Source organism: Salvelinus alpinus, chromosome 13 (assembly GCF_045679555.1).
Source record: "Salvelinus alpinus chromosome 13, SLU_Salpinus.1, whole genome shotgun sequence".
NCBI lineage: Eukaryota > Metazoa > Chordata > Actinopteri > Salmoniformes > Salmonidae > Salvelinus > Salvelinus alpinus.
Window position 1 is genome coordinate 13,911,633 of NC_092098.1, and position 144,179 is coordinate 14,055,811.

The following is a 144,179-nucleotide window of genomic DNA, read 5'->3' on the forward strand; positions in this document are numbered from 1 at the left end:
AATAAGCTAGTTGTTTTCACTGAATCTGAAAAACATGCCTTTTGAAAACAAAAATAAATCATGGCTTTCATGCACACAGCATAGCAAATAGGCCCGTGCCCTTCAGGCTCATATTTAGCATTGAAACGACCAGCCACTTCGTTGGAGTGCATGGAGTTTAGAATTTAGCAGCAGCTGATCTACTATTAGGCTATAGCCGACGTGTAAGGCATTACACAAATCTGGCTTCCAAGATCAAAGCTCAAATTCGCTACTGATATGAATCGACAGTTTAAGTGAATGAAACATATACATATATATATATTTATTATTCTACAAAATAGGCCTATGATATCCCATCTTCAGATCAACCGTATAAGGCACGTGAGACCATCTCAGCTCTTCATCGAATCAATATTCTACGCTATGTATATAATTAATAACAGCCTAATAGGATAATAATAATAATAATAATAACAATAATAATAATAATATAGCCTAATGTTTTTAATAGGGAAGTAAATCAAATCAGTTAATTTTCGTTGTATGAAAACCATCGAACTTCCACTCTGATTTGAATCAAGTTTACCTCAGCCCCGGTGAAAAGTCTATGGTTGTGTCCAATCAACAGATGAGTGGCTGTTGATGAGGAGTTCTGCAAGTCTCAGTTCCCTCATTTCCACTGCACAAAAACTGGTTGAATCAACGTTGTTTTCCACGTCAGTTTAACAAAAAAATGCAATGTGATGACATTGAATCAAAGTGGAAAATTGATTGGGTTTGAGAAAGTCATAAATTTAAAGCTGCAATGTTTAACTTTTTGGGTGAACCAACCTAATTCGCATAGAATGTGTGTTATAGATCTGTCATTCTCGTTGAAAGCAAGTCTAAAAAGTGATAGATATGTTCTATGTACACTATTTCTATGCTGCTCATTCTTTAGGTTTAATTTTTTGCATCTTTCACTTTTGGTTTTGTATACCAGCTTCAAACGGCTGAAAATACAATATTTTTGTTTATGGAAAATATATTTCACAGTGGTTTAGATGGTACAATTATTCTCTACACTATACTTGCTTGTTTTGTTACATAAAATGAAATTAAGCGAACTATTAGAATTGTAGCAACAAGGAAATGGTGGAGCGATTTCATCTTTAAGGACGTTTAGTCTTTTCTTCACCCAACTTTTGACCTGAATCCATTGACATGCTGACGTATTTTGTTGATTTCACTTTGAATTCATGTTAGTTGACAACTCAACCAAATGTAAATCAAAACTAGAAGTTGAAATGTTGTCTGTGCACATTGGGTTGCCACTGATGTAGAAATACGCTCATTTGGAATGCATGCTAATCATTAAGCCTATGAAAGCATTGTCATTAAATCTCCGAAAGTATTCGGTTTTTCATAAGCCGTGGTTATGATAGACTATAACAACACACCATTGGTGGTCGACTATAGGCCTACAGCCAATATAATAATGAATCCGACGCAATGAGCGCTTTTTAAGAAATGATGTCACTTTGGAATGTTCCCTCAGCTCGCATTCAATTCAGCAAATTAAAGTTAAAACTTCAACCAATAAGGTGCAGGAAAGCTAGTCTAACCAATCGGAAGAGGGACAGAGGAAACACTATTGCGTTCGGGGGGTGTAGTGGGCAAAATAGAATTGATCCGAACTGCGATTGCCCTGCAAAGTCAGTGTGCCAAACATCAGCAAATCGCAAATGGACGGATCCGTCAGAGCCGCGAAGGATGGTGGAAAACTCGCTGCCATAGAAAGCCATAGAACGCAAACTATCCAAAACGAGCTTTAAACGGGAAAGAGCTGGATGCTTAACTCAACATAACCAATTTGTACTCGTAGGCTACATCATAACCTTTTGCAACATCGGCTCTGTCCGAGGACTGCGTAAAAGTACTGGAAAGGTTCTGGGAGCGAGAATGGAGCGGGCGCCAAGCTCAAGCCCCAGCGGCGTAAATCAGCCCTCACAACCTCCCCAGCATGAACCTATTAGTTTCGGCATTGACCAGATTCTCAGTGGTACCGACCAGGACGGTTCACAGAACACCACCCGGAGTGGTTCGGATACTGGGAACTTCACAAGTGGAGGAAGTTACCACCTCGGTAGTCCAAGTGGAGCCAGTGCAGCGCCCTTCACTTCGCTTTCCGGTTCTTTCCATGGAATCGCATCATCATACGAGGAATCAAGTGCATACGGAGTGAACTTGACTTTCACCCCAGGAGGGGTGATACGAGTCCCGGCGCACAGGCCGCTGGCCGCCGCAGTGCCTCCTCCTATAGCCAGCGCGGTACCAGGGCTAGGCAGCATCAGCTTCCCCTGGATGGAGAGCAGCCAAAGATTCGCAAAGGAAAGATTTGCAGGTAAACTATCTCCATTCAATGTGTAGGCTATTTTAGTCCAGGGGTGGCTTAATCTGGGACTGGGTAGACGGCCCTAAAATCACATAGTTGGGATGTACTGCAGCAGACCTGATAATCATTTCCATTTCAACTCGGTAAATTCAGGGTTTTCATAAGTTTTAGCCTATTATTTTTCAAAGAGGAATTTTCGTTTCACTCATGGAGTTTAAATGGATTTGACCAGTTCCACAAATAAAGTACACAGGACCAGTCGAATCAGTTCACCAGATTAACTTGAATTGTAGCCTAATTCTGAAAGCTTTATATTGATGGAAAACACGGATATAAATAAAATAAACAAGAACATAGCATGCAAAGAAAATGCAAACAGATAAAAATAAGGAAACACTGAATTATTCATTATACTATATTATTTCATATTTCAAAGTAAGGTTTAGCCTAACTCAAAGGAGAAAGACTAACATAAAAACAACTTTAAAGCATGCGGTAGAAATACTGCCCGAATTAGGTTCGTTCTCTCAACGCGATGCGTTGGGGCACTTTGCAAGTTGCACCATTAAAACTATGTCAATATAACAATAAGCACACTTTTCATGCAGGTTTTACCACACAATTGAACAAGAAAATATGAACTGATCACAAATATAAAAATGCAACCCGTGTTATTCTAATAAATAAACACAGGCCTATTTCACCGGAAGACCACAATTGTATACTCCCATTAAACTATCATTATTAAAAGGTTCATCAATTTAGAACCGTTTATGAAAAGAAACACATTTGATCCAAATGTGGACTTCATATTTCGATGTAGATCAATAGGATGGGTGTGCTGTTATCGAAAGTGCTCAGATACATTGCACAAGTGTTTCAGACTTCTTCGTAGGCTATTAGCTACATCACTTGTCTTTAGCAACTCGACCTAATTCTGTTACTACTGAAGGAACAGTTTTTGCTTGGATTTTGAATCCTGTGTGTGTGTGTGTGTCTTGCTGAACGGGACATATTATAATGCTAAGTGTATTATGATGATGATGATTATTATTGTTATTATTACTAAAATGTGGCCTATAATTAATCATTATTATTATTATTATTATTTCCACAGAACACATACAGTTATTGCACTATTTTAAACCATCATTTGGGGTACTAGAAGGGGTAAAGCCTTTCTGTTTCTATTTATTCAAACTAAATGTTTACATGGAACATCTAAATGAATTCATAGTATAACATACTTGAAAGGTACTAAGCTATTCCTACATTGACAGAAATTAGTAATTAGATAATTGGCCAATACTTATGGCAGGCCTACTGTTTGCCATTGTCACGTTGTAATAAAATAATTGTAAATTGGACACTTCAGGGAAAAAAGTAAAATAGGAAACCTCTTCATCTGTAACGTAAATGATTTTTCCCAGTCTGTCTCAGTGGATGCCCTATAACATGTATCAGAACCTTTGTTTTTCTTCTGGGGGGCACTATGTAAAGTGTCATTAATATTGCAGAAGGGTTCTAGATGATTGCCTGTCAGTGTTTTGTGACAAAAGGAAGAAACTCTCCACATCAGAATTGAATGGGGAAAAACACTCAACCTCTTTTCATCGACATCATCAGCATTATTGACTGTCAACATATCTTCATTTTCTGAATAGACAGCACTATTACAGCAATGTCTGCTACTACTAGGCAATAACCCATTGTGTAAGAAGAAATATAATACGACGATCTCTTGAGCAGTACTTTATCAACTAACCATGGACTAATGCTGAATTGATCATTTTGCCATGTTTCAAAATAAATAAGAATAATTTAAACATATGCTCAACTTGGATTTTGCGTTGATTGGAATTAGATTAGAATTACTCAATTACTCTAAAGACCCATAAAACACCTATAAAACATATTCAGCTGTACTCCAACATTCCACCTCTATGAGAGAGAGGGAAGGGTGGTATATAGGTCAAACCAATGAGCATGTACATTTCTTTTGATTATAGTATCAATTTAGAGATTTCCATGCGGACTACAATGTCCTTCAACAAATTGAACACAACATAAGATCTTGTGAACCTGTTCATGACCTGCTTTCTTTGTTTGTCCAATGTCACACACACACACACACACACACACACACACACACACACACACACACACACACACACACACACACACACACACACACACACACACACACACACACACACACACACACACACACACACACACACACACACACACAGCTGCACTGACGCCATTCACAGTGACCCGGCGGATTGGTCACCCCTATCAGAACCGCACCCCTCCAAAGAGGAAGAAGCCGCGGACATCTTTCTCCCGGGTGCAGATCTGTGAGCTAGAGAAACGCTTTCATAGACAGAAGTACCTGGCCAGCGCTGAACGGGCCGCTCTCGCCAAGACCCTCAAGATGACCGACGCACAGGTCAAGACCTGGTTCCAGAACCGCAGGACCAAGTGGAGGTGAGACACTGGGCTGGAGAGGGGGAGGAGGGGAAAGATGAGTTGTTTTCTGAGTGGTTTCTCTGGAGAAAGATGAAGATCTAGTCTACATTTACTCTAGAGTGGTCAGCAGAGAAACATATAATCAGTTACCACTTTCTGATGTTAATTTTCAATTTGAAAAATGATAGCTTGAATACAATATCCACAGTAACTTTGACTTCTAATACATGTTATAGAGGTGTGTTAGGTCCCGAGCTAATTGTGCATCAATGCTAATGGGTACCCAATAACTCAGGTGCGCAAAACCTAACAGGCATATTCACTCCGCTTTATGTTACTGTACAGCTCAGCCTCACAAACACAACCATGACCCTCTACAGCAGGGCTGGGCAAACTTTTGGGTTCAAGGGCCACATTGAGATTTCGAAATTCAACAGAGGACCGCACTGTTTGTCAAAATCAATTTGCGTGCCAGAAAAAGGGCAGTCATTAGAATATATAAAAGTCCATTATAATTTCTCCATACTTTCTATTTAGTTTTAGATGTTGAAGAGTGGCCGGGAGTGTTTTTCTAACCCAACATGGCATATTTTTTTTACTCAAACCTCGAGCGGGCCGAATTGAATGAGCTTGTGGGCCGGATCTGGCCCACGGGCCACAGTTTACCCACTCCGCTCTGCAGTCAGTACACAAGACTAGGGACAGTTCATGGATAATGGTTTTCCTAACACCGTTCACTCAGCTCTATAGAATATCATTAATATTGGACAAAGTGTTTGGATCAAAGATTTTGTGACATATGTAAAACATGGCTCGATAGTTTTGGAGATAAAACATTCAGATGTAATAGCTTAACCTATAAAGTATTAAGTGGATCACTTGCACACCCACACAATCAAATGTAATGGGACACAAAATAAATTGTGATGTTATATCACGAAGGAGCATTCTTGGAGCAATAAACCTGAGTACAATAAACAGTGTTAAGAGAGTTAGTTTGAAAGAGCTAGCTTTATGAGTATTGCAAAGGCATGGCTCTAGTGTCATATGTGTTGGGTTGGTTCAGTATTAAGATGTGCCTACTGAAGTAGGCTTATCATTTGACTCATAACAAAAATGAATTTGCTTATCTTATGTAGGACTAGGCTAAATCTATGTGAGCTATGTTGACACACATATCTGCATTTATTTGACAAAGAAAACCATAGGTTATATAGCCAAAAAGTGTACAACTAGCCTACAACTTTGGTAATATCAGCTCTGTACCGGCAGTTTCTGCAAGGTCTGAGAGAAGGGAGGGACAGCTAACTTTCCAAAATTCTACACACTTTACTAAGGGGCAAACAGAAACATTTGTTTTATAGCTAATCTCATGTCATTTTACACATTTTGCCATGACACTGAGAGAAAATGCTGCAGTTTTTTAATAATTTCCTGCAATTCCACATGTTGCCATTTTTATATATTTAATCTTTATTTAACCTGGAAGGGCTCATTGAGATTTGAAATGTATTTTTCAAGAGCGTCCTGGCCAAGATAGGCAGCACCAAGTCATTACACAATTACAAACAGACAACAACTACAGGTAATCAGGTAATCTAGTAGTACCTGTAGAAAAACTACAGGTAATATAGTAAAAAAAACATAGAATTCACAAGAGTATAACAAAATCATAAAACAGCTAATTAAAAACATTGACAGGTTAGGGAATCAGCCTCAGAATCCTTCATCAATGATTTAAAAACACTAATCGAGACAAGTTCCTCCAGTTTTAAAGTATTTTTTAAGGTGTTCCAAGTCAATGGCGCAGAGTACATAAAAGCCCTTTTACCAAATTCAGTTCGGACATTTGGAACAGTTAGCAGGATAAAGTCCAGCGAACGAAGAGAGTACCCACCACATTTCTGAACAATAAAAATGCCCAAATAAAATGGTAGTAAACCCAAAATGGCTTTGTAAATAAAGTATTCCAGTGACTGAGCCTATGATTGACTAGAGAAGGCCAGCCAATCGTTGTATATAAAGTGCAGTGGTGCGTAAGGGTTTTGCAGTTTAAAATAAATCTCAATGCTCCATGGTAAACGGTGTCAATTGATCTCAAACACTGAGCGGAAGCATTCATATATAAAATATCCCCATAGTCTAGTAAAGGCATAAATGTAGCTGATACTAACCTCTTTCTGGCTTCAAAAGAAAAACAGGCCTTATTCCTAAAATAAAATCCCAACTTCAGCTTCAATTTTTTTGTAATTTGTTGAATACGCAATTTAAAAGAGAGGCAGTCATCAATTAAAATTCCAAGATATTTATATGAGGTTACAGTCTCAATCTCATTGCCCTGACAGGTAGTAATAGGTGAAAGGTTCAGAGTCTATTCTTGCTTTAGAAAACACAGTTAGTTTAGTTTTGTCAGTATTGAGGATAAGCTTCAATTGACACAAGGTATGTTGAACAGTATAAAAAGCAGTTAGCAAGTTCTGTAAAGCTTTTGTGAGAGACGAGGCACAACAATAAATAACAGTATCATCAGTATAAAAGTGAAGTTGTGCATTTAGCAAATTTTTGTCTACATTATTTATATAAATAGTGAATAAGAGGGGACCAAGTACAGAGCCCTGGGCACACCATTACAGACAGACAATTTAACAGACATGAGCCCATCAAATTGAGTGAACTGAGTTCTGTTAGACAGATAGTTAGCAAACCATTTAACTGCATGCTCCGAAAGACCTACACTCGACAATCTCTGCCTCAGTATAGCATGATCAACTGTATCAAAAGCCTTAGAGAGATCAATAAAAAGTGAGACACAGTGCTGTTTTTTGTCAAGGGCTTCAGTGATATCATTTAAAACCTTCATGGCTGCTGTAATTGTGCTATGCTTCTTCCTGAAGCCCGATTGGTACATTGATAAAATAGAGTTAGTGTATAAAAACTATTTTAGCTGCTCACTAACAAGGGTTTCAGGTATTTTCGCCAGGGGTGACAGCTTTAAGATTGGCCTATAATTATTTAAAGAGTTGGATCTCCCCCTTTTATAAGTGGTTGGACAAATGATGATTTCCAGATCTTTGGAATTTCATTACATTCCAGTATCATTTGGAGCAGAGAGAAAAATGTGCAGATTTATAGCTAATCTCATGCTATTCTACACATTTTCCAAAGAGGCTGAGAGAATTTTGTATTTTGAAAGGGGGGGGCATATGCCAGTGGGTAATATCATTATGAAACGTAGCCTATCCTAACCTACCGTATAGGCTAAGAATTTATTTTGCCTGGTCATCAGCTGTGGACACACTGTTGCGCTCACAGTGGCTTTGGCCTACACACTGTCGAAAAAAGATGTCAGGCTCAGTGCAAATTTATCAAACGTAAATACATGCAACATTGTAGCCTGTTATGAAACAATTTGGTGCACGATTAATGCCACTGAAATACACTGAACTGTCTTATATTTCCAGAAAAATGTGCTTACGTGATGATACTGTCATCTAGTCTAGCTACTGCATAGGTTCCCGCTGGAAAATATCAAAGGTCAAATAACGAATAATAATGGAACAATTTGATACGATTGCAAATAATCAATACGTTACTATTTTTAGAACAAATAATAATAATATTTCTTATAGTGGTTTCTGCAAAATATAAAATTCACACAGAAGGTTCTGTTATCTATATTATCTGCAAGATTATCTGCAAGAGTTGCTCCATCTTGAGTGCAATAATGTGCAATCATGTTCTGTTTGGCAACATAGGTCAGTGTCCTCTCTGGTTTCTCCCATGTGTCATTATGGCTCATGCCAGTGTGGTGTCTCTCCTGCTCTACTGAATCAACCATGTGATAGCTGCTGACAGGTGGTCGTCATCAGTATCCCTGTTCTAATGTTGGCCTTGATGTCTCTGGGTGCATCACATTTTCTGTCTGTGTAACCAATTCCTCTAACAGTGAATCTTAATAAGTGTCCTGTCTATGTCTGTTCTGTCCCTGTCCTCTCCCTACCCGCCCTGTCTTCGTTGCCAGGCGACAGACAGCTGAGGAGAGGGAGGCGGAGCGTCAGCAGGCCAATCGGCTGATGATCCAGCTGCAGCATGATGCCTTCCAGAAGTCCTTGAGTGACTCGGTTCCGTCCGATCCACTCTGCATCCACAACTCCTCTCTGTTCGCCCTGCAGAACCTGCAGCCGTGGGCCTCTGAGGAAGCAGCAAAGATGGGCCGTATCACCGCTCTAGTGTGACAGGGACAGGGTGGGGCGCTCTGGACATTACACACTCGGACTGGCCAAAATGCTTACTGACTGATATCTAAGAAACTGCACAAAGGTGATCGGTGAGCAAATTGAAATTAATGATTTATTATTGTCCTTCCAGAACATAGCCAAATTGTGTCTGAGGGAGTCTGAAGATTAAACAAAAACTCCAGTTCCTAAGTACCCTGATATGATCTGGACATGCAGAATGTTTGCTGGGTCCTTTGTGTCAGACACATCCTGGGTGGTAGCCTATGAGCTGTGGCGATGTACGTGACACACGTCACTGAGCCAGCCCTATAATTCCAAACGGACATATTGACTGACTGACACAGCACAGATTGGCTCATCTGTTTCTCCCACGTCCCATCTGTTCCTTCACCACTACAGTTACACTATCAGCTCTGTGCCCCTGCATCTCAGAGCTGACCAGTCTGCAAAGGATGAGAAAATGGATGGGAAACAGAGAGAGAGAGAGAGAATACACTAATGTTCTGAGAATATATAAAACGTTGCTGTTGCATGGAATCATTCTCATCATCCTCTCATTTTCCATCTTGAATTCCATCTAATTGTTTCCTCTTTAGACTGCTAGTTAGCAGGATTTTTTTGTACTGGGTGAAGACGGACTTAGGCAAACACTGATCCTAAAAAGCCACTGAATGTATTACATGCTTTGATTCCAATCTATTAACACTCTAAAGCTCAATTAGGGCGAATAATTACATTTGAATAAGAAGGCAAACTATAAAACTAGATAGCCACAAGTGAGATATTGTAGAATCAACTGCTTACTGTTCTATTGGGCAAGTGTTTAGTGATGTCTGAACAAACCAGATAACTGCTACCTCTTTAAACAACATCCACCCGGAACACTAGCAAGACATCAACTTTTTTTTCTATATATATAACTCATTGCAGAGTTAATACACAGCTCAAGGGCTATTTTAGAATAATAACATTTGCCAGTGGGACAAGAAGCAATCCAGTAAAAGAGGAAGCTAATTATTTATAGTGTTGTTTTATTCATGCCAGGCTGGACCCCTTCACTGGGAAGTGTGGTGCAATGAGGGTGGTATATCAGACCTGAGAGGTGGAGAGTCTGGTTGACTTCGTTCAAATGTGGTGTAAAGGACTTTGTTGTATGAGTCATCTGAGAATATTTGACGCGGTGTAATAGATGGATGATAACAGCATCTCTCCCCATGTATCATACTTTGTATTTGATAAATATGTAAATAACTAAACAAAACCTAATAATAAAAAAAGCATTCTCTTGTTTTAGCTTTGAATCACTCTTTATTTTTCAATGCCCTTCTGTTGGTCTCCATAGCTACTTTATTGTTTACATATAAAGTGGAATGTCTGCAGAACATGCTCATTACACTCAAATACAATGCAAACAAAAACAGCAGCAGAAAGATCGATACCACTAACGTTCTCTCGCACACAAACACATTGACCAGGGAGGATTTAGCCTACGACAGATCTAAGGCACTTACAGGGGGAGATCCACAGAGACCATAAAAAGGCTCTCCCCATTAAAGCCCCCTCCCCCCCTCCCCCACTCCCCCACTGAGTGCTGTTGACTCACATTCAGCTGACCTGGGGGGAGATTGATAGGTCTCAGTGCTGTGTCCATTATGAATGTGGTGAAAAATGGGACATCACAAAAGATATCTCAGCATCCCCATATAAAGCTGCAGAATCACCAATAGCTATTTAGATAGGCCTATTCATACTTATACACACTAGAGCTGAGCAGACGTGATGGTGCAAGAGGACGAACCCTCTTCCTGATAGTCTGAGAGGCCATTAGGGAGAGCAGCCATTAATAAAGCCTCTCTGCTCAGGATAATTGATACAGGAAGTCTCCTGACCTCCTGGACCTGCTCCAGATCTGGGAGGGAGGATGAGATCACCCCTCAGGGATGCAACACAACCAAGGCTGTCAGCAAAGGGCTTACTTATACACCAGCCCCCTCTGCTGGCCAGAGTCTATAGCGACTCATAGGGGAATGAGATTGGGTGACATTCCAAACCTACTGAGTCTGTCAACCTTATTTGGGACCAAAGCAATACAGAAGATGCATAGTGGTAGGTGGGTTACTGGCAGGTGTCTTGTATTTGTCAGAGTGAGGCAGTGGAATGGGTCTCCCTGTCAGATACTTTGAACAGGGATAAAACCATACTTAAGGTGAGTGCATGAAGTTATGTCCCTCAGACATTTTGTGTGAATGTTGATGAAACATTTAACAGTTGGATAGCATACATCTGTGTTAAGCATAACACATCGACCCTGTTACCCATAGATCAATAGGTTAGAAATGCTCCAATAGGGTCATGCTTGTCTTCAATTACCCTCCCTTGTTGCACACAAGCGTCCATTACCTGTCAGTAAGGGGGGGGTAATGGCTGATTTAAGATGAAATAGTCAACCCACTCAATTTTATAGTAACTTTTATTAAGTGAATCTCGAGATGATATACAGCGAGAACAAAAGAGCCTAGCGGACAGCAGTATTCAGCGAGAGGGCAAGGTACAGACACTGACCTTTCCATGTCACCTGGTAGGAGCCAGGTATGTCAACAGAGCGCAGCCCGAGACACGAAAATATAGATTGCATTTCTGTGAATCAAAGCAAACTTCAATTGTCACATGCGCTAAATTACCGTGGAATGCCTACTTACAAACCCTAAACAGTTCACATTGCATCGTAGCATTACCGAGTTGTCAACAATGGACATGCCATGGAGCAGGCAGGTCTGCCCAAGGAGTAACCGCTCTCTCGTAGTTTAAGGTAGTGGGCCAACAGCAAAATAGATATCTGCCAGAAATTTAGGTTTATTTCATGTTAGAGCCTATTTATCAGAGTAGGCCAATAGTGTATCCTCAAAATAACTCCATAAATTCATGTAACATTGCAGTTCATACTTCGGTGTCTATATTATGGGATTAAATGTCCTGCAGAGGCTCATGTAAAGGATTTCATCAAAGGCGTCACACTGAAATTCTACCATCTCGTCAACCATCAATAAACAAAGCTAAAAGACAATCTTCCCCAGAACTTTAATTGTGGATCAGAATATTTCTGTGGATGGAGAGCTGATCATATACTTCATGTATAACAAGTAAACAGAAATGACATGCAGGTTTAATAGAATAGGAATACTTTTTACTTTCAAAATGACATTCATGTCTCCAGGGAACTAGCTGCTTCACTCTACCCTTACTGCAAAAATATAAAACATGTGAGAATTTCTTAAAACCGTTCAATAAAATGCTTGGCTTAAAGTTAACGTCTCAGACCTTAAAGAGCCTACCATCTGGAAGGGAAGGACAAGCATCTACAAACTCAACAGCTTATGGATGACAACACTTGTCATTTCACTTTACCCATCATTTAAATAAATCAAAATGAAACAAACATGAACAGATATCTTCCAAAATGCCAGAGGGACAGTTCTGACACAAACTTCAGAATGCTACGTACAACACAGTAGCAAGGATTTAATTTACACATTTACAAAATACAAAGTTCCAAATGGGTTTCCCCAGGTCCGTCCACATGAAAGTTGGAATAGTACCACCCCTCCCGTCCTCTTGGAGAGTGATGCTGGTACGGCCAGGGGTGATGGGGCTCAGTCCTATTAGCTCCACTCTAGCAGGGCACTGGACATGAAATGCTGCAGCAGTTTAGAGTAACAGAGTACAAGGCATTGATTCAGACATGGGAAGGGCCCAGAAAGGGCAGAGTAGGCCGGCAGGGGGATTGATGAGATGGCTGAAGTAATCAAACTAAAAAAAGTCCAAGAAAAAAGTTATTTGCTCTCTTTAACAGTTTGTCTCCACTTCCACAGTTCCTCAATGGTCTGAAAAAGATTGGGGGAAAATATTTATTAAAGCATAATCATAACTGTGTAACTGTCAGAAAACATGTCATTGATGAGAGCTCAGAACTTCTTAGAGGTATTGGTGTTTTTCCTCATTGCTGATCAAAACCAAAATAGTCTTCATTGCTCTTTAGGGGTGTTACGATTCCCTGACAGCACTGCGGTCATTCATTTCCCAAACATTCAATTTAACCTGTGTTCTTGACAAACATGATGTCCCGGAGCAGCATTAACATACCTTGGTTTCTGTGACTTTGAAGCAGTTCTTCAAAAAGCTCTCAAACTTGGGCTGGAGTTTAGGCAACTTCCCTCCCTGAAATAGCAAGACTTGACATTAGTCTAGATATTCAGAAGTGTCCCTAGTCTTTCAGTTAACAGTTCTTTAGCACACATAGGATAAGATCAGCTAATCACTGTAAGAAGGCCTGTGTATTTCCAGATCATATAATACACATGAATTTTCTCATAATCCAACAGACACCAACCTTCTCCACAGTCGCCATCAACTTGACCTTGAGCTCAGAAACATTGAGACCTGGTTTGGGGGTCTGGGGAGTTTTGGCGGTTGCTTTGGGGGTCTGTCCATTTTTAGGAGTCTGTCCACCCTTGCTGTCAGGCGTCTTTGCCTGTGAAAACCAGACAAATTGTTAGACAAGACATGTAACATGACTAACACACATCACTACAATAATGCTCTCAGAAACAGAAGTGGCCAGCTTTAGTCTCAGTCTTTTGGTAAGCAGTGTTGAAAATGCGTCAGTAGATCATCAGCTCAACAAATATCATCCTCGACTAGATGCCATGTTATAGTAGGGCAAAAGATGTGCAAGAAGACTAACCTGTTTTCCGGCTGGTGTGTTGGCTTTAGAGCCCTTTCCGCTGTGGGCAGGAGTCTGAGGTTTGGCAGGAGTCTGAGGTTTGGACGGAGTCTTCTTAGCCTGATAAAAACAGCAAGGTTTCTTGTGACATTTTCTACACTTTCTCAAGGGCAGAATGAGTAAAGGTTTAAATAAAATTCACTCACCTTAACAGGAGATTCTTCAGCCTCACTCTCTTCATCCTCGTCATCATCATCCCTAAAGAGGAGTCACATGTTACAACTCAACTCTTTATAAAATCTCAGCGAGGAGCAGGTGCTTTAGTCAGACTTACTCATCGTCATCATCCTCGTCGCCAACATCCATCTTCATCTTTTTCTGTGAAAGGGAGATAGGGAAGGACATGGTTAGGGGCATGGCGGTGAGGATGTGTGTAGCAAGAGCAAAGACTGGGAACATTCTAAGAAATGGAAGTGGCCAACTTTAGTCTCAGTCTTTTGGTAAGCAGTGTTGAAAATGCTTCAGTGGATCATCAGCTCAACAAATATCATCTTTGACTACAGAGGCCAACGCAACAGTAACGCAGCAGATATGTACACTGTGACCAGTGATTTTCCAGCCGGCGTGTTGGCTTTAAGGCCAGTAGTCGGGACTAACCTGAGATTTAAGAGCCGGTGCTGATGCAGGCCTTTTTTTGGACGTTTGTACCTCTTCTTCCTCTTCATCGTCTTCATCCTCGTCAAAAGACTGATCTCCTCCCATCACTGGTGGAATGATTTCGGTTAACTTTGAATAGATCGGCTACATTCTCCATATAAGGGAATGGTCATCTTCAGTCTCAGTCTTTTGGTAAGCAGTGTTGAAAATGCGTCAGTAAATCAGCTCAACAAATATCATCTTCGACAACAGATGCCATGGCAGCACTAAAGAAACCATGGGAACAACACTGTCCTATAACAAACTCATACTCACTGACAAGATGCTGGCCACTGATGTGGATTGGCCCGGAACCAGCCTTGAGACGGAAAACTGCTGGGGGTGTGATTGCGAACCCACCAAGACACACCTGCAAGACACAATTAACCTGTTACTTAGCGCTAGGGGTCAGAATTGTTTTTTCCCTTTCAAATAACATAACCAACGTAAACGAAAATTCGCGCTGGCCCAGATCGTAGAATATGCATATAATTTACAGATTAGGATAGAAAACACTCCAAAGTTTCCAAAACTGTCAAAATATTGTCTGGTAGAAAAATAATGTTTATTCTGCAAGCGAAATCCTGAGAAATTAACCCGGAAGTGATATATCTATATCTATATATAAAAAAAAAAATAATAATATTTGTTTCCTTTCCCCTCTAACCTCCATTTAAAGGGGTATCAACCAGATTCTTTTTCCAATGCCTTCCTCAGGCTGTGACCAGGCTTTAGACAGTTTCAGGCTTTTATTTTGAAAAAATGAACAAGATTTATAGATTTATATATATATATAAAAAAAGGATTGTTTCTACGACCATTTCGGATACTTTTGGGGATTTGTCGAACGGAACACGGCTTTTGTTTTCTCAAAATATCGCGCAAACTAAATGGCGGTGTTTTGTGATAAAAGTAAATTTATCGAACAAAAATAACATTTGTTGTGTAACTGGGAGTCTCGTGAGTGGAAACACCCAAAGATTATCAAAGGTAAATGATTAATTTGATTGCTTTTCTTACTTTCGTGACCAAGCTAATATAAGGCTAAACTGTTATAGCATTGAAAGCTACACTCACAAAGCTTGGATTTCTTTCGCTGTAAAATATATTTAAAAAATCTGACACGATAGGTGGATTAACAACAAGCTAAACTGTGTTTTGGTATATTTCACTTGTGATTGCATGATTATAAATATTTTGAGTAATAATTTTTTGGTGTGGAAATTTTCATCTTCCTTTCAGGACCGGAATGAGGCTGTAGTTTTTTTTCATCATAACACGCAACCCAAAGGGCGTTTTTTGTGTGATAAAAGTAATATTTATCGAACAAATAGAAGATTTGTTGTGTAACTGGGAGTCTCGGGAGTGGAAACGTCCGAAGATTATCTAAGGTAAGCGATGAATGTTATTGCTTTTCACACTTTCGTGACCATGCTAATTTGGGGTTAGCTGATGTAGCATTGAAAGCTACACTCACAAAAGCTTGGATTTCTCTCGCTGTAAAATATATTTAAAAAATCTGACACGATAGGTGGATTAACAACAAGCTAAACTGTGTTTTGGTATATTTCACTTGTGATTGCATGACTATAAATATTTTTTAGGAATATTTTTGAATTTGGCGCCCTGCAATTCAGCGGTTGTTTAGGTAAGTGAACCCGTATTCTGTATCGGTAGATCAGGGAAGTTAACATTAACTCTACACAGGCCATACAACCACAATCCCTCACTCAGGGATGGCACAGAAGTATTGATGATACTCTATGTCTGACTACTCACACTTGGCAGGGTGGAGGGTTTGAGTGAAGCCAGCACAGCCTTAACCTTCTGACCCTCTGTGTCCTGTCCTTCCACCTCCACGATGTGCAGCTCATCCTTGGTGCTGAGGTCCACACACAGCTAAGAGCAATCAACAAGAGACACCAAGTTTAGAAATTGTTTCTCATTTCTATGAGGAAAAACAGATATCTGGAAAGTAATATATATTTTATTCTGCAGAAAGACAGCTGTAACACTCACCATTCTTAAGTCTAGCTGGTGCTCAAAGTCATCCTCTTCTGGGTTGAAAACAACATCCTTCCCAGATTTCAACTCGCACCCTGTTGAGAAAAAGTCAATTTAGAAAGGGGAAATTGGGTGAGGCATTGCTATCAGCAAAGGGATTCAACTTTGGGGTGTGCAACATGTGGGATGACATGGTGTGGTTTCAAGCCTTTTTTTGAGACAGTTAAAAAGCTGATACAAAAAGACTCAATAGAATACTAATATTTTTATTACTTTGGCTGGAGAAAGAACCTGCACTCAAACCGGTACTGAGGGAACCCTGGACATCTCCTTAAACGGTAGACTGAGGTGAGGCAAACGTGGGCCACCAACCCACGTGGTTGAATGCGCACGTGCACCCTCAGCATGTCAATGAAACTAGCTAGCCAACTAGGTAGGTAGACAGGCTATTAAGCAACCATTTTTTGGGTCGCTTAACTACACAATTCACAAAGACACATGCCACGTTTTATAAAAATTAAAATGTCCAATCTGGAACCGTTACCCCCAAATCACTGACAAAGCATGCCATGATCAATGCACTTCAAATACTACCTCCATAAAGTGGAATCATTATAAACAACTTTAGCCAACACTAGAAATTTAAGCAATGTTCACAAATTCGTGTTGCGCTGCATGGACATTATCTAGAGGGCCTTGTGCGCCATCTTTAAATAAAGCACGTGTTGAGAAATTTGATACGCATGGAGGAGTACCTAGCTAGTGAGAATCTAATGTCCATCACAAATAAGTCTGGCCCAGTTAACGTTAACACAACACATACAAATCAACCGGGACACCAAGACCCTCAAAACATCACTCGACAAATTTGGTCTCAAGATGCTTGACTAGCTAGCTAGGATGGCTAGCCAACTAAAATTAGCTCACATGTGCTAACTATCGGCTAGCTGGCTAACGTTAGCTAAGTTGATATCTCGTGGATAAACTTCAGAGTTGACATCTGGGTAAGCAAGTTCCATTACCAAATAGTGTAATGCAATGGTATTTAGACCATACGTTGATGAAACTCCGACATGTCCCCCATTAAAGCTACAACTAACGTCAGTGGTAAAGTTATCTAATTGTGCTAATATTAGCTAGCTGTACCTCGTGTTACTTGTGTCTGATGAACATCATTTTTTTCTCGATACAGTAGCTAGCTTACTGATATGTTTATTAAAATAAACGTTATTCCGAAAAACTATTGTTAGTTCAAATAGAGTATCTCACCATAGAGAAAGGTCTGTGGTCCCATTTGTTCTTCGTCCAGACCGTTCATTTTCTTTGCTGAGACAGGGCACTTCGAAGATAATGAAAAACTGACAGGCCCTCTCACTACGCAGACACTCTACCCGGGCTCAATCGCCACGCCTTCTTTCTTCTTCTATTGTATTATGGCATTCCGCAAACACACATAGGTGCATGCTGCCACCTACTATGTGGGGTGAAAATCTGGCGAACTTCAACGCAGAAAAAAAACACGGAAATAGGGATAAATCAAATCGTACTGCGTATACGTGCTAGAGGTGTCACTACAGAACCTGGTTCGATTCCAGGCTGTATCACAACTGGCCGTGATTTGGAGGCCCATGGGGCGGCGAACAAATTGGCCCAGCGTCGTCCAGGTTAGAGTTTGGCAGTCATTGTAAATAAGAATTTGTTCTTAACTGACTTGCCTAGTTAAATAAATATAAACATTCACCATAAGTCACAAATAAATCCATGCTCTGTAAATATACTCAACATAGCTCGTAAATAAAACTAAAATTTGAACTAATGCAGAACAATGTGAGCAAATGGCTTGCTTCCGACGCTAAGCAGGTTTGGTCCTGGTTGGTCCCTGGATGGGAGACCAAATGCTCCTGGAAGTGTTGTTGGAGGGCCAGTAGGAGGCACCCTTTCCTCTAGTCTTAAAAAATATCCCAATGCCCCAGGGCTATGATTGGGGACATTGCCCTGTGTAGGGTGCAGACTTTTGGATGGGATGTTAAACAGGTGTCCTGACTCTCTGTGGTCACTAAAGATCCCATTGCACTAATTGTAAGAGTAGGGGTGTCAACCCCAGTGTCCTGGCTAAATTCCCAATCTGGCCCCATACCATCATGGTCACCTAATCATCCCCAGCTTTCAATTGGCTCATTCATCCCCCCTCCTGTCCCCTGTAACTATTCCCCAGCTTGTTGCTGTAAATGAGAATGTGTTCTCAGTCAACTTACCTGGTAAAATAATGGTTAACTAAATAAAAACAATTCTGTGCTTACAGAATAAAAAATAAAACAATTATCCATTCATTGGGATATACTTTGTGTCACGTGATGCACAGCTGAAGCTAATTGGCCAGCTAACCGCCCTTTAAGATTCTGCATAATTTAAGGCAGACAGGTCGCTCAAGCTGTAAAACAATAGTGTGGTCCAGAAAAAACGCTAGAGTACAATACAGCAATCTGCTCAAGGGTCTTTTCTTTGCAAGATAACTTCTTTCAGCAAACCTTTCTTATCCACTTTGAGTCATGACATTAGGTGTTGTAGTGGCGATTCCCTATGAACTGGCATAGGAGAGCTGTCCATAATGAGTCCACAAAAATCAGCTTTCCTAACGTTACTCTATTGGGGTGAAGTTCCCATTTATTGCAAATATAAATAGCTCCAAAACACATTCCTATACAAAAGGTGCAGAGAGATGCATTCCATGAGCTATATATGTGATACAGTAACAACTGTATGTGCTCTCCTCTCACCTGTGCTAACCCTTCCTGGTCACCTGTGCTACCTATATACACACATGAGACCAGTGACCCAAACATATGTTGTGATAACCCTTTCCTCTAGTGTACAAAACAGGTAAAAAATAACCCCTGAAAGACAAAGTATACACAACTCATAAACAGGCCAAAATGGCTCCTACACACGGGCCTCTAATTGTTCTCTGACTTAGGAAGAAACAATTATACAAATGCAAAAAAAAAAAAAATAATCACCAATAATGTATGAGTGTTCATGGAGGGATGATCTTCAGGGCCAGAGGTTGCTAGCACTTAGCCCCAGCTCAGCCTATAACAAGGTAAGCTTGGTTGTTGGTTAACAGGGGTTGTGCATGCAATCAATAATGGCACACTAGCTATAGTATTTTGTTTTGTCTGTAATAATAGCTATAGTCTTTGTTGTCTGAAATGGTAGTCAATTTAACAATGATGGGTTGTCCAGCTATTTTAGACATAAGGAAGCAATTTGTGAGTTTGTTTACTTGACTGCAGTGCTGCTAAAGGCTTTGTTCTTAACTGACTTGTCTAGTTAAATAAAGGTTAAATAAACAAAATATTTTAAAAAGGCACTTGAGGGCTGAGTGTGGCGTTCCAGTTGTTGTTGGTTAGCTAGCTAACGTTAGCTACTTCACCACAAGTTGACAGTAGTGAGTTCTAGCGACAATAAAATGGCAAGTTAACGTTAAACCATTTCTCAGAAGTCAGAAAACTCAAGAGACAAAGCACAGCCCCAAAGCATTGTGAGTGGCTAACAAGCTGTTGCATGGTTTGAAAACCAGGCATTGCTTGCAAGCAAGCCTAAATGGAACAAACAATAGCTAGCTGAATTTCTAACGTTTTTAATGAGATAACAGTACAATTTCTTTCCTCCACTCCACTTTCCTCTTCGGGAGAGTGGTTCGTCCGGCAAACAAATCACATATTGAAAAAATATGATTTGCAACATTTATCATTAGCTGGCTAGGTAGATCACCACTTCAGGATTTTAAAACTGAGCAGTTCTACATTAACAATTAACTAATTAGTTTATCTTTGGTTGTTTGTCTAAACAGTTGACGAGATCACCTGTTAGCTTTCAGTAGTGTCCAACGTTTGCCAGGTAGTTAGCTTGGCTAGTGGGTTGCCTAAACATCAAACTGTTACCATGGTTACTCCATGATATCAGTCTGAAAGAAGTCGCTGTAAAAAATATGCAATATTCTCTAAAATTCAGAATGTTTCATAAAATGATATGAGGTTACTTTACCAGTTGTACGTGCTGTTCGTCCTTTTTGGCGGTACTAGGTGTAGATAGGGTATCCACAGGTTCTGTCGCTTGTATTTTCAATCTCTTGACATTGCACGTGATGGACAATATGTAAACAATAGCCGAATGTAAGAAGTCGACTGAAGCACATTTCCTCGATCAGCTGGAAGTGTTTGCAGTTCAGGCTGCGGTTTAGTTAGGCTCGGCCATATTGTCGAAGTGTTTGTCACATTCGATAAAAAAAAAAAATTGGAAGTACAAACCAATATACTGAACAGGCAGGTTAATAACTCTACTCTGTGGATATTTGGTCAAAAATGTCGAGCAGCAGAAGGACAAACAGCACAGACAACCGGTAGAGCAAGTTTACATTTTATTTTATTCAACATTCTGGCTTCTAAGGAACATTTACACCACAAATGTCTCAGCCTGTATATACCAATTAATTGTGTATTACAACCTGATGAATCAGACTAGGCTAGTGGGCTCATGTCGAAAGCACACACTCTGTGTTGCATGCCTCAATGATCGAATTTAACATTCATATGAAAGTAATTTATTGAACATTTTAACATCATTTTTTGAATAAATAAATGTTATACTCAAATTCTTCTTTGGTATCTTGGCTTTCTCACACTTTGTTTGTGCATGCCACCACCTACTGTGTGGCAGTGTGTGGTCAATCTCGTTACATTTTGTGATATACAAAAGGAAGGGGAAAAGTTAAAAATTGCACCACCAACTAACCCTACACCTATATACCACTATTTAATGAAACTAAAAATCAATAATCGTCCTTATACTCACATTTAATTAAGTTTATCTAGCTAGCAAGTGTTCTCCCAATAAATTACTGAATGAGAATGACACAAAGATTATCCCAATGAATGGAGATAGCTGACTCTCATTTGAACACAGATTTGTAGATAGTAATACATCAACAGACGGAAAATTTGTCAAACAATTATGTATGCGTAAAGTACAGATCCACAAGCACTTTTTGAATGAGCAAATGCACATTCCACAGTTGTAAATGTTTGGGATTTCTAATCATTTGCTCACAAATCGTTATACGTTTGTTCAAATAGTAGCTTTATTTTTGAGCTATGTTGAATATATTTACAGATCATCGATTCATTTGTGATTAATCGTGAATATTACATATTATTGTTTAATTTGGGAAATATTTTTTACATTCACAGATTATGGTTTAATTTGTGTACAATTTTATTATATTCACAGATCAAAGTTTTGTTTGTGAGTTATGTTGAATATACGCACGGATCGTGGTAGACACACTTACAGAATACAGAAACCATTCTAATAAATCTACTTTCTTCACAATCAGTATTTCTGATGAATAACATTTTCTGCAGGCTCCGGGGCATCCATTGCCATTTCTTCCTAATTTCCACTCACTCCTTCAACTATCTGCACTGCCTCCACATAAGAGAGCTGCTGGACAGCCCTGATTCCTTCTATTTCAACCCCCTTAATCCCCACTGGGCACTCCTGGAACTCAGGAAGGTTGTTCCAACCACATCTTCTTTCTAGAATGCGGGAAGATTTTTATTGGTCTAGTCCTTTCATCACAGCTTTTGACGCAAAGAGGCGTATTTATTAATATATACAATCATTGATTATCTTAATATTTTATTTGATTCAGAGATCCCCCTTTCTCTCCTCTCTCTCTCTCACACACACACACACACACACACACACACACACACACACACACACACACACACACACACACACACACACACACACACACACACACACACACGGAGAACACAACATATTCTCTAAAACATTTTATTGATAGCATTTGCACTGTACAACATAACATGAAAGCTGAAACTCTCTCCAATCTAAATCTTTCCATCGGTCCCAGTCTGAGATAGTTTTGTATGAGGTGCACCTGTTGCTTACATTTTCTATTCATATTGTTTTGCCCCTTTGAAACCCGGAGCTAAACTAATTCAATATATTTACCATCTTGCACACTGAGGAGGAACTGACAAAGTCAACACAAATGAGTAATTCCTTGAAGAAAAATAATAATTGTTCGACATTAGAAGAGTGGTGGCTTTGAGTGGTGGCTTTTTTTTAGCTAACTACTGTGTCTCAGTGTCTCTCCATACCTTTGTTTTACTGACACATTCCCTCTCTCCATAATAATACTTAGTTCACATTTCTGTTTTCCTCAATGGGTTTAGACACATATATACTGTAAATGTACACTTCAACAGATAAGTCACACCATTCACATTGCATTACGCAGATGGTCATTTCCCATCATTAGATAGATCCAGCCAACATACAAGATTATGTATCATCATAGTCATAAACCAAGTCTATTGGGTGTATTTGTAAGCACACATTATAACAGGCATCCGTCAGGGACAGACAGACAACTACAGGAATAGACGGGAGAGCGACAGCAAAGCCAACACAGAGGTACGGAGGTCACCACGACAATAGTAAAACAGACACGACATATGACACTTAAACCCAACAAATAATACATTCGGACAACCTCATATTTTACAGCATAAACACGTTAATAAATAAGTAGATAAGTAGATCATATTGGTCCATAAATCATTCACTGGACGCATGAGTTAAATACAGAGGTCAAGAGGTTATTAAAGGTCCATGTCCTGGTCAAGCACATGGATGGTCGGGCGCATAGAGTAGAATCACGATTCTATTTCTATGGTAGGGAGGAAGGGATCCCTCTGGGTCAAGCATGCATCTATTTTGGCAAAAAGAACAAAGTCAAAAGAACCCAAAGTAGCCCAGTGTAGTTTCCGGAGGTAGGGTTTCCACATATTAAGCGGGGAGCAGCTTAATAGGTTTGAGTCTTCTCAGCTGTTTCACACTTCAGTCTGTGTTGTATGATCATCTGATTTACAAACCTTCATGTCACATAAAAAGGCAGAAAGCATTATCCAGATAATTCATCTGCATGCTCCCGGGCTCAGCAATATGACAATCAAGTCCAGGGGTCTCTCAGCAGCCAGGTCGTTCAAGATTGACGTCGAAATTTGACGTGAGGACGTTAGGAAATGCCTTCAAAACTGGCCGCTAGGGGCAACAGGGAGCGCTATTACCATCAAGTAGGCTTGGGTAATCCCGTGACTCTGGATCAGAAGGTTGCGTGTTTGATCACAGTCTTGGATATTGGTTTTACATTTTTAATTTTAAACCCTATCCCAAACCTTAACCCTTACCTTAACCATTCAGAATGAGTGCCTAAACTTAACCCTTAACTTCTAAATTTGATGTTTGGAGAAATGGAACGATACAGAGCAGCATGAGCAAACAAAAACACTTCGAAATTTGACGTTTTGAGAACGTGGATGAATGTCTAATTCTGCAGTGAGACTGTGAGAGCTTGTTGCTCTCAGCTGGTCATTTGGGTGGTTCTGGCTTCCTCTGATCCATACAACAGCATGGAGCCAGGCAGAGACAGTATTTGGCAAACACATGGACGCTGACAAGTTAGATGAGAGGATGAGAGAGATAGACATACATACACATTCATCCAATCTGACAGACACACACAGATAAACAAACACGCGTGCGCGGACGTACGCACAGGAACGCACGGACTGAAGCACACACACAGAATTCTCTCTCGTTTTTTTAACTGTCTCTCTCCTTCCTTCCACCAGCTCCCTTTTTACATCACATTTTCGAAGAGCTGCATGGATCTCATCATCATTTCATCCTGAGGGGAGAAGAGGAGAAAGACGGTATGACAGAATGTTGCAAATCATTTGTTTTACCACAGGATGTCCCCATTTCACAATAAGCCAGACAGAGGGTTCTCTTATGTAAGCCATAGGGGGGGAATGATGGAACTCAAAGCATATCATTAAATAGGGATAGCATCTTACATAGACACCGACATCAAAATATCGAATGTATAAACATACGCCTGTACTATACATACCTCCTGGCATGCGACAATGAATTCCTCTAAAGTCACAACTCCATTTTTGTTTTTATCCATTTTCTGTGGGGAGGGAAGAGGTGAGAGAATTGTACCAATTTTTTTCAATATGTATGAAATTGTTATTATGTGGTCTAAACTGTTGCGCACACCTAAGGGTTTCATAACGTTCTGCAGTAAGATTCTATTTTGGTATTACATTGTACTGTATGATGTCGGGTAAAGTCACCTGGAAAAAAGCATCCACATGCTGCTTAGGGACATCTCCCTTGAGTGCAGGGTAGGTATATTTCCCCATCATGTCGTAAATGGCCCTCACAATCTCAGTCATCTCCTTTAACACAGAAATACAAACACTGTATTAATAAGTACGTCATATGTAAATCTTTCAATATGACTGACATGTAAATAAACACACAGACCTCTCTGTTAATGTAGCCATCGTTGTTGATGTCATACAGATGAAAAGTCCACTCCAGCTTGTCTCTCAGAGTGCCCCGCAGCAGTGTAGACAGTCCCATTACAAACTCCTGAGTGAGTCACCACATAGGGAGAGAGATTCAAGTGAAAAAAGACTGAGTTCGGACTGAGTGATAGCACTAGTACAAATAAGATAAAGACATGTTTTATTTAAAGCATTCTCTGAGTGATAGTGGTGGTGTGTGGTTTGTACTTCAAACTTGATGGATCCATTGCTTGTCGTGTCAAACGCATTGAAGAGATAATGAGCGTAAGTGCTGGCATCTGCAACACAACCAGATACAGGCATGAGATTTGTTTTTATCCCAGAGTGCTTGTAAATGAGTCGTAAACAAGACAGGGCATGTTATGTATCTAAATGAGAGGTGTCTGGTTTACTGTACCTCCGTGAGGGAAGAACTGGGCGTAGATGTGTTTAAATGTTTCTTCATTCACCACTCCACTCGGGCACTCCTGTGGAAACCATGTGAAAACATTACTTCAAACAACGAAATAATGCAGCTTCTTCTGGTGTACGGCCAGATCAACCAATCATTTACACTCAAATGGCACCACCCTTGGTTACAGAGTTAACATGTCAATCAAATCTAACAGCTAATTAACTAGAAATGTGTATATAACTTGTATGTGGGGGTGTGTCAATGAGTCGGTGGGTGTTTGAGCATCTTTGTGTGTAGAGAATATATGTTTACATATATTTTCCCATTGGGTGTATATGGGTAACGCAGCATTTAATTGTTGTTATGGTGTATGACAGGCTTAGTTCCTCTAGCTGCAGGCCTGTACAAACTGATTAGCAGCATATGAAGTGATGAAGGCACGAGGCTGAATGCATTTACTTATCGGAGTAAGAGATAAGAGTGCTTTGACATTAACACTTGTAAAGAAGAGAGGCAACATAGGCAGGAATGTATACTTAAGAGTGGCAGGGAGAGAGATAGCGGAGGAAAAACAGGGAGAGCGAAAGCAGAGGAAAGACGGAGAGAGATAGCGGAGGAAAGACAGAGAGAGAGATAGCGGAGGAAAAACAGGGAGAGAGATAGCGGAGGAAAGAGAGGGTGAGAGATAGCGGAGGAAAGACATGGAGAGCGATAGCGCAGGAAAAACAGGGAGAGAGGTAGCGGAGGAAAGACGGGGAGGGCAATAGCGGAGGAAAGACAGGGAGAGAGATAGCGGAGGAAAGACAGGGAGAGAGATAGCGGAGGAAAGACAGGGAGAGCGATAGCGGAGGAAAGACAGGGAGAGAGATGGCGGAGGAAAGACAGGGAGAGAGATAGCAGAGGAAAGACAGGGAGAGCAATAGCGGAGGAAAGACAGGGAGAGAGATAGCGGAGGAAAGACAGGGAGAGAGAGAGAGGAAAAGAAGATGAAGATAGACAGACAGTGGAAGGGAGGAGGGAGGATGAGGTGCGTACATTCTTGAAGCCTCGGTAGAGGATCTGTAGCTCTCTCTTGGTGAAGTTGGTCTGGGCCTCCAACTGCTCCAGACCCTCTGGCCTGTGACACACCATGGTCATCTCCAACTCATCATCAATCTTGTCTAGAGAGAGAGAGGGCAGGAGGGAGGGAATGAGGGAGTATGTGAGGGAGGGAGGGAATGAGGGAGTATGTGAGGGAGGGATGGAATGAGGGAGTATGTGAGGGAGGGAGCGAGTGAGGGAGGGAGATAGATATTAATTGTGTGTTTATGTAAATAAACCAGCGTGAAATGTCACAGATGCATCATAATTTAAACATCACAGACATCACAGTTTATTTCACAGTACATCATATCAATGTTGCCAGAAAGAATAAGCTTTAAAGTTACCCCGTCTCGAGTCTTTGTTTTGGTGGTGAGAGAGTCAGACAGCGAAACATATGGAAAGTTAAGAGAAGCCTACAGAAGAATTCTAGAGAAGATTGTGAGAGCAGAGAGAGAGGGGTGTAATGGAGGAGGATGAGGCATGGCAAGTTAAACAAACAGAAGAGGAGTTCAATATGAGAGGAGGAAAAGGGGAGTATGATGTTGGGAGAGGAAGAATACAGAAATGAGGCAGGGGAGAAGGTTTCAGAAGAGAGGAGACTGTATGGAGGAAGAGATGGGAGGGAGGGAGGATTAGAGTTATGACATTGGTCTCCCCATTATGGACTTGGGGAACTTTACGGATGGCAACTTGGTGCTTTGGGTGCCAGAGAGAGATGAATGTTGGGTAATGATGTGATGAACTGGCGTCCTCTCAGGAGGGGGCGGGGGAGGGACAGCCTCTGGCCCACTGGAGGAGACTAGGAAACATGCACAGATGTGCTCCTCTCAGAACTAAAACACACAAATACACGTCGCTATTTCAAAACACAGACTCTTGCATATCTTGAATGGAGTCGATCATCACCCCATCACACATGCAAGCAGACACACGCAGGCACACACGCAGGCACACACGCAGGCGCACACACACATAGTGTGTGTGTGTCATAGTGTAGTTCATACATGCATAATCTATGAGCAGAATTTACCGGGATTTACCACCCAAAACCACTCCCTTTTATCAGGATAAATACCCGTGAGAAACAGGTCAATTATAATAAATTATTTATATGAACAGCATGGCGTGAATTGGAACTGTTAAATTATATGCAATGTCTAAATCTGGCTTCTCTACGGCCACTGCATGATGAATCATCATTGCTCAGTGTGGGGACAGACAGACCATCTCAGTATGGAGCGCAGTTCACAATGCATGTAGACCTATCATCTATCTCATCATAGTAACTTTTTTTTATTGGACAGGTAGGCCTACATTTGCTGCAGCATAGTCTATGCTACAGTAATATAAAGACTGAATGCGTGTCAAATTTATCCATCTCCATTTGGCTTTCAGGAGTCACCTTATTTTTTCATTGTAAAGATATATATTTTTTAATTGCAGCTGCAGAGTTAAAAACAGCCTATCAATCGAATATCATTGGTTTAAATCAGGGCTCAGGCACTCTCTCGCAGTCTTTGTCTCTCTCCATGAACCCCAAAATACATAATCCTGTTCTAGATTGATGTATAGCCCTATATTCATTGCCTTCGGAAAGTATTCAGACCCGTTGACTTTTTCCAAATTTTGTTACGTTACAGCCTTAATAAAATGAAAAACTCAGCAATCTACAGACAATACCCCATAATGACAAAGCGAAAACTGTTTTTTAAATATTTTAGCAAATGTAATTAAAAAAACACCTTATTTACATAAATATTCAGACCCTTTGCTATGAGATTCAAAATTAAGCTCAGTTGCATCCTGTTTCCATTGATCATCATTGAGATGTTTCTACAACTTGATTGGACTTGATTTGGAAAGGCACACCGGCCAGCCAAACTGAGCAATCGGAGGAGTAGGACCTTGGTGAGGGAGGTGACCAAGAACCCGATGGTCACTCTGACAGAGCTCTAGAGTTCCTCTGTGGAGATGGGAGAACCTTCCAGAAGGGCAACCATCTCTGCAGCACCCACCAATCAGGCCTTTATGGTAGAGTGGCCAGACGGAAGCCACTCCTCAGTAAAAGGCACATGACAGCCCGCTTGATTGTTTGGCCTGAATGCCAACCGTCAGGAAACCTGCCACCATTCCTATGGTCAAGCATGGTGTGATGTGATGAGTTACTTCGGGACAAGTCTTTGAATGTCCTTGAGTGGCCCAACCAGAGCCCAGACTTGAACCCAATCAAACCTCTCTGGAGAGCTGAAAATAGCTGTGCATCAACGCTTCCTATACAACCTGACAGAGCTTGAGAGGATCTGCAGAAAAGAATGGGAGAAACTCCCCAAATTCAGGTGTGCCAAGCTTGTAGCGTCATACCCAAGAAGACTCTAGGCTGTTATCCCTTCCAAAGGTGCTTCAACAAAGTCCTGAGTAAAGGGTCTGAATACTTATGTAAATGTGATATTTTTGATAAATTAACCAACATTTATAAAAACCTGTTTTTTGCTTTGTCATTATGGGGTATTGTGTTGTGATTGATGAGGAAAAAAACAATTGAATCCATTTTAGAATAAGGCTGTAAAATAACAAAATGTGGAAAAAGTCAAGGGGTCTGAATACAGGCACTGTATAGATGTCCTAGCCTACCTCTTTCAGGTAATACATTCAATGCAGTATTAGCCTTACTGTATATTTAGCTAATTAATTATGGGTTTAGCATAATAATATGTCCCCTGTTTCTTGCGCAATACGCACACACCTGTGCTCCGCTGACCTCACTCCTTAAAAACACTCCTTAGATCTTGGAGTCCCATGCAGGAAAAGCTATACTAGAATAGCTTTCTGGACATCATTTTTCTTAGCATTTCTAATACCAATAGACTGGATGCAAGTTTCTTGTTTGCTGAATGTTAAATACAGCAGCCAATAGAACTCACGGGTAGTTTGAAAGAAGAGCGAACGTGCGATGGTGGTAGGCTATAGCAGTTATTTATTCAGACCCGTAACCATTCAATCTTCGTGAAGAGAAGTGAAAGCCTTCTGCATCTAATTCTAGTTTTATATTATTCAACGATGTCATGAGAATGATCAAGACAAGGACAACTAAACGTATTTAATTTAACTGTTGAAAGCGAGGAAGGAATGAAGCAACAATAGAGAAAGAGGAGGTAGTCTAATAACATTAGGGGAAATATTATGAAAGGTGTGTGTATATGCATCAGCCTACTAATTACACAAATAGGCCCTATTATATTTCAAAATTCAAATTTGCTCGCCTATCCTTGTAACTTTGTAGGCCGCACGTGCTGCACCAGAATCGTATGTTCTCTATCGACTTTATCATGGTTTGAAGATGTGCCTAATTCCAGTCCATATAATACAGTATAATACAATGCAATTCAGTAATACTGTCAAAAATATTAGCCTACTGGAGCTAGTTTCATTTCTTTACCCAAGAGATCATATAGCTAGTTATATCTATGGGCTTTTAATGTTTTTCTGTCGTGCGTAATGTGGAGTAGTGTCACGCCCTGATCTGTTTCACCTGTCCTTGTGCTTGTCTCTACCACCCTCCAGGTGTTGCCCATCTTCCCCATTATCCCCTGTGTATTATTACCTGTGTTTTCTGTCTGTCTGTTGCCAGTTCGACTTGTTTGTTCAAGCCTACCAGCGGTTTGTCTCAGCTCCTGTTTTTCCGTACTCTCTCTTTTTCTCGTCCTCCTGGTTTTTGACCTTTGCCTGTCCTGACCCTGTACCCGCCCGCCTGACTACTGACTGTCTCTGACCCTGGGCCTGCCTGCCGTCCTGTACCTTGGCCTCTGCTCTGGATTATCGACCCCTGCCTGCCTTGACCTGTCGTTTGCCTGTCCCTGTGGTTACAATAAACATTGTTACTTCACACAGTCTGCACTTGGGTCTTACCTTGATTTCTGATAAGTAGCCTACATCATATATCAAAAGCCCCGAATCTTTTGGCCTTTTTTGAGCTTGGGCTCATTAAATGTCTTTAATATAGGGCTCATCAGGCTCAGGTAGCATCAGGCTTGATTTTTTGATCAAATCTCCAAACAAATCCAGACATAGGCCTATGCTTTATAATGCTTTTACATGACACTTCCGGGTTTTGGCGGGAAACACTGGGTTACCTGGGAGAAAAGTGATTTATCCTTGGGATGGAACATTTGTAAAATACCTGGAAAATATTCAAACCTCACACGCACACACACCCTACCCTGCAGGTCCAGCAGTAACTGTGTTAGCATCACTGAGGCTTTGAGAAAGGGTGCAAGGGAGGGACATTCAAATGAAGAAGGGACTGTTGCAGAGGAAGTGGGAGGTGGTAATTACATTTGACATTTTAATTCACAGAGGGAGACACTGAGCCCCCCATCATTCAGATTGAAGAGACTGACTGACTGATGTACTGATCAAATCCCACCTGTAACTCCTAATGAGCCACACTTCACAGATCTTACTACATCACATTGAGTGTTCTTGTCTGTCTGTACCTCATTGGTATAATACATCATTCCAACAGAATCTGCCCAAAGCTTCAATCCCCTTACAGCTGAATCAGCTGATCCTGAGTGCCTAGCTCCTGCTGGCATCTCCATGGTAATAGGTCCCTTAGCACACTGTGTAATCACCACCATCCCGAACACACTTGCTGGATAGGCTTTTCTTTATCAGTTGAATCCCTTTGTGCAGTACAGCTTATATTGAATTGTGTTCTTTTTTTTGGATCCTCCACGCAATCCTTACATTTGATCAACTTCACAAATGGTGTTTTGGTTATTAGAGGGTTAGGTCCTCTGCTCATTACTGTATCAGGTGGACATGGTTTAATTTGATTCCATCCTTGAACTGATTTAAATTATGTCAGTCAATTCAGATCAAGTATCAGTACCAACACTGATCATGCAGATGAAGAGGACAGCCTCCAGGTTTATGATCATCTGGATTGTAGAGGATGAGATGATGAAACATACAGGTTAGACAGGAGACAGACTTCACACACTCACCCAGAGACTCTCACAAAGACACTCATTCCTCACTAACTACGAGATGTATCTTTATCACACACTCACAATGTGAAGTTAATTTACTGTGATTACTGTGAAATGGGCAAATTCTTAAAGACGGCAAAAATCTTCTCCCCTATCCTGGTCCACCTCTCTTCCCAAATGCGTTATTCTACTACTCTACTTGTTTTCATTTCCACTTGACTTCTTGGTCGATACACTTTCTCAATCCTTCAATCCCTCTCACCAATCTCTCCCTCAATCAGTGTCGCAATGTCCGACGTTTTAGACATTTCTTGTTGTCATGGAGGCCGACACATGCAACATGGTTTGAACACAGGCACTAATTGAATACATAAATTAAAAAGATGCACATGCCTGGTTAAATAAAGGTTCAATAAAAATAAAACATAACCATATAAATCAGCAACGCACATCCACAACCCCCCACCCACATAAACAAATACTGGTAAGGAGAGCTTCACTGAATGCGTATGTGGTGGCTTGTTGTTCTGTGCGTTTATGGTGATCAAACAACAGTCGACCTGACTGAGTATGTTTACATTATGGATACTGACAGGGTTCATACCATAAAACTGTGCAACATACATTCATCTCAGAAAGCCCTTTCTGCAGATAATTACTCACATACAGCACCAGTCGACAGTTTGGACACACTTACTCATTCCAGGGATTTTCTTTCTTTTTACTATTTTCTAAATTGTAGAATAATAGTGAAGACATCAAAACTATGAAATAACACATATGGAATCATGTAGTAACCAAAAAAGTGTTAAACAAATCAAAATATATTTTATAGTTGAGATTCTTCAAAGTAGGCACCCTTTGCCTTGATTACAGCTTTGCACACTCTTGGCATTCTGTCAACCAGCTTCATGAGTTAGTCACCTGGAATGCTTTTCAATTAACAGGTGTGCCTTGTTAAAAGTTAATTTGTGTAATTTCTTTCCTTCTTAATGCATTTGAGCCAATCAGTTGTGTTGTGACAAGGTAGGGGTGGTATACTGAAGATACCCCTATTTGGTAAAATACCAAGTCCATATTATGTCAACAACTGTTCAAACAAGCAAAGAGAAACGACAGTCCATCATTACTTTAAGACATGAAGGTCAATCCGGAAAATGTGAAGAACTTTGAACGTTTCTTCAAGTGCAGTCGGAAAAACCATCAAGCTCTATGATGGAATTGGCTCTCATGAGGACCACCACAGGAAAGGAAGACCCAGAGTAACCTCTGCTGCAGAGGATAAGTTCATTAGAGTTACCAGCCTCAGAAATTGCAGCCCAAATAAATGCTTCACAGAGTTTAACATCAACTGTTCAGAGGAGACTGCGTGAATCAGGCCTTCATTTATTTTAATTTAATTTCACCTTTATTTAATCAGGTAGGCCAGTTGAGAACAAGTTCTCATGTACAACTGCGACCTGGCCAAGATAAAGCAAAGCAGTGGGACAAAAACAACAACACAGAGTTACACGAACAAATGTACATATTGCAAATCATCTGCACATCTATCACTCCAGTGCTAATGCTAAATTGTAAATATTTTGCATCTATGGCATATTTATTGTCTACCTCCCTACTCTTCTACATTGCACACACTGTACATAGATTTAAAAAAAATAATATATTTTTTAAAATAAATAAATATGCAAAATAATTACAATTTAGCATTAGCACTGGAGTGATAGATGTGCAGATGATTTGTTTATTTGACCTTTATACAGGTTTTTTCTCATTGAGATAACATCTCTTTTCCAAGAGAGACCTGGTCCAATAGCAGCAGAGGGAACAACATTTCAGACAAAACAATATACATACACTAACACAACATTAAACAAAACTATAAACACACATACAGTACAACAAAAACATTGTACATTAAAATCACAAACTTCTTGACAAAAACAGCTGGCCTAAAAACAATTACACTCTTCTATGACATATACATCGATCAAGTGTTTAAACTCCACCAGCGAAACAACTAGATCATCACATTTTAAAATGTTCTTGACAGAATTCCAGGACCACGGAGCTAAGTAACTAAAACTATTTCTACCATGTCCTGTTCAAAATTTTGGTACTGTTAGAAGCAAATCAGAATGGGACCATAATTGATATTTATTTACTGACCTGACTAAAAAAGAACAAAGATAAAATGGCATTTTACCCAATATGGCCTAAATCAGTGTATACCAGTGCTTAAGCCTATGCAAGGTCAATGACGACCAGTCAACAGCGCTGTAGAGATCACAATGATGTGTTAGATTTGAAATGAACCTGAGGGCTGCATGATACACTGAATCAAGTGCTCTCAGGGTAGTGGCTGAGGCCTGCATATATACACTGCTCAAAAAAATAAAGGGAACACTTAAACAACACAATGTAACTCCAAGTCAATCACACTTCTGTGAAATCAAACTGTCCACTTAGGAAGCAACACTGATTGACAATACATTTCACATGCTGTTGTGCAAATGGAATAGACAAAAGGTGGAAATTATAGGCAATTAGCAAGACACCCCCAATAAAGGAGTGGTTCTGCAGGTGGTGACCACAGACCACTTCTCAGTTCCTATGCTTCCAGGCTGATGTTTTGGTCACTTTTGAATGCTGGCGGTGCTTTCACTCTAGTGGTAGCATGAGACAGAGTCTACAACCCACACAAGTGGCTCAGGTAGTGCAGCTCATCCAGGATAGCACATCAATGCGAGCTGTGGCAAGAAGGTTTGCTGTGTCTGTCAGCGTAGTGTCCAGAGCATGGAGGCGCTACCAGGAGACAGGCCAGTACATCAGGAGACGTGGAGGAGGCCGTAGGAGGGCAACAACCAGCAGCAGGACCGCTACCTCCGCCTTTGTGCAAGGAGAAGCACTGCCAGAGCCCTGCAAAATGACCTCATAGGGGGCTCAATTATACCTTTGACCTTTTCAAATAAACTGCCTGCATCTAAAAAAATGCGTATTCAAGGCTTTCAGAATGGAGGTTCTCTCATTTACAATCTGTGTATCGACCAACAATTGTTTGGGAAGCTGTGTATCTTTTTTGCATTCCAAACCTTTCACTACTTGCCAAAATTTGGATGGATTATTTAAATTTTGTGAAGTAGATTTCAGGTAGTGGTCTGCTTTCAATTTACGGATCATAGCCACACCCATATTTCGAAGATGTTTAAAAGCCATCCAATCATCTGCCAAACCAGTCCCTCTTGCTTTAGCCCACATAGCATTTCGTTCCCTTATGATTTTTGTAAGTTCCTTAGTAAACCAAGGGTTCTCTCTGCCCTTAATCCTGATTTTTTTTAAGGGGCATGCCTATTGCATACATCCTGGAATATGTTGTGGAAGTAAGAAAAGGCTAGTTCAACATCAGGGATTCATTCCATTCTATTCCCTTCAATGCTAGATACATCATGTAAAAAAAACTTGAATATCAAACCGCTTCCAGTTTCTTTTCGTAATAACACGTGGAGATTTCTTAGGAATTTTACCATCTCTCACACAGGCAATAGCACAGTGATCACTTATGTCATTTGCAAAAATACCAGAAGCATTAAAACGATGGGGAGTATTGGTTAAGATCAAATCAATCAAAGAGGATTTCAGAGGATATTTTATATTCAACCTCGTTACACTGTTGACAATCTGAGTGAGATTGTAGGTATTGCATAGAATTTTGAGTTGATCAGAGCTAGATGTTAGCCAGTCTTGATTCAGATCACCCATCAGGACAAACTCAGAATTGACATTCTGTGATAACAATTTGAAAATACAATCCAGAGAGCCAACAGTAGCAGATGGAGGTCTATAACAACCAGATACAACAATATTTAAAGATAAGCCAAGGTTTAGGTTCAGAGACAGATATTCAAATTGCTTAGGTTTAGTAACAGAAGTCAGAACGACCACAGAGAACTTGTCTTTTACGTATACAGCAACACCACCACCCTTAGATTTAAGATCTGTACGAAACACATTGTAACCATTTATGCCAATATTTTTGTCAGTAATAGATTTTTTAAGCCAGGTTTCAGAAAGCATAAATACATCAGGGTCGGCAGTTTTTATCCATATATTCACAAAATCAAGCTTCGGCAGAAGACTTCTTACATTTATATGCAAAAACTTCAGGCCACTCTGACTACTTAATTCGGCAGGGGTAAGAATGTCAGGACCTGGATTAGACTGGACATTTCCAGACAATAGAAGCAGCAAGATAATGGCAAGTCTAGATCGAGGGTTACAACATTTGGAGTTACAGACAGCAGTTGAACGAGAATCCAGAGTCACCAGAGTCTTTAACGCCACATATTTCAGGAGATGTGTGAAGTCCAGAGACATGGTTACGTACCAAGAGAACAGTCCTGACATGTAAGAGCAAGAGTCCCATTTCTCCCATATTGTTCGGGAGAAATGTGCATAGTTCTCATGTGCATTTCCGGAGCAAGCGTGGGGTTTCTCACAATACTCGAGGGAGAAACAATCATATATTTCCTCATTCACAGTGCAACGGGCTCTAAAAGTATCGCCAACATTGTAAAAGCCAAGGGTAGACACCAGCAAAATGAACAACAGCATCATGTTTGTTAAATGCCCTAAAAGTTACTAATCAAATAGTTCAACCGCTGATCAATAAAAAGTCAGCGATGTATGCGTATGATGTAGGCGAGAGAAGGTCCGGGGAGAGAGAGAGAAAGTGGCGAGGGCACCTGTACAAGAATGGGAGAGACAGACCAGGGCAGGCGTCTCAGAACTCTCTGCCGTGTTGGCGTCTCAAAGGTTGTGAAATGGAGTAGGAGAGGCAGCGAGTTTTACCGCGAGTATTACCGCCTGGTACGGCAACTGCACCGCCCTCAACCGCAAGGCTCTCCAGAGGGTAGTGCGGTCTGCACAACGCATCACCAGGGACAAACTACCTGCCCTCCAGGACACCTACAGCACCCGATGTCACAGGAAGGCCGAAAAGATCATTCATGACAACAACCACCCGAGCCACTGCCTGTTCACCCCGCTATCATCCAGAAGGCGAGGTCAGTACAGGTGCATCAAAGCTGATACCGAGAGACTGAAAAAAAGCTTCTATCTCAAGGCCATCAGAACTTCTTCAGGCTAGGGTCTATTTTTCTCGATGATGAAAAATAGATGATGTGCAAGTAGAGATACTGGGGTGCAAAAGAGCAAGAGTGTAAGTAATAACATGGGGATGAGGTAGTTGGGTGTGCTATTTACAGATTGGCTGTGTACAGGTACAGTGATCGGTAAGTTTCTCTGACAGCTGATGCATAAAATTAGAGAGGGAGATCTAAGACTCTAGCTTCAGTGATTTTTGCAATTCGTTCCAGTCATTGGCAGCAGAGAACTGGTCGAATTGCTGCAAAGAAACCACTACTAAAGGACACCAGTAAGAAGAAGAGACTGGCTTGGGCCAAGAAACACGAGCAAAGGACACTAGTCTGGTGGAAATCTGTCCTTTGGTCTGATGAGTCCAAATGTGAGATTTTTGGTTCCAACCACCGTGTCTTTGTGAGGTTCAGAGTAGGTGAACGGATGATCTCTGCATGTGTGGTTCCCACCGTGAAGCATGGAGGAGGTGTGATGGTGTGGGGGTGCTTTGCTGGTGACACTGTCAGTGATTTATTGAGAATTCAAGGCAGACTTAACCAGCATGGCTACCACAGCATTCTGCAGCAATACGCCATCCCATCTGGTTTGCACTTAGTGGGACTATCAATTGTTTTTCAACAGGACAATGACGCAACGCACCTATAGGCTGTGTAAGGGCTAGTTGACCAAGAAGGAGAGTGATGGAGTGCTGCATCAGATGACCTGGCCTCCACAATAACCCCACCTCAACCCAATTGAGATGGTTTGGGTTGAGTTGCCCCTTCCTGTCTTTTTCTTATCATTTATTTACATGCTCTCTCTCTCTCTCTCTCTCTCTCTCTCTCTCTCTCTCTCTCTCTCTCTCTCTCTCTCTCTCTCTCTCTCCCTTTCTCTCTCTCTCTCTCTCTCTCTCTCTCTCTCTCTCTTTCTCTCTCTCTCTCTCTCTCTCTCTCTCTCTCTCTCTCTCTCTCTCTCTCTCTCTCACACACAACCAGTAATCATGAAGAAGAGCACAGAGAAAACCCGAATAACATCTGTTAATTACAGTTTTTCTCTTGTTATGACAGTTACTCAATTAGCCCTTATCAGCTAAACTTTTTTTATTAGTAAGTTAGTCTAGCCAGCTATCTAAACGTGTAGTAATCATGGTCGAATTACCGACTGATATATAAAAAACTTGGAAACATTTCTCTCTACCCCATGGCAAAATGTGTGGAATTTCAGGAGATTATCTCCAAAACGTATTTTTTTTCTCACTTCGTTCCCCCGAAAGGCTAGAGCAGGCTATGATTGCATGTGTGGGTATGGATGTCCGTACACAAACCCCCAAGCCACTGCAGCCCCTCATGATGGGTTCAGATTTCTTGTGGCCCACACACCCATCAAGGTTGCCCATCGCTGCTATAGAGTACTCAACAAAGAGCTAGGGAAAGAGGGGAGATAGATAAGGTGGGAATGATATAGAGGATGAAATGCGGGTAGGAGATAGTGGGTGGTAGGATACAGTGAATGTGTGAAAAGGGAGCAGGCTGAAGTGATGAAGAGAAAAGGAGAAGAAGAAAGAGTGAGAGAAAGTGAAAGAGAGTGAGCGAGAAGAGGACACAAACAAACACATGGAGGCAGAGAAGAGTAAAGGAATCGAGATTATGTCTGGAGGGCACAGGGAGAGGGATAAGGAGAAGCGGGTGCAAGATTTAGACACATACCTCATTTAAATTGGAGTAAAAAAAAGAGAACCCCATGAAACAAAACTCAGCACGACGTTGAGGGACATACCCTCATTCTGCTCAGCCTGGATACAAAGACAAACCAGGCCTCTCAATACTAACGGCCTCAATACTTTTATAATACACAGCCACAGTCTGATTACTTATGCACAACAGCCTTCGGACAGAGCTTCAATACCACATATCACTGCAAAACAAACCCAATTATCTGAAAGACAACAATTCCTGTGACTCAGTCCCATGATGATCAGAACCAAATACATCCTCTGTGGAAATAGGTTTTTAAGCAGTCAGTCACAATTAGGAGACATCTCCCATGAGTCACAGCCAGGTCCAGAAGGGACCTAGGCCAGTGGGCAAATCGGACAGTCAGAGAAAATGTCTGAGGTTAGTACTTAATTAGTTAATGGTTTCTCATCCAAGGAAAATTCATCAGCACCTGTTCTGACATGGCTGTTTAGAGAGCGGTGAAGGAGGTAGTACTGAGTTAAGTAGTTTTAGATCCCCAAGGTGGAATGTCTCTTTATCTGACACTGCTGTCAGAACCTCTGCGTCACACACTCCGTCTATTCATCGCTCCATCTCTCCTCTCCAGGAGAAAAACACACGCCGTCTCTCCTCTGCAGAAGAAAAACAAGCTGTTTGAAGGAGATTTTTCTCTCACAAACCGCTGAAGGGGATTGGATGTGTTAGTGATGGTCAAATTATTTTCCAAGAGTTGCCAAGTGATTTTTGAGATGAATCCAACAGCCGTCTGCTGCTGCGTATATCAATGCATTTAATCTGTGGGAAGCATGATTAAAACTAACGTCAGCCTTAATTAATGGCAGGATTTTAATCAAGGAGATCAATCCTCCTCATTGATTGTCAATGCGATGATGTATGAATAGAGAATTGCCCCCCTCACCCCCAAGCCATAACTCATATTGGTATTAACATTTTTAAGATTGCCAAATTGGTTTTTAATTTAAAAAGAACGTGCAGTATATTTGAATTCTGTTAACATCTACCATTAATATAAAAACATTTTAAACATCTGCACCATTTTAAGACAAGAAAACAAACAATTTAGAGAATTTCAACCCTGAGAATAAATCTGGGCAAAAGATCCATATCCCTCCAGTATACAACCACCCTCTACATGTGAGGTATTTGTAGAAAGCCATGCCTAACATGATTCTGGTGGTGCACCTCATGTAATCCCACACAGTGTGACTCATTGCAGTAGTCCCTGGAGTGTGTACTCCATATCATAGTACCATCACTTCATAATCCATCCATCAGGCACCACATAGTATTGTTCACATTCCCCTCTTATGCACCCACAACCATGCAGTCTCCATGACAACAGCCTTTCAAGCATACGGACAGGATAAGGTATGAGATGTGAGCTGAGTGCCAATGCACTTGCTCACATGCAAAACACATACGCACATTTTCACTCTGCTTCTCTTGAGAACACATGCATGTGCATCTGTGCACACGCAAGCAAGCGCACATGCACACGCACATGCTCACACGCACACACCAGAGAAGGCTGGTGGGAGGAGCTATAGGAGGACGGGCTTATCTTAACGACTGGAATGGATTAATGGAATGGTACCAAACACGTGGACTCCGTTTCATTGATTCCATTCCAGCCATTGGAATGAACCTTTCCTACCACAGCTCCACCCACCAGCCTCCTCTGACACACACCAACTGTAATAAAAGGCCTTTGAGTCAGGAGCAATGATTCTGAACCCTGTCTTTCTCAAGGGCATCCTTATATATGACAACAATCCTTCAACCGTGCCTGTGGGACAGCATGCAATGTGCACCACAGGAAAGACGCCACATATTTCACACACATAGTCCTCCCCTGATCACTGTTCCTCACTCTCCTCTGCGTTCACTTATGTGTCAGTCATGCTATCCATCTCTATCTCCTTTTTCTGTTTGTCACTCTCGCTCTTTCAGTTTCTCTATTGTTCTGTCCCTTGAATTCTCTCCCTGTCCACACTTGTTACTATACAACCATTAGGGCAGTATGAGTGGACATCGTTCCTATAGTTTTTTTTTATATCAACAGTAATGTCATCCATTTATGTAGCCCTATAGCACTTAATTTGTCACCTTACTGACTTAACTGTTTATCTAGCTATCAGACATATTAGAGAGGGCAACCTTTGACCTGAAGCCCACAACTGTAGTGCACTACAATGCTGCAATAAAGCAGTCTAAGACTTGTTCTAAGCAATAATGTCTCCCTTGTATTGTCATATTATCATCTTATTATGGTGAATTATGATCTGAATCGATCATCATTGACCATCAGATTTAAACAAAGTCACATAGAAAGATCCAATATATTATTAGTTGATAATAAAACATCACAAGGTCTCATGCTTTTAAAGGGATACTTCAGGATTTTGGCAATGAGGCCCTTTGTCTACTTCCCCAGAGTCAGATTAACTTGTGGATGCCATTTATGTCTCTCTGTGCAGTTTGAAGTACTACTACTAATAATAGCATTATCCTGTACATGCTAGCTTAGAGTTCCCATAGAGACTAAGACATGTGACAGCCAAACTCATGATCATTAGCTGCTGGTTAAGGACCATGGTTATTCAGTCATGACCATGAGAGTGTCGTTCAGGTTCTCTATCCAGTTAGGGTGTCCCTGCTTGTCAATCATTATTGTCTTCTATGTGTCTGTCTTTGGAGTTTGTCTCTCTCTGTCTCGCAGGTGTCTCTGTGGTCTGTCTGATTGATGTACAGTGCATTCTGAAAGTATTCAGACCCCTTGACTTTTTCCACATTTTGTTACGTTACAGCCTTATTCTAAAATGGATTCAATTGTTTGTTTTCTCGTTATCAATCTACACACAATACCCCATAATGACAAAGCAAAAACAGGTTTCTAGAAGTGTTTGGAAATATCACATTTACATAAGTACAAGACCGTTTCCTCAGTACTTTGTTGAAGCACATTTGGCAGCGATTACAGCCTTGAGTCTTCTTGGGTATGATGCAAGTTTCTCCCATTCTTTTCTCCCATTCTTTTCTGAGGATCCTCTCAAGCTCTGTCAGGTTGGATGCGGAGCGTCGCTGCACAGCTATTTTTAAGTCTCTCCCGAGATCGGTTTCTGGCTGGTCCACTCAAGGACATTCAGAGACTTGTCCCGAAGCCACTCCTGTGTTGTCTTGGCTGTGTGCTTAGGGTCGTTGTCTTGTTGGAAGTAGAACCTTGGCCTCAGTCATGAGTGCTCTGGAACAGGTTTTCATCAAGGATCTCTCTGTAGTTTGCTCTGTTCATCTTTCCCTCAATCCTGTCTAGTCTCCCAGTCCTTGCCACTGAAAAACATCCCCACAGCATGATGCTGCCTCCACTATGCTTCACCGTAGGGATGGTGCCAGGTTTCCTCCAGACGTGACACTTGGCATTTAAGCCAAAGAGTTCAATCTTGTTTTCATCAGAATAGAGAATCTTGTTTCTCATGGTCTTAGTTCTTTAGGTGCCTTTGGTAAACTCCAAGCGGAGGAGTGGCTTGAGTGCTGCAGAGATTCTGGAAGGTTCTCCCATCTCCACAGAGGAACTCTGGAGCTCTGTCAGAGTGACCATTGGGTTCTTGGTCACATCTCTGACCAAGGCCCTTCTCCCCTGATTGCTCAGTTTGGCTGGGCGGCCAGCTCTAGGAAGAGTCTTGTTGGTTCCAAACTTCTTCCATTTAAGAGTGATGGAGGCCACTGTGTTCTTGGGGACCTTCAATGTTGCAGACATTTTTTGGTACCCTTCCCCAGGTCTGTACATCAACACAATCCTGTCTCGGAGCGCTTCGGAAAATTCCTTTGACCTCATGGCTTGGTTTTAGCTCTGACATGCACTGTCAACTGTGGGACCATTATATAGACAGGTGTGTGCCTTTTCAAATCATGTCTCAATTGAATTGAATTTACCACAGGTGGACTCCAATCAAGTTGTAGAAACATCTCAATGATGATCAATGGAAACAGGATGCACCTGAGCTCAATTTAGAGTCTCATAACAAAGGGTCTGAATACTTATGCAAATAAGTTATTTACATGTTTTATTTAATATATTTGTAAAAATTCAAAAAACTGTTTTCGCTTACTCATTATGGGGTATTGTGTGTAGATTGATGAGGAAAAACATTTATTTAATCCATTTTAGAATAAGGCTGTAACGTAACAAAATGTGGAAAAAGTCAAGGGGTCTGAATACTTTCCGAATGCACTGTAGTTGACATACCTCTGGATGGTCGTCTCCTCTGCTTAGTCTGCATGGTCAAAGTGCCCACCACTGCGCCCATGTTGTCGACGTGGAAACCCGCCTGTTCAAACAAACTGAGGACTGAGCAGTCCTCCTCTCTCTATGGCTTTCTCCCGCTCTATATCTCTGAATAAGCCTCTGCCCTCCTCCTGTCTCTTCTCTGTCTGGTCCACGTTGGGTCTCTCTATGGTGATGCCCCTGCTCTTTTGCCGTCGTTTCTGAGTGAACGAGAAATTGCTCAAATTCTCCTTCCCCAAACGCACACAAGCTGCTCATGCTTCTCCATGCCCCTCCCACCCTGCTCTCATTCACTCCTCGGTCACCCCACTCTCTTTTTCCCTGTCTTTCACTCTTCACCCCCACCTCCCTCTTCCATCCTTCCCTCCCTCTCTCCTCATACCTTGTTGTTATGCAGTGTCAGTAATTGTTGCTGTGCTCACATCTCCAGACTAGTGAATGGTATGGATATAGAGTATGTCAGGCTGAGAGTGATCCCTACTACCCACATTCACTATGCTACTTCATCTTCTCTCCTTCTTACGTTCCCTCCATGTCTACTCTATGACAGGGTGGAATATCTAAAGCTAAGTGGCCTCTCATCTTGCTGCATTAGAGCTCTCTAGATAGTACCATCAGAAAGTATTCACACCACTAAAATGGTTTTCATTGATTTTTTTTTGTCAACGATCTACACAAAATACAAATGTTAACATTTGTAATGAAAATATGAAAAACAAATATTCAACCCCCTGAGTGGCATGTCAGAATCACTTTTGGCAGCGATTACAGCTGTGTGTCTTTCTTCTTAAGTCTCTAAGAGCTTTGCACACCTGGATTGTATAATATTTGCACATGTTCTTTTGAAAATTCTTCAAGCTCTGTCAACTTGGTTGTTGATCATTGCTAGACAGTCATTTTCAAGTCTTGCCATATATTTTCAAGCAGATTTAAGTCCAAACTGTAACTAGGCCACTCAGGAACATTCAATGTCGTCTTAATAAGTAACTCCAGTGTATATTTGGCCTTGTGTTTTAGGTTATTCTCCTGTGAATGGTGAATTTGTCTCCCAGAGTCTGTTGGAAAGCAGACTGAACCAGGTTTCACTCTAGGATTTAGCCTGTGCTTAGCTCTATTCCATTTCTTTTTATGATAAAAAACTCCCTAGTCCTTGCCGATGTCAAGAATACCCATAACATGGTGCAGCCTCCACCATGCTTGAAAAAATGAAAAGTGGTACGGTACTATGGGGCGAGGTGTGTGTGTGTGTGTGTGTCCCTTAATTCTCAGAAAAACCACAAGATGTCCCCCTAAAAAAATTATACAGTTCCTCTGGCTGCCACTAGTCTTGATCAATTACAAACTACCTCTGTTTCATCAACATTTTTGAAGTCATTCCATCTAAATGATTTTGAGGTACATTTATCAAATGTTTTGTCATTTAGAAAAAGGTAATTTAGGTTAGTATGATGGGGTCAAGAGGACCCCTCCCCCCACAATGGGGTGAGATGGCCCCTTATGGTTGATCATTTGTTTCTTAGTCAATCTGAGATAAAATAATTTAGTCAATCTGAGATAAAATAAATACTAGTCAGCTAGTTAGCATAGGGTAATGTCTGCTAGCATAGCCAGATAACCCCCAGTTAGCAGGGTTAGAATTAGGGTTAGGGGTCAGAGTTAAAATAGGGGCCAGGGTTAGGGTCAGAATAGGTGTTAGGGTTAGGGTCAGAATAGGGGTTAGGGTCAGAATAGGGGTTAGGGTTATTGTCAGAATATGGGTTAGGGTTAGGGTCAGAATAGGTTAGGGCTATTGTAAGGAATAGGGGTTAGGTTTAGGGTCAGAAGGTTAGGGTCAGAATAGGGGTAAGTGTTAGGGTCAGAATAGGGGTTAGGATTAGGGTCAGGAGGTTATGGTGAGAATAGGGGATAGGGTTAGAATAGGGGTTAGGGTTAGAAGGTTAGGGTCAGAATAGCGGTTATTGTTAGGGGTCAGAATAGGGCAGGGCATTAACTGCATATGCTTTTAATGTGCAACCCAAAACCCTGAGGCCCTGCCGAGACAAGCAGGTCAAAAGCCCAGGCCACAGCCATCTGGGTGGGTTACCAATCTCTTTCGAATGTGACCTGGTGAGTCATATCCCAGAAATGAAAAGAGCCCTCGGCTGTCCGGAAACTGGCCTTTGACCTGGCGGAGAGGACAGGAATCCAAAACACATTCAGCAAAGAAAGGTGGTTGGCAGGCATAGACTTGTTTTACAGCTTTATGAAGCAGCACCCAGAATTATCCATCCGTATCCCACAAAAAAACTGTCTGGTTTGAGCTGTTGGCTTCACCCCCATTATGACCTCTACCCCTACCACAACCTCTGCCACAACCTCCACCCCACAGCCTAGCCAGCACCCACAGATCTCCAGTGACCTTACTCCGAACGTTGTCAAGAAAAAAAATAAACGTCAACACAAATTCTCTGAAAAATATAGTAACGTATAGAGTGATTAGAAAGAAGTGTTTGCTCAACCAATGCTCATGCGTTTTTGTTGTTGTTTATTTGTTTGTTTCTTTTTGTTTAAAGTACCAGTTCTACAATGACTAACAGTGGCAGAGGTAATAGGCCAAGGATACAGAAAGGCGAGGCCTCGGAAAAGAAAGGCTGAGTCGGCAACAGTCCTGAAAGCCTCACCCCACAAAATGTTCCTGGAGGACAAGGCAAAAAAAATGACTCCGTGTTACCCAAATCAGGGATGTGTTGTGTTGTATTTGCCACAAACATAATGCTTTGTAATCATGACATGAAGTTAATTTCTTATTTTTTGCAGTATTTATTATTGCAAAGTTATTGCAAACAGGATGCATGTTATGGAATATGTGCTATACTCTACCTTATTTTCACTCTCAATTAGGTTAGTATTGTGAAGAAACTACAATGTTGTTGATCCATCCTCAGTATTCTCCTATCACATCCATTCAACTCTGTAACTCTTTTAAAGTCACCATTGGCCTTATGGTGAAATCCCTGAGCGGTTTCCTTCCTCTCTGGCAACTGAGTTAGGAAGGATGCCTGTATCCTTATAGTGACTGGGTGTATTGATACACCATGCAAAGTGTAATTAATAACTTCACCATGCTGAAAGGGATATTCAATGTCTGCTTTTTTTTATTTTCACCCATCTACCAATAGGTGCCCTTCTTTGCAAACCCCCCCCCCCCCCTCTCTCACACACACACACACACACACACACACACACACACACACACACACACACACACACACACACACACACACACACACACACACACACACACACACACACACACACACACACACACACACACACACACACACACACACACACACACACACACACACACACACACACACACAAGATGACCTCTAAAATACCCCTCTGCTTCCCTTTATGCATGATTGCTTTGACATATGGCAGTGTCCTGCCTTGCTGTTGCATGTGTATTTCCCCTAAGAACAACATGTGAGTGCCAGCGAGGAGGAATGAGTAGAGGAGATGTGGATTCTCCATTTCAGGAGAAAAAAGATAATGATGGAAATTAGAATTCTGACAGATTTGATGTAAAAACGTAGACACAGTCCCACCACCCACACAGAGTTGTGTACGCACGTAAGCATGTATGCACATACGCACAAACACACACTCATGCACGAACTCACGCTGTGTTTGTGTGTCTCGGAGGGCAGCCCAGTTCCTTTAGCTGGAGCCTCCTCTGTCTCTAATGGTCTGTATAAATAGCTGCTTGTTTTTGTTCCCTGTTTTGCCTGATGTTTGCTCTCATTAACTGAGAGGTTTGAGATTAGAGAGAGTCTCCTGAAGTTAAATCAAAACTTCACATCCTAATTCATTATAAGAAAAACAAACAATTTCAGGAACTGAGATTCCGATTCGTCCCAATTACGTTGGATTTCTGGCTGCAGAGCACAGAACGGCCTATTAGAGACTAATACAGTCTTTCCTCTGCACATGGCGGGATTCTACTCAACCCTATCTCTGCTCTCTGTAGCATTTGAGTAGTGAATATTGTTTTGCATAACTCTCAGTGTTCTACATGCCGTGGGAATATATATGTAACTGCTTTAGTATGATGATGGGACAATTGGTATTCAGAGAGTGGATTGATCGAGAGAAGAGAAATAGAGAGGGGGAATAGGGAGAGAAGAGAAGTAGAGGGGGGATAGGGAGAGAAGAGAAGTAGAGGGTGATAGGGAGAGAAGAGAAGTAGAGGGTGATAGGGAGAGAAGAGAAGTAGAGGAGGGATAGGGAGAGAAGAGAAGTAGAGGGGGGATAGGGAGAGAAGAGAAGTAGAGGGTGATAGGGAGAGAAGAGAAGTAGAGGGGGGATAGGGAGAGAAGAGAAGTAGAGGGGGGATAGGGAGAGAAGAGAAGTAGAGGGTGATAGGGAGAGAAAGGAAGTGGAGGGGGGATAGGGAGAGAAGAGAAGTAGAGGGTGATAGGGAGAGAAGATAAGTAGAGGGGGGATAGGGAGAGAAGAGAAGTAGAGGGTGATAGGGAGAGAAGAGAAGTAGAGGGGGATATGGAGAGAAGAGAAGAGAAGTAGAGGGGCGATAGGGAAAGAAGAGAAGTAGAGGGTGATAGGGAGAGAAGAGAAGTAGAGGGGGATATGGAGAGAAGAGAAGTAGTGGGCGGATAGTGAGAGAAGAGAAGTAGAGGGTGATAGGGAGAGAAGAGAAGTAGAGGGGGGATAGGGAGAGAAGAGAAGTAGAGGGGGGATAGAGAGAGAAGAGAAGTAGAGGGTGATAGGGAGAGAAAGGAAGTAGAGGGGGGATAGGGAGAGAAGAGAAGTAGAGGGTGATAGGGAGAGAAGAGAAGTAGAGGGGGGATAGGGAGAGAAGAGAAGTAGAGGGGGGATAGGGAGAGAAGAGAAGTAGAGGGGGGATAGGGAGAGAAGAGAAGTAGAGGGGGGATAGGGAGAGAAGAGAAGTAGAGGGGGGATAGAGAGAGAAGAGAAGTAGAGGGTGATAGGGAGAGAAAGGAAGTAGAGGGGGGATAGGGAGAGAAGAGAAGTAGAGGGTGATAGGGAGAGAAGATAAGTAGAGGGGGGATATGGAGAGAAGAGAAGAGAAGTAGAGGGGCGATAGGGAGAGAAGAGAAGTAGAGGGTGATAGGGAGAGAAGAGAAGTAGAGGGGGATATGGAGGGAAGAGAAGAGAAGTAGAGGGGCGATAGGGAAAGAAGAGAAGTAGAGGGTGATAGGGAGAGAAGAGAAGTAGAGGGGGATATGGAGAGAAGAGAAGTAGAGGGGGGATAGGGAGAGAAGAGAAGAGAAGTAGGGGGGATAGGGAGAGAAGAGAAGTAGTGGGCGGATAGTGAGAGAAGAGAAGTAGAGGGGGATAGGGAGAGAAGAGAAGTAGAGGGGGGATAGGGAGAGAAGAGAAGTAGAGGGGGGATAGGGAGAGAAGAGAAGTAGAGGGGGGATAGGGAGAGAAGAGAAGAGAAGTAGAGGGGGATAGGGAGAGAAGAGAAGTAGAGGGGGGATAGGGAGAGAAGAGAAGTAGAGGGTGATAGGGAGAGAAGAGAAGTAGAGGGGGGATAGGGAGAGAAGAGAAGTAGAGGGGGGATAGGGAGAGAAGAGAAGAGAAGTAGGGGGGATAGGGAGAGAAGAGAAGTAGTGGGCGGATAGTGAGAGAAGAGAAGTAGAGGGTGATAGGGAGAGAAGAGAGGTAGAGGGGGGATAGGGAGAGAAGAGAAGTAGAGGGGGGATAGGGAGAGAAGAGAAGTAGAGGGGGGATAGGGAGAGAAGAGAAGAGAAGTAGAGGGGGATGAGAAGAGAAGTAGAGGGGGGATAGGGAGAGAAGAGAAGAGAAGTAGGGGGGATAGGGAGAGAAGAGAAGTAGAGGGGGGATAGGGAGAGAAGAGAAGTAGAGGGGGGATAGGGAGAGAAGAGAAGAGAAGTAGAGGGGGATAGGGAGAGAAGAGAAGTAGAGGGGGGATAGGGAGAGAAGAGAAGAGAAGTAGGGGGGATAGGGAGAGAAGAGAAGTAGTGGGCGGATAGTGAGAGAAGAGAAGTACAGGGTGATAGGGAGAGAAGAGAAGTAGAGGGGGGATAGGGAGAGAAGAGAAGTAGAGGGGGGATAGGGAGAGAAGAGAAGTAGAGGGGGGATAGGGAGAGAAGAGAAGTAGAGGGGGGATAGGGAGAGAAGAGAAGAGAAGTAGAGGGGGATAGGGAGAGAAGAGAAGTAGAGGGGGGATAGGGAGAGAAGAGAAGTAGAGGGGGGATAGGGAGAGAAAGAGAAGTAGAGGGGGATAGGGAGAGAAGAGAAGTAGAGGGGGGATAGGGAGAGAAGAGAAGAGAAGTAGGGGGGATAGGGAGAGAAGAGAAGTAGAGGGGCGATAGGGAGAGAAGAGAAGTAGAGGGGGGATAGGGAGAGAAGAGAAGTAGAGGGGGATAGGGAGAGAAGAGGAGTAGAGGGGGGATATGGAGAGAAGAGAAGTAGAGGGGGATAGGGAGAGAAGAGAAGTAGAGGGGGATAGGGGGATAGGGAGAGAAGAGAAGTAGAGGGGCGATGAGAAGAGAAGTAAAGGGGGATATGGAAAGAAGAGAAGAGAAATAAAGGCGGGATAGGGAGAGAAGAGAGGTAAATGGGGATAGGGAGAGAAGAGAAGTAGAGGGGGATAGGAAGAGAAGAGAAGAGAAGTAGAGGGGGATAGGGAGAGAAGAGAAGTAGGGGGGGGATAGGGAGAGAAGAGAAGTAGAGAGCGGATAGGGAGAGAAGAGAAGTAGAGGGGGATAGGGAGATAAGAGAAGTAGAGGGGGATAGGGAGAGAAGAGAAGTAGAGAGCGGATAGGGAGAGAAGAGAAGTAGAGGGGGATAGGGAGAGAATGGAAGTAGAGGGGGATAGGGAGAGAAGAGAAGTAGAGGGGCGATAAGGAGAGAAGAGAAGTAAAGGGGGGATAGGGAGAGAAGAGAAGTAAAGGGGGGAATATGAGGAGAAGAGATGTAAAGGGGGGATAGGGAGAGAAGAGAAGTAGAGGGGGGATAAGGAGAGAAGAGAAGTAGAGGGGGGATAGGGAGAGAAGAGAAGTAGAGGGCCGATAAGGAGAGTAGAGAAGGTAAGGGGGAATAGGGAGAGAAGAGAAGAGAAGTAAAGAGGGGATATGGAGAGAAGAGAAGTAGAGGGGCGATGAGAAGAGAAGTAAAGGGGGATATGGAAAGAAGAGAAGAGAAATAAAGGCGGGATAGGGAGAGAAGAGAGGTAAATGGGGATAGGGAGAGAAAATAAGTAGAGGGGGATAGGAAGAGAAGAGAAGTAGAGGGGGATAGGGAGAGAAGAGAAGTAGGGGGGGGATAGGGAGAGAAGAGAAGTAGAGAGCGGATAGGGAGAGAAGAGAAGTAGAGGGGGATAGGGAGAGAAGAGAAGTAGAGGGGGATAGGGAGAGAAGAGAAGTAGAGAGCGGATAGGGAGAGAAGAGAAGTAGAGGGGCAATAAGGAGAGAAGAGAAGTAGATGGGGGATACGAAGAGAAGAGAAGTAGAGGGGGATAGGGAGAGAAGAGAAGTAGAGGGGCAATAAGGAGAGAAGAGAAGTAGATGGGGGATACGAAGAGAAGAGAAGTAGAGGGGGATAGGGAGAGAAGAGAAGTAGATGGGGGATAGGAAGAGAAGAGAAGTAGAGGGGGATAGGGAGAGAAGAGAAGTAGAGGGGGATAGGGAGAGAAGAGAAGTAGAGGGGGGATAGGGAGAGAAGAGAAGTAGAGGGGGATAGGGAGAGCTTCAGTAGTCAGACAGACAGAATCCCCTCGGGGCTTGAATTAGGTGGAAAGATAAATATTAGAACATTCAGAGCCTGCCAATACGTAGTTAGCTGTGTCTGCTTCTTACTACTCCATTCATAGCCAGTCCTCTCATTTAGTCCTGAAGCAGGCCATCAGAGTCAGTCCCCACAGTGTAAGAGTTCATCTGAACCAGGCATACACAGAAACAAAGCCATCAACCATAACCAGTCTACACAGGATCCAGGACTCATTCAACAGCACCCCTATCTCCTTCCTGCCCGTGGAAGAGACTGAGACACTGACAGACATACAGAGAGAGTTACAGTAGGACAGGACATTTTCCACCAGAAAGCTCTTGTGGATTTGAAAAAAGGCCTTCAAACATTTTGAGGGATTTTGTGTATTTGCCCAGAACTGCTAATCCAGAGACACGAGACACGCAGAGTCTGCGTGTGTCTGCTTGTGTCTGCGTGTGTCTGCGTGTGTCTGCGTGTGTCTGCGTGTGTCTGCGTGTCTCTGCGTGTGTCTGCGTGTGTCTGCGTGTGTCTGCGTGTCTCTGCGTGTGTCTGCGTGTCTCTGCGTGTCTCTGAGTGTGTCTGCGTGTGTCTGCGTGTCTCTGCGTGTGTCTGCGTGTCTCTGCGTGGGTCTGCGTGTCTCTGCGTGTCTCTGCGTGTCTCTGCGTGTCTCTGCGTGTGTCTGCGTGTCTCTGCGTGTGTCTGTGTGTCTGCTTGTGTCTGCGTGTGTCTGCTTGTGTGTGCGTGTCTCTGCGTGTGTCTGCGTGTCTCTGCGTGTGTCTGTGTGTCTCTGCGTGTCTCTGCGTGTCTCTGCGTGTGTCTGCGTGTCTCTGCGTGTGTCTGCGTGTCTCTGCGTGTCTCTGCGTGTCTCTGCGTGTCTCTGAGTGTGTCTGCGTGTGTCTGCGTGTCTCTGCGTGTCTCTGCGTGTGTCTGCGTGTCTCTGCGTGTCTCTGCGTGTGTCTGCGTGTGTCTGCGTGTGTCTGCGTGTCTCTGCGTGTCTCTGCGTGTCTCTGCGTGTCTCTGAGTGTCTCTGCGTGTGTCTGCGTGTCTCTGCGTGTGTCTGCGTGTGTCTGCGTGTCTCTGCGTGTGTCTGCGTGTCTCTGCGTGTGTCTGCGTGTGTCTGCGTGTCTCTGCGTGTGTCTGCGTGTCTCTGCGTGTGTCTGCGTGTGTCTGCGTGCCTCTGCGTGTCTCTGCGTGTGTCTGCGTGTGTCTGCGTGTGTCTGCGTGTGTCTGCTTGTGTCTGCGTGTCTCTGCGTGTCTCTGCGTGTGTCTGCGTGTCTCTGCGTGTGTCTGCGTGTGTCTGCGTGTGTCTGCGTGTCTCTGCGTGTGTCTGCGTGTCTCTGCGTGTCTCTGCGTGTCTCTGCGTGTCTCTGAGTGTGTCTGAGTGTGTCTGCGTGTGTCTGCGTGTCTCTGCGTGTCTCTGCGTGTCTCTGCGTGTCTCTGCGTGTGTCTGCGTGTCTCTGCGTGTCTCTGCGTGTCTCTGCGTGTCTCTGCGTGTGTCTGCTTGTGTCTGCGTGTCTCTGCGTGTCTCTGCGTGTGTCTGCGTGTGTCTGCGTGTCTCTGCGTGTCTCTGCGTGTGTCTGCGTGTGTCTGCGTGTCTCTGCGTGTCTCTGAGTGTGTCTGCGTGTGTCTGCGTGTCTCTGCGTGTGTCTGCGTGTCTCTGCGTGTGTCTGCGTGTCTCTGCGTGTGTCTGCGTGTGTCTGCGTGTCTCTCCGTGTCTCTGCGTGTGTCTGCGTGTCTCTGTGTGTGTCTGCGTGTCTCTGCGTGTGTCTGCGTGTCTCTGTGTGTCTGCTTGTGTCTGCTTGTGTCTGCGTGTGTCTGCGTGTGTCTGTGTGTGTCTGCGTGTGTCTGCTTGTGTGTGCGTGTCTCTGCGTGTGTGTGCGTGTCTCTGCGTGTGTCTGTGTGTGTCTGCGTGTCTCTGCGTGTCTTTGCGTGTGTCTGCGTGTGTCTGCGTGTGTCTGCGTGTCTCTGCGTGTGTCTGCGTGTCTCTGCGTGTCTCTGCGTGTCTCTGAGTGTGTCTGCGTGTGTCTGCGTGTGTCTGCGTGTCTCTGCGTGTCTCTGCGTGTCTCTGCGTGTCTCTGCGTGTGTCTGCGTGTGTCTGCGTGTGTCTGCGTGTGTCTGTGTGTCTGCGTGTGTCTGCGTGTGTCTGAGTGTCTCTGCGTGTGTCTGCGTGTGTCTGCTTGTGTCTGCGTGTGTCTGCGTGTGTCTGCGTGTCTCTGCGTGTCTCTGCGTGTGTCTGCGTGTGTCTGCGTGTGTCTGCGTGTCTCTGCGTGTGTCTGCGTGTCTCTGCGTGTCTCTGAGTGTGTCTGCGTGTGTCTGCGTGTCTCTGCGTGTGTCTGCGTGTCTCTGCGTGGGTCTGCGTGTCTCTGCGTGTCTCTGCGTGTCTCTGCGTGTCTCTGCGTGTGTCTGCGTGTCTCTGCGTGTGTCTGTGTGTCTGCTTGTGTCTGCGTGTGTCTGCGTGTGTCTGCGTGTGTCTGCTTGTGTGTGCGTGTCTCTGCGTGTGTCTGCGTGTCTCTGCGTGTCTCTGCGTGTCTCTGCGTGTCTCTGCGTGTCTCTGCGTGTGTCTGCGTGTCTCTGCGTGTGTCTGCGTGTCTCTGCGTGTCTCTGCGTGTCTCTGCGTGTCTCTGAGTGTGTCTGCGTGTCTCTGCGTGTCTCTGCGTGTGTCTGCGTGTCTCTGCGTGTCTCTGCGTGTGTCTGCGTGTGTCTGCGTGTGTCTGCGTGTCTCTGCGTGTCTCTGCGTGTCTCTGCGTGTCTCTGAGTGTCTCTGCGTGTGTCTGCGTGTCTCTGCGTGTGTCTGCGTGTGTCTGCGTGTCTCTGCGTGTCTCTGAGTGTGTCTGCGTGTGTCTGCGTGTCTCTGCGTGTGTCTGCGTGTCTCTGCGTGTGTCTGCGTGTCTCTGCGTGTGTCTGCGTGTGTCTGCGTGTCTCTCCGTGTCTCTGCGTGTGTCTGCGTGTCTCTGTGTGTGTCTGCGTGTCTCTGCGTGTGTCTGCGTGTCTCTGTGTGTCTGCTTGTGTCTGCTTGTGTCTGCGTGTGTCTGCGTGTGTCTGTGTGTGTCTGCGTGTGTCTGCTTGTGTGTGCGTGTCTCTGCGTGTGTGTGCGTGTCTCTGCGTGTGTCTGTGTGTGTCTGCGTGTCTCTGCGTGTCTTTGCGTGTGTCTGCGTGTGTCTGCGTGTCTCTGCGTGTGTCTGCGTGTCTCTGCGTGTCTCTGCGTGTCTCTGAGTGTGTCTGCGTGTGTCTGCGTGTGTCTGCGTGTCTCTGCGTGTCTCTGCGTGTCTCTGCGTGTCTCTGCGTGTGTCTGCGTGTGTCTGCGTGTGTCTGCGTGTGTCTGTGTGTCTGCGTGTGTCTGCGTGTGTCTGAGTGTCTCTGCGTGTGTCTGCGTGTGTCTGCTTGTGTCTGCGTGTGTCTGCGTGTGTCTGCGTGTCTCTGCGTGTCTCTGCGTGTGTCTGCGTGTGTCTGCGTGTGTCTGCGTGTCTCTGCGTGTGTCTGCGTGTCTCTGCGTGTCTCTGAGTGTGTCTGCGTGTGTCTGCGTGTCTCTGCGTGTGTCTGCGTGTCTCTGCGTGGGTCTGCGTGTCTCTGCGTGTCTCTGCGTGTCTCTGCGTGTCTCTGCGTGTGTCTGCGTGTCTCTGCGTGTGTCTGTGTGTCTGCTTGTGTCTGCGTGTGTCTGCGTGTGTCTGCGTGTGTCTGCTTGTGTGTGCGTGTCTCTGCGTGTGTCTGCGTGTCTCTGCGTGTGTCTGTGTGTCTCTGCGTGTCTCTGCGTGTCTCTGCGTGTGTCTGCGTGTCTCTGCGTGTGTCTGCGTGTCTCTGCGTGTCTCTGCGTGTCTCTGCGTGTCTCTGAGTGTGTCTGCGTGTCTCTGCGTGTCTCTGCGTGTGTCTGCGTGTCTCTGCGTGTGTCTGCGTGTGTCTGCGTGTGTCTGCGTGTCTCTGCGTGTCTCTGCGTGTCTCTGCGTGTCTCTGAGTGTCTCTGCGTGTGTCTGCGTGTCTCTGCGTGTGTCTGCGTGTGTCTGCGTGTCTCTGCGTGTGTCTGCGTGTCTCTGCGTGTGTCTGCGTGTGTCTGCGTGTCTCTGCGTGTGTCTGCGTGTCTCTGCGTGTGTCTGCGTGTGTCTGCGTGCCTCTGCGTGTCTCTGCGTGTCTCTGCGTGTGTCTGCGTGTGTCTGCGTGTGTCTGCGTGTGTCTGCTTGTGTCTGCGTGTCTCTGCGTGTCTCTGCGTGTGTCTGCGTGTCTCTGCGTGTGTCTGCGTGTGTCTGCGTGTGTCTGCGTGTCTCTGCGTGTGTCTGCGTGTGTCTGCGTGTCTCTGCGTGTCTCTGCGTGTCTCTGAGTGTGTCTGAGTGTGTCTGCGTGTGTCTGCGTGTCTCTGCGTGTCTCTGCGTGTCTCTGCGTGTCTCTGCGTGTGTCTGCGTGTCTCTGCGTGTCTCTGCGTGTCTCTGCGTGTCTCTGCGTGTGTCTGCGTGTGTCTGCGTGTGTCTGCGTGTGTCTGCGTGTGTCTGCGTGTCTCTGCGTGTCTCTGCGTGTGTCTGCGTGTGTCTGCGTGTCTCTGCGTGTCTCTGCGTGTGTCTGCGTGTGTCTGCGTGTCTCTGCGTGTCTCTGAGTGTGTCTGCGTGTGTCTGCGTGTCTCTGCGTGTGTCTGCGTGTCTCTCCGTGTCTCTGCGTGTCTCTGCGTGTCTCTGCGTGTCTCTGCGTGTCTCTGCGTGTCTCTGCGTGTGTCTGCGTGTCTCTGCGTGTGTCTGCGTGTGTCTGCGTGTCTCTGAGTGTCTCTGCGTGTGTCTGCGTGTGTCTGCGTGTCTCTGCGTGTGTCTGCGTGTCTCTGCGTGTCTCTGAGTGTCTCTGCGTGTGTCTGCGTGTCTCTGCGTGTGTCTGCGTGTGTCTGCGTGTCTCTGCGTGTGTCTGCGTGTCTCTGCGTGTGTCTGCGTGTTTCTGCGTGTCTCTGCGTGTGTCTGCGTGTCTCTGCGTGTGTCTGCGTGTGTCTGTGTGTGTCTGCGTGTGTCTGCTTGTGTGTGCGTGTCTCTGCGTGTGTGTGCGTGTCTCTGCGTGTGTCTGTGTGTGTCTGCGTGTCTCTGCGTGTCTTTGCGTGTGTCTGCGTGTGTCTGCGTGTGTCTGCGTGTCTCTGCGTGTGTCTGCGTGTCTCTGCGTGTCTCTGCGTGTCTCTGAGTGTGTCTGCGTGTGTCTGCGTGTCTCTGCGTGTCTCTGCGTGTCTCTGCGTGTCTCTGAGTGTGTCTGCGTGTGTCTGCGTGTGTCTGCGTGTCTCTGCGTGTCTCTGCGTGTCTCTGCGTGTCTCTGCGTGTGTCTGCGTGTGTCTGCGTGTGTCTGCGTGTGTCTGTGTGTCTGCGTGTGTCTGCGTGTGTCTGAGTGTCTCTGCGTGTGTCTGCGTGTGTCTGCTTGTGTCTGCGTGTGTCTGCGTGTGTCTGCGTGTCTCTGCGTGTCTCTGCGTGTGTCTGCGTGTGTCTGCGTGTGTCTGCGTGTCTCTGCGTGTGTCTGCGTGTCTCTGCGTGTCTCTGAGTGTGTCTGCGTGTGTCTGCGTGTCTCTGCGTGTGTCTGCGTGTCTCTGCGTGGGTCTGCGTGTCTCTGCGTGTCTCTGCGTGTCTCTGCGTGTCTCTGCGTGTGTCTGCGTGTCTCTGCGTGTGTCTGTGTGTCTGCTTGTGTCTGCGTGTGTCTGCGTGTGTCTGCGTGTGTCTGCTTGTGTGTGCGTGTCTCTGCGTGTGTCTGCGTGTCTCTGCGTGTGTCTGTGTGTCTCTGCGTGTGTCTGCGTGTCTCTGCGTGTGTCTGCGTGTCTCTGCGTGTCTCTGCGTGTCTCTGCGTGTCTCTGAGTGTGTCTGCGTGTCTCTGCGTGTCTCTGCGTGTGTCTGCGTGTCTCTGCGTGTCTCTGCGTGTGTCTGCGTGTGTCTGCGTGTGTCTGCGTGTCTCTGCGTGTCTCTGCGTGTCTCTGCGTGTCTCTGAGTGTCTCTGCGTGTGTCTGCGTGTCTCTGCGTGTGTCTGCGTGTGTCTGCGTGTCTCTGCGTGTGTCTGCGTGTCTCTGCGTGTGTCTGCGTGTGTCTGCGTGTCTCTGCGTGTCTCTGCGTGTGTCTGCGTGTGTCTGCGTGCCTCTGCGTGTCTCTGCGTGTCTCTGCGTGTGTCTGCGTGTGTCTGCGTGTGTCTGCGTGTGTCTGCTTGTGTCTGCGTGTCTCTGCGTGTCTCTGCGTGTGTCTGCGTGTCTCTGCGTGTGTCTGCGTGTGTCTGCGTGTGTCTGCGTGTCTCTGCGTGTGTCTGCGTGTGTCTGCGTGTCTCTGCGTGTCTCTGCGTGTCTCTGAGTGTCTCTGAGTGTGTCTGCGTGTGTCTGCGTGTCTCTGCGTGTCTCTGCGTGTCTCTGCGTGTCTCTGCGTGTCTCTGCGTGTGTCTGCGTGTCTCTGCGTGTCTCTGCGTGTCTCTGCGTGTGTCTGCGTGTGTCTGCGTGTGTCTGCTTGTGTCTGCGTGTCTCTGCGTGTCTCTGCGTGTGTCTGCGTGTGTCTGCGTGTCTCTGCGTGTCTCTGCGTGTGTCTGCGTGTGTCTGCGTGTCTCTGCGTGTCTCTGAGTGTGTCTGCGTGTGTCTGCGTGTCTCTGCGTGTGTCTGCGTGTCTCTGCGTGTCTCTGCGTGTCTCTGCGTGTCTCTGCGTGTCTCTGCGTGTCTCTGCGTGTCTCTGCGTGTCTCTGCGTGTGTCTGCGTGTCTCTGCGTGTGTCTGCGTGTGTCTGCGTGTCTCTGAGTGTCTCTGCGTGTGTCTGCGTGTGTCTGCGTGTCTCTGCGTGTGTCTGCGTGTCTCTGCGTGTCTCTGAGTGTCTCTGCGTGTGTCTGCGTGTCTCTGCGTGTGTCTGCGTGTGTCTGCGTGTCTCTGCGTGTGTCTGCGTGTCTCTGCGTGTGTCTGCGTGTGTCTGCGTGTCTCTGCGTGTGTCTGCGTGTCTCTGCGTGTGTCTGCGTGTGTCTGCGTGCCTCTGCGTGTCTCTGCGTGTCTCTGCGTGTGTCTGCGTGTCTCTGCGTGTCTCTGCGTGTCTCTGCGTGTGTCTGCGTGTGTCTGCGTGTCTCTGCGTGTGTCTGAGTGTGTCTGAGTGTGTCTGCGTGTCTCTGCGTGTGTCTGCGTGTGTCTGCGTGTCTCTGCGTGTGTCTGCGTGTGTCTGCGTGTCTCTGCGTGTCTCTGCGTGTCTCTGCGTGTGTCTGCGTGTCTCTGCGTGTGTCTGCGTGTCTCTGCGTGTCTCTGAGTGTGTCTGCGTGTCTCTGCGTGTCTCTGCGTGTCTCTGCGTGTCTCTGCGTGTGTCTGCGTGTCTGCGTGTGTCTGTGTGTGTCTGCTTGTGTCTGCTTGTGTCTGTGTGTGTCTGTGTGTCTCTGCGTGTGTCTGTGTGTGTCTGCGTGTGTCTGTGTGTGTCTGCTTGTGTCTGCTTGTGTCTGTGTGTGTCTGTGTGTCTCTGCGTGTGTCTGTGTGTCTGCGTGTGTCTGTGTGTGTCTGCTTGTGTCTGCTTGTGTCTGTGTGTGTCTGTGTGTCTCTGCGTGTGTCTGTGTGTGTCTGCGTGTGTCTGCTTATGTCTGCGTGTGTCTGCGTTTGTCTGCGTGTGTCAGTGTTCTAAAAAAGTCTCCCATCGTTTAAAAATGCATCCCCTCTCTTTTTTCTACACCCCTTTCAACTTTCTCTTCATACTTGAAAGGAATTCTGTTCTTTCTCTCAAATAGCAAAAAGACTGGAAGGCTTGGAGAAGAGGGAGAGTAAGTGGGCAACAACAAAGTGCAGATTTACATCAAACGGTTATATGATGCATTCTATTCCTGTGGAAGAGATGTTGACAACTATGATAGGAAGCGGTCCAATAGCCAATATCTACTATATTCAGCATTCCCATGAAATCAGTTGGTTTTATGGCTATCCTTGGGCTCTGTCAGATGCCCTTTGTATTCATCTCAGTATTGACAATAGATCAATGTTTCTCCACTAATTCCTAACACCGTCCTGTATGTCACCATTGCTTGACCAGTAGAAATAGATGATCAGGCAGTGTATCTGTTGCACCTCATACAGTAGAGTAGTATAGACAACCATCTGAAGGTCAACAGGTTATACACACACTTTCACTTGAAAGGTTGTGTCTTAGTTACCAAACCGAGCAAGTGATGTGAGGCTGTTTGTGTGTGCCTGCGTGTGTGTGTGTGTGTGTGTGTGTGTGTGTGTGTGTGTGTGTGTGTGCATGTGTGAGAGTGAGTGAGTGTGTATTCATACATACAGCAGCGATGAATTAAACATCGAGTCATGAATAATCATGGATGTGTAACCATCCGACTCTCCCACCCTTCTCATCGTGTATCTCCCCTTCTTATCTCATGTTAACAGCCACCTCTCATGTCAGCTCTCTTTCTCTGCTTTCTACTGGCACTGTCTCACTCCCTCTCTTTCCATTAAAAACAGCCAATTGTAGCCATGAAGAGACTTTGTAACACTTTGACAATGGCCCAAAACATAGGGAAAATATACAGAAATGCCACCACAACATACATCACACGCACACGCACGCGCGCACACACGCGTACACACACGCGCACACACACGCGCACACACACACGCACGCACACACACAGTCAGATGAACTGCCCTAAAACATGCTTGGTTTGGTAACCAGCTCTGTACTCCACAGCAGCCTCATATGGTGTTAAACACACTAACACAAAGTAACTCCTCTAAAACAAATGCAAACAGTGCTCTCACATCACAGTTGTAATGTGTTTAAAGACTGATGTGCTGAATCCTTATAAACAAAATCAATGAACAATCAATAGGTAAACAGGTTATAATAAACCTCTGAAATGCATCTCTTGGAGAGTGCTGTGCTATTGACTTGGTCTAGAACTCCTCATGTGTCTACGCACGCAGACACACACGCACGCACGCACGCACGCACACACACACACAAACATTTTCAGGTCTTCTCATACCTCGTCTTCTGTAGTCGACCTGTTTGGTGTGCACAGAGAAAGTCCCCAGCACAACCCCCATCTCAATGTCTAGGTCCTCTTCTCAAGACTTTGGATTTCTCTACCGCTCTCCTTCACTGTCTTTCTGAGTTCCTCTCTGTTCGTCTGTTCTCTACACCTCTACAGGCGGGTCTCAGTCCCTGCTGTTCTCTCACACCAGTGTGCGCTTCTCTCTGCAGTTAACCATTGCCTTTGTTTCAAAATGCTGTGATCTTCGCTCTTCCTCTCTCCCTCTCTCTCCGAACTTGTTTTCCTGCTCCCTGAATCCTCCTCTCTAGTTCCTCCTCCTCTACTTTCTATCTTGTGGATTTGGAGGGCTGCGTGTGCTGCACAAAGTGATAAGCGGGAGAGATGGGAGTGAGGAGAGGAGGTTATGGATAAAAGTCTCTCAAGTCCACAGGGAGTTACACACACAGGCCAAGTCACACATTGTGATTTAAGTGGGACATTTGACATTTGATTACATATTTTGGTCTTCTCGCCTCAGTTCTTCATTACCCTCTATCTCACACAATCCCTGAAGACTTGAAGGGGACATTTTTGTTGTGATAAATCAATGGGTTTCTCTTCACAGTTTCCCTCTTGAGAACCCTTCATCCCTTCCTGTCGTCTGTCTGTCATTCATAAAAGTCAACGGCATTAATAAACACAACATACTTGGAAACAAATGGCCAACATGCTCATTCAAATGCAGCAAACTAAAGTGTGACGTGATAATGAAAAGTTGTGAGCCGATGAATTAACAACACATCCTTGAGTGCTCCTGCCCATGTCCTGTCGTTTGTCTCCACACATGCTCATTTGTAAGTCTTCACAGAAATAGTTCCTCTACCCTTTGCCAATGAACATTGCCCCACACTAGCTATTTTATGGATCTCTCAGGGTCACACACACTCAGTGGCCCTCATACACCGAGGAGAGAGCGGAGCAGAGATGAAATGAGATAGTTAATTACAATCCCCTGGGAGGAGGGTCAAATGAGGAGTGTCCATCTGTATGACTGACTCGATGTCCCCCTAAGGTGAGAACAGAGGGATGACCACACACCAGGACAATACACGGGAGATTGGAGTGCACCTGAACGCACTGAACAATCATTATTTGGAGGAAAAACCAATAACATTTGAGACCAGGTCTCTTGTTCACTTTTGGTGGTGTAATGTTGTGAGAGAGAAATGGTTATGAGTTGGTAGAGACTATTTAAATGAGGGCAAGAGATAAAGACTGAGAAAGGAGGATAAGGAAACTGATGATTAGATGAGAAAATAGCCTCAAAGAGAGGAGGGAGTGTTAGAGATCAGGGAGGAAATATGAGCGTTTTCATTTCTTCCCTGTCTACGTGGATGGTACTGTCAGAGGCAAATGTGCAACAAAGCCTTAGTGCTTCTGGGCCTCCATTAAACCCCCTTTAATCTGTCCATACAAGAACTCTCATCCTTTCATCTCTCCGTCGCTCTCCTCTTGCTCTCACCTTAACATCTCTCCCCCTCCTGCTCTGCCCTCGTTGTCCCTCTCTTCACACTGGGTCCTGACAGAGAGGACAGGGAAACCAACCAGCAGAGATGAGTCAGGAGGAGAGGAGAGAGTCTGTAATTGGTTTATAATGACGGTGCTCTCTACTAGTCTACTATTGGATCATGACTCTTTCTGAATGATTCTAGCTATTAAATAGTGATATCAGATATGAATACCTGAGTGGATGAACGAGAGAAAAGAAAAGAACCAAGGCATCCAGATGTACTACTGTTGAGATGGACTAAGATCCCCTGAGTCTTTGACCTCTACAAGGCATCCAGATGTACTACTGTTGAGATGGACTAAGATCCCCTGAGTCTTTGACCTCTACAAGGCATCCAGATGTACTACTGTTGAGATGGACTAAGATCCCCTGAGTCTTTGACCTCTACAAGGCATCCAGATGTACTACTGTTGAGATGGACTAAGATCCCCTGAGTCTTTGACCTCTACAAGGCATCCAGATGTACTACTGTTGAGATGGACTAAGATCCCCTGAGTCTTTGACCTCTACAAGGCATCCAGATGTACTACTGTTGAGATGGACTAAGATCCCCTGAGTCTTTGACCTCTACAAGGCATCCAGATGTACTACTGTTGAGATGGACTAAGATCCCCTGAGTCTTTGACCTCTACAAGGCATCCAGATGTACTACTGTTGAGATGGACTAAGATCCCCTGAGTCTTTGACCTCTACAAGGCATCCAGATGTACTACTGTTGAGATGGACTAAGATCCCCTGAGTCTGACCTCTACAAGGCATCCAGATGTACTACTGTTGAGATGGACTAAGATCCCCTGAGTCTGACCTCTACAAGGCATCCAGATGTACTACTGTTGAGATGGACTAAGATCCCCTGAGTCTTTGACCTCTACAAGGCATCCAGATGTACTACTGTTGAGATGGACTAAGATCCCCTGAGTCTGACCTCTACAAGGCATCCAGATGTACTACTGTTGAGATGGACTAAGATCCCCTGAGTCTTTGACCTCTACAAGGCATCCAGATGTACTACTGTTGAGATGGACTAAGATCCCCTGAGTCTTTGACCTCTACAAGGCATCCAGATGTACTACTGTTGAGATGGACTAAGATCCCCTGAGTCTTTGACCTCTACAAGGCATCCAGATGTACTACTGTTGAGACATCGACTAAGATCCCCTGAGTCTTTGACCTCTACAAGGCATCCAGATGTACTACTGTTGAGATGGACTAAGATCCCCTGAGTCTTTGACCTCTACAAGGCATCCAGATGTACTACTGTTGAGATGGACTAAGATCCCCTGAGTCTTTGACCTCTACAAGGCATCCAGATGTACTACTGTTGAGATGGACTAAGATCCCCTGAGTCTGACCTCTACAAGGCATCCAGATGTACTACTGTTGAGATGGACTAAGATCCCCTGAGTCTTTGACCTCTACAAGGCATCCAGATGTACTACTGTTGAGATGGACTAAGATCCCCTGAGTCTTTGACCTCTACAAGGCATCCAGATGTACTACTGTTGAGATGGACTAAGATCCCCTGAGTCTTTGACCTCTACAAGGCATCCAGATGTACTACTGTTGAGATGGACTAAGATCCCCTGAGTCTTTGACCTCTACAAGGCATCCAGATGTACTACTGTTGAGATGGACTAAGATCCCCTGAGTCTTTGACCTCTACAAGGCATCCAGATGTACTACTGTTGAGATGGACTAAGATCCCCTGAGTCTTTGACCTCTACAAGGCATCCAGATGTACTACTGTTGAGATGGACTAAGATCCCCTGAGTCTGACCTCTACAAGGCATCCAGATGTACTACTGTTGAGATGGACTAAGATCCCCTGAGTCTTTGACCTCTACAAGGCATCCAGATGTACTACTGTTGAGATGGACTAAGATCCCCTGAGTCTTTGACCTCTACAAGGCATCCAGATGTACTACTGTTGAGATGGACTAAGATCCCCTGAGTCTTTGACCTCTACAAGGCATCCAGATGTACTACTGTTGAGATGGACTAAGATCCCCTGAGTCTTTGACCTCTACAAGGCACCCAGATGTACTACTGTTGAGATGGACTAAGATCCCCTGACTCTTTGACCTCTACAAGGCATCCAGATGTACTACTGTTGAGATGGACTAAGATCCCCTGAGTCTGACCTCTACAAGGCATCCAGATGTACTACTGTTGAGATGGACTAAGATCCCCTGAGTCTTTGACCTCTACAAGGCATCCAGATGTACTACTGTTGAGATGGACTAAGATCCCCTGAGTCTGACCTCTACAAGGCATCCAGATGTACTACTGTTGAGATGGACTAAGATCCCCTGAGTCTTTGACCTCTACAAGGCATCCAGATGTACTACTGTTGAGATGGACTAAGATCCCCTGAGTCTGACCTCTACAAGGCATCCAGATGTACTACTGTTGAGATGGACTAAGATCCCCTGAGTCTTTGACCTCTACATATTTAATTTAATTTGACCTTTATTTTAACAGGGAGTTAAATCCATCAGGATTAATCAGACACTTTAATGGGAGGTTAATCGTCAAATACTACAGGAAGAGTGGGACAGTACACTTAGGCTTCCACTCCCCATTCATAAATATTCACCCGTAGCCCGACGCTCTCTCTCTGTTCCCCCTTCCTGTCTTTTTCTTATCATTTATTTACATGCGCTCTCTCGCGCTCGCGCTCGCGCTCTCTCTCTCTCTCTCTCTCTCTCTCTCTCTCTCTCTCTCTCTCTCTCTCTCTCTCTCTCTCTCTCTCTCTCTCTCTCTCTCTCTCTCTCTCTCTCTCTCTCTCTCTCTCTCTCTCTCTCTCTCTCTATTGTCTCTATTGTCTCTATTGTCTCTCACTCAATGCCATTCTCCATGGCCCCTGATAGAGCAGGAGCACATTTCCATCTGTGGTTAAATGAGATAGAAATGAGATGATCACCAAAGAATAGCAAAAGAGCATTATCTTCACATTTTGTCAACTCAGAGAGTTTCTTTTTCTGTATTTGAGAGTTGCATCTCTAACAGATCAATTTATCTCTACCAAAGCTGTTGAGATTCTAGGAGTTGTATTACAATCAAGAATACATGCTTAGCACATCAAAAACACATACAAACACCTGAGCACACACAAAACACGCACTTACTGTAGTAACACGTTGCTGTGGTGCAAATTCATGACCAACAGATGGCAGCATAGCACACAATTTCAATCTTTACAGTAGTCTTCCTGTCACCACCACTTCAAGCCAGGGCTATCTCATTTCCTTATAAGTGAATGGAATACCAGACTAAAGTTGACTGAAATAGTAAAAAACAAAGCATGGATTTTTTCTCTATTTCATTATATACTATATCATTTTGTGATGTACCGTACCACACCATACTACACTATACCAAACTGTACTATAATATACAGTACCATACTGATGGCAAATGAGGATAGGCCAAAGAAGACGGAGAGTAAGAACAAGATATATAGGATAGAGATAGAAACGAGGGCAGTGTTTGAGAGGGAGAGAGAGAGAGAGGAGGGCAGTGTTTGAGAGGGAGAGAGAGAGAGGAGGGCAGTGTTTGAGAGGGAGAGAGAGAGAGGAGGGCAGTGTTTGAGAGGGAGAGAGAGAGAGGAGGGCAGTGTTTGAGAGGGAGAGAGAGAGAGAGGAGGGCAGTGTTTGAGAGGGGGAGAGAGAGAGAGGAGGGCAGTGTTTGAGAGGGAGAGAGAGAGAGGAGGGCAGTGTTTGAGAGGGAGAGAGAGAGAGGAGGGCAGTGTTTGAGAGGGAGAGAGAGAGAGGAGGGCAGTGTTTGAGAGGGAGAGAGAGAGAGGAGGGTGGTGTTTGAGAGGGAGAGAGAGAGAGGAGGGCAGTGTTTGAGAGGGAGAGAGAGAGAGGAGGGCAGTGTTTGAGAGGGAGAGAGAGAGAGGAGGGCAGTGTTTGAGAGGGAGAGAGAGAGAGAGGAGGGCAGTGTTTGAGAGGGAGAGAGAGAGAGGAGGGCAGTGTTTGAGAGGGAGAGAGAGAGAGGAGGGCAGTGTTTGAGAGGGAGAGAGAGAGAGGAGGGCAGTGTTTGAGAGGGGAGAGAGAGAGAGGAGGGCAGTGTTTGAGAGGGAGAGAGAGAGAGGAGGGCAGTGTTTGAGAGGGAGAGAGAGAGAGGAGGGCAGTGTTTGAGAGGGAGAGAGAGAGAGGAGGGCAGTGTTTGAGAGGGAGAGAGAGAGAGGAGGGCAGTGTTTGAGAGGGAGAGAGAGAGAGGAGGGCAGTGTTTGAGAGGGAGAGAGAGAGAGGAGGGCAGTGTTTGAGAGGGAGAGAGAGAGAGGAGGGCAGTGTTTGAGAGGGAGAGAGAGAGAGGAGGGCAGTGTTTGAGAGGGAGAGAGAGAGAGGAGGAGGGCAGTGTTTGAGAGGGAGAGAGAGAGAGGAGGGCAGTGTTTGAGAGGGAGAGAGAGAGAGAGAGAGGAGGGCAGTGTTTGAGAGGGAGAGAGAGAGAGAGAGGAGGGCAGTGTTTGAGAGGGAGAGAGAGAGAGAGAGGAGGGCAGTGTTTGAGAGGGAGAGAGAGAGGAGGGCAGTGTTTGAGAGGGAGAGAGAGAGAGGAGGGCAGTGTTTGAGAGGGAGAGAGAGAGAGGAGGGCAGTGTTTAAGAGGGAGAGAGAGAGAGGAGGGCAGTGTTTGAGAGGGGGAGAGAGAGGAGGGCAGTGTTTAAGAGGGAGAGAGAGAGAGGAGAGCAGTGTTTGAGAGGGAGAGAGAGAGGAGGGCAGTGTTTGAGAAGGAGAGAGATAGAAACGAGGGCAATGTTTGAGAGGGAGAAAGAGAGAGAGAGAGAGGAGGCCAGATATATAAATAAACTGAGAGGGAATGAGATTACGTAAAAAGGGAGGAGAAAGGATTTAAAAATTAAAAGTGGTGACGTGCACACTGTCAGCTTCAATCTACTACTGTTACACACACACGGAGAGAGAGCGAGAGAGAGTGACAGAGAGAGAGAGAGAGACAGAGAGAGAAAGAGAGAGGAGTGTAAGTGGAGGAGAGGAAAGGAAAGTGGTCCAGCCAGACTTTAGGAGCATCGCCTGTGTACATCTAAGGGAGCAGGGCGTTCAGGTGGATGTACTGTAGAGAAGGTTGAGTCACGGTGTGTATGAAGAGTCAAATAATGTCACTGTACCTGCGGTGGTAGATGGGGGAGAGCATGGTCATGATGGTGAGGGGGGAAGAGTGATGCTGCAGAGAGCAACTGGGGGGATTAAATACCTAACACCTTGGTTCAACCTTCCGTGTACGTCATTGTGCACATGTGATTTTGTCTATCCCCACCAGACACCATCAAGTTAAAATACCAAAACCAACTGTGAATCAATTATATTAATTTTGGGGCAGGTCGAAGCACACATGAAACATTCATGTATATTTAGCTAGCTAGCTGTTGTAGTTTGTCCTGGGATATTAATATTGCTTTGTTATTATATCTGACATGCATACAGTATGGTCCACTTTTAGCTGGTTCTTTGTAGAATTTTGACCCGGAGTCATACACAATTGTGTGTTTCTCTATTAAAGTGATTCATCCACAGATTTGAGTTGTTATTTAGTTGTCTTTGATTAATTTCTCCCTGTTCATCTTTCAAGCAGCCACGTGGGTTTGTATCTTTGTGAAAACCAATAAGGAGATGGGAGAGGCGGGACTTGCAGCGTGTCAAGCGTCTCATATAGAAATAAGTTATATTTTAGCATCCGGCAACGCAGTCGCTCATTGACGTGCGTGAGCAGTGTGGATGAAATGATTGAATAACATATACGCATACATTTATTTTGCAATGCTCTTGCACGCAATGTGGCCAGTCTAGCCAGGGTGTAAGGGGCAGGGCTAGGATATAATGGAGAGGGACAAATGACCTTGCTGTGGCCCCACACCCCAACCAGTGGGACCTGAATCCAGATGTTCTAACTAAACTCACCCAAGTGTATGCCAATGTGCGTGATCAGACCGTATATCCTTTATAGGAACGTAGATGTGCCTGTATCAAGGTGTGTGGGCCCATTTGAAGTGTGTCATGTGGGTTTTTCCGTGAGTGTGTGTGCGCAACACAGTTGTGTGTCTGTGTGTATTAGTGTGTAAGACTCTTTGTTGTGTTTGCATGTTCATGAGAGAATGGGTCTTTGTCTCTGTTTGTGTCCAAGTGTGTGAGTGTGTGTTCAGTTTGTGCTCCTCTGGTCTCTCAAAAGAGAAGCCCAACTTTACCCATAATCCTCTGGGAGAGAGCTGAGTGACTGGGCAGACGGGGCAGTCAGCGGCGCCTCTCTTGTTGCTCTCACTCTCACTTCAATGTCTCGCTTCACTCCCTCAAGCTTCCCCCTCAAGACCCCTGAAAGGTCTTTCAAAAAAAGAACTGTTAACCATTACCATGGTAACTGCTACAGCTCACTCACACGTCTATGGTAATTAGTTTGGGATTGATTTATTTATGAATTCAGCAGTTTAGATATGCCTGAACAAATCAGATCTGCCACAGTCCAATGGACACATTTGCTCATACAAACACCTTGAGACTGGGATGTTATGCGCCAAACACAAGGCATAGAACAACAGAAATCACTGGATAATGTTCCAGGAAATAGTTACACCTTGTCTTCACCATGTACATGGAGAGAATTAAGTGATCAAATAAGTTAAAAAATATAAACAGTATATATTGCATATCATACAGCCATTTAAACGGAGACAAAAAACATGCCCTTAATTAATGGTCCATACAACCCTCAAAATGTTGAATAGAAAACATGGACCTTTACTGTTGTTTAGGGCCTGCTGTGATTAGAAAGGGCTCTCTCTCGCACGCACGCACGCACACACACACACACACACACACACACACACACACACACACACACACACACACACACACACACACACACACACACACACACACACACACACACACACACACACACACACACACACACACACACACACACACACACACACACACACACACACACACACACACCAATATTAGTCATTTATAGCATTCCAAATACAGTCCATGAGAGGCCAGGAATTCAGGGCACTCTCCTTCTTTCACTCCATCTCTCCCATGCTCTCTCTGAGTGTATCTGCGTGGATGACTGGATGAGTGGTGTAGCAGAGCAGCAGTCCCATGGCACGCCAGCCAGGCCCATGCAGCCTGCAGATAGGACCTGACCTGAGATACCTCCTATCAGCATTGCTTGCTTGCCTGAGGTTACGATGCATCCCAGGCATACACCTACAGACACTCTTGCAGAAATACACAAAAACCTACAGAAATATACACACACATAATCATCATGTACTCATTATTTACTCATTATGGGAGGAAAGAGAAGAGGTAGAAGGGGGGGGGGGGGTTGCGTGCTCGTGTGGTGGGCCTGAATAAAGGCTTGCTGGATCTAATGTTACATTTACATAACACTCTGCCGGAGAATATTTGGCACCAGAATATTCCAGTGGTGCCAACGAGAGAAGAAGGAATCATCTCGGCTGGAATTGGAATATTTGCAATGAGAGGATGAAAGGACAGAGGATACAGTAAACAAGGTAATGGTACTTAGTGGGAAGGAGAGAGAGGGAGAGGAAGAGAACCTTGAAATGGAAGCAGTGAGGAACATTTTGTAAACTGACACTTCATTTGCGGCTTCAGCCTCAAGGAGAGGGCAGGGAGAGGAGAGTCTTAGTCCTGCATGAATTCAGGTTTAGAATCCAAACACACACACTGACTCAAACACAGGGAAACACACCCACACATACACACACAATGCTTTTATCCAGCGCGTGAGGGAAGTGCTTTTACACCTGTACCCTTCCCAAAACAGCCAGATTGATCGCACTGTCATTCTCTGAAAATGTCAAGCACTTTTTCATTATCTTCCAGAGCTTACTGTCACACAGAGCTGTAAACCAGGGTGATAAATAAGAGCTAGCCTCGCTTTCGCTCACCGTAAAACACCATCCAACACAGACACACCACCATGGTAACCGACCGTGGCACCTAGAGAGAGAGAGAAGGAATGCTCATCCCTGACACACTACCAGTGAGTTTTATCAGGCTCTGCCAGAAATCCCTCCTGGGGACCCCTCACACCTATTTGCTTATCTGAATTCAGGGGTTTTACACACCAACCAAACTTCTGGGAGAGCGTGATGGCCCCCATTTGATTAGACATCCCTTCAGTGAAAGGTTCACAATTGGGTTTTAATTGAACTGCCTTCTAATAATGCCTGGTTCATTTGGCACTGATAGATTGTCTGTAGTGTAGATGTTCCAGCCCAGAGTAAGAGAGAAAGTGGACAGGTTGTTTCCTCCTTATTCAGTCGGTGAGATCATTGAGAACACAGACTAGTTGCCAGAGGCTGAATGACGTCATTAGTCTTCGTTGAAGAAACTGAAGCTGAAGATCCTGAGGCCGTGCCTACAGCCAGTCTCCTAGTCCTCTGAGGATCCTGAGGCCGTGCCTACAGCCAGTCTCCTAGTCCTCTGAGGATCGTGAGCCCGTGCCTACAGCCAGTCTCCTAGTGCTCTGAGGATCGTGAGCCCGTCCCTACAGCCAGTCTCCTAGTCCTCTGAGGATCCTGAGGCCGTGCCTACAGCCAGTCTCCTAGTCCTCTGAGGATCCTGAGGCCGTGCCTAGACCCAGTCTCCTAGTCCTCTGAGGATCCTGAGGCCATGCCTACAGCCAGTCTCCTAGTCCTCTGAGGATCCTGAGGCCGTGCCTACAGCCAGTCTCCTAGTCCTCTGAGGATCCTGAGGCCGTGCCTACAGCCAGTCTCCTAGTCCTCTGAGGATCGTGAGCCCGTGCCTACAGCCAGTCTCCTAGTCCTCTGAGGATCGTGAGCCCGTGCCTACAGCCAGTCTCCTAGTCCTCTGAGGATCCTGAGCCCGTGCCTACAGCCAGTCTCCTAGTCATCTGAGGATCCTGAGGCCGTGCCTACAGCCAGTCCCCTAGTCCTCTGAGGATCGTGAGCCCGTGCCTACAGCCAGTCTCCTAGTCCTCTGAGGATCCTGAGCCCGTGCCTACAGCCAGTCTCCTAGTCCTCTGAGGATCGTGAGCCCGTGCCTACAGCCAGTCTCCTAGTCCTCTGAGGATCCTGAGCCCGTGCCTACAGCCAGTCTCCTAGTCCTCTGAGGATCGTGAGCCCGTGCCTACAGCCAGTCTCCTAGTCCTCTGAGGATCCTGAGCCCGTGCCTACAGCCAGTCTCCTAGTCCTCTGAGGATCCTGAGCCTGTGCCTACAGCCAGTCTCCTAGTCCTCTGAGGATCCTGAGCCCGTGCCTACAGCCAGTCTCCTAGTCCTCTGAGGATCCTGAGTCCGTGCCTACAGCCAGTCTCCTAGTCCTCTGAGGATCCTGAGTCCGTGCCTACAGCCAGTCTCTTAGCCCTCTGAGGACACCGGGTAGAGTTGGCAGTGTGAGAAAGACGAAGATGAAATGGACAATAGACTGTATGTGATAAGAGGAGCTGTATTAGTCAGAGTGGTCATGTAGTGGCATCAATGGTTTGATGTGATACTGCTGTTCTCTACTGTCAGCCTCAGGCTTGACCCAGCACCTAGCTAATGTCACTGTTACCCTAGCTAATGTCAAAATTTACATGGACCTATAGTTCAGATGACCTCTCTTTATAAGATATAGTGCTACAGGCAAGTTGACAAACCCCATGGAGGATATTATGCAAAGACAGACAGGAAGTTCGACGATAATGGAATTGCCCTGAGACCCAGATTTTTACATAAAATGTATGCCAAAAACCCCCCCATTTATTTCAAAGTTTAACAAACCACACAACTCGATGCACAAGGACTACTTTTAACAATTTACACTGAACATTTTACACAAACACATTCACTGGAAAAACTGTGAAGATCCACATTTTGGTAACAGAATTTCAGTAAAATCTCCCTCAGTTTTTTATGTAACCATGTTTTTCCAAAAACTCTCTTAAACGTCTGCTCCGAATTAAGATGTGTCAGCTATGACATGACACCTTTAGTTTGAACACATTTATTTTGGTTAATGAACTAAAGTAAGTGAAGTGGATTTACAACCGGCAACAGAATTGCGGTGACATAATTTCATCATGGGTCCCTGATCTGTACTACACAGAAATGCATAATTATGGATATGAAAGTCATTCTCTTCATGGTGATGTATAATAGGTACATAAAGGTGGAAATATAAAAATATCCTAATTTGCAAATTATTCTACAGACTGGCTCTTAGTTTAATAAAGCGCTCTGCCACCAAACAACCAGACCAAATCTAAACCAATCATAGATGTCTGTGTTTCACAAGTTTGGACATCAAAGTACAGCACAGTAGAGATCAGTACAGTACAGAACAGAACAGTACTTTATAGTGTACTCAACTCTAGTGTGCTCTGCTGTGTACTGTACTGAACTCTACTCCACTATATTATACTCTAATTAACAGTACAGTACAGTACAGTATAGGACTGTACTGTACTGAACTGTACTCTACTTTTCTGTACTGTACTGAAATGTCATCAAATCAATGTACTTTAATGTACTGTACAGTACTGTACTGTGCTGTCCTAACTTGTGAAATACAGACGTCTATATTTGGTTCAGATTTGGTTTGGGCCAAATGAAGGACCGGACAAAAAAGCGACGTCTGTGGACGTTGAAATCAAGGCCAGGGCGGACTGCCCAAATTTCAACTACTTTTCAACGTCCATGGACATCCCGTGTTGGTCGGTGCTCGATGCTGGTTAAAGTAAATGGAAAGAGAGGGGGCTCATGGGTAGGTGTCAGTAAGAGATGGGAGAGGTGACATTAACTGAAGGGAGAGAGAAGAGAGAGAGAGCGAGGTAGGGGTTGTCCAGACTTTTCATACTCTTGCTTTGACCACCAGACGACCAAAAGAGAAAGAAAACAGTTATCAGCTGGAACAGTATGCCAGTGTACGGTAGGACAGTAGCAGGTGACCCAAACATGTTTTGTGATTTTACTATTTTCTACATCATATCTATGAAATAACACATATGGAATCATGCAGTAACTAAAAAAGTGTTAAACAAATCAAAATATTTTTTATATTTGAGATTCTTCAAAGTAGCCACCCTTTGCTTCATGACAGCTTTGCACACTCTTGGCATTCTATCAAAAAGCTTCATGAGGTAGTCATCTGGAATGAGGTAGTCACATTTCAATTAACAGGTGTGCCTTGTTAAAAGTACATTTTTGGAATTTCTTTCCTTCTTAATACATTTGAGCCAATCAGTTGTGTTGTGACAAGGTAGGGGTGGTATACAGAAGATAGCCTTATTTGGTAAAATACCAAGTCCATATTATTGTAAGAACAGCTCAAATAAGCAAAAAGAAACAACAGTCCATCATTACTTTAAGACATGAAGGTCAATCAATCCGGAAAATGTCAAGAACTTTGAAAGTTTCTTCAAGTGCAGTCGCAAAAACCATCAAGCGCTATGATGAAACTGGCTGTCATGAGGACTGCAACAGGAAAGGAAGACCCAGAGTTACCTCTGCTGCTGAGGATACGTTCATTAGAGTTACCAGCCTCAGAAATTGCAGCCCAAATAAATGCTTCACAGAGTTCAAGTAACAGACATCTCAAAATCAACTGTTCAGAGGAGACTGCGTGAATCAGGCCTACATGGTTGAATTGCTGCCATGAAACCACTACTAAAGGACACCAATAATCAGAAGAGACTTGCTTGGGTCAAGACACACGAGCAATGGACATTAGACCGGTGGAAATCTGTCCTTTGGTCTGATGAGTCCAAATTTTTGATTTTTGGTTCCAACCGCCATGTCTTTGTGAGACGCAGAGTAGGTGAAAGGTCTCCGCATGTGTGGTTCCCACCGTGAAGCATGGAGGAGGAGGTGTGATGGTGTGATGGTGCTTTGCTGGTGACACTGTCAGTGATTTATTTAGAATTCAAGTCACACTTAACCAGCATGGCTACCACAGCATTCTGCAGCAATCCGCCATCCCATCTGGTTTGCACTTAGTGGTACTATCAATTGTTTTTCAACAGGACAATGAACCAAAACACACATCCAGGCTGTGTAAGGGCTATTTGACCAAGAAGGAGAGTGATGGAGTGCTGCATCAGATGACCTGGCCTCCACAATCTCCCAACCTCAACCCAATTGAGATGGTTTGGGATGAGTTGGACTGCAGAGTGAAGTAAAAGTAGCCAACAAGTGCTCAGCATGTGTGGGAACTCCTTCAAGACTGTTGGAAAAGCATTCTAGGTGAAGCTGGTTGAGAGAATGTGTGTGCAAAGCTGGCATAAAGGCAATGGATGGCTACTTTGAAGAATCTAAAATCTAAAATATATTTTGATTTGCTTAAACCTTTTTTTTGGTTTCTACATGATTCCATATGTGTTCTTTCATAGTTTTGATGTCTTCACTATTATTCTACAATGTAGAAAATAGTAAAATAAAGAAAAATCCTTGAATGAGTAGGTGTGTCCAAAACTTTTGACTGGTACTGTATTTGTAATACATTTTTAGACTTTTTCCCGTTTTCTAAAACCTCCTTTTCAATGTCTTTGACAAGAAATCAAAGCCTTTTGCTTATTCTACATTTTTACAATTTAAAATGGTTGAAAATGTTAAAAATGCCTTAATTAAAATATTCAAAAATATAGTCTCTTAGCTGTCATTTGACACCCAATTTGACATGCTCCGATAAACTTCACATGTTGGTGCTCATGGGTCCTTCTACATGGAAATGACCAGACGTAGTTACTTCCTTTCTCGCATAATATTTACAATATCATATCTACAGTACATAGCTGGCGTGAGAGTAAAGGAGGATGCCAAGGAAAATAAGAGAACTGAAAGAAAACAGAGGATGTAAAGGCGTGTTAGATGAGGCGGGTGCAGTACCTTTGGTAAGCGTCCCAGAGACAAGTCTGCGTAGAGACTGAATGAACTTGAGCACCCCCTGTCTGCAGCGGCAGGTACAGCCAGCCATCCTGACAGAGGCGGCCGACGTGGCCACTGGAGCGTCACTGGAGCTGATCTGCCACTGTCCTCCTCACCCACTCCTGATGGGGTAGAGAAGAGTAGAACAAATTGTCTCTCAAAGGTTCATTATATGTGATAGGAATGCCTCCTTCAAAGAGTTGACAGGAGCCTAAGGTGGAGAAATGTCTCCTTCACTGGCTCCTTACACGCAAAAGACGTACCCTTTAAAATTATCCAGTGTGAAAACACATATCTTCTTGATGAGGCCCTTAGAGAAGAGATTTCAAAGTCCCATTTAGAGAATCCTCATGGAGATGAAGCCGCCTGTAAGTTAGAGGTACAGTACCTGTCTTCAGGCCTTTCTTACATTGAATCCAAAACTCAATCCTTCACTCACTCAGACTAACACTCACTCAATCACTTATACACTCAAACGCTCAGTTACACACTTTCTCACTAACACTCACTCAATCACTTATACGCTCAAACACTCAGTTACACACTTTCTCACTAACACTCACCAACTCACACATCGACTCACACACACACTCACACACCCACCCACCCACTCACTCACTCACACACACTCAGGCACACAGGTAAGATCCAAAGCCTGTTCTGTTGCACAGACAGAAAAACAGCCAGCGGTATAAGAAACAAATATATGTTGGTAGGTAAGAAATACCCAGACGTCCGTCTCTCAAACTTTTAAAAGGAAAAGTTGTGTTTCAACATCAGATGAGAAGGGAAAGATGAATAATTGAGTGGCTCAGGAAGGCGTAGAATGCAGACCATCGTAGAGAACTCAGTGCGCTGCAGAAAGTTCTCTGTGTCCGTGGAGATGCCGTGTCCACTCCTCTCTCCTGTGTCCTCTCCTCTCTCCTCCCCTCTGTGTTTCTGTCTTTTTGATCACCCCTCTCTCTCCCTCAGTCTCTGGGGTGTTCCTCTTGAGGTCTCTGTGGTCAGCGGGTTCTCTATCTTTATATACCTCTCTCTCAACCTCTCTCTCTCTCTCTCTGTGTTGCCTGGTCCTCTCTGGGCCGCTTATAGCTGGAGCCCTGCGTCTGTTCTGTTCTGTTCGGTTCTGTACTGCTGTGTATTGCCACTGTCTAGCTCTGCTCCTGGACAGATCCCTGCAGCAGAGAACGCCACCCACTTCCACCGCTGTTTGCTCCCTCGCTCTCCCTCCTCCCCTTTCGCACATGTGCTCTGTCTCTCTCTCTCTATCTCTCTGTTGGTCTCTCTCTCATTTTCTGTCTCACACACTCTTCTTACTTCACACACTTCCTACCTCTTCCTACCCCCCCATAGCCACACGAGGATGAGGCAACAATTGACATCCCTTGGTTCTCTCTTCCTCTTCCTTTAATCTATCTTTTCTTTATTTTAATGTATATTATTTCATCCTTTTTAAGTGAGCCTTAAGCCACTGATTATTGCTTGCCGTCATTGGGTTAATACACCAGCCAGCTACAGGGATTGTGACTGCTAGAGGAGGAAGCCACTGAGATGACAGTAGTAGGGCAAATTACTGGGATTATTGTGCGAAGAGGCTGTGGAAGGAAGGGATGGAGGATGGATGGAAGGGGGAGTGGTGAGAAATAGGTATGCAAAGAGGAGAAAATATGCTCCTAAAAAGCCTTTCATAGTTCTAATTAAAGTGCAGATTAGTGTTGGGTCTTGCTCGGTCCATAGAGATATTCTTATCTGGAATGGTGTGAGTTTGAAAAGTGGATTATCCCCACGAGAAGGCATATCTCATTTTGTCATTACTAAAGCTGTTCAAATATGAACACTAGCTACACTGAGTGTACAAAACATTAAGAACACCTTCCTAATATTGCCTTCTTAATATTGAATTGTGTGGACACTACAAGGTGTCGAAAGCAGGGATGCTGGCCCATGTTGATTCCAATGCCTCCCACAGTTGTTTCAAGTTGGCTGGATGTCCTTTCGGTGGTGGACTATTCTTGATACACATGGGAAACTGTTGCACTTGAAAAACCCAGAAGCGTTGCAGTTCTTGACACAAACCAGTCCGCCTGGCACCTACTACCGTACCCTGTTCGAAAAATGGAAATATAAATAAAATATTATATTTAATACAATTTATCAGAGAAATATATTTTATTTAAGAAGTAATATGGGTCAAAATGATTGGATCCCCTGTTTTCAATACAGCGGCACTCTACCCTTGCGAGGATAACGACACTGAGCCTTTGAACACAAAATCAACTTTTTGCAATGGCCATCTCAGTCTCCGGACTTGAACCCCATTGAAAACCTGTGGTTTGAATTGAAGAGGGCAGTCCATAAGCGTTGACAAAGCATATTAACGATCTGGACAGATTCTGTATGTAGGAATGGTCTAAGATCCCTCCCAATGTGTTCTCCAATCTCATAAACCATTTTCGAAAAAGTCTCAGTGTCATTATCCTCGCAGGGGGAGGGGTGCTGGATGATTGAAAACAGGGGATCTCTCTATATATTTTTGACTTCTTAAATACAATATTTTTCTCTGAGGATGTCACGTTCTGACCTTTATTTCCTTTGTTTTGTCTTTATTTAGTATGGTCAGGGCGTGAGTTGGGGTGGGCAGTCTATGTTTGTATTTCTATGTTTTCCTATTTCTGTGTTTGGCCTGATATGGTTCTCAATCAGAGGCAGGTGTTTTGTGTTGTCTCTGATTGGGAACCATATTTAGGTAACCTGTTTTGTGTTGGGTTTTGTGGGTGGTTGTTTTCAGTCTTTGTGTGTCTGCACCAGATAGAACTGTTTCGGTTGTCACTTTTGTTGTTTTGTATTTTGAGTGTTCACCTTTATTAAAGTAAGATGAACAATTACCACGCTGCGCATTGGTCCTCCGATCCTTCTAACTTATCCTCCTCAGACGAGGAAGACGACAGCCGTTACAGAGGAATTGTATTAGTATAATACAATTTAATCTTTCCATGTTTTGGAGCATACAATACAGCTCAGTATTTGTATTGTTCATTTTATAAAATATTTTTTGATCAGCTTTATCAATCGATCCAATAATTCCGGACCTCACTGTATACAGCCACCTACCACTGAATGTAAACAACACACAGAAAGGTACTGGCGGGGAAAGAGATGAGAGCATGTAGGCTGTGCGCAGTGTCTTGCCTGCACAGTTAGAGGCACACAGCTGCGTACCAGGATAGCAATAATAATAAACAATTCATCTGCAGCGAGAGAGAGAGAGAACGAGGGAGAGGGAGAGGGAGAGAGAGAGAGATTTTTTTTTAAGGGTTGTAAATGATAAAGCGTATATTGTACATGTCTAATACGGAGCAGGAACTTCAGGGGGGGAAAAGGGGGATACTTAGAGGATGAGAGTATATCAAATAAAATTGTACTTGTCACATGCGCCGAATATAACAAGTGTAGACCTTACAGTGAAGGGTGACGAAATGCTCACAAGCCCTTAACCAACAATGCAGTTTTAAGAAAACCCCTAAAAATGTAAGAGATAAGAATAACAAATAATAAAATAGCAACAGTAAATAACCAAAGCGGAGCTCTATACAGGGGGTACCGGTACAGAGTCAATGTGTCAATGTGCTGGGGCACCGGTGTCGAGGTAATTATGTACATGTAGGTAGAGTTATTAAAGGGGCTATGAATAGATAATAACAGAGAGTAGCAGCAGGCAATGCAAATAGTCTGGGTAGCCATTTGATTAGCTGTTCAGGAGTCTTATGGCTTGGGGGTAGAAGCTGTTTAGAAGCCTCTTGGACCTAGACTTGGCGCTCCGGTACCGCTTGCCGTGGGGTAGCAGAGAGAACTGTCTCTGACTAGGGTGGCTGGAGTCTTTGACAATTTTTAGGGCCTTTCTCTGACACCGCCTGGTATAGAGGTCCTGGATGGCAGGAAGCTTGGCACCGGTGGTGTACTGGACTGTACGCACTACCCTCTGTAGTGCCTTGCGGTCGGAGGCCGAGCAGTTGCCATACCAGGCAGTGATGCAACCAGTCAGGATTCTCTCGATGGTGCAGCTGTAAAACCTTTGAGGATCTGAGGACCCATGCCAAATCTTTTCAGTCTCCTGAGGAGGAATAGGTTTTGTCGTACCCTCTTCCCAACTGTCTTGGTGTGCTTGGACCATGTTAGTTTGTTGGTGATGTGGATGCCAAGGAACTTGAAGGTCTCAACCTGCTCCACTACAACCACATCGATGAGAATGGGGGCGTGCTGGGTCCTCCTTTTCCTGTAGTCCACAATCATCTCCTTTGTCTTGATCTCGTTGAGGGAGAGGTTGTTGTCCTTGCACCACAAGGTCAGGTCTCTGACCTCCTCCCTATAGGCTGTCTCATCGTTGTTGGTGATCAGGCCTACCACTGTTGTTTCATCAGCAAACTTAATGATGGTGTTGGAGTCGTGCCTGGCCGTGCAGTCATGAGTGAACAGGGAGTACAGGAGGGGACTGAGCACGCACCACTGAGGGGCCCCCGTGTTGAGGATCAGCGTGGCGGATGTGTTGTCACCTACCCTTACCATCTGGGGGAAGGCCGTCAGGAAGTCCAGGATCCAGTTGCAGAGGGAGGTGTTTAGTCCCAGCGTCCTTAGCTTATAAATGAGCTTTGAGGGCACTATGGTGATTAACGCTGAGCTGTAGTCAATGATTAGCATTCTCACATAGGTGTTCCTTTTGTCCAGGTGGGAAAGGGCAGTGTGGAGTGCAATAGAGATTGCATCATCTGGGGATCTGTTGGTACGGTATGCAAATTGGAGTGGGTCTAGGGTTTATGGGATAATGGTGTTGATCTGAGCCATGACCAGCCTTTCAAAGCATTTCATGGCTACAGACATGAGTGCTGCAGGTCGGTAGTCATTTGGGCAGGTTACCTTAGTGTTCTTGGGCACAGGGACCATGGTGGTCTGCTTGAAACATGTTGGTATTACAGACTCGGTCAGGGAGAGGTTGAAAATATCAGTGAAGACACTTTCCAGTTGGTCAGCGCATGCTCGGAGTACACGTCCTGGTAATCCGTCTGGCCCAGCAGCCTTGTGAATGTTGACATGTTTAAAGGTGTTACTCACATCGGCTGCGGAGAGCGTGATCACACAGTCTTTCGGAACAGCTGATGCTCTCATGCATGTTTCAGTGTTACTTGCATCGAAGCGAGCATAGAAGTTATTTAGCTCATCTGCTAGGCTCGTGTCACTGGGCAGCGTAGTAGTACGATTCGATCTTAGCCCTGTATTGACGCTTTGCCGGTTTGATGGTTCGTCGGAGGGTATTGCGGGATTTCTTATAAGCCCCCGGGTTAGAGTCCTGCTCCTTGAGGGGACTAACATGTATGTGGGAGGAGGGCTTGATTGATGAGAAGTGAATGATGCACTCTTTTAGCTGGTTTAAATATAGATTGGCTTTAAAAGCAGAGAGGGAGTGAGAGACATAGGCTGTGTTTACACAGGCAGCACTATTCTGATCTTTTTTTTCTCTCACGAATTGGTCTTTTGACTAATCACATCAGATCATTTCACATCAGATCTTTTTCCGATCTGATTGGTCAAAATACTTTTTTAAAATTAGGCTGTCTGTACAGACATGAACTGACAGTGTAGCGAGTTAGTAATACACACTAGTGGTGCTTGGGTCAGCTGTTTTTTCACCAGCACCCGGGCGCAATTGCTGATAACCCATCCACAACCACCCCACCATGTCTGTTTAAGTGAAAATCTGAGGCCTGCACCCAACCCTTACACGCAAATATAGAAAATGCGCTATAGGCTACAGTCTAAGACTGCAGAGCAATTTCTTTGAGTGGGGGTGCAGTATTTTTTTGTTGTTGCCTGATTTAGATATGTTTCTGCTTATCATTTCCGACATTTTGGAATTCATTCGATAGAATGAATTCTTGAATCTAGTTGACATCGGTAAAGTTCTCTGTCATTCATCGCGGAGCAAATAAGTTTAGGGAGAGAGGAGAAAATACAATAACGCAAAATAAAAAACGGGAACGATTTTCTGTGAAAAATGTCCAAATGACATCAGTTTGACCAGTTCTGAGTGAAAAGAAAGCTTTGAAAACAACCCAATGTGTTTCTGATAAGATTTCAGTTCGGCTTTGAAGCATATTTGATGTGGTTGAAATACCATCAGCTTTTATGATGCTTTTATGATTAAGACAGCACCTCAACAGATGGTATCTAACTGAGCATTACATTCCTTAAAGATGCAGAAATAAATTAAACATATTTCTCCACTCCTGTTCCCAAGTCAAATCAAATCAAATGTTATTTGTCACATGCACCGAATACAACCTTACCATGAAAAGCTTACTTACAAGCCCTTAACCAACAATGCTGTTTTAATAAAAATAAATGTTAAGAAAAATATTGACTAAATAAACTAAAGTAAAAATTTAAAGAGAAACAATAAAATAACAATAAGGAGGCTATGTACGGGGGGTATCAATACTGAGTCAATGTCCGGGGGTACAGGTTAGTCGAGGTTATATGTTGGCCCTACATGTAGGTAGGGGTAAAGTGACTATGCATTTAGTCTGGGTAACCATTTGATTAGCTGTTCAGCAGTCTTATGGCTTGGGGGTAGAAGCTGTCCATATTTTGCCTACATTTGGTGTATAATTTTACTGCAATAAATGCTTAATTCTGCAGGAGTTCATATTTAGGCTATTCGCACGGGACTAGTATTACACAAATGTTTCTATAAGTTGACAGCTATGACGTAAGCCTGGATGTTATTTTCTAGGCGTGAAGACAAGTCCAGACGTTAACAGGCTACACTGATGTCTCGAGCTTGGTTCCCAAGTTTCTAAACCATACCAAACCATCTTTGCTATAGTGTCGCCATAATTATTGAATTGAGGAAGTGTGATCATAATCATTAGGATATTTTAGCGATCCACAGTAGACGTCCTAAATGCCCCCCTACCTTGAGATGTGAGCTAAATAGTGCCCTTGCACTTAATATGCGTTATTAGGCTATGGATGAGAAAGTCAACTTGTTCCAGAGGTTTAGATCTGTTGTATGCTGCTACGCCAGCCCAGCCTCACATTCAATTCGCGCATATATGTACAAAATGTATTTCAGCAGATTTCGTGCGTTTTGGTGCATTTTTGGGGTGGTTCAATTCGTTTGAAAATACACGAATTTCTGTGCTACTTAATTCGTGCGAAAAGACACGAATTTAACCAGTAGGCGACACACAAGTCGTTGCAACAACCATAGACGCGATCGCCTGTATTTATTTATTTTACGTTATGAATATATAGATATTTTGTCTTTTTTTAACCATTTAACCATAAGAGGTTATATATATATATATATTGTCTTTTTTTAATCCCTATTAAAACATTGTGGTTTTATGCCTATATGCACTATTTTCGATTTTTCTGAACAGACTTTTCAGTATAGAATGAATGTAAGCAATGCATGATGGTTAATGGTGTTTTATTCGGTTGTAGTTCCATGTATTTCTTAAAAAATAAACGTGTAAACCATTTTTATTGAACAGAATGTAACTGAAAATACAATGGCAGCCTTGCCATTGTCCATCAATAAAAAAACATTTTTTTTTCGTATAACATTTGGGGAAACGTATGCAGTCATTGTAGTCTTACATTTTGTTGGCCAACCAAAATTACCAAAACGTTAACCCGTAATAAGGCTAGGGTGGCTGAGTGTAAATACATGGCTCTGAGTGTAAGCACCTTTTCACTAGAAACGTTCTTGTGTTCAAATTACCGTCAGTGCGAAATAGCTAGAAAGCTTTCGTATTTCCACTTGGCTGCACCTACGGTTACGATAACGATAAATCAAGTGCAATACCTGCGTCGACCTGTGTCGAGCAGCAAAACACCGGAAAGCTTCTAGCCTACCGGAAAGTTACAAGAACAAGAATAGTTACCTCATCCGGTCATGTGACACTCTGGATGCCCCCTAAAAGCAATTTCAACCGTTTTGAAAAATGACGCCTGGTAACCCCAAAAAAATACCAGGTGCATGAAAAGTTTGGACTGGTAACCCCAAAAAAATACCAGGTGCATGAAAAGTTTGGACTTTTGAAAACCTCCATAAATCACTCAGGCCATTGACTCGAGAAGAAAAAACATAAAATATTTTCCAGAAGAAAAAACATAGAATATTTTTTGAAAACCTCCATAAATCACTCAGGCCAGCACCCATTGATTTGGGGCGGTAGTATAGCGCTCCCAGAGCGGGTATGGAAGTCTGGATCCCCCCTAAAAGCATTTAAGGCTCTGTGTGTCTTTAAGCACCATACTTTTTCACTCCATCCTTGCTGTGTGTGTGTGTGTGTGTGTGTGTGTGTGTGTGTGTGTGTGTGTGTGTGTGTGTGTGTGTGTGTGTGTGTGTGTGTGTGTGTGTTTGTGTGTGTGAGTGAGAGAGAGAGAGCTTTTCTTTGACATCTGTTTAGAGAAATTACTGATTTACAGTTCATGAGGGTTGACAGATTCACACATTTAAAGTTTTGGAAAGATCTGACTTTTTTAAACCTTCGAAACAGCACCTATGACCCCATTTTAAGGCACTTCCGGTTGGCACAGGAAGCTATAAGTAAATACATATCCTGATCGGGGTATGCTTTTACAGAATCCTGAGTTTTAAGTCTATACGTTAAGAACTGACTGATTTACACAGGGTTAAATGCACTATATATCACAAACTGCTGGTTGGGTATGGCAAAACACTTTTAGGGTGATTTTATCACTTCCGGTTGCTCCAGGAAGCTTAAAATCAACACAGGTAGACCTCATAGTGGCTTGATGGATTGTCATTGAAGACAGGTTCATAAGACATTCATAACCCACATAGGCTTCAGGTTGAATTTATGGGTGCAGGCAATGTGTTCCTATGGGGTGAGATGTCATTGTAAACTGTTTGATGTAAACACCTTCTTTTAACTGTTAAGGGTTAATGCCACACGGTCAAGGTTAGGCTTGCACAGAGACCTTAGGAACGTTCCTGAGGTCAAATTGTGCTTCTAAACCTTAACAGTTCTCTCTCTGTCTCCCAAAAGCAAAAGACTTGAAATGTAGGTCAAGGGTCATCTTCTTGTCACTGTCGCTGCGCTCAGACCGAGCAAGCTACGGTCAAGCGGGGCATCTCGTTGAACTCGGCACGGCCTGGAGACTCTGGTGATGTCATTTTTAGTGGTGATTTCAGAATGATATTTTGGTGGTTTTTCACTGTTGAAACATATTGCAAATGCACAAAAGTCAACTAGCAAGTCAGTGTCCATCAGCCAATTAGATATTTTCAGACACCAAACTGATACAATCTGACTCCAAACTCACTTTTTCCAACTCGTTTAGAAGCCAACTATCACATATTTCAGAGCAGGCCCAAAATTCACAGCGCCTTCCATTTAAACCATAATAAAACAAATAATACGTAGTTATGTTCTAGCTGCGGGTCCAGTTCTCACATTATGTTTAGTCCTATGTGAGGCGACCTCGAATCCCAAGTTTCGGCTCGATAGGTCATTCGGTGCCCGAGCAAAACCTTAATTGGTGCTGAAATTCCACTTTTTTTCCATGCCTTGCTACGGGGTCCTTGAATGAGCTATCGGACAGAAATTTCGGGGTCCGTCTCTATGGGCCGAGCCGGTTTCAATGCACCTAGTCTTGCAACTCTGGGACTTTTCTAAATGTCACCATTTTCGTAATGCTCAAAATGAATTGAAGTCAATGCAAATGCACGAGGCTTTTTATCGGTCCGAGAACCTTCTAGAGGCACATAACTCACCTTGCTTAATCGACCTGTGCTCTAGAACAGGTTTGTAAAGTTTCAGAACTCTAGGTCTGACGGTTCTTTAAAAGTTCGAACAAAAGTAACTATTGCAGGCACTGTCTGCCTCTAAGCCCCTCAGTGTGTCACTCCATCCTTTCTGTGTGGGTGTGTACATTTTTCCTTGAAATCTGATGGGATGAATGACTGATTTACAGTTCATGAGGGTTGCCTATTCACATATATTAAGTTTTGGAAAGATTTGACTTTTTTAACCCTTCGAAACAGCACTTTTGACACCAATTATGGTACTTCCGGTTGGCACAGGAAGCTGAAAGTAAACACATATCCTCATTGGAGTGGGCTTTTACAGAATCCTGAGTTTTAAGTCTATACGTTAAGAACTCACTGATTTACATAGGGTTGAATGCACTATTTCTCTCAAACTGCTGGTTGGGTATGGCAAACACTTTTAGGGTGATTTAACCACTTCCAGTTGCTCCAGGAAGCTTAGAATCGACACAGGTAGACCTCATAGTGGCCTGATGGATTGTCATCGAAGACAGGTTCATAAGGCATTATTAACCCACATAGGCTTCAGGTTGAATTTAGGGGAGCAGGCAATGTATTCCTATGGGGAGACATGTCATTGTAAACTGTTTGATGTAAACACCTTCTTTTAACTGTTAAGGGTTAATGCCACACGGTCAATGTTAGGCTTGCACAGATCGGGAGGACGTTAGGAATGTTCCTGAGGTCAAATTGTGCTTCTAACCTTAACGGTTCTCTCTCTGTCTCCCCAAAGCAAAAAAATATGAAATTGAGGTCAAGGGGTCATTTGGGTCCTTCTTCTTGTCCCTGTCGCTGCACTCAGACCGAGCTAGCTACGGTCAAGCGGGGCATCTCGTTGAACTCGGCACGGCCTGGAGATAATGGCAATGCCATTGCAGGCTTTGTGTGTCTTTAAGCACCTTACTTTTTCACTCCACCCTTTTCTTTGTGGTATCCAATCGCTAGTAATTACTATCTTGTCTCATCGCTACAACTCCCGTATGGGCTCAGGAGAGACGAAGGTCGAAAGCCACGCTGCTTCTTAACAAACCAACCAAGCCGCACTGCTTCTTAACACAGCGCGCCTCCAACCCGGAAGCCAGCCGCACCAATGTGTCAGAGGAAACACCGTGCACCTGGCCCCCTTGGCTAGCGCGCACTGCCCCCGGCCCGCCACAGGAGTCGCTGGAGCGCGATGAGACAAGGATATCCCTACCGGCCAAACCCTCCCTAACCCGGACGACGCTAGGCCAATTGTGCGTCGTCCCACGGACCTCCCGGTCGCGGCCGGCTGCGGCAGAGCCTGGGCGCGAACCCAGAGACTCTGGTGGCGCAGCTAGCACTGCGATGCAGTGCCCTAGACCACTGCGCCACCCGGGAGGCAGATCTGACCTTTTTAACCCTTCGAAACTGACCCTATGGCACCATTTGAAGGTACTTCCGGTTGACATAGGAAGCTGAAAGTGAACACATATCCTCCTTGGGGTAGGCTCTTATATAATATTGAGTTTTAAGTCTTTATGTTAAGAACTGACTTATTTACAGAGGGTTAAATGAGTGTGTGTTATTTCATAAAATCACATAAAATCACAGAATTCTGGCAGAGCTTCGAGACCCACTTAAAAAATGTTCGTCTGAACACACTGTAACTGGATCTGTAACTTTTTTTTTTTTTTACTCCTTTTTGTGAACATTACCAATTTGTCAATGTACGATTTCTCTTAAATTACGATAGATAAATGGCTGGTTCTTTTTTTCCTGACACCGTATGCTTATGTACTTTGACGTGAAGCGGTCAAATTAGCACCCTACTTTGCGTTTTTGACCTTTAATCCCAGAAAAATGGCCATAACTCAAAAAGCGTTGAGGCCTCGATGCCATCTTGTTCGGGGCCAACTGTCCATTATGTCTTCGAAATATTTTCCATTTAGGAGAAAAGGCCACATGCATTTGCAATGTGCTTGTGCATTTGCAATATTATTTATTTTCCCTCTGGTGGGAATTTCCGAGACTGCGGAAAAATGACCAAAATGTGTTATTTTTATAAAACGGAAACCGAACGTCCGAGAGATTTCGTTTGATGACTTCCTGAAAGATCTCTCCCCCGCGCACGGCCCGACGCCGTCCGCCAATTTTAGAAACGTTGCAGGACGTCTAGTAAGGGACCGTATATTTGCAATGTGGCGTTTCTCACTAACCATATGGCGAGTGCTAAAATGTTCCCTTAAGGTATGGAAAAGCCTTGGAAAGGCCATAAGTGTAAGCCAACATAATTCATTATTTTACATTAACATGTAATACATGCATTATGAAGAAAATGGTGTAATTTAGGCTCCACGAAATATGAAATGGGTTATGAAGAAAATCGTGTATGGTTGCCTACATGACAAAAAGGCGTTCTGATTACAAGTGCACCAGTATCCAAAGTATTAAGGGAAATTAAGCACAGAAAACAGCATTGGTATTAATAAAACAATATTTCCCACGAATTAAGTCGCACGTAAATGTGCATCTTTTCTCAAGAATTCTGTTCAGCAAGTCTAAAACAGTACATATAGGCATACAACGACACATTTTAAAACATGGTTAAACAAAGACAACATTTCTGTATATTCATGACGTTGAGTTAGCCATTAAGAAGAACAAAAATGAAATACAAATGATCGCGTCTACATGGTTGTTGCAACGGCTTGTGTGTCGCCTACTGGTTAAATTCGTGTCTTTTCGCACGAATTAAGTAGCACAGAAATTAGTGTATTTTCAAACGAATTGAACCACCCCAAAAATTCACAAAAACGCACGAAATCTGCTGAAATACATTTTGTACATATATGCGCGAATTGAATGTGAGACTGTGTTGGCTACTAGGCGATCTATTAACAGCAAGGGTTGCATTAAATCGGTGGAATATTAATGATGCATTTAGTGACGTACAATGCATTCGCACAAAACGTAGAAACAAAAGCATTCACTGTGAAAGTTGATACATGCAGGCCCTTCATATAGTAGGCTATACGCAGCACTTCAATTGATCAAATCAGTTGTTGTTTTCTTGCTCAAACCGTGTGCAATACCTGACAAACTCAGACATTTCTCTCAAAACAGAGGGATGCCGATTTGCAAGGGGACTAGTAGTTTCAGAGGACTTTGTAGTTTGCAAAAAAAACAGTAATTTGTTCTGGTTAGTCAATGTCCAGATTTCAGTTTCCATTAAACCCATCTAAACAGTAGGCTACAGTTCCCTTGACGTGCCACGGGCCTATTTGAAGTCCCCGTCTTGTGACTGTTATCATCCTCTTTTACCACTTTATTTTATTTTCAACTCTCCTTTCGCAGCTTTTGTCTTACTGAATTAAACTTTGACAGTGTCCTTTTTGCCTCTGTGGAAAGACATGAATTGTTTCTGCCTGTTCCCAAAAGCAGTATTTGGGATAGGCTGTGTAGGCTATTTGGCGTGTGTACAGTTAAGCCCTACATTTTAAGCTTATGCACTAATGCCTAAAATAATGAAAGAAAAACTTAAATGTAGCCTATATACATTTCACAATAATTATACATTTATGGAATTTTGTATGTATTGTTTCTCTTTATTCAACCGCCTGCCATCCACCAACCCTTCAGCCACACAATATTTAATGACCCTAAACCAGTCCGCCCGCGGACATAACCGTGGGGACTGCGGGCTGTGAGTCAACCCGCGCATCACTAACACACATCATCACTTACTCACAAAGACCGATACCACTCATTATGATATACACTGAGCGTACAAAACATTAGGAACACCTTCCTAATGTTGAGTTGCACCCCCTTTTCCCCTCAGAACAGCCTCAATTAGTTAGGGCATGGACTCTAGAAGGTGTCGAAAGCGTTCCACAGGGATGCCATTTCGACTCCAATGCTTCCCACAGTTGTGTCAAGTTGGTTGGTTGTAGATATCTACTCAGAATAGCTCATTCCATCTCATCCCGCAGACGCTCATTTGGATTGAGATCTGGTGACTGGCCAGACCACTGCAGTAAGCTGAATTCACTGTTATGTTCATGGAACCATTCCTGGACAATCCTAGCTTTGTGGCATTTTAATTTTTATTTAACTAGTCAAGTCAGTTAAGAAAAAAATCTTATTTACAATGTGTGATACAGCATGGAATCGAACCACGGTCTGTAGTGACGCCTCTAGCACTGAGATGCAGTGCCTTAGATGTCTGTGCCAGTCGGGAGCCCACATTATCCTTCTGAAAAAAATCTATTCGCAGATGAATACACTGCTGCCACGAAGGGATACACCTTCGGTATTCAAGTGTTGAACCACTTTTATCAAGGGGCCCAATGTGTACCATGAAAACACATCCCACACCATCGCACCACCACCACCAGCCAGTAATGTTGACACGCGGCATGACGGATGCATGTACTCGTGGTTTTCTCCATACCCTAGTCCTCCCATCAGCGTGAAACAGCAGGAACCGGGATTCATCAGACCAGGCAATGTTTTTCCAATTCTCCAGTGTCCAGTGTTTTCATTCCTTAGCCCACTGCAATCGCAGTTTCTTAATTCTTGCTGAAAGAAGAGGAAATCTGTAAGGTTGTCGGCTGCCATACCCCATTCATGTCAAGGTACGACAAGTTGTGCATTTTTTTGTGCACCAATTTGTGTCAGCCTCCTTTGTCCTCTTTCATCAATGACTTGCTTTCGACCACTGGCCTGCCATTGGCTGGATGTCATTTGGGTGGTGGACCATTCTTGATACACACGGGAAACTGTTGAGAGTGAAAAACCTAGCAGCGTTGCAGTTCTTGACACACCCAAACCGGTGCACCTGACACCTACTACCATACCCCGTTCAACGGCACTTAAATATTTTGTCTTACCCGTTCACCCTCTGAATGGCACACATACACAATCCATCTCAATTGTCTCAATGCTTAAAAATCCTTCTTTAACCTGTCTCCCTTATCTACACTGATTGAAGTGGACATCAAAAAGGGATCATAACTTTCACCTGAATTCACCTGGTCAGTCTATGTCATGGAAAGAGCAGGTGTTCCTAATGTTTTGTACACTCAGTGTACATCGGATGTGTCACAGTTGTGAGCTATTTGCATATGCCATCTAAATTAAGAATATCTACTGGATAATTGATGAGTCATGTGACTTGGATTCTGTGTGTTCAAACTCTTTCGGTGTTCTAGGCGTCCGCCGACAAGAAGCGAATGCAGTCCGAAGGCATGGTGGATCCTAGGTTTTGTAAGTGCATGTAGGGCTTTGTTTGAGAAGGAGGTTGCTGCATCCCAATATGGCGACCGGAGTATGGGCGAGTGGGTGCGCGAAAGGAACGTAGTGGGCATGTGGAAAGGAGTGGGTGGGTCGAAAGTGCTTTGCTATAGGTTAGACAGTTTTGATTCAGCTGTGTTTTTTTTCTTTCCTTTCATACCATGATGCAACTACCGTACATTGAGCTACCGTACCGGAAGAGTTTGGACTTCTGTTTTTAAGCCAGAGGATTAGTCTGAGTCGTATTTCACTGTTAGTTTTACACAAATATTTGTACACTGAGTTATAACATTGAAGATTGTTTATTTTTTATGAAAAGTGTTGATGATGGGTGTACTGTTGCTTCATACATTGCGTGTGCTTACTGTGACTGTGAACCTAATATTGGCTACGAGGTAGCTACTTTCCACGCCGGTGTCGGATAGTAGTGCTTGTCAAGCGGGAGTGAAGGGCACTCTGTCCATGTGTTGTTGCTGTGTTGTTGACGTTTATGCCATCCCCATTGAGTAGTAGACTTTATGTATGTATCAAGCTGACATCTAGATGGTTATCAATGTTAGATATCTTTTTGTGTAAGCTGCTATCATACATGAAATATAATCAAATTGAGAAAAAATGACCACGTAGCGACCACCGGCGACACGACCATGATACCCAATAGGAAGCAGGCACAACACCGGTGCACTGGACGCCGGCTTACAAGCGACTCGTAGTGCAGCCCAATCAGTCAAGCAAAATGGTCTTAAGTGGCAAACAATCTGCCCAATTAGCTGATTCACTTCCCATACGCCCACTCCTTTCGACTCACCCACGCGCCCATTCTGTGGTCACCAAATTGGGATGCAGCTACCCATACTTGCTTTTTTTGGTGAGCTCATGGCTAATGGAGGTTCTTTAAGATAAAATGGAAGTGTTGAGAAGATGGATGCCTTCCGTGCTGCACCACTTCCTGTGCCCCTTTGTTTTCTTTGTTTTGTTTTGATGAGTTTAACTAGCATGGTTTTAGAGTAAAAAGTTAAATAAATGATATTCATGGAAACAAAGCAATTGAATGGAAATTAGAAACTGGAATGTGTTGAAATGGAAATATGGAAAACCATGTCTTAATAAATGTTGTCACCTTTCCACCTCGTGACACATGCATACTTCATAATACACTAGCTGTCATATATCAGCTCAGTTCACACTCAGTTAAAACCAGATCGTTGTACTGGAACAAGAGAAGTATGATACAGTGATCTCATGTTTGCATTGAAGTCTGGATAATTACGTATGTATGTAATGTATTTCCCAGTATCTGTGCATGTGTTGTGGTATATGTGTGTGAATATGAGCACATTTGTGTAAAATTGATTGATCTTGGTTTGATGATATTCCCTGAAACAGCCTGTGAGGTTTGAAGTTAATATGCGGATTATACCGAGGGATACGTTTAACATCTGCTCTGCTGTGTGTGGCCTTATGATGTATGATGTACACAATGTGTGCTTTTAATGGCACGCAGTAGAAAGCTAACTCTAAAATAGATACTATTGAGAATGGAGAAATACTAATTGTACTTACAGAAAGCTGAGACACTCCTCTCTTCGGCAGTGACAAGGCGACGAAGCTTTCAAAGCTGTGTTTTTCCAGCAATTGCATTTTGAAATGTTATACTATCAGAACACTTTTTTCTCTCAGGTACATGGGGGCAGATGAGAGTGGCATGCTCATCACAGCAGCAGGCCCCAGTGAGGGTACAGGCATAGGGGCAGGGCTGTAATGAAGACTCAGGGAGCAGGTGCAGATGGTGAGTTTAATAATAACAACGAACATGGAGAGTTACAAAACAATAGAAGAAAGAAGAAAGAGTAATCAGGGTGGTGATGAAGTCCAGGTGTGCTTATAGATGGGAAGCAGGTGTGCACAATGATGGTTGCCAGGTGTGCGCAATGTGGGTTGCCAGGACCGGTGGTTATTAGAGGGAGGAAGCAGAAGTTGGCATGTCCGCCACCGGGACCCCTCGATGTCCAGGGGAGGTGGAGGTGTGTCAGCCAGGGGACCAGGAACCACCGACCTGAGGAGGGAAACATGAGAGGAGGGTGAGATCCGGTAGTTGGTGGGAAGTTCTAAACTATAGGTTACCTGCTGGAGCATGCCGGGGAGATTTGGATTGAGTACATACCCAACATGAGTTGACATAGTGGGCGACGTCCTGCGCCAAGGTGGGCCACCAGTATTTATCGGAGAGGGATTGTTTAAACGGGTGATACCTGGGTGTCCAGCGGCGAGGGATGTGTGTGCCCAGGAAACAGCTGATGTCTTACCCTCATGGGGACGTAGATGCACTCTGGAGGGCAGGTGGCAGGTGCGTGTTCCCTCTCCTGGCCGCAATAGGGACAGAGCCCCAGTTGTCTCCGGCAACACCAAAGGAGGGAGGTGAGTGGCGAGGTGGACACCGACGCTTCCCGAAAAAGGTTATGGCCATCGAGATGAGGATATGTTGTTATCCCGACATGCCAACTCCATCTGGACCTCCTCCCGCAGTCCACTGCAGAATAGAGTATGGAACGCTGGCTCATTCCATCCGCTGGAGGCTGCCACAGTTCAAAAGGTGAGGGCGTACTCCGCAGTGGTCTGGGCACCCTGCTGGAGTTGGAAAAGTTGCTCAACTCCCTCTCTGCCCTCTGGAGGATTGTCGAAGACTGCCCTGAACAGAGCCATGAAACAAAATGGGCCGGCCATTGCTCACAGATCAGCCAAAGGCTCATTATAGATTAGTATAACAGAGAAAGGTAAAAACATTAACAGGCCTGTGGGCTGCTGGCCATGCCACCTTTTCATAAAAAAAATGTGTGTGTGTGCTAATTTCAACCAGTACACCCAACAAAAAAATGGTCCAGCCAATCTGGAATTTGCCAGAGTTGCCAGATGGCCAAACCGCCCCTATTTCCCAGGTCCCACTGTACCACTACAAAGGTACTGCATAATTAGATAGTGGTGTTAACACTGCACAATTAAGTACAGTAGCCTGTTTATTGTCCCATTGGTACATCGTCATCATGCAAAGCTAGGCTAACTCAAAACCCATGATACTGCTCTTCCTTTAATGCAGTGTTGCCACTTTGCTACCTGTGCAATGAAAACATCCTAAAGACAAACAAATGGTAATGCTATTATGTAACTGGAAAGCACTTATGTCAAAAAGGTATGAAATCAGGAGAAGCTCCACTAGCATTAGCATATATTATAAACTGGGTGGTTCGAGGCCTGAGAGCTGATTGGCTGACAGCCGTGGTATATCACGGGTATGACAAAATATTTATTTTTATTGCTCTAATTACATTGTTAACCAGTTTATAATAGCAATAAGGAACCTCGGGGGTTTGTGGGATATGGCCAATATATCACGTCTAAGGGAAAGGAAAGGGAAAGGGGGATCCCTAGTCAGTTGTACAACTGAATGCATTCAACTGAAATGTGTCTTCTGCATTTCGCTGTATTGCGTTGCATCGTGCATAAGAACAGCCCTTAGCAATGGTATTTTGGCCATATACCACACCCCCTCGGGCCTTATTGCTTAATTATCCAGTATATCAACCACTGTAGCAATTCTTCCTTATAGAATACAAACAATAATACTACATAAACAGCATACAAGAGTACCCAAAAACCCCATCTCAGTAGGCTAAAACAAAGCTGCTGCTACTGCAGTATTTCCAACCCATAATAACGGCATAAAAATTGCTATTACCACCTCATTAAGTAACTCATTACATAAACAGTGGTACATGTAGGTTAATAGGGGGTGGCATCGTTTTCTCCCGTGGCCAGGTCACCCCAGGTGTATTCACACACTCTGTCAGAACCATTAGCTATTACTACCATTCTTATGGGGTCAGCACACGCCCCAGAGAAGGGTGGCTAATGTTAATCATTGTCTATTTTTAAAGCCAGATATTAAATAAGAGATAAAATGTCTATTAGCCTAGAGCTGAGAGAGCTCAGGGTTTAGAGGCCAACAAAGGAGGATGAAACTACAATTACTCTATTTCTGTTGAACAGGAAGGAAATGGCTCTAGCCTGGAATAATACATTGGGTTATTTGCGCTTACTACTGAATTGCGATGTGGTCCCCTGTTATACAGAATAGACACATCTGTCCTCAGTATCCCTGGCAGTAGACAGCAGTGTAAAGCTACAGATCCAGTGGGAATGGAGTGACATGTAGGTCAGAGGAAGGCAGGTTAATGGAAGATGTAATGAGACACACTGTCTTCCTCTGTTCCAAGTTTAAAGTGCTCCCTCTGCACAGTCAGAACTCTCAGACACTGAGTGTGCATGATCTCATTTGAGCTGCGTTACAAAATGGGTGTGGAAAATGCAAGTGGAAGGTTGGCTTTGTGGGTGTGTGTGCTGTAGGCCTGTGGACGCAAGGTGTGGCTGAGTCTTCATCTCTTGGGGTTGGGGTCAACAAGAGGTCAGATGACGTTTATTGGAGTGAGCGCTGGGACAGATGTTAACTCCTAGTTTGCGGCAGTGAGAGACCATTTCAGCGTAACATGATCTCTAGAACAGTGTTTCCCTATCCTGGTCCTGGAGTACCCCCAACAGTACATATTTTTTATTGTAACCATGGACAAGCACACCTGATTCAACTTGTCAACTAATCGTCAAGCCCTCAATGAATTGAATGAGGTGTGTTTGTCAAGGGCTACAACAAAACTGTGTACTGTTGGGGGGTACTCTAGGACCTGGGTTAGGTAGCACTGCTCTAGAACACACAGTGTTGTGTTGGGGTCTGTTGTATTACTGTGTACAGTAGGTATGCGGTAGGGTTGCAGGAGGATGGCCCTGTGAGGCAGAGCTGTAGAGATGAACCGGAGCAGTGAGAAGGAGAATTAAAGGCTGGTCGCCATGGAGATGCTTTCTGACATGGAGGAGGGGAAGGAGGTGAGTTTAGAGCAGAGCATAGCAATCAATGGATGGCCACTGACTCCCATGCTGTATTGAGCACCTTGTTCTTTCTGCTTAACGCTTTAGATGAGGAATAATATGAGGATAAATATATATGTACAGTGGGATCAGAAATGATTGTCACCCTTGATAAAGATTAGCAAAAGATTACTGTATAAAGTAAATAATTCAAATACTGAGCTATATTGTAAGCTCAACTTTTTTGGGAAATTATATTTTTTTATTCTAATAGGATGGCTCAGAGAAAGAGATTTGTTTAACAAGTGCAATTTTTTTCTCTCAAAAAGGCAGGGGTCAAAATGTTTCCAATACCTTTCAGTACCTCGTCTTGCAAGGGTAACAGCACTGAGCCTCTTTCTAAAAGGTTGTATGAGTTGGAAAATTCATTGGGAGGGATCTTAGACCATTCCTACATACAGAATCCATCCAGATCCTTGATAATCTTCGTCTGCCCTTGTGTACTCCCCTCTTCAATTCAAACCACCCGTTTTCAATGGGTTTCAAGCCCGGAGACAGAGATGGTCATTGCAAAATCAGACCGGTTGTAAAACTGTGCACGCGTGAACGAGCATTATTACTCTGCCTGAATAACGCTCATTATGGTGACAAACACGTCCTGATTTGCTGTATACTTATGACGTATTGGAATTAGGCCAAGACAGTGTACCTAAAGGAAATATCAATTGGGTGTTGGCAGAATGTTGTTTGTTTTTCAGTGACATTTGCTATTTCTGAAACACAAAAACAATTGCAAATTGTGGTGGACCTGTAAACAGATTGTTTGAGTTCAATAATGTTTTGCATTTTCTTTCTCCCAAACCTGAATCTGCAGCACTGCCCGCGAACTCTGAATCATTGTATAATCTGAAGGAAAAAAACTACAGTAGGGTTTCTAACAGTGTTAGGCTACACACTTCAACATATCAACTGTCTGTTCACCTGTTCAATTCTGCTGTATGTTATAAACCACTCTCCCTTTTGGATGCATAGAGCAAAAACCTGAAATTATAATAAGCCTTTCTAATAGGCCCAATTAACTGAGAGATGCACATGGTAATTTGTTGTATGGCTACTTGGGGAATATGAACTCTTGGCCAGAAAATATGCAATATTTATCATATATGTATTATGTTTATAAATTAAATATTGCCTAGGCTACTGGAGAAATTACAATATTCAGACGTAGCCTACAAACGTCAGTGGAAAAGGTGAACCGTCTGTTCTATCGTTAGTGTGCTAGAGGTGTTACTACAGATCCGAGTTCGATCCCGGGCTGTGTTGCAGCCGGCTGCGACCGGGAGACCCATGAGGCGGTGCACAATTGTCCGGGTTAGGGGAGGATTTGGCCAACTGGGATGTCTGTGTCCATTCACGCTGTAGTGACTCCTTGTGGCGGCCGGAGGCGCATGCATGCTGACTTCGGTCGTCAGTTGAACGATGTTTCCTCCGACACATTGGTGCGAACAAGCCTGTTTTAAGCGCAGGAGTCATACTGTAGAGAAAATACTGTGAGGATCTATTGCACTTTTCTTCTCTACCTGGTGCCCCTCATCGATCGGTAATTAAAGATAATGAGTTCCTTTGTGACTCGTCCCCAAAACTTAAGACTGTCACCTCAGGGTTTCAGTTGGTGTCCTAGACCTAGTGAAACAACCCACTAAGTCTAGCATTGCACTAAAACGCAACTATACCCCTTTATGATGACTATATTCTCATCTGTCCCTTGTTACAATGACTCCGCACATCTTCTTACATATCTCTGGTATATTGTGTCGATATACATTGTGTCGATCTTTTCTCTTCCTAGTAAACCTCTCTATTCTCCCTCCTATCGCTCACATTTCTAATTCTTCCTCGTTTCTAAAAACCTTAAAATATGTTTTTGACATCAAGAGTTCTCCGTCCAACCCCTCCATCCCTCTAACTAAAACTCAGGCCTACGGGACGGTCGTGTTGAGGCAGGTAAGAAGCCTAGGGTTGCTCGGTAAATGAACTTATTAGTGCACCATTGCAGGGGTACTTTAGTGGGTCGTTGTTTCCCATTCAGTGAAGCAATTTGCGAGCAGAATCTTCATGGAGCGACTCTGTTCTGTTCACTGCCGCCTTTTCCCTGTGTTCCCCAAAGGATATGTAATCACCATAATGGAGTATTACAGCTTTCGCTGAACATGCATACACACAAACACCCACATCCACAAATACACAGCTACATCCACACACAAACACTTACTCCCAATGCATACACTTTAATTTGGAAACACAAATACAGAAACCAAACATACTAATATATATACAGTACCAGTCAAAAGTTTGGACACAACTACTCATTCCAGTGTTTTTCTTTATATTTTACTATTTTCTAAATTGTAGAATAATAGTGGATACATCAAAACTATGAAATAACACATATAGAAACATGTATTAACTAGAAAGTGTTAAACAAATCAAAATATATTTTATATTTGAGGTTCTTCAATGTCGCCAACCTTTGCCTTGATGATAGCTTTGCACACTCTTGGCATTATCTCACGAATGCTTTTCCAACAGTCTTAAAGGAGTTCCCACATCTGCTGAGCACTTGTTGGCTGTTTTTCCTTCACTCTGCGGACCACCTCATCCCAAATCATCTCATTTGGGTTGAGGTCGGATGATTGTGGACATTTGTGACGTAATATGGTACATTCTCAGTGAAAATAGCCCTTGACCCGAAAAGTGACTTTGGGAGAAAAAAAGTTTTTCTCCTGAAACAGCAGAGCAGTGAGTTTTACAATCATTAATAATGCAGGCTTTCATAAATACAATGAGTCATAAGAGGCTGCAGCAGGAGGCTGCCCCTTAGGTCCTAAATGCACATCTCTGCCTAGAGATGTAGGATCTTAATTTGTGCCAGTTTGCTACAGCAGGAAAATAATGGTGCAGCAACAGGAATTGTGAAACATTATTTGGATTATAATAAACATTTCGTAAGGTTTGATAATAATAAAAAATGTTAAGTAGAAACTTCACAAACTTTAGATGCCTTTTTAAACCTCAAATACACTACAAGTTTGCATTCTCAGCAACAAAAGAGCAATCAAATTAAAATCCTACATCCCTATTCAGACAGCTAGTAGCAAGGCCTTACTAACGGGAAAGAGGCTAGGAATGTTTGTCATTGAGGACTGAGGAAATACACACATATACACTTTGTCCCAGCAATTATCTCTCTCCGCTGGATGCGCAAGGATCAGAGCCCATGCTTTTTTTGCGTTTTTTTTTTCTCAAATCAGCAATATAGAGTCGCATCATGAGCTCATATGATTTGATTTATCAGACATTCCCAGGTTTATAGGCCTCTCACAACACAAGAAATCATTTTATTTTAATGGTGTAGGCTATATTCAATTGATTACCGTGAGACCGGCAGTCATTTGCATGACAATTACCATCTGACAGAATTTCATGCCCGCCACAGCCCTAGGTCCCACGCACAAAAACATTCATACATGAGGACACTAGTCTGCATGGCACTAAAGAAAATATTTATGACACAGTATAGACTGAATATACCTATACATCACCATACAGCACAATGGGTAGACACACACACACACACACACACACACACACACACACACACACACACACACACACACACACACACACACACACACACACACACACACACACACACACACACACACACACACACACACACACACACACACACACACACACACACAGGCATGCATACGGTCTCACCAATCACGCAACAAACAGGCACAACCGAGAGAGACATTCACACAAACATGCAAATCCACATTCACAATACGCCCAGAGAGACATATACAGACACTGGATTGGGAACCATTACGTAAGCTGGTGCTGTATGGAGACAGAGCTTTTAGACATCATTCTGTTGCTCACTCCACTGAACTGGCTCAGTCAGTCAATGCAGGAGGCTCTATTTCTACCTCCACCCTTTTTCTGTCTAGAAGGGCTGACAATTATTGCTCAGAGACTATTTTAGCCCCACAATAACCTTCCATTCTTGTCACTCACAAATGCCAACAGAAAGTATTCACACCCCTTGACGTTTTCCACACTTTGTTGTGTTACAGCCTGCATTTAAAATGGATTCAATTGAGATTATTTTGTCACTGGCCTACAATAATGTCCAATAATGTCATTGTAATTATGTTTATTTTTTATTTTTATTTTTTTACAAATTAATAAAACAAATAAAAAAATGCTGAAATGTCTTGAGTCAATAAGTATTCAACCCCTTTGTTATGGCAAGCCTAAATAAGTTCAGGAGGAAACATTTGCTTAACAAGTCACATAATAAGTTGCATGGACACAATCTGTGAGCAATAATAGTGTTTGAAATTATTTTTGAATGACTACCCCATCTTTTTCCCCCACACGGCCAAGCAGTGAATGTCAAAACATGCATCCTGTTTGCAACAATGCACTAAAGTAATTCTGCTAAAAATGTTGCAAAGCAATTAACTTTTTGTCCTGAATACAAAGTGTTATGTTTGGGGCAAATGCTGAGTGACATTCTCCCTATTTTCAAGCATAGTGGTGGCTGCATCATGTTATGGGTATGCTTGTAATCGTTAAGGGCTTGGGAGTTTTTCCCCTTTAAAAAATAAACGTAATGGAGGCAAAATCCTAGACGAAAACCTGATTCAGTCTGCTTTCCACCTGACACTGGGAGATGAATTCACCTGTCAGCAGGACAATAACCTAAAACACAAGGTCAAATCTACACTGGAGTTGCTTACCAAGAAGACCTGAAAATGGTTGCCAAGCAATGATCAACAACCAATTTGACAGAGCTTGAAGGATTTAGAAAATAATAATGGGCAAATGTTGCACAATCCGGGTGTGGAATTAGTGATCACTGCTAAAGATTGCTTCTACTAAGTGGCGGCAGGTAGCCTAGTGGTTACAGCGTTTGGCCAGTAATTGAAAGGTTGCTGGATCAAATCCCTGAGCTGACCAGGTAAAAATCTGTCGTTCTGCCCCTGAACAAGGCAGTTAACCTACTGTCATTGTAAATAAGAATTTGTTTTTAACTGACTTGCCTAGTTAGATAAAGGTTAAACAACAAAAAAATAGAAGTGCTTTTATTCTATTTATCATTAAATTGATAGCAAAGACAATTGTTCATTCGGGAACAATTGCAATCAACATATATATAGTTACGCTCGGTGTGTGTCGTCTTGATCGTTGGAGTGAAGTTAGTTTCTGTTGGAGTTCCTTCTGTCTCGGTTATTGTGGATAGTTCAGAGTGACATTCGTTATAGAATGGATGTTTCGGCGGTTGTCTTTCTTCGCGTTCAATGATACCGAATTCCTAGCTGCAGACTAGTAGTCAATATCAAAACTTGTTCTTATTAGTCTAAGAGTTTAACCACGTGGTATGGTTAAAGATTCAGCAATTGTACTCAACCTTCGTTCTCCCCATGGAGAGAAAACATGGTCTAATGGTAATTTCTCAGAGTCGACTTTTATTCAGATAGCAGGAAGGGGCTGTCCTTGGATGTCTGACCCAACTGGCTCAGGGGCGGGTCCTCGGGTTTAGTTCAAATCAAAAAGGGATTTGTATTTTTCTTAATTAAACAGTCCAAAATCATATTACACAATTATACAAACAGTATCATACTCACTCATTCATTTTATACAACAAACAGATGTAAACCTCATATCTGAGGTTATTATATAAACAGCGGTATGGTAATGTAGTCCCACAGTCTCTCATGAGTTTCCCACGTGGTGGCCAATGGGCATGTTAATAGCTGGACTCTCCACCGATCTTTTATACTTTTGCAGGAACATGAAATATGTTCGTACCTCAAGTTCTGTGAGGTGGGAGAAAATTCCTTTGTCCTGAAAGTTTACCCTCTCTCTTAATACTGTTTGGCCATGAGGAGATTCTCAGGAATTTACGACGTCTCTCTGTGATCACAGCATGGGTTGAAGGAGGAAAGGGAAAGGCAGGGAGAGGGGGATGGGGATGGGGTTTGCAATACCCAAGCAGGCGACGTCATGACACACCACACAAATGGGCACTCACACACACACACACACAGGGAGGATGATGCTCTTGTGACCTGAGGTGGTTTACACAATCCTTTCAGTCTCCCAGGAGAGGAGCACTTCACCCAGAGAGTGGCAAGGTAAAAATACTACCCCAAAGATAGCCAGTACTGTCAGAACCACTATCAGCACATCATACAGTATATCACTAATCCAGTCAAACCTCCTCTTTGGATGTTTGCTTTAAGCAGCTATTATAAAAAGTATATCAAAGTAAAATGAGTGTAAATTAGAGCAGTTAGAGGTCATTAAATTAGTCAAGAAGATAGAAAGATGTAGATAGGAATCTAAATGATGATGAGTCTTTGCATAAAGTAGTGAGAGCAATATAAACAGTTGAGGGTTGTGTAGAGTAAAACCATATCCCTATTATTAAACACATTTCAAAAGAGAGTAAGGTCATCCACATCAGTGAGAAGATTTGGCCAACAGCCAACAGTACACCCTTCCCTCCAATATCTATCAAGTGCACTAACTGCCACAGCCAGCTCTGTACAACTGCATGAGAGCAAAGAGCTGGAGGCGGGAGGGAATGTCTCCGATGAAAGGTAGAGCTTGAATAGTAAGTACAAAAGGAGGGAGACGATACACATGATGAGAGAGCGTCGGATAACACGATAGTTTACCACAGTTCAACGTTTTCGAGAGTTGAAATTCGGCGTTCAACTTTCATCAAAGTAAATAAAACCTGCCGCAATAACAGATGTAGAGTATAGTGTCTCCAACCATGAGGACACTAGTCTGAATGGCACTGAAGAAAACATCTATGACACAGTAGAGACTGAACATACATATAAACTCAGCAAAAAAAGAAACATCCTCTCACTGTCAACTGCGTTTATTTTCATCAAACTTAACATGTGTAAATATTTGTATGAACATAACAAGATTCAACAACTGAGACATAAACTGAACAAGTTCCACAGACATGTGACTAACAGAAATGGAATAATATGTCCCTGAACACAGGGGGGGGGGTCAAAATCAAAAGTAACAGTCAGTACTTGGTGTGGCCACCAGCTGCACTAAGTACTGCAGTGCATCTCCTCCTCATGGACTGCACCAGATTTGCCAGTTCTTGCTGTGAGATGTTACCCCACTCTTCCACCAAGGCACCTGCAAGTTCCGGGCTCTTCGCTGGCCATGGCAGAACACTGACATTCCTGTCTTGCAGGAAATCACGCACAGAACAAGCAGTATGGCTGGTGGCATTGCTGGTGAGACAAAACCGCGACTGGTCAGTGAAGAGCACTTTTTGCCAGTTCTGTCTGGTCCAGCGACCATCACCTTACAAAAGGCCTACAAGCCCTCATTTCAGCTTCTCTCAGCCTATTGCGGACAGTCTGAGCACTGATGGAGGGTGTGTGTTCCTGGTGTAACTTGGGCAGTTGTTGTTGCCATCCTGTACTTGTCCCACAGGTGTGATGTTCGGATGTACCGATCCTGTGCAAGTGTTGTTACATGTGGTCTGCCACTGCGAGGACGATCAGCTGTCCGTCCTGTCTCCCTGAAGCACTGTCTTAGGCGTTTCACAGTACGGACATTGCAATTTATTGCCCTGGCCACATCTGCAGTCCTTATGCCTCCTTGCAGCATGCCTAAGGCACGTTCACACAGAGGAGCAGGGACCCTGGGCATCTTTCTTTTGGTGTTTTCAGAGTCAGTAGAAAGGCCTTATTAGTGTCCTAAGTTTTCATAACTGTGACCTTAATTGCCTACCGTCTGTAAGCTGTTAGTGTCTTAACAACCGTTCCACAGGTGCATGTCCATTAATTGTTTATAGTTCATTGAACAACCATGGGAAACAGTGTTTAAACCCTTTACAATGAAGATCTGTGAAGTTATTTGGATTTTTACTAATTATCTTTGAAAGATTTTTTCAAAGATAATTTTCTTTTTGTTGCTGAGTTTACAGCACAATGGGTACACACACACACACACACACACACACACACACACACACACACACACACACACACACACACACACACACACACTCTACACGTATCCTACACATTATTCTTAGTAATGTATTATGTAGTAAAATGTTAATATAATAATTGAGCAATGTTAATTCGTATGATGTAAAGTTTTATTTCTGTTTGGACCCCATCTTGACAACAGCTAATTGGGATCCTAATAAAATATTGAATACTAAATTATACACTAACATGCTGGGTTCTATTTAAAATGCTTGATGCGCTGCAAGTCCCGCCTCTCCCATCTCATTGTTAGTTTTTAGGAGCATATACCCACGTGGGTGATTGAAAGATGAACGAGGTCCACACTCCGGTCCAGTTTGGTGGCAGTAATGCACCTTAACGTTGGTGGACAACCACCACATAAAATCCACAGAAGAAGAAGACTGAATTTGGAGAGATTACTAGAAACCAACTAGGTTTCCCCTTTTAATCTGTCGATTAATTGTTGGAGCAGAGAACACACGGTTTTGCGTGACTCAAAATGGGTTGATATTCTACAAAGATCCAGCAAAAAAAGGACGTTGTACATTTCAGAAAAAATAACAACCCAATATTTATATCCCCCGACAAATTAGCAACAGCAAGCTAGCTAGCTAAATGTCCATGAATGTTTCATATGTGTTTCGACCTGTCCCCATATTAAATTTATATAGTTGGTTCAGAGTTTGCTTTGATATTTCAACCTGCATGTCCTGATCGCATCTGGTGGGGGTAGACAAACATTTGGGGGTGGCAAATGTGGTTAGAGTGGTTAGTGGTTAGTGGTTAGAGTATTGGGCCTGTAACCGAACGGTTGCTGGATCGAATCCCCAAGGTACAAAGCTGTTGTTCTGCCCCTGAACAAGGCAGTTAACCCACTGTTCCCCGGTAGGCTGTCTTTGTAAATAAGAATTTGTTCATAACTGACTTGCCTAGTTAAATAAAGGTTAAATTAAAAAACGCATGTGACCGGTGTAGTCAGCATGTCCAGGCTAAACCTGCCTGGGATCTCCAGACGCTTCCAGGAGTTTAGCAGTTAACTGTGTGTGGCATTATGGTCTGTGACAGAGACAGTGGGAGGCCAGGGAGAAGAGGGATATCTGGGGCAGCAGAACATTACAGAGACCTGGTTTATTGCAAGACACACTTAACACTCGCACTTACACTGACACTACCTTGCAACACAGTACAACTCTTTAATCCCACAAGTACAGGCCTATACCGCAAAAACTCCAGTACTGAAACCCAGCGCAGGCTAATCTGTTATCACACTCCATACTGTATCCATGATAATTTGTCAGAGAATGACTACAGGTCAGTGTTGAACATTACAGTGCCTAAACCACCACAGATCTCACTCCTTAACTCCCATCTCTCTTTATCTGCCCTAATCTCATTCTCTGTCTTTCCTGGACCAAGGCCTCTCACAGTCTATGTCGTTCTGCCTGTCTGAGATGGTAGTTCCTTCTGGTATGGTTGGAGAGGGGGTTGGGGGAGTCAGGTAGTTATCAGGGGAGTCGTCGCACAGTGGAGGATGGTGGTACCTTAAATTCAGTCAATATTTTGTGAGGGGAAAACAGCTAGCCAAGTATACTCTATTCATCAACAGATAGAGTGAGACGTCAGCATGTATGTACGTGGATAAATGGCTCACCTAGTGAGTATCAATGCTGTCACGCCATCCCATCCCATTCAGGAAGGAGGTAGTGAGGGGGCCACTGGTGAAGCATCCCAAGTGTACTGGAGGATTAATGTAAAATACAGGAGGGACGTAAAGTCATATTGATTTGTTTTATATTAAGCACATGATGCACAAAAGAATGAGTCTGGATCAACTAATACTATAATACATAATTCCAGATATACCTTCAGCACTGATTTTTTTGGGGTCACTTTTAATGAGAGCATGAGTGTGTGTGTGTATGTGTAGTCGCATAATTCAGTAATAGTAACCGCACCCCACTGTGATAATTGTGTGTCGGTGATTAGTAGGATGTAATAAGGTGCTCATGTCTGTGTTACACGGAGGGGTGTAATCATTGCACAGTGCTTGTGTGGCAGGTTTAGAATAGCTCTTTGCACTGTGCAGCTATAAACAGCAGCAATAATAATTTATTTAGCTGCTCCCTCCCCATCACGATACTGCAGCTAACGCAACGCTCACAGTTCTGACTCTTGTTTTTCCTACACCTACTCTGGTTAAGAGAGAAACACCATGCTTTATTAGGGGCATAAGAAAGAGACAGACACAGGCAGACAGACTGGCAGAGATATAAATACTTTTACACTGTGCACTGTACTCATGACTCATTTTCCCCCATTCTGTATCTGTTTCTGTCACCCCTTTCCCTTATTGTTATGTCTCTACCCCCTCTCCCTGTCTCTCTGCCCCCTCTCCCTGTCTCTCTGCCCCCTCTCCCTGTCTCTCTGCCCCCTCGCCCTGTCTGTCTTCCCCCTCTCCCTGTCTCTCTGCCCCCTCGCCCTGTCTGTCTTCCCCCTCTCCCTGTCTCTCTGCCCCTGTCCCTGTCTCTCTACCCACTCTCCCTGTCTCTCTGCCCCCTCTCCCTGTCTTTCTACCTCCTCTCCCTGTCTCTCTACCCACTCTCCCTCTCTCTGCCTCCTCTCCCTGTCTCTCTGCCCCCTCTCCCTCTTTCTACCCCCTCTCCCTGTCTCTCTTCCCCCACTCTCTCTGTACTGCAGCAGTGTGAATGATAGCACTCTAAATGTGAGGGGAGCGGTAATGCAGGGAATTGGAGCCCCCTCCAGCCCAACAGAAACAAAACTATAAAAAGAGGGAATCAAAAACTAACAATAGCCTCAGGAGGAGTAAAGAAAGAGTGTTAAAAAGAGAACAACAAATCAAGGCTATAACAGGGACAGGTATGAATGAGTGGAAAAGTAATGAAACAGCTCAGCAAAAAATGCAATCTCTGCCGCAATATCACATCGCTACATTCTGCTTGCCTCCTCTCCCTCTGCCTGGCTTCTGGAGGAAAACACAGTCTCCATCTCCCTGGTGTTGGAAATGATCTCTGATCAATTCCTTTTCCAGACTTCTCTGTAGGACTCTGTGTTTATACTAGATTTTCTCTGATGCAGTGTTGTTGCTTTTCTTTTACCGTATTACCAACTCTGGGAGTAATAAATATATGTTGTGCATTTTATTCACATGAGAAATAAATCTTCAATATACAGGATTTATCTGATCTGTACAGACTTTTACCTGGAAAGACCATGTCAGTTCAACAGATTGGAAAACACAGATGGAAAAAACAAACAGAGAGTTGGATAGAGGAGAGTAATTGTCTCCAAACTAGATTTGCGGTTGTCAACTGAGGTACAGTGTATTCAGATCATTGAGCTATCCATTTCCCCTAGAGGTTCTGCAGACAGGTGCTGAAGTTGCAGACGCATTTTGATGCACTCTCTTCATCCATCCATTATCGCCTCTGTTTCCATTCCCTTTTCTTTATTTTGAGGTCAGTAGGAATTGTTTTGGGGAAGTTAAGATACTGGAAGCTTTAGAGATGCTTTATGTTGCATACATTCAACATGTGAGTTGAGAGTGTGTATGGGTCAACATGTGCAAAGATATGGGCGATTCCAGCGTTACGACCATTTCATTTGAATGCAAAATCACAACTTTAATGTCTCACAGAATGGACAAACAAAATATAAACAAAACTTTTGATGTGTTTGTCTATAGTGCCCCTTGGGGGAGTGTATAAAAAGCGGACAAATAAATATTGGCTTTTTGGAGAAATAAATAAAATAAGAGGCATCATGGATGTTACATCCTTCATGATGGATGTTACACCCTCCGTTATGGATGTTACACCCTACGTTATGGATGTTACACCCTACATTATGGATGTTACACCCTCCGTTATGGATGTTACACCCTCCGTTATGGATGTTACACCCTCCATTATGGATGTACACCCCCCGTTATGGATGTTACACCCTCCGTTATGGATGTTACACCCCCCGTTATGGATGTTACACCCTCCGTTATGGATGTTACACCCCCCCGTTATGGATGTTACACCCTCCGTTATGGATGTTACACCCCCCGTTATGGATGTTACACTCTACATTATGGATGTTACACCCCCCGTTATGGATGTTACACTCTACATTATGGATGTTACACCCTCCGTTATGGATGTCACCACCCCCGTTATGGATGTTACACCCTCCGTTATGGATGTTACACCCTACATTATGGATGTTACACTCTACATTATGGATGTTACACCCTCCGTTGTGGATGTTACACCCTACGTTATGGATGTTACACCCTACATTATGGATGTTACAGAGTCTGAAATGGACATTCAAATCTTAAAGATTTCTTGATAAAAATCTATCGTAACTAATTTGTTGTCATTTGTTGTCATTTGAAATGTTTTAAAATATCAGCAGAAGGCATAGTACCTTGATTGCATAATTACAGGTAGCCTGAATAGTATAACAGGCCTGGCATCACACCTTAAATGTAACCTTTACCAGTTGAATGTAGACACAAGTATAACCATTTTATTTTCGTATTAACATTTTTCTGAAATATTTTTTACAAGTATGCAAATGAGACAGTATACCGCCACTCCAGGACTATTCACAGATAGTTGATCAACTCTTTCCATCTTTCTATCTAAAACAAACTGCCATGTATAATAAATGCATTTCAGCATCTAAGTTCCTTGCAGAAATAAAAACAACACAGACCAGCATAGTGCTGGTTTTGCTGGTGACCAGTCTTTGTTATGTTTTGGACGCTTTGATGCTGGTGATGTTGGTATGCTGGTGACAGGCCAGCCAGCATAACCAGCTAGACCATGTTGGTCAGAACAGCTTGACCAGTATTAGACCAGCACTGTCCAGCATGGACCAGCATAGACCAGTATGGACCAGCATAGACCAGCTTGACATTTTTGCTGGTCTATGCTTTTTTTTCAGCAGGCTTAATCTTAGCTCGAACACATCAGTTTCAAGGTATCAACAATTGCTTCTATTAAAATTTGAAGAATACTTCTCAGAAACAAGCACACAAAATGTGGTGAATGCACAAGCTTCTGAAGCTAAGATTTGATACATCAATATCCATAACATCCACAACTATTACGGATGTTACGCATATCATAACGCTGAAAAAGGATACTGACAATGAAAAGAGATTAAAACAATTTTAGACCATATAAAACGTTGATGAAAGTTGAAGTACGATGAATGTTTTTCAAAAACCTTTCCTGAAAACCATTATGGAGTGTTACATTGCCTGTCCCAGTCATCCCCTATCTTTACAAGGTTGTAGAACACACAAACAAAACCCAAGATGCTTCAGTTTGATCTGCATTGCTTCATTAACATCTCAACTTCAATAACTGACACTGGGAGACAGCTGTGAGTTGAAAAACAAGCTCTGTGAGCCCTTTCTAAAAGCAATGAAATAGAAAAGCCTTATTTGAGACTTGGCCTAGTACTCTGTAATGGTCAAAAGCCTGAACTCCAACATATAGCCCTCCGTGCTTTCATTTGGAAATGTTCATGCTCAGGTTGACTTTTCCACAGAATCACTCTTATGGACGCACATGATAAATCACAGATCAGATCACATACTGTAGGTACGCATTTGCTTGGTAATGTGGTTGTACACAACTAGAGTTCCATTTGAAAGTGATCTCTGGGACAGGGTTCAATAAAACAAGTTATCCAATGCGTGTAACATCCTGATAGAATGTGTGCTGTCCTCAGTGAAAGTGACATCTGGCCATATACATAATGCAGTCTGTCAGTATATCTGTCAAGTGTCCTGAGCAGCAACAGACCCAGGCCCAGGCCCCAGGCCCCAGTCTTAGCTCAGGCCTAGCCCTTGCTGTCCCTCTCTACCCTGTGCCATCTTCCCTTCTGCACGTTATCAGGTAGTCTTAGACCAGTGACTGGATAGACTACAGACTGTTTACTGCCAGCAGTGGCAGAATTACCATTATGCAAAAAAGGCAACTGCCTGGGGCCTCACAACACCAGGGGGTCCTCCTAAGAAAAAATCAACAACATTTCTCTGTTATCTTGCCTTTCTCTTCCACTCAAGGCTTATACTGGGCTGGGCCTCAAATTCTGAGAACTGATTCGGGCAGGGCGGGTTTCATGCTTGTGTGCGTACCTTTACTACTGCTCTCTCTCAAAAGAAGCTGCAGCCAGCCACTGGCGGTGCCAGGATTCCAATATTGGCTGCGCCAGAGAAATGTGTGGCCATGATGAAATAAATGTTTCTATCATTCGGGAGAATGATGATCCACAAGACCACGACAGGCAGGCAGCACATCTCAGTATCAGGAGAAGCCAATAATTCCAATGGCATCTGTTAATGCCAATACATCCTAACAAAATACACCATATGACTGCCCTGTTAATGTGCCTTGCTGGACCTTGTGAACTTTCGAAAGTAGACCCATAGGGCTAACTGATCCACATGTTTTCCTAATGAGGCATAGTCTCGATGCGGTTATTTTGGAATTAAACATGGACATATGAGTAAAGTTATTATCTGAGACATAGTGCCACCTGCTGGGGAAATGTGTCCTTCCTGTAAGGTCCATATCTATCCCCCTGCACATTCCTGCCACCAAAACGTCAAGATAGTAAACGTACTTACAGGTTATGTAGCGTATGTTTCTTCATTTGTAACATTGTGTGGTGATTTCAGAGGTAGTATCCAAGAGTGGTGGGGGGGAAATAGTTTTCCTGGGGACCAGAGTTTTTCCTGATCTGGTAGACTAACGTAACCAGGTAAAACTCCAGACCCTAGTTGTAGGGTATGACAGTAATAAATCAGCTTTATTTTTTTCTAATCAGGTCATATGGTTTAAAAAAACAACTGTGATTGGACAATATAATTTACAGGGCTGAGATGGTTGTATGCAGGGTTGCGTCGTGTAGAACTTTGGATCTGTAATTAAAAAGATACTCATACAGCATGTCATCACTATTGTGTTGATTGATTCATTCCAGTCAATAATTCTGGATTAAAAAGGTCTTGGTAGCCAAGCCACCCGAAGTGTGAATATAAACCCCATTTGATCACATTCACATTTTCTCAGAACAAAAATAAATGGCCCTATAACTTAGTCCATAAAAACATGACGTTACGTTACCCCTGGCCCAGATGGGATCAGAGTAAACAGGCTAGGCTACCTGCAGCTGTGGTTGTCATAAGTAGGCTACAGACTGAAGCACAGATTAGGCCTAATTGTGCATGAGTTGACAATTTGTTGTCGCGCCAAGATCAAGTTAGTCATGTGTTTGTCTAAATCAAAATAAGGAATGCTGTAACAGACAAGGCCTACCATCACTTGTTGTTAACAGGTAGCCTAGCGGTTAAGTGTTGGGCTAGTAACCTATTGAAATCATAGAAAGAGCATTTTGTGTCTCAAACCGATGACAGGCACAACACAAAAACATCAGATGATGTAAAAGAGGGTCTAAGCTGAAATATGAAAAAAATCGGAGTTTACGAGTTTTTAGATAATTGACGTTTAATGTAAAAAAAGGCAATTTGTATATACATTTTTTAAAACGAAATGATAAAATTGACCGTTTTTAAATTATATCAATCTAAACCATTTATCTTTTCCACTGAAGAAGACATGGATGTCTCATGGCATGGTGGGGTATGCAAAATAGATCAACTTTGAGCACCTTTATCTCTTGAATGTTTTGGCATTCAGGTCCAAAAAGTCATTTTCTGACCACTTCCACACAGAAAGGTTTCGTTCAAATCAAAAGAGGTGCTGTCAAAAAGTGAATTTAAATGGATTTACCAATGGATGTGACAAATATTTTTTTGTTTTGTTTGTTTCACGTTTTCCAGCTTGGTGCTAACAAGTAATTAATTATCAGGTAACACCCCTCTGCTATTTGTTCAGTGCTATTTCCTTGCTTCTGTGGTTATAAGACATAACTGGTACGACTTGTTGTGATGCATTCCCTTGACCCAAGACTAATCTTTTATGTATTGTTTTATAAACTTAATAATAATAATCCCTCTTGGTATATCATAAAACAGTGTTGCAAAATGCAGGCTTATCAGGCAACATTTCCTCGCAAATTTGTCATAAGCAGAAATATGCAAATGATGTCAGAGAAATGTAAAATTAGGAATCTGATTATTGGATATGAATATCTGGTGCGTTTAATCTCAGATGTGTCAGGATGTCCCTAACTCAGAGAGTGGGCCTGGAGAGAAGCGTGGAGCTGAGGAGTCTCCTTGGAGCTCAGACAACTTCTCCCTGGAGGTCATCAGCTGTCTTGACCTTCAGTAATCCCAATGGTAGTTCACTACTACTACAGATAAGTAACAATATCCTCACATAAAGGTATAATGTCAAAAACTGTTGTGTATGATATTGAGGATATGATTGCTGTCTGTCTTCAGTTATGAAGTGGTTCGTCACTGAGAGCAAGAGCAACTGTCACGCCCTGACCATAGAGAGCTGTTTATTCTCTGTTGGTTGGGGCGTGATAGTGACTAGGGTGGATCATGTAGGTGTTTAATGGTTTATGTTGGCCTGGTATGGTTTCCAATTAGAGACAGCTGTTTATCGTTGTCTCTGATTGGGGATCATATTTAGGCAGCCATTTTCCCCTTTGTGTTTCGTGGGAGCTTGTCTACAGATAGTTGCCTGTGTGCAGATGTGGAACTCTAAGCACGCTGCGCCTTGGGCCAATCATTACGACGACTGTGACAGCAACAAGAGTTTCCAGAAGAAGGGTTTGATTGGCTGGGTGCTGGAGAGGGTTCAGTGTGTGAGAGTGGAGAATTGGTTGTTGTTTCTCCAGATTTTAATTACAGTACAGGTACTGAAAGTGCTTAGTGGAAATAAATAGTCAGGTTATGTTGAAATTCCATTTTCAGATTGGAATTTTATTTCTTGCTTTGCAGTTCAACAATAACCAGGACATATTAGGTCATTATAATTGGTCATATGTACATGTATAATACATTATAGATAAACATATGTCTGTAACAATGATTTGTACAAACAGATACTGATACAATTGATTTTGTCACCTCTTCTTGTAAGGGTGAGTGTGATGACACATTTGGTCACTAGAGGGCAGGGACATGTCATTTATAGAAGTCATTGCAGACAAAGTACGTAGTTTGCAAGTGTATGAGTGTGAATGAGAGTATTTTATTGTGCGGGTACTTTTTGAAAAATGTCATTCACTTATATCATGAACTATTGTATGTACAATATGAGGTCACATGGTCAGACAAACAAAGTCTACAAATCCAGTGGACAAATTACACTACATTCTGATACAGCCAACAGTAATGTCTCATGGTGTGAATGTCACATGCCATATAATAGCAGCACAGGTGAGTGTATCTTGGCAGCACATGTGAATGTGGGGGTTGATGTGAGCTAATAATTGTCAAACAGTAGGTCAGTTATTTCTACTGGGTCACAGATTGGGCTGTCGGCTGTGGCAGGAAACAGTTATGTTAATCTGAGGACCACAGGAAGATGTCACGACACCAAAAGGTTTAGAAACCACTGACGTGAGGGAACCTATGCCCAGTGGAACTACATCAACTGGCTGTTGATGCAGGGGTACATTATTTAAAGGTGGACAGGTATCCCATATGGAGCCGGGATGCCTGTCATCCAGATGTCCTTGTGTCCCCTCTGCCAACCTCCTGGAAGCCATCCAACATACTGTACCTCTGACGGGACATTCTGTACCTTTTAGGGATGAAGACACATATACATACATTCAAGTAAATCCAGCCAGGTTAGTCACTAATTCACCACCAGTGGGTCTGCAACAGAGAGGATCACCAAAACATTTAACTGCCTATGTCTCCATCAGTTAGCTGGGAAATGATCAGCACGGACACAGCTATTTAGACAGTTAATATTGACTCGGCTATGTTCTCTTTATCTTCTTGGTATGGGTTTGTTCTCCTTTGTTTTATAAGCTGGTGGTAGATAACGTATCAGCCATTTTATATCATACTGTACTAGCTACTGCACAACTGTCTCTCATTCACCTTTATAAAGTGTCCTGTATGTGTTACCTAGTCCCTATCCAGTGTGTACTGTATTTTACCAGGTCTGGTCAGCAATGTTGCTGCCATTGGTCTTCTGAGGGGTGAGGCTCTTTCCCTCTGGCTGATTGTCTTTAGGGAGGGTGTCTGTGTGGCCATTGGTCAGATGAGTGTCTCTGTGTTTGCTAGAGAGGGGCACTTGTTTCTGCAAGGACACGCAGATAGTTGTGGACATGTGTCTCCACCGCGGCCCCCTGCAGCACAGCAGCTCCCCATAGGCCCTGCGGAAGTCCCTATTCAAGGCCGGGTACAGGATGGGGTTGACAGCGGAGTTAAAGTAGCCCAGCCACAGCACCACAGAGTGGGCAGTAGTAGGGGGGTTAGTCTCTGCCCCGATGCCCATGCAGGTAAAGAAGGTGTAATAGGGGAACCAGCAGATAATGAAGGCCCCCAGAACTGCTGCTAGAGTCACTGTGGCCTTGTGTTCCCGCGCTGTGGCCGCCGCTGATGCTGTGGGGGCGAATGAGGGTGTGGCAGCTCGGATACACTGTACCTGAATGGATGGATAGACAGGTTAAAGAGGAAGAGGGTCAGCAGATGGATGACTGGAAGGATGACATTAATAAATGGATGGAACTATAATAGCTACTACTAATTATTCCAGTACTACTATTGCTGCTCCAGCCATAATTACTATTATCACTACTATCACTGGTAATGATACTACCACACAACAAATACATATAAGGAATAAAATGAACCTGTTTGCGTGCTATCTGAAAGATGCAGTAGTACATCCCGCACATGACCAGTAGTGGGAGGTAGAAGGTGCCAAATGCATCTAGGAGCACGTAGTTGTTATGCCACTCAAAGCGGCAGGTGCGTCCCTCCTCCACCTCGTCCCAAATGCCCCAGTCCAGGTTCTGCACCCTGAAGTCAGCCGTGTTCCAGCCCAGGTGGATGGGGAGGAAGGACATGGCCATGGAAGTGACCCAGATGGTGGTGATGGCCAGGGCTACTCGGGGAGGGGTGACCCTGCGGGGGTAGCAGAGTGGGGCTGAGATGGCCAGGTAACGGTCCACACTGATGGCCAGCAGAGTCAGGATGGAGGCCGTACAAAACATCGCATCCAGAGACACATAGATGTTACATAGGGTGCCCCCCAGGGGCCAGTGTCCACTCCGCAGCTCCAGGGAGGCAGAGAAGGGCAGCACCAGCAGGCCCAGCAACAGATCCGTTACAGCTAGCGACACAACAAAGCAGTTAGCAGTGCGGTGCAGGCGGTGGCTGAGCCCCACGGCCAAACACACCAGCACGTTCCCGCCGATGGTCACCACGATGAAGGACACCAGAAACAGCCAACGGAGTGCCGTGGAGATCATGGTGTCCCTCCCCCTGCACTAGGTCACAAGGTCCAGCCCTGCCTCCACATCAGACCTACTGCTTCTGTCAGCTTATCTGCTCCTGCAGGCAGGACTACAGACAGGACTACTGCACAGAATCCATCCCTCTGCTTAACAAGCTTGTTGAGGACTTGGTATAATGACAGGGTCCTGTCAATTCAGCTGTCAGTATCCATCAGATTAATGAGGGCTTCACACTGTAGGGGGATGCTGTATTGCAGCCATCTCTTTTTTCATCATTTCACAGAAGATGTCCTCTTTGAAACTGCCCTGGTGTACAAAAAACAAAAACAATGGCCATTGGGCTATGTTGATTTCAACATGATAGTGCATTAGTAGACTGATGTTAAGTGGTACGAGGTTAAGGCTGTGTTGGATAACATAACAGCCTTTGCATTGACCCATGAGAAAATTATCATTACGCAAATATATAATATATATTTTTTTTATGTATGAAAATTCACATCTCTTAGACTACAAAACTGAAACAATGGCCCTTTGGTGTCTAATATACAGTACATGGTTGAAATATCAAAGGTCGTCCTTCACTTCATTTAATAATTGTTTTCTTTCATGATGGTAATTCAATTGCACATCATGTGAAGGAGAAATGTTAATGAATGCACTTGCTTCTGATGCAGTGTGGTGCTGTTTGTTCTGGAAGAACACCAGAACATTTCGCCAGCATTAGCTTGAAGCTTAGCTAAAGTCTATCTGCAGGCCTTCTGAGTACCCAGCTTACATATTGGACCCAGAAGTCAAAGATGACCTAAAGGCCTACTCAAAATCTAACATTGAATATTAGGAAATGGCCAACAGACAAGGCATTGTTTTATAAACCATGTTGAGACATCATTAGCACTTCTTAGAAGGACACATCACATTTGGGCTCTAACATTAGCCTGGACTTGTCCAAAGGTACTGAAAATGTCCAGACTAGTAAAAATATCCATGTTCTTAAGGGATTATGTTATAATTGGCTCAATGGAGACAGTCTCTTGTTTACAACCAGTGACAGTTGTGTTGTTCCCACTAGCTGCCCTCCCTCTACAACTCCCTAACCCAGGTGAAGTACTGTAGCTAGTGGTCCCATTACAGACAGATGAAACCTGGCCTGAACAGGGCTGATTGATCCAATTCAATCATTAAGGATAGATGACACTGGCATAGGGGAGCTATGAAAGCTCCCAGTTGATGTGATTATACTGTGCTATCCAAACACCAATCAAATTACAGAGGCATGAGGCGCTATGCTGGCAACATCCACAGCAGACAGCAAGCCCGGTCAGCACGGGCCAAACATACAGTACTTTTCTCACAAGATCATGAATTAACCATAGTCTGAATATAAGGAAAGATTGACTGTAATTTAGAGAGAATATGCACAGTCAATCAGGAGTGAGCCAGGAAAGAGATCTTTGAGGGCCGACTATGCACTTCATATCTAGTAATGGTGAAGTGGGCCTGGATAAATGCCTCAGAGCAAAACCCATTAATGGGACCTGATGAAGAGGAGGGAGCTATATGAGAGGTATATCAGGTAAGACCCAAGTGCAGACTGTGTAGAAGTATAATGTTTATTGTAACAGGGGCAGGTCAAGGCAGGCAGGGGTCGATAATCCAGAGTAGTGGCACAAAGGTACAGGACGGCAGGCAGGCCCAGGGTCAGACCAGGCAGGGGTTGGTAATCCAGAGTAGGGGCAAAGGTACAGGATGGCAGGCAGAGGTCAAAACCAGGAGGGTGAGAGAAGAGAGACTGGAAAAAGCAGGCGCTGACACACAAAACACTGGTAGGCTTGAACAAACAAGATGAACTGTCACGGATAGAAAACACAGGTATAAATACCCAGAGGATAAGTGGGGAAGATGGGTGACATCTGGAGGGGGGTGGAGACAAGCACAAGGACAGGTGAAACAGATCAGGGCGTGACAAGGTATGCAAAGGCTCTAAACATTTCTATCCTGCAACTCAAATAAAATGCAGTCCCCATGCATAACTGCGGGCAGAGATAAGCACTGTAGAGCCGGCTGTATTGTTTTTTTTCAATCACATACAAGCATTTTTTTGATTGTTGTTGATTTTTAAAACAGAGTCCACAAGACTGTTTTTGCAAAACAGTAAATGGGTTTTCCAAATCTCAAAACAAATACATTCATCAAACTACACTGCTCAAAAAATAAAGGAAACACTAAAATAACACATCCTAGATCTGAATGAATGAACTATTCTTATTAAATACTTTTTTCTTTACATAGTAGAATGTGCTGACAACAAAATCACACAAAAATGATCAATGGAAATCAAATGTATCAACCCATGGAGGTCTGGATTTGGAGTCACACTCAAAATTAAAGTGGAAAACCACACTACAGGCTGATCCAACTTTGATGTAATGTCCTTAAAACAAGTCAAAATGAGGCTCAGTAGTGTGTGGCCTCCACGTGCCTGTATGACCTCCCTACAACGCCTGGGCATGCTCCTGATGAGGTGGCGGATGGTCTCCTGAGGGATCTCCTCCCAGACCTGGACTAAAGCATCCGCCAACTCCTGGACAGTCTGTGGTGCAACGTGGCGTTGGTGGATGGAGCGAGACATGATGTCCCAGATGCGCTCAATTGGATTCAGGTCTGGGGAACGGGCGGGCCAGTCCATAGCATCAATGCCTTCCTCTTGCAGGAACTGCTGACACACTCCAGCCACATGAGGTCTAGCATTGTCTTGCATTAGGAGGAACCCAGGGCCAACCGCACCAGCATATGGTCTCACAAGGGGTCTGAGGATCTCATCTCGGTACCTAATGGCAGTCAGGCTACCTCTGGCGAGCCCATGGAGGGCTGTGCGGCCCCCCAAAGAAATGCCACCCCACACCATGACTGACCCACCGCCAAACCGGTCATGTTGGAGGATGTTGCAGGCAGCAGAACGTTCTCCACGGCGTCTCCAGACTGTCACGTCTGTCACATGTGCTCAGTGTGAACCTGCTTTCATCTGTGAAGAGCACAGGGCGCCAGTGGCGAATTTGCCAATCTTGGTGTTCTCTTGCAAATGCCAAACGTCCTGCACGGTGTTGGGCTGTAAGCACAACCCCCACCTGTGGACGACGGGCCCTCATACCACCCTGATGGAGTCTGTTTCTGACCGTTTGAGCAGACACATGCACATTTGTGGCCTGCTGGAGGTCATTTTGCAGGGCTCTGGCAGTGCTCCTCCTTGCACAAAGGCGGAGGTAGCGGTCCTGCTGCTGGGTTGTTGCCCTCCTACGGCCTCCTCCACGTCTCCTGATGTACTGGCCTGTCTCCTGGTAGCGCCTCCATGCTCTGGACACTACGCTGACAGACACAGCAAACCTTCTTGCCACAGCTCGCATTGATGTGCCATCCTGGATGAGCTGCACTACCTGAGCCACTTGTGTGGGTTGTAGACTCCGTCTCATGCTACCACTAGAGTGAAAGCACCTCCAGCATTCAAAAGTGACCAAAACATCAGCCAGGAAGCATAGGAACTGAGAAGTGGTCTGTGGTCACCACCTGCAGAACAACTCCTTTATTGGGGGTGTCTTGCTAATTGCCTATAATTTCCACCTGTTGTCTATTCCATTTGCACAACAGCATGTGAAATTTATTGTCAATCAGTGTTGCTTCCTAAGTGGACAGTTTGATTTCACAGAAGTGTGATTGACTTGGAGTTACATTGTGTTGTTTAAGTGTTCCCTTTATTTTTTTGAGCAGTGTATATTGAGCATTCAAAATTGCAAATACATTAATCAAAAGAACGACTGCCTGCAAAAACACAACCATGCTTATCTATTGAGTCCGAGCAGACAAAACAGAAAGTTAGTTTGTCTTTTAAAAATCCAAGTAGATCAATACATTTTCTTTGCAGTCAGTAAATCATGATCAAAATTGGAAGTATATGTAGCGATGTGCACTGGACGTTGGGAAGCAAGTTCAAGGAGTGGATCATTTAATAAATTTAACATAATACAAAACAAGAAACATGAACAACGCAGACAGGAAACAGAAACAATGACGCCTGGGGAAGGAACCAAAGGGAGTGACATATTACATTTTAAAAATGTATTTTACCTTCATTTAACTAGGCAAGTCAGTTAAGAACAAATTCTTATTTTCAATGACGGCCTAGGAACAGTGGGTCAACTGCCTTGTTCAGGGGCAGAACAATAGATTTTGACCTTGTCAGCTTGGGGATTAGATCTTGCAACCTTTCGGTTACTAGTCCAACGCTCTAACCACTAGGCTACCTGCCTCCCCAGTGGGCTTGATGGGCTCCCCTGCCTTAAAGATATAGGGCAGGTAATCAAGGAGGTGATGGAGTCCAGGTGAGTGTCATTATGCGCTGATGCGAGCATAACGATGGTGACAAGTTTGCGCCATAACGAGCAGCCTGGTGAGCTAGAGGTCGGGGAGGGGGGGAGCACACGTGACAGTACCCCCTCCCCGATGCGCAGCTCCAGCCTCAGGACGCCGACTAAAATGACGATCCCGGGGATCAGAAGTGGACCGGTTGCCTCGGTCAAGGCACAGGAACCTGTTCACCCAGCTGAGGCATGGGAGCCCATCGAGCCCGCTGAGGCATGGGAGCCCGTCGAGCCCGCTGAGGCATGGGAGCCCGTCGAGCCCGCTGAGGCATGGGAGCCCGTCGAGCCCGCTGAGGCATGGGAGCCCGTCGAGCCCGCTGAGGCATGGGAGCCCGTCGAGCCCGCTGAGGCATGGGAGCCCGTCGAGCCCGCTGAGGCATGGGAGCCCGTCGAGCCCGCTGAGGCATGGGAGCCCGTCGAGCCCGCTGGGCATGGAAATCCGACAAACCGGGTGAGGCCTCCCAGGTAGCTCCGGTTCAGACAACCGGACCCGACATCACCTCCAACACAAAAAAACCTCCCTGATGCTTTCCTATGGTGGGGCGTCATTCTGTAATGTGTTCGCTGGGAAGCAAGTTCAGGGAGTGAAACGTTTAATAAACAAATGGAACAAAATCCAAAACAGGAAACAGAAACAATGACGCCTGGGGAAGGAACCAAAGGGAGTGACATATATAGGGCAGGTAATCAGGGCGGTGAGTGAGTCCAGGTGATTGTCATTATGCGCTGATGCGCGTAACAATGGTGACAGGTGTGTGCCTTAACGAGAAGCCTGGTGACCTAGAGGCTGGAGAGGGAGTACACATGACAGTAGAACTATCCAAAGGTGCAGAATTATGGACAATTACTCTTTTTTTATTCATATTTCACCAAACACTTTCATACACATCAAATCAAATATTCTTCCTGATTATAAATACATAACAATGAGAATAAAAATAAGCACATTGTGTGTAGTATTCATTCATCAATATCATCACAATCCAAATCCATGTATTCAATACATAGGCTGGTTTGCTCATAGTTTTGTAGACTTTCCATTGGTGCACATAAACACAATCCACAATAGAAATAAGGAAAGATGAATACAATGTAGGAACACAACTGATATGAATGTCTAGGCCTCAATCCACACCAAAGTAAAGCTTTAAAATGGAAGGTCACGATGTTGGAGACACACACAGTGCATGCATGCACACACATACTCACAGAGAACACAGAAACATGCAGAACACAAAGTATAACGATGAACAGTAAATGTGTAAGCTGAATGGCTTCACACTTCTCCTTAGGTAACATGAAGGGTCTAGACCATTCATAAAATGTTCTTGAAATTGTGTCATTCTGTTTTCTTTCTTGCATAATATCATCCATATGAGGTTGTGTACGACTTTGACTGCAGTCCCACATGAAACAATACTACAGTTTGCTGTAGAATACTGTAGTAAACTGTAGTATACTGTAGAATACTATACTACACAATGTAGTGTCTCTCGATCGTGTGTAGCAATTACTATAGAATATTGTAGTACACTAGAATACAGCGATGAGATGTAAATACTACAGTATCCTACAGTCTGCAAAAACACTACCGTTTAATTATTGTAATACTATAGTTAAACTGTAGTGTTTAGTTTTCATATACCCTTTCCATATCCCAATTTGTACCACCCATAAGTGAGAAACCTACATGCCAAGTATAGACCATATATTGTGTTCACTACAGGTCATAGAAAAGAGCAGAATCACTAAATTTGATCTAGCAACCTTTACGGTTACTGGTCCAACGCTCTAACCACAAGGATACCTACAGGTTATGGAAAATGTGCTCTTTTTGTCACGCCCTGACCTTAGAGATCCTATATTAAGTCTCTATTTGGTTTGGTCAGGGTGGGATTTGGTGTGGGTATTCTATGTTCTTTAGTTCTATTATTTGTATTTCTATGTTTTGGCCGGGTAGGGTTCTCAATCAGGGACAGTTGTCTATCGTTGTCTCTGATTGAGAACCATACTTAGGTAGCCCTTTTTCCCACCTGTCTTTGTGGGAGGTTAACTTTGTTTGTGGCACATAGCCCTTAAGCTTCACGGTTGTTTTTGTATTGTTTATTGTTTTGATTGCGTCATCCTAATAAAAGGAATATGTACGCTCACAACGCTGCGCTTTGGTCCTGTTCCTTTGACGGCCGTGACACTTTTAGTATTTGCCAAGTAGGTTTCCTCAAGGAGAAAGCCCTCCTCTATGTAAAAGATAATAAAAGAAAACACTACAGTATAATGTCAACAAAAACACAACAGTAAATATTACAGTGTACTGTAGTACAGCACGCAAAACACTATAGTAACTACTATAGAATATACTATAGTTTATTAACTACAGTATACTACAGTATTTAACAGCCACTAACATTGAGTGGCTGCTGCCAACATACTGACTCAACTCCAGCCACTTTAATAATGTAAAAATGGATGTAAAAAATGTATCACTAGTCACTTTAAACAATGCCACTTTTATATGTTTACATACCCTACATTACTCATCGCATATGTATATACTGTACTCTATACCATCTACTGCATCTTGCCTATGCCGTTCTGTACCATCACTCATTCATATATTTTTATGTACATATTCTTCATCCCTTTACACTTGTGTGTATAAGGTAGTTGTTGTGAAATTGTTAGGTTAGATTACTCGTTGGTTATTACTGCATTGTCGGAACTAGAAGCACAAGCATTTCGCTACACTCGCATTAACATCTGCTAACCATGTGTATGTGACAAATAAAATACAATTTTATTTTATTTGATTATTTATACAATATTAAACTGTAAATACTATAGTCTATTACAGTAATATCTGCAAAAACTATATAGGAAAAAATACAGTATACCACAGTCTGCAAAACAAATACAGTCCACAAAAACACTACAGCTTTTTAACTATAGTATTTTTTCATGTGGGATAAACAAAAATCTATTCAGTGGAAATGCCAACATTTTCCATAAACTTTAATTTGACAAAAACCGTCCTCCATAGTCTAGACATGGCATTAACACCCGCATACATTTTCAGTAGGCTTGGACAAAAGACACTTTTATACTGTTAGGGGCAATTATTTCTTAACCTAAGGTCAATGTCTGCACTCCGCTGAAATCTAATTAGCACAATAAAAAAATCCCCATAAAAATCAATCAGTTTAAGATAGAGGCACAGTATCTATTTTTTTGCATTGGATGGATCTCAATCCACCTCATCCGCCGACTGTATGAAACACTTCTGCATCTGCGGTGAAAGGTGACACAGTTAGAGCAATGTTGGTCAGACCATGAGACATCCAAAAATCAGTATCCGAACGGTTTAGCCTACAAACCCCTCTATGGAAAGATGAGACTCTCACGAATACATACAGTACCAGTCAAAAGTTTGGACACACTTACTCATTCAAGGGTTTTTCATTATTTTAACTATATTCTACATTGTAGAATAATAGTGAAAACATCAAAACTATGAAATAACACATATGGAATCATGTAGTAAAAATGTGTTAAACAAATCAAAATATATTTTATATTTGAGATTCTTCAAAGTAGCCACCCTTTGCCTTGATGACAGCTTTGCATACTCTTGACATTCTCTCAACCAGCTTCATGAGGAATGCTTTTCCAACAGTCATGAAGGAGTTCCCACATATGCTGAGCACATGTTGGCTGCTTTTCCTTCACTCTGCGGTCCAACTCATCCCAAACCATCTCAATAGGGTTGAGGTTGGGTGAATGTGGAGGCCAGGTCATCTGATGCAGCACTCCCTTACTATCCTTCTTGGTCAAATAGCCCTTACACAGGTGTTTTTTGGGTCATTGTCCTGTCAAAAAACAAATGACAGTCCCACTAAGCGCAAACCAGATGGGATGGCGTATCGCTGCAAAATGCTGTGGTAGCCATGCTGGTTAAGTGTGCCTTGAATGTTAAATACATCACTGACAGTGTCACCAGCAAAGCAACAATCACACCTCCTCCATGCTTCACGATGGGATATCATCCGTTCACCTACTCTGTGTCTCACAAAGACACGGCGGTTGGAACCAAAAATCTCAAATTTGGACTCATCAGACCAAAGGACAGATTTCCACCAGTCTAATGTCCATTGCTTGTGTTTCTTGGCCCAAGCAAGTCTCTTCTTATTATTGTTGTCCTTTTTGTAGTGGCAATTCGACCATGAAGGCCTGATTCATGCAATCTACAATCTACAATGTAGAAAATAGTAAAAATCTAGAAAAAACCCTTGAATGAGTAGGTGTGTCCAAACTTTCGACTGGTCTCTAGGATGCCCCCAGGCCTCACAATACTCGTCTGAAGGTCCCCCGGGACCAGTCAAAAGGATTCATATATATGATAGACATTTCAAAACAAACTTCCTTTAGATTTGTTTTTGGGGGAACTATCTGTTGTTCCATGTAGTGAATCTGTTTATCAATTAAATAATTTGTATATAAAATTCTAAATCAAATAGCAAAATTATCCTCTGTATGACCTTCGTAAAACAAGAGGGAGATAGAGAAAGGAAGAGGGAGATGGAGAGGGGGAGAGAGAGAATGAAAAGGAGAGGGGGAGAGACAGAAGGAAATGGAGACGGGGAGAGAGAGAAGGAAAGGGAGTGAGGGCGAGAGAGAGAAGGAAAAGGAGAGGGGGAGAGAAGGAAAGGGAGAGGGAGAGAGAGAAGGAAAGGGAGAGGGGGAGAGAGAAGGAAAGGGAGAGGGGGAGAGAGAAGGAAAGGGAGATGGGGGAGATAGTGTGTTTGTGAGAGACCAAGAGAATGAGAGAGATAATGTACATGTATACCCTGCAATACAGACAATGATTTACAACAACGACAGTGGAAAAGTGGTATCGAAATTGATTATCATAATGGCCTCACTGTATAAGAACCCTATAAATGTCTCACTTGCGTTCTGCCCTTTGGAGCAACCAAGTGAAACAAAGTCAATATAGATTCCTCTGTGGTGTGAACTCTTGTCCGTTTCCATGGAGACTTTAATAGCCATGAGTGGCAAGTCTGTGATCTCCCTGGTGATTTCAACAGACAGTGTTGTCTTCATGCCCACCTGAGCAGGGTTCTGGGTACTGTCTGGGAGGGGACAAAGATAACAGGGTGTTGTTGACTAAAGTGGTTTGGTTAGACTGTTGAGCCAACTCATGAGCTGTCATCTCTACCTTTACATTTCGCCCACGCTGCACGCATGGAACTACAGTTCTTAGGCAGTCATGATAGCTCAAGAAAATGACTTTGTCACAGTATTTCAGCAGTGACACAATCACGTGTGACACTGTCCTATTCTATTTACCAGCTCAGAAGTACTATTATGACTACTGAGGTTCTCATGTGGCGGGACCCTTCGTCAAATATTTCTACTGACAGACCTGGTTAGTATGACTTGGTAAGTCAATTTGAGCCAATAGATGTGATGTATCCCTCATTATGGTGTATTATTCAGTTTTGAGAGAAGATAATTGAATTGATCTTGGGGAATCCACCTGTGTACGTTTATCAGCAAAGGTCAGCTGAGTGAGTGGCGTCTGGTCACCCTAAGTGCATGTACTCCACTCCACAGCGCTCAAGATCAATGGTAGATATACAACAGAACAGATGGGACATTATTTAAAAAAAGGTGAAATTGAATGGTCTTCTTGCCCAAGGAATGAGCCACCGCGCATGGCTGCCAATGTGATAAGGATGCAACCAGGGTCAACGTGGATCTCGGTTACTCATGTGGAGGACATAAAGTGTTCTGAAAATCATTCTGGACTGCACTAATTTTGAGGGAAGTTGTGTTTTTGGAGAGACATGGAAGGAGATGGACTACTTTGGGGTTCTTATCCTTGCTTGTGTTTTCAGATCCAATGGGGAATCCACAGAATCCCTTTGGGATGCAGAAACTGGTAGAGAACATTTCTGTGCAACAATGTCTCTGGAAAACTTCCACATTATTTCCAGGATTGTCCTCTTTGATAACGGGGACACCAGACCAGCTCGGCGGCAGAGAGACAAACTAGCTGCAATCAGGTCAGTGTGGGACAAGTGGGTGGACCGCCTTCCCCTGTTTTACTACCCTGGGCCAAACGTTACTGTTGATGAGCAGCTTATGCCATTTATGTGCCGCTGCCCCTTCAGGCAGTACATACCATCTAAACCCACAAAAAATGGAATCAAGATCTGGGCTGCCTGTGTTGCTGCTTCAGCATATGATTGGGAACTTGCAAGTGTGTACAGGGAAGCCAGATGGAGGAGCCCCTGAGAAGAACCAATGGATATGGGTTTTCCTGGATGTGACACAGGGACTCCATGGCCACAACATCACATGCAATAACTTTTTTACTTCCCACAAGCTGGGACAGGAACTTCTCAAGAGGAAGCTGATGATGGTAGGAACAGTACGAAAAAACAAGCCAGAGCCCCCACCTCAGCTGTTGAAAACACGGAACAGGCCTATCAATTCCTCTAAGTTTGTGTTCATGGCTGACACGTCCCTAGTGTCCTACATGCCAAAGAAAGGCAAAAATGTGGTAATCATGAGCACGCTGCATAGGGGTGGGAGAATCTGTGGCCAGGAACATCAAAAAACATTACAATGCCACACAAGGAGAAGTGGACAATTTAGACAAGTTGGTAATTGGCTACAGCTGCAAAAGAAGAACCCTATGCTGGCCACGTGATATTCTTCAACATCTTGGACATCTCGGCGTACAACGCGTGTGTCATCTGGAAAGCGTTGAACCCAGATTGGAACAGAGGGAAGCTCCAGAGGAGACGGCTCATTCCCGAGGAGCTGGGTAATGCATTGGTAAGACCTCAAATCTAGAGGAGTCAACATATCCCAAGGACTCCAGCTTTTGCAGCCACTGTGAGGAGGATTCAGGAGGAGGATGCTGGTGCCCCATCCGCCTGACCCACATAACCAACAACTCAGTCCCTCATGTGGGGTGTAGACCGGCCTTAATTTGTATTCAATGGGGCTCATGTATCATTTCCATAAAATACTCTAAGTAAAATTTGTCCTTCCAATTTGTTCTGTTCAAAGCAATACATATCAGTAGTGATGAAAACCTTGTTAACTTTATATTTGTTCAAGATAAACATGATTTGTCCCACCCATGTCTTGAGCATAATTGATAATAATCGGAACTAGAAGCACAAGCATTTCGCGACACTGCTAACATCTGCTAACCATGTGTATGTGACCAGTACAACTTGATTTGATTTGAACATTTTATTGATGAATGTGATCTAGCAGAGGTAAATGGCAAATATTAACCATGTATACTGTCTATATTGCTTGTAATTGATATAAGTCAACATCTAAGTATTAAATATGAAGTATTTTTTACATAAATTGTTATGGCTGTATTTTTTTTTTAAACCCAGTAATGTTGTGGGTCCATTAGACCCGCTTATAGTAGGTGAATAACAAAAACATGACTACCACACACGAGTTAAGTGCCTTTGAACGGGGTATAGTAGTAGGTGCCAGGCGCAACGGTTTGTGTCAAGAACTGCAACGCTGCTGGGTTTTTCACACTCAACAGTTTCCAGTGTGTATCAAGATTATCACGTGTGCTCCCTCTCTGGCCTCTAGGTCACCAGGCTGCTCGTTATGGCGCACACATGTCACCATCGTTACGCGCACCTGCGCGACGTCAGACTCACCTGGACTCCATCACTTCCTTGATAACCTGCCCTATATGTGTCACTCGCTTTGGTTCCTTCCCCAGGCGTCATTGTTTCTGTTTCAGTTTCCTGTCTGCACGTTGTTTGAGGTTCTTGTTTTGTATTATGTTGCATTTATTTTATTATAAACACTCCCTGAACTTGCTTCCCGACTCTCAGCGCACATCGTTACAAAGAATGGACAACACCCAATGGACTTTCGGCCAACTTGACAAAACAGTAGGAAGCAATGGAGTCAACACGGGCCAGCATCCCTGGGGAATGCCTTCGACACCTTGTAGAGTCCATGCCACGATGAATTGATGCTGTTCTGAGTGCAAAAGGGTGGGTGCAACTCAGTATTAGGAAGGTGGTCTTAATGTTTTCTACACTCAGTGTATAATCACGCTATACCACAAACATAAAGTTCAAATGCAGAGATTCTGAGATCACTGAGTGCTTTTGAACAAAACAGCGGTGCCAAGTGGTAGGCCTAGTAGACAAAATATCAGATATGTAAGGCATGACACAATTTATATTTAGGCTAGTTACATTAATAGTAAATATATGCCGTAAACAAAGGGCAAATGGAGATCCAAATAACCAAAACATAGCCTAAAGCTTATTACAGTGAGATGCAGACATGCACAGCTGTCTTGCCAAATAAATAGGCCTATACAGGCCTGTTTCAAAAATAGAAATGAATGCCGCTTTGCTCACGAGTTCAGTAATACGTTGTGATATGCCAAAATACACTTCTGTGAATCAAATTCGACCCACATAATCAATTAAGCAATGACAGCCTACCATAAACATGTTTCCAATAAGTACAGTTCCATTTACAACCACGAAAACTAATAGGCTACAAAGAAAACCATAATATCATCATTTCAGTGATGAAACATACCCATATGTCGCTATACCCAGGGGCGTAATTTGAGTTCTTGCATTGGATTTATATTGAATTCTGCTTATATCACACTAAACCACAAACATAAAAGTAAAAAAAATGCTTTTGACCAAGAGGTGACAGGTTCAATGGCACAAAATCTCACTGTGCTCTACCAGCACCATGGGCAGTTCCCTACACACAGGAAATCACATGTATTTGTCGGCTATTGTGGACTTTATTGAGTTCCTTATTTAGATGGTACACTGATTATTGACACAATGACTGCTTGTTCTGTCACATAAACTGAAATTGTCACGCCCTGATCTGTTTCACCTGTCTTTGTGATTGTCTCCACCCCCATCAAGGTGTCGCCCCTCTTCCCCATTATCCCCTGTGTATTTAGACCTGTGTTCTCTGTTTGTCTGTTGCCAGTTCGTCTTGTTTGTCATGCTTACCAGCATTTGTCCTGTCAGCTCCTTTTCCCAGCCTCTCTTTTTCACACCCTCCTGGTTTTTGACCCTTGCCTGTCCTGACCCTGAACCTGCCCGCCTGAACACTCTACCTGACCCTGAGCCTGCCTGCCGCCCTGTACCTTTGCCCCATCTGGATTTCCGACCACTGCCTGACCTGAGCCTGCCTGCCGTCCTGTACCTTTGCCTCTGTTGCTGCAATAAACGTTACTTCGACACGGTCTGCATCTGGGTCTTGTCCTTATAGAAATTAGGCAAACTATTCGAATTTTAGTGACCAGGAACTGGCGGAGTGATTTCAGCATATTGCACCTTTAAGTAACCTTCTGTCGTATGTAACCGTACCAAACGTAACATATCATACTAATTTGAGTTTCCCGGATTTATGTTTACAGTGGCTTGCGAAAGTATTCACCTCCCTTGGCATTTTTCCTTATTTGTTGCCTTACAACCTGAAATTAAAATACATTTTTGGGGGTTTGTATCATTTGATTTACACAACATGCCTATCCCTTTGAAGATGCAAAATATTTTTTATTGTGAAACAAACAAGAAATAAGACAAAACAACTGAAAACTTGAGCGTGCATAACTGTTCACCCCCCCAAAGTCAATACTTTGTAGAGCCACCTTTACAGCTGAAAGTCTCTTGGGGTATGTCTCTATAAGCTTGGCACATCTAGCCACTGGGATTTTTGTCCATTCTTCAAGGCAAAACTGCTCCAGCTCCTTCAAGTTGGATGGGTTCCGCTGCTGTACAGTAATCTTTAAGTCATACCACAGATTCTCAATTGGATTGAGGTCTGGGCTTTGACTAGGCCATTCCAAGACATTTAAATGTTTCCCCTTAAACCACTCAAGTGTTGCTTCAGCAGTATGCTTAGGGTTATTGTCCTGTTGGAAGGTGAACTTCCGTCCCAGTCTCAAATCTCTGGAAGACTGAAACAGGTTTCCTTCAAGAATTTCCCTGTATTTAGCGCCATCCACCATTCCTTCAATTGTGACCAGTTTCTCAGTCGCTGCCGATGAAAAACATCCTCACAGCATGATGCTGCCACCACCATGCTTCACTGTGGGGATGCTATTCTCGGGGTGATGAGAGGTGCCTATTTTTTTTCTTTAACTTCTTATGGCTGCAGGGGCAGTATTGAGTAGCTTGGATGAAAGGTGCACAGAGGTGCCCAGAGTAAACGGCCTGCTCCTCAGTCATAGTTGCTAATATATGCATATTATTATTAGTATTGGATAGAAAACACTCTGAAGTTTCTAAAACTGTTTGAATTATGTCTGTGAGTATAACAGAACTCATATGGCAGGCAAAAACCTGAGAAAAAATCCAAACAGGAAGTGGAAATTCTGAGGCTGGTCGATTTTCAACCAAGATCCCATTGAAATCACAGCGAGATATGGATGAGTTTGCACTTCCTACGGCTTCCACTAGATGTCAACAGTCTGTAGAACCTTGTCTGATGCTTCTACTGTGAAGGTCTGCCATGACCTGACCATTCTTTGACCATGCACGTTCACATGAGAGGGAGCTCTGTTCCATCGCTTATCTGAAGTCAATGTAATTCTCCGGTTGGAACGTTATTCAAGATTTATGTTAAAAACATTCTAAAGATTGATTCAATACATCGTTTGACATGTTTCTACGGACTGTTACGGAACTTTTGGACATTTCGTCAGGTTTTAGTGAACGCGCTTCCCTGACGTTGGATTTGTATACCAAACACGCTACAAAAATAGTTATTTTGGCATAAATGATGGACATTACCGAACAAATAGAACATTTCTTGTGGAAGTCGGTGTCCTGGGAGTGCATTCCGACGAAGATCAGCAAAGGTAAGTGAAGATTTATAATGCTTTCTATGAGTTTTGTTGACTGCACAATTTGGACGGGTAACTGTATGGCTTGCTTTTGTAGCTGAACTCTGTTTTCAGATTATTGAATATTGTGATTTGCCGTAAAGCTTTTTGAAATCTGACACAGCGGTTGCATTAAGAACAAGTGTATCTTTAATTCTATGTAAAACATGTATCTTTCATCAAAGTTTATGATGAGTATTTCTGTTATTTGACGTGGCTCTCTGCAATTTCTCCGGATATTTTGGAGGCATTTCTGAACATGGCGCCAATGTAAACTGAGGTTTTTGGATATAAATATGAACTTAATCGAACAAGACATATATGTATTGTGTAACATGAAGTCCTATGAGTGTCATCTGATGAAGATCATCAAAGGTTAGTGATTCATTTTATCTCTATTTGTGCTTTTTGTGACTCCTCTCTTTGGCTGGAAAAATGGCTGTGTTTTTCTTTGAGTTGGTGGTGATCTAACATAATCGTTTGTGGCGCTTTCGCTGAAAAGCCTATTTGAAATCGGACACTTTGGTGGGATTAACAACAAGATTACCTATAAAATGGTATGAGATACATGTATGCTTGAGGAATTTTAATTATGAGATTTCTGTTTGAATTTGGCGCCTTGCACTTTCACTGGCTGTTGTCATATCGATCCTGTTAACGGGATTGCAGCCATAAGAAGTTTTTAAGCAGTGCCTTTTTTCTGGCCATTCTTCTGTGAAGCCCAGCTCTGTGGAGTGTATGGCTTAAAGTGGTCCTATGGACAGATACTCCAATTTCCGCTGTGGAGCTTTGCAGCTCCTTCAGGGTTATCTTTGGTCTCTTTGTTGCCTTTCTGATTAATGCTGATTAAGTTTTGGCAGGTTTGTTGTGGTGCCATATTCTTTCCATTTTTTAATAATGAATTTAATGGTGCTCTGTGGGATGTTCAAAGTTTCTGATATTTTTTTATAACCCAACCCTGATCTGTACTTCTCCACAACTTTGTCCCTGACCTGTTTGGAGAGCTCCTTTTGCTTGGTGGTGCCCCTTGCTTAGTGGTGTTGCAGACTCTGGGACCTTTCAGAACAGGTGTATACTGAGATCATGTGACACTTAGACTGCACACAAGTGGACTTTATTTAACTAATTATGTGACTTCTGAAGGTAACTGGTTGCACCAGATCTTATTTAGGGGCTTCATAGCAAAGGGGATGAATACATATGCACGCACCACTTTTCAATTATTATAATTTGTTATTTTTTGAAACGTAATTTTTTTCATTTCACTTCACCAATTTGGACTATTTTGTGTATGTCCATTACATTACAAGTCCAAATATAAATCAATTTAAATTACAGGTTGTAATGCAACAAAATAGGAACAAATGCCAAGGGAAATGAATACTTTTGCAAGGCACTGTACTTTGTTTCGTCTAGTCTATGAGACCAGCCTGTCTACACATACAGCAGCTTGTCCATTATGTTGACACGGTGCCTGTCACTCAATCTTTTAACTTTTTGATATTTTTTATATAGGGACATAAAACTAAAACTAAGGGAGCTAAAGTTTGAACTGAGGGGGCTAAACCCCCTTTAGCCCCTTCGTGGTTCCGTGTCCGACTACAGATTAAAGCAAGATTTTGATCAAATCCAACCAGCTAGATTGAAACAATCTTACCTTTTCAAAGAGTTGCAGCTTCCTCGAACTTCCTGAGTAGTCAATTACTCCGTTCTCCCTGAAATATACCTGTAAGAGATCCCTCAAAAGCCAGTTGGATTAGTTCAGCTTTCCTCGGGTGTAGCATGCCTCTTCTGTGCTGACTGAACACATTTGTCAAAGCGGAAAATTAGTTTTCGCAGGTAGCTGTGGACGCCCCAAAAGTCAGTCCATGTTTCAGTGCAGTAAGCATGGCCAGGATGGCGGAGAGATACCCAGAGGATAAATGCTGGATTTCAAGTGGGGTCCATTTGTCCTCATCGGAGCCAGAGCAGGCGATTTCAGTTGGCAAAAACTGGTCAGCTTCCACCAAATCTGATCCAGCAGTGGTTTGACATTTTTCACATCTAGAAAGTCATGGCTCTCTGGGTCAAGGGCACACAGGGTCTCCACCAGTTGGCTGTTGCGTTCGCTAAATCGTTCTGACACTTTACCAATGACAGCATCTAACGCGCTGAAAAAAAGTATTTTACATTGTCTCTTTTCCTTGGTCCTGCTGGCCTACTGTACACCACATATTGCTGGAAATTTGTATGTACATAACATTGTCATTTGCTTGGAGCTGGTGGTGCGTCAATGCCACTAGGACTGCACTGTGCCCAAAAGGCTTCGTACTCGTTGAGGATTCTGTGTACCATGGTGGCTGTAAACTTAAAGCCAGGGTCCGTCACCGCCTTCAGCAGCCCTGTAGCCTTCAGTCTTACTTTTGTGTTGTAGGAACGCAGGCTAAGCCTCATTTAGCCCCCTCGTGGAGTCGGACTTGCGATATGGCTAAAAGTGTTACATTTTAAAGCATTAAACATCTCACTAAAAGCTTCAGTCATTGAAAAGGTATACTTAAACCTGAACGGGTTCTCCTGTAGATTAGTACGAATGGCTCAACCCTAAAATAATTGCCTTTATCCACACTACAACCTCTTACTTTTGGTTAATTGAGATCGGAACCATGTTCAAAATATGTTTAAAAATGTTATTATCTTTGATAATGATATAAATGGTGGAGTTGTGTCACACGTGCAGAATACATAAACATATGGGGAAAAAATAAGCAAATCTGGAGAGAAACATAATGGGGATGTATTCCAATCTGCTTTCTTATGTGCATGCTGAGAAAGTTGTTGTAACGGCTGTCCTCCTCCTCTTCATCCGAAGAGGAGGAGCAGGGATTGAACCAAGGTGCAGCGGGTTGTGAATACATAATGAATTTAATGACAAGACGAAAAAGGAACACGAACTACACTTGAAATGATACAAAATAACAAACGACGTAGACTGACCTAAACATGAGAACTTACATAGACACGAAGAACGCACGAACAGGAACAGACTACATACACACCTAAACAGTCCCGTGTGGTACGAAATAACATACAGACACGGAAGACAACCACCCACAACGAACACTGTGAAACAACCTACCTAAATATGACTCTCAATTAGAGGAACGCCAAACACCTGCCTCTAATTGAGAGCCATACCAGGCAACCCTTAAACCAACATAGAAACAGACAACATAGAATGCCCACCCAAACTCACGTCCTGACCAACTAACACATACAACAAACTAACAGAAATAGGTCAGGAACGTGACATAACCCCCCCCTTAAGGTGAGAACTCCGGGCGCACCAGCACAAAGTCTAGGGGAGGGTCTGGGTGGGCATCTGACCACGGTGGTGGCTCAGGCTCCGGACGCTGTCCCCACACCACCATAGTCACTCCCCGCTTCTGTATCCCCCTCCCAATGACCACCCTCCAACTAAACCCACCTAAATGAAGGGGCAGCATCGGGATAAGGGGCAGCACCGGGATAAGGGGCAGCAGCTCCGGGCTGAGGGACTCTGGCGGGTCCTGGCTGAGGGACTCTGGCGGGTCCTGGCTGAGGGACTCTGGCGGGTCCTGGCTGAGGGACTCTGGCGGGTCCTGGCTGAGGGACTCTGGCGGGTCCTGGCTGAGGGACTCTGGCGGGTCCTGGCTGAGGGACTCTGGCAGGTCCTGGCTGAGGGACTCTGGCGGGTCCTGGCTGAGGGACTCTGGCGGGTCCTGGCTGAGGGACTCTGGCGGGTCCTGGCTGAGGGACTCTGGCGGGTCCTGGCTGAGGGACTCTGGCGGGTCCTGGCTGAGGGACTCTGGCGGGTCCTGGCTGAGGGACTCTGGCGGGTCCTGGCTGAGGGACTCTGGCGGGTCCTGGCTGAGGGACTCTGGCGGGTCCTGGCTGGACGGCTCTGGCTGATCCGGTCTGGCGGAAGGCTCTGGCTGATCCGGTCTGGCGGAAGGCTCTGGCTGATCCGGTCTGGCGGAAGGCTCTGGCTGATCCGGTCTGGCGGAAGGCTCTGGCTGATCCGGTCTGGCGGAAGGCTCTGGCTGATCCGGTCTGGCGGAAGGCTCTGGCTGATCCGGTCTGGCGGAAGGCTCTGGCTGATCCGGTCTGGCGGAAGGCTCTGGCTGATCCGGTCTGGCGGAAGGCTCTGGCTGATCCGGTCTGGCGGAAGGCTCTGGCTGATCCGGTCTGGCGGAAGGCTCTAGCGGCTCCTGTCTGGCGGACGGCTCTAGCGGCTCCTGTCTGGCGGACGGCTCTAGCGGCTCCTGTCTGGCGGACGGCTCTGTAGGCTCATGGCAGACGGGCGGCTTTGCAGGCTCATGGCAGACGGGCGGCTTTGCAGGCTCATGGCAGACGGACAGTTCAGACGGCGTATGGCAGACGGGCAGTTCAGGCGCCGCTGGGCAGACGGGCAGTTCAGGCGCCGCTGGGCAGACGGGCAGTTCAGGCGCCGCTGGGCAGACGGGCAGTTCAGGCGCCGCTGGGCAGACGGGCAGTTCAGGCGCCGCTGGGCAGACGGGCAGTTCAGGCGCCGCTGGGCAGACGGGCAGTTCAGGCGCCGCTGGGCAGACGGGCAGTTCAGGCGCCGCTGGGCAGACGGGCAGTTCAGGCGCCGCTGGGCAGACGGGCAGTTCAGGCGCCGCTGGGCAGACGGGCAGTTCAGGCGCCGCTGGGCAGACGGGCAGTTCAGGCGCCGCTGGGCAGACGGGCAGTTCAGGCGCCGCTGGGCAGACGGGCAGTTCAGGCGCCGCTGGGCAGACGGGCAGTTCAGGCGCCGCTGGGCAGACGGGCAGTTCAGGCGCCGCTGGGCAGACGGGCAGTTCAGGCGCCGCTGGGCAGACGGGCAGTTCAGGCGCCGCTGGGCAGACGGGCAGTTCAGGCGCCGCTGGGCAGACGGCCAGTTCAGGCGCCGCTGGGCAGACGGCCAGTTCAGGCGCCGCTGGGCAGACGGCCAGTTCAGGCGCCGCTGGGCAGACGGCCAGTTCAGGCGCCGCTGGGCAGACGGGCAGTTCAGGCGCCGCTGGGCAGACGGGCAGTTCAGGCGCCGCTGGGCAGATGGGCACACCTGTAGGGAGGAGACGGAGAGACAGCCTGGTGCGTGGGGCTGCCACAGGACCCACCAGGCTGGAGAGACCTACAGGAGGCTTGATGTTAAGAGGCACCTGAAGGACCGGGCTGTGGGGGAGTACTGGAGCTCTGGTGCGCAGCCTTGGCACCACTCCCCCAGGCTGGAATACTACACCAGCCCGTACCCTCCAGAGTGCAGGCACAGGTTGAACCGGGCTGTGGATGAGCACTGGAGATCTAGTGCCTACTACGCGCACTTCTCTCTTAGGCTCCACTACCACATTTGCCCGGTACGAGCGGAGCGTAGGCATAGGACACACTGCACCCTCCCAGCGCTCCGGAGACACAGCACTCAGAGCCGGCGCAGGATACCCTGGACCGAAACTGCGTACCGGAGACCAGACGCGCTGAGCAGGCACAATACACCCCGGCTGGATGCCCACACTCACATGACACTTTCGGGGGGCTGCTCTATAGCGCACCGGGCTATGGGCACGCACTGGCGACACCGTGCGCTTAACCGCATAACACGGTGCCTGACCAGTGACGCGTTGCTTATAATAAGCACGAGGAGTGCGCTCAGGTCTGCTACCTGGCTTAGCCACACTCCTCTCTAGCCCCCCCCCAAAAAAAATTCTGGGGTTGCCTCTCGTACCTGTCCCGCTGCCGTGCTGCCTCCTCATATCGCCGCCGCTCAGCTTTCGCTTCCTCCAGCTCAGCTTTGGGGCGGCGATACTCCCCAGCCTGTGCCCAGGGTCCTTCTCCGTTCAACTCGTCCTCCCAAGTCCACAAGTCCTGGTTGCTCTGTTGAGCTCTCCCTTTTCCCCGCTGCTTGGTTCTGGTAATTTGGTGGGTGGTTCTGTAACGGCTGTCCTCCTCCTCTTCATCCGAAGAGGAGGAGCAGGGATTGAACCAAGGTGCAGCGGGTTGTGAATACATAATGAATTTAATGACAAGACGAAAAACGAACACGAACTACACTTGAAATGATACAAAATAACAAACGACGTAGACTGACCTAAACATGAGAACTTACATAGACACGAAGAACGCACGAACAGGAACAGACTACATACACACCTAAACAGTCCCGTGTGGTACGAAATAACATACAGACACGGAAGACAACCACCCACAACGAACACTGTGAAACAACCTACCTAAATATGACTCTCAATTAGAGGAACGCCAAACACCTGCCTCTAATTGAGAGCCATACCAGGCAACCCTTAAACCAACATAGAAACAGACAACATAGAATGCCCACCCAAACTCACGTCCTGACCAACTAACACATACAACAAACTAACAGAAATAGGTCAGGAACGTGACAGTTGTGGTAATATTAGGTCAAACTTAAATATAACATGTTCTAAATATTCTGTTCTGAGGACGTCCAAGACAAGGTAAAATGTCAATTTTACATCAATTGAATATTTTGTTAAACCTAAAACAAATACGCTATGAACGTCATATAAACAGACTTATTTCATTCTTAAGAACATTAAGGGAATGTCCTGTGCAACCTAACTTAATATGAATGTCATCACAACTGAGCATAGTTTGTGTTTTGGGAACCTATCTCTTGTAATGTACCCACACTGTTCCCACAACCTATTTAAATGTTCTGGGAACCTTCAAATAACTTAAAGGCTGTTCTGTCAACATTCTTGCAACATCAAAGGAATGTTTTGAGCAGTCAGATACAAACATTATCTGAATGTCAGCACAATTGGACAGTTTTAGTGTTTTGGTAACCATATCCCCACAATGTTCCCACAACCTAAAGAAATGTTTTATTAAAGAACATAGAACATGTATTCCGGGAATGTTCTTACAACATCAGGTGAATGTTTTTTGCACCCTAAAAGAAGCATTGGAATAATCTGCACAATTTGACAGTTTTTCTATTTTGGGAACATATCTTTTGGGATGTCCCCACAATGTTCCCGCCAGACTGTTCCCATAACCTAATAACATATATTGCAAACCTTTAAAGAAGAGATTAAATGGGTTCTGAAAATGTCCTTGTAACATCAGGTGATTGTTTTTTTTCACCCGAAAATAAACACTGTAGACTCATCTGCACAACTGGACAGTTTTTCTGTTGTGGGAACATATATTTTGTGATGTCCACTCATTGTTCTCACAAGACTGTTCCCACAACCTAAGAAAACATTCTGAGAACTTTTAAAGAACAAATGAAATGTGTTCTAGGACACATACAGTACCAGTCAACAGTTTGGACACAACTACTCATTCGAGGGTTTTTCTTTATTTTTGACTATTTTCTACATTGTAGAATAATAGTGAAGACATCAGAACTATGAAATAACACATATGGAATCATGTAGTAACCAAAAAAAGTGTTAAACAAATCTAAATATATTTTATATTTGAGATTCTTCAAAGTAACCACCCTTTGCCTTGATGACAGCTTTGCACACTCTTGGCATTCTCTCAACCAGCTTCATGAGGTAGTCACCTGGAATGCATTTCAATTAACAGGTGTGCCTTGTTAAAAGTTAATTTGTGGAATTTATTTCATTCTTATTGTGTTTGAGCCAATCAGTTGTGTTGTGACAAGGTAGGGGTGGTATACTGAAGATATCCTTATTTGGTAAAATACCAAGTCCAGATTATGGCAAGAACAGCTCAAATATGCAAAGAGAAATGGCAGTCCATCATTACTTTAAGACATGAAGGTCAGTCAATCCGGAAATGTCAAGAACTTTGAAAGTTTCTTCAAGTGCAGTCGCAAAAACCATCAAGCGCTATGATGGAACTGGCTCTCATGAGGACCGCCACAGGAAAGTAAGACCCAGAGTTACCTCTGCTGCAGAGGATGTTCATTAGAAGTAACTACACCTCAGATTGCAGCCCAAATATATGCTTCACAGAGTTCAAGTAACAGACACATCTTAACATCAACTGTTCAGAGGAGACTGCGTGAATCAGGCCTTCATGGTACAATTGCTGCAAAGACACCACTACTAAAGGACACCAATATGAAGAGAATTGCTTGGGCCAAGAAACACGAGCAATGGACATTAGACCGGTGGAAATCTGTCCTTTGGTCTGATGACTTCAAATTTGAGATTTTTGGTTCCAACCGCCATGTCTTTGTGAGATGTAGAGTAGGTGAACGGATGCTCTCCTTATGTGTGGTTCATATGGTGAAGCATGGAGGAGGAGGTGTGATGGTGTGGGGTTGCTTTGCTGGTGACACTGTCAATTATTTATTTATAATTCAAGGCAGACTTAACTAGCATGGCTACCACAGCATTCTGCAGCGATATGCCATCCTATCTGGTTTGCGCTTAGTGGGACTTTCAATTGTTTTTCAACAGGGCAATGACCCAACACACCTGCAGGCTGTGTACGGGCTATTTGACCAAGAAGGAGAGTGATGGGGTGCTGCATCAGATGACCTGGCCTCCACCTGGCCTCCACTCAACCCTATTGAAATGGTTTGGGATGAGTTGGACCGCAGAGTGAAGGAAAAGCAGCCAGCAAGTGCTCAGCATATGTGGGAACTCCTTCAAGACTTTTAGAAAATAATTTCTGGTGAAGCTGGTTAAGAGAATGCCAAGAGTGTGCAAAGCTGTCATCAATGCAAAGGGTGGCTACTTTGAAGGATCTCATATATAAAATATATTTAGCTCAGCCCTCAAACAAGTACAAATTTAGATGTTCTGGACCGGACCAAATCTGAACCAATCATAGACGTCTATGTTTCACAACTTTAGACATCACATTATGGCAAAGTAGAACAGAGTAGAGTACAGTACAGCAGACTACATCACTGTATAGTACAGTACATTGGAGTAGAGTTCGGTGCAGTACAGTACAATAGAGTACAGTAAAGTGCGGTATAGTACAGAAAGAAAAAGAAGAAAAAACAACAGTTGCACGAATAGTACTGTGTACAACTGTGCCCCCAAATATTCAAATGAGCCCCACCTCTACATTATGAAGTAGCTGGGCTTGGTGTGGGCTAGCCCAACACGGGCCAGCCTACACCAGGCCAACACAAACTAACCTGCACCAATCCCACATCAGATCAACACGGGCTAGCGATCACCAGCCGGCTTGTTTTGGGCTAGTGATGGCTAGCACGTTGGGCTGATGTGGGATTGGTGCGGGTTAGCTTGTATTGGCCGGGGTTCGGCTGGGCCATGTTGGGCTGGTGTTGGCTTGATGTGGGCTAGCCTGTGTTTGACTGGTGATGCTGTGGGTTTGGCTGGTGATGCTGTGAGTTCGGTTTTGGCTAGCCCTTGCTGGGCTTGCCCATGTTGGGCTGGTGAGAGCTTGGTGTAGGCTAGCCTGTGCCCACCTTGCCCACGAAATACCTACATGTCAATGCTGGGTAAATAAGACATCTCCTCAGGGTTAGGTATAAACCAGTATGTTTTTATAGTCACAGCCTAAAGTCAGAAGTCTGGGCCCCTCCCAACAGCAGAATAAATCATTGAACAGTAAAGCTAAACTACAACCACCTAATTATGAGCCGTCCTCCTCTCAGCAGCCTCCTGTGACGGACACACACCCAGGCACACAAACGCACAAAGGAACAGTACATATGTGAGCCTGAGACTTCTCCGAACTGCAGAAGACCAGCCAAATACACAGTATGTTCAAAACATAGCATCATTCAAATTTTTTGTTACGCTGTATTTGAGTTGTCATGAAAACCCAACCCTAGGCAACACAGTGACAAGGGGCTGGTTTCAATGATGGACTCTATAGGCATAGAGGAACTCTGTCATGCCTACATCGATAAGAGAGAGAAACAATGGTGGGACTCTCCCGAACAATAACCAAGCAGACATGCCAGAACGTCACAATTCAAAACCAAAGTGTGCAGAACGTTTGCAGAACGTTTGCAGTGGTTCTAGTGAAGGTTGTTGATGCCCCTTGAGAAAAGCACTCTTTAAAAAGAACCTCTGTGATCTCCATCTTGCTTGTTACTATTTTGTATTTTAATCAAGCGTATAAAATAACGATGTAGGTAATGACTTAGGCAGTAGTTCCTCTTTGCCAAAATAGTCCATCATTGAAACCGGACCCTAGTCACCGTGTTGCCTAGGATCGGGTTTTCTAAACTATCATTTATTTACAATTGTCAGAATACAGCAAGAGACTGAGACCCCCCAGGAAACCACTTAAAGCACACACAAGGGTAATGTGGTTTACTGTTACAACGTCCTAGACTGACATCTACACAAACTTAGAAATACACATTCACATTTACATTAATCACGGCAAACACAACTAGTTTAAAGACAACCAAAGTGCCAAAAGCTTTTAAGTAGTTACAGAATGAGAAGCTCACCTCACACTGGCTGATGGGAGTCAGAATGACGACAGTCTTCTCGCCAAACCTAACCTTCTGTTCAGGTTATAAATGTAATTTCGGTTTCCATCTGGTGTCTACTCCCTCTCCCTCCCTATCACTCTTTCCCCGTCTCTCTCTCTTCCTGTCCTTTGTTTGCTCACTCCCTCCTCCTTTCAGTGTTCGTCATTGCCATATTTATTTGTTTATTGTTTACATCCTCCCATTAAATTGGATTATAGTTACATAAATAGGATGAGAAATGAATCATATAAAACAATTAAGTGACAACTCTTCTCTCTCTGTCCCTATCTCTATTCCCTGTCGTTTCTCTCTCTCTCTCACACACACTCACACACGTACGCACGCAGGCACCCATGTACTGCACTCACATACTCATACTGTACAAACACAGCACTCTAACTGGGATTAGCGATTATTGTGCATTAACACTCCTCTACTGGTGGTAATATTTGATGGGAACTGAACATCCAGAGGCAGTCAATCATTATTTGTTAACTTAATATCCCATAGCGAGCCCACACATTGGTAAGAGAGGCAGATGAGCGGGCACCCTGACGGAACTACGTAGGTGAGTGCATAAACCCTTTCTACCCTCCGTTCTATTGGTGAACGTACAATCACAGGAGAACAAACTGTACGAGATCCGTTCGAGACTATCCTATCAACAGGACCTAAAGACCTGTAATATCCTATGTTTCACGGAGCTGTGGCTGCACAAAGACATGGATAATGTTATGCTGGTGAATGAGGACCCAAAAGCGACTTAATAGAAACAGAGTCTTTATTCCAGTCTTAAACAAAAACCGATACTCCTGGATATTATCTTAGGTAAATCCAAAACAGGAAAACTGAAATCCTCTCGTCAGTAGAGAGGAACGACTGGAGACGCGGCCACAGACTGCAGGTCGCTTCGGGAAGGCACAGGCCGTAGCTGACATAGACACCTGCTCACACGCAGCATCTGAAGAAGGCAAAAACACGACAGGGCGGAACAAGGACACAGAACAGCAAACATCAAACAAGGATCCGACAAGGACAGAAGCGGAAAACAGAGGGAGAAATAGGGACTCTAATCAGAGGGCAAAATAGGGGACAGGTGTGAAAGAGTAAATGAGGTAGTTAGGAGAATGAGGAACAGCTGGGAGCAGGAACGGAACGATAGAGAGAGAGAGCGAGAGAGGGAGAGAGGGAGGGGGAGAGAGAGGGATAGAAAGAGGGAAAGAACCTAATAAGACCAGCAGAGGGAAACGAATAGAAGGGAAGCACAGGGACAAGACATGATAATCAATGACAAAACATGACAGATAATGTACATCAAGCTGGTTTGTCTATGCATCGGCAGGACAGAAGGTAAGCTCAGCTCGGGTAAGCTCAAGAGAGGAGGTGTGTGACTCTTTGTTATCAACAGCTGGTGAACAATCTCTAATGTTCAGCAAGTCTTGCGGTTCTGCTTGCCTGAGTTAGAATACCTCATAATAACCTGTAGACCATACTATTTACCAAGAAAGTTTTCATCTATATTTTTTCATTGCTGTCTATTTACCACGACAAACTGATGCTGGCACTAAAACCGCAACAAGCTAGTGCATTCACAAAGTTTTCAGACCCCTTGATTATTTCCAAATGTTGTTATGTTACAGCCTTATTCTAAAATTGATTAAATAAAGCATTTTCCTCATCAATCGACCCACAATAGCCCATAATGACAAAGTGAAAACAGGTTTGTAGAAATATTTGCAAATGTATTAATTATAAAAAACTGAAAAACCTTATTTATATATGTATTCAGAGCTTTTGCTATGAGACTCGAAATTGAGCTCAGGTGCATCCTGTTTCCATTGATCATTCTTGAGATGTTTCTACAACTTGATTGGAGTCCACCTGTGGTAAATTCAATTGATTTAACATGATTTGGAAAGCACACACCTGTCTATATAAGGTCCCATAGTTGACAGTGCATGTCAGAGCAAAAACCAAGCTATGAGGTCGAAATAATTCTCCGTAGCGCTCCGAGACAGGATTGTGTCGAGGCACGGATCTGGGGAAAGATACCAAACCATTTCTGCAACATTGAAGGTCCCCAAGAACACAGTGGCCTCCATAATTCTTAAATGGAAGAAGTTTGGAACCACCAAGACTCTTTCTAGAGCTGGCCGTCCGGCAAAATGAGCAATCGGAGGAGAAGGGTCTCGGTCAAGGAGGTGACCAAGAACCCGATGGTCACTCTGACAGAGCCCCAGAGTTCCTCTGTGGAGATCGGAGAACTTTCCAGAAGGACAACCATCTCTGCAGCACTCCACCAATCAGGCCTTTATGGTAGAGTGGCCAGATGGAAGCCACTCCTCAGTAAAAGGCACATGACAGCCCGCTTGGAGTTTGCCAAAAGGCCTCAGAAACAAGATTCTCTAGTCTGATGAAACTAAGATTGAACTCTTTGGCCTGAATGCCAAGCTTTACATCTGGAGTAAACCTGGCACCATACCTACGGTGAAGCATGGTGGTGGCAACATCATGCTGTGGGGATGTTTTTCAGCGGCAGGGACTGGAAGACTAGTAGGGATCGAGGGAAAGATGAACGGAGCAAAGTACAGAGAGATCCTTGATGAAAACCTGCTCCAGAGCGCTCAGGACCTCAGGCTGGGGAGAAGGTTCACCTTCCAAAAGGACAACGACCCTAAGCACACAGCCAAGACAACACAGGAGGGCTTTGGGACAAGACTCTGAATGTCCTTGAGATGCCCAGCCAGAGCCCGGACTTGAACCCAATCTAACATCTCTGGAGAGACCTTAAAAAAGCTGTGCAGTGATGCTCCCCATCCAACCTGACATAGCTTGAGAGGATCTGCATAAAGGAATGGGAGAAAACTCCCCAAATTTCAGTTGTGCCAAGCTTGTAGCTTCATACCCAAAGTAGACTTGAGGCTGTAATTGCTGTCAAAGGTGCTTCAACAAAGTACTCAGTAAAGGCTCTGAATACTTATGTAAATGTACTTTTTTTTTTTAAACTCATTTGCAAATATATATATATTTTTTAAAGGTTTTGCTTTTTCATTATGGTGTATTGTGTGTAGATTGATGAGGAAAATAGTATTTAATCCATTTTAGAATAAGGCTGTAATGTAACAAAATGTGGAAAAGGTCAAGGGGTCTGAATACTTTCCAAATGCACTGTAGGGTCATAAACAGACAAGAAAATGCTCACCCAGATAAGACACTCCTAGTTACCTGTGATTTCAGTGCAGGAAAACTGAAATCCATCTTGCCTAATTTCTACCAGAATGTCAGGTGTGCAACTACCAGAGGTGGGACCAAGTCATTGTTTTACAAGTCACAAGTAAGTCTCAAGTCTTAGCACTCAAGTCCCAAGTCAAGTCCCAAGTCAAGACAGGCAAGTCCGAGTCAAGTCTCAAGTCAAGACCGACAAGTATCAAGTCAAGTCTCAAGTCCTAAACTTTGAGTTTCGAGTCCTAAACAAGTCATAATGTGCTCTTTACCAAATGCAATACCATTTCATATTTTTAACAAGAGTAATAGTTAGTATATTACATTTACGCAAATCATGAATGCTTTTAAAAAATATCTATATATTTATTACTTTCCAAATAAACGTTAGATTTCCATGGAAATACATGGGTAGCCATGAGAAAGACCCCCCCCCCCCACAACAGTGATTGACTATCGAGGATCGCTATGGGGCGCAATCAGTCGATGTAGGCTTGTACACAATCGCCCATCCGTAACACACACTCACGCTGTGTGGTTACAGTAGACTAACGTATGTCAATGGTTTTAGGAACAGCAGTAACATCAGGCAGGATTTAGGCTACCAACTGCCTAGCCTGTTGTAGCTCAATCTTTGGTGCAATGATCACGTTCCCACACTGACTGACTGTGTGGAGGCTCATTGATTTAGCGTTACGTTAGCCTACACTAGTAAAGTACTAAAATATTTCGCTGTCGTCTATATTAGCCATGACTTACCGTTCTTTGTGCAGCGTCAAATGTTGAACAAAGTTGGAAATTGTTGCGCCTTCGTCTGTAATTTTTTTGTTGATACAGCGTCATCTTTATATCTGAAAATAATAATTTTGGGTACCATCTTTCCAAGGGCTCCATCTGAATTCACCCGCCGACGTTCCTCTGCACTGCCACGCACAACTTTTTCTCAGCTGGCACAATTTGATTGGCTGCTGTCTGATTCAAACTGTAATCCGTTAAAAGAAGAGTTGATGCGCTGTACACTTTTTTTAATAGCATCATTTTTAATATTTGGGCTTGGGGAGGGTATCAAGTCAGGTCAAGTCATAAGGCTCAAGTCCAAGTCACAAGTCATTGGTGTTAAAGTCAAAGTCGAGTTGCAAGTCATCATATTTGTGACTCGAGTCCAAGTCATGTGACTCGAGTCCACACCTCTGGTAACTACAGACGAAAAAACGCTAGATCACCTTTACTCCAAACACAGAGAATCATACAAAGCTCACCCTCCTTTTGGCTAATGTGACCATAACTCTATCCTCCTGATTCCTGCATATCAATGAAGCAGATGCTAAGCTACAGGATTGTTTCGCTAGTGCCGACTGGAATATGTCCCAGGATTCATCCGATGGCATTGAGGAGTTTACCACATCAGTCACTGGCTTCATTAATTAATAAGTGCATCGGCGATTTCATCCCAACATATCCCAACCAGAAGCTATGTATTACAGACAACATCCGCACTGAGCTAAAGGCTAGAGCTGCCACTTAGAAGAAGCTGGACACTAATTCCGGACGCTTATAAGAAATCCCTCTACGCCCTCGATGAACCATCAAACAGGGAAAGCATCATTACAGGACTATGATTGAATCCTGCTACACAGGCTCTGATGCTCATCGGATGTGGCAGGGCTTGCAAACTATTATGGATTATAAAGAGAAACCTACCAGACAAGCTAAATTCCTGCTATGCTTGCTTCGAGGCAAGCAACACTGAGCCATACATGAGATGAGAGCACCAGTTGTTCTTGACGACTGTGTGATCACGCTCTATGTAGCCGATATGAGTAAGAACTTTACACAGGTTAACATTATCAGGATGCGTACGCAGAGCCTGCACTGACCAGCTGGCAAGTGTCTTCATGGAAATGTTCAACT

The 144,179-nt window shown here is 44.0% G+C and overlaps 4 protein-coding genes and 1 non-coding gene across 5 annotated transcripts; 1 reads left to right on the forward strand and 4 right to left on the reverse strand.

The window, feature by feature from the left end:
* The first annotated feature begins 1,761 nt into the window (after positions 1–1,761).
* On the forward strand, positions 1,762–9,194 carry LOC139537159 (T-cell leukemia homeobox protein 3-like). The gene is made up of 3 exons (XM_071338123.1): positions 1,762–2,365; positions 4,609–4,846; positions 8,850–9,194. The coding sequence occupies exons 1-3, from the start codon at positions 1,924–1,926 to the stop codon at positions 9,061–9,063; spliced, it is 894 nt and encodes a 297-aa protein (XP_071194224.1). The 5' UTR covers positions 1,762–1,923; the 3' UTR covers positions 9,064–9,194.
* Positions 9,195–12,125: 2,931 nt separating this feature from the next.
* On the reverse strand, positions 12,126–17,984 carry LOC139537158 (nucleophosmin-like). Its single transcript, XM_071338121.1, has 11 exons — positions 17,756–17,984; positions 16,502–16,581; positions 16,262–16,381; positions 14,759–14,852; positions 14,444–14,550; positions 14,121–14,164; positions 13,993–14,044; positions 13,808–13,906; positions 13,454–13,594; positions 13,207–13,281; positions 12,126–12,947 (listed from the first exon to the last, which is right to left on the reverse strand). Exons 1-11 carry the CDS (start codon positions 17,802–17,804, stop codon positions 12,897–12,899), a joined length of 912 nt encoding a protein of 303 aa, XP_071194222.1. The 5' UTR covers positions 17,805–17,984; the 3' UTR covers positions 12,126–12,896.
* On the reverse strand, positions 13,025–13,095 carry LOC139538096 (small nucleolar RNA SNORD61). The gene has a single exon (XR_011667669.1). It is a non-coding gene; the product is annotated as a small nucleolar RNA SNORD61 (small nucleolar RNA).
* A 4,348-nt stretch (positions 17,985–22,332) lies between the features above and the next one.
* On the reverse strand, positions 22,333–74,910 carry LOC139537160 (A-type potassium channel modulatory protein KCNIP1-like). Its single transcript, XM_071338124.1, has 10 exons — positions 74,451–74,910; positions 73,987–74,089; positions 73,685–73,845; positions 26,390–26,514; positions 25,358–25,427; positions 25,168–25,238; positions 24,917–25,024; positions 24,724–24,828; positions 24,495–24,557; positions 22,333–24,269 (listed from the first exon to the last, which is right to left on the reverse strand). The coding sequence occupies exons 3-10, from the start codon at positions 73,770–73,772 to the stop codon at positions 24,222–24,224; spliced, it is 678 nt and encodes a 225-aa protein (XP_071194225.1). The 5' UTR covers positions 73,773–73,845; positions 73,987–74,089; positions 74,451–74,910; the 3' UTR covers positions 22,333–24,221.
* A 36,013-nt stretch (positions 74,911–110,923) lies between these two features.
* LOC139536664 (histamine H2 receptor-like) lies at positions 110,924–113,386 on the reverse strand. The gene is made up of 2 exons (XM_071337289.1): positions 112,655–113,386; positions 110,924–112,446 (listed from the first exon to the last, which is right to left on the reverse strand). Exons 1-2 carry the CDS (start codon positions 113,273–113,275, stop codon positions 111,952–111,954), a joined length of 1,116 nt encoding a protein of 371 aa, XP_071193390.1. The 5' UTR covers positions 113,276–113,386; the 3' UTR covers positions 110,924–111,951.
* Between the last annotated feature and the right edge of the window lie 30,793 nt (positions 113,387–144,179).

What these genes read in the sequence shown, in the direction of transcription:
- LOC139537159 (XM_071338123.1), top strand. Translation starts at nt 1,924, where the DNA reads ATGGAGCGGGCGCCAAGCTCAAGCCCCAGCGGCGTAAATCAGCCCTCA. An exon ending in CGCAAAGGAAAGATTTGCAG is followed by an intron (nt 2,366 to 4,608) that starts GTAAACTATCTC and finishes ACACACACACAG; the next exon opens with CTGCACTGACGCCATTCACA. An exon ending in AACCGCAGGACCAAGTGGAG is followed by an intron (nt 4,847 to 8,849) that starts GTGAGACACTGG and finishes CTTCGTTGCCAG; the next exon opens with GCGACAGACAGCTGAGGAGA.
- LOC139537158 (XM_071338121.1), bottom strand. Translation starts at nt 17,804, where the DNA reads ATGAACGGTCTGGACGAAGAACAAATGGGACCACAGACCTTTCTCTAT. An exon ending in ACCAGCTAGACTTAAGAATG is followed by an intron (nt 16,382 to 16,501) that starts GTGAGTGTTACA and finishes GATTGCTCTTAG; the next exon opens with CTGTGTGTGGACCTCAGCAC. An exon ending in TGATGGCGACTGTGGAGAAG is followed by an intron (nt 13,282 to 13,453) that starts GTTGGTGTCTGT and finishes TTGCTATTTCAG; the next exon opens with GGAGGGAAGTTGCCTAAACT.
- LOC139537160 (XM_071338124.1), bottom strand. Translation starts at nt 73,772, where the DNA reads ATGGCTGGCTGTACCTGCCGCTGCAGACAGGGGGTGCTCAAGTTCATT. An exon ending in CCAGTTCTTCCCTCACGGAG is followed by an intron (nt 25,239 to 25,357) that starts GTACAGTAAACC and finishes GTTGTGTTGCAG; the next exon opens with ATGCCAGCACTTACGCTCAT. An exon ending in TCATTGTCGCATGCCAGGAG is followed by an intron (nt 24,270 to 24,494) that starts GTATGTATAGTA and finishes TTCTCCCCTCAG; the next exon opens with GATGAAATGATGATGAGATC.
- LOC139536664 (XM_071337289.1), bottom strand. Translation starts at nt 113,275, where the DNA reads ATGATCTCCACGGCACTCCGTTGGCTGTTTCTGGTGTCCTTCATCGTG. An exon ending in TTCAGATAGCACGCAAACAG is followed by an intron (nt 112,447 to 112,654) that starts GTTCATTTTATT and finishes CCATCCATTCAG; the next exon opens with GTACAGTGTATCCGAGCTGC.